Raw genomic sequence first — 144,179 nt, forward strand, 5'->3', positions numbered from 1 at the left:
TCCATGCCATCTTGACTATCAACCATTTGGCACTCACAACACTTTATTCAACACCCAATGAGCTGAATATCCAGTCTCTATCAAAACAATCGCTGGAATCACCCAGGTCTATTTCATCCATTTCTTAACTTTTTCAAGGACTTAGCTACAGATTTTCATCTCTGAACCCTTTTCTGTTTCTTTTCCACCATTAGCAGAGGACAAAAGCAAATCTACAGCACAGTGACATTTCACTTCCTTTGGCTCCAGGCAGACTTAGTGAAACTGATTTAGGGAGAGTGGCTTTTTTTTCTTCTTTTTTTTTCTTTTTTAAAATCTTTCTTTTTTATTCTAAAATGCTGAGTAGAATGAACTTAGGGGGTGAAGTATAGAAAAATATTCCATTAGCATTGAGCTAACCTTGGTTTGGATTGGGTTCCTTTGCCACGGGATCTCAGAGCAAACAAACAATTTTCTGGAGCTAAGTTTACTGGTAGCTTTTTCCCATTTGAACTTGGGTGTCTTGCTTCTAATCATTTCTCATCCTGAAGATAGAAAGCAATCTCAGTAAGTGCTTAGCTTAATAGCTTTTCATCCACACCCTCTGCAGTACTCTGGAAGACTGAACATACTTCACAGAGGCAGAAACCATTTCCTAAGACCGTTTCACAGTAGGATCAAGTCCATCTGTGCAAATAATAATTTTGTTTGCTTTGCTAAGACATTCCTTGCTTCTGACCTGATCTCACTTTCTCCTTGTGAACTATCTAGAGTTGGGTACCAGCCTCTGACTCTCACATAGAAAACCTCTGGAAGAAGAATACACCTGTGAGGGAGAAAGTTTGTGGTGCAGCTTATCTAGCAATTAAAACAAGATTATGTCCAGAAGAGAAAAGGGTAAAAGCTATACTATATTACCCTGAGCTTTTAGGATATGCATTTATATTTTAGAGAGAGAAAGAAAAAGCTCAAATTCAAAAGAAGTTTAATATGACATAGTGGATAGACAAATGACCTATAAATCAGGAAGAACTCATCTTAAGTCTTTCCTGTGACACATACTGGTTTTGTGACCCAAACAAGTCATTATTTTGAGTCCAATATATCAGAGTGAGTGGGGGGGGGGGGGCATGGAGCAGAGAGAAACAGAGGAGCAGGGTGGCAAGGAGAGAAAGTAAACATCAATAATGGCTAGGATGCTGAGTTTGAAGTCAAAAAGACCTAGATTCAAAATCCTGATGGTGGCACATACTGGCTCTGTAAGCCTCATCAATTCATTTAACAACTAACTCGCAGTCTCAGGAAACGTCTTAGAATTCAAACACTGAGTCATGTGAATTGAGATCTGTTTCAGTGAAGGGAGTTCCCACAACAGTTCTCCATGGTGACAAAAGCATAGGTTCCTTAGTATTTGCCTATATGTCTCTAACCCTCCACCATCTCTAGTAGACAAATGAGCAAGCTGAGACCTAAACAAATTTGAATAGTTAGTTTCCACAGAAATGGGATCAGACCTCCTTTACTTTCTACCTCATGGACTGGTGGTGCCTCTTGAACTCTCTTGTTCCAAATATTTTTGAGAGAGTTTGAATTGGTTCAAACCCTAGGACCTGGAGTCACAACCCAAACTGGAAAACTCCAGAACAACTCTGTAATTAGGGTATTGTGACACATAATCCATCTAATGTCCTCTGTCCTGCCTATGTGTTCTAAGTCAGCCTTCAACATTTCCTTCAGGGTCGGATTAGGGTCATACCATCACAACTAATATAGGACAGTGCCCAAAAGGGAAAAAGATGCTCTGTTCTCCCAGCATGACTCTGAGTAGGGAAAGGATATAAATATCATCAGAAGATCTGAATTCTAGTCTCAATTCTATGGACATATCCAGGTTGTGTGAACGTAATTGAATCATAGTCCTTTCATTAATACAATGAGTATAATAATACTTAAATGACTACTTTATGGAATTGTGGTAAGAAAATCACTTTTTAAATTGTAGAGTGCTATGGAAGTGTAAGTTGTTATTATTATTATTATTATTATTATTATTATTATTAAGGAAATTTTTTAAACTGAAGAAAGCCTCTCTTTCTGAGTTACAACTCTCTTTATATATTTGAGTTGGTCATAGTTCATTAGGAGGTAATCATTTATCCATTGAACATTAAATAATAGTCCATGATACTGTGCATGTCATTTCCATCCAGATAAACCAATACCCATCAATTTGACAAAGATGATAAAAAATAGAAATAGTCAGTGTTGGAAGATCTGAAGGAAAAGAGGTTGCTATTGTTATTGATACTAATACATTGTTATTGATGGAACTATAAACATTTGGAATTATGTAAGAAAAAAAGCTAAGCTGATAATAACCTTTGATTCAACAATACCATTCACTCAAGGAGATCAAAGACAAGGAGAGGGATTCACATATGCTAAAAGTATCACTGAAGTACTTTTTGATATCATTTGTTTCAAAGTGATAGTTTGGTTTGTGTGTGAATTGGAATTGTGTAAGGCAAAGTTGCACAAAATTATCAGTCTTATTCTCTCTTCCAAAGTGGCAAGTCAAAAGTCAAGATGACTAATGATGGCCCAGGATGAAGTGAATAACTTTGGCTATTTCTATGTCTGACCAGGTTCTAATACTCTATAGAGTATTCTTGGCTGATGGAACACATTGTTCTTATCTGTTCATTCCACCAAGGAAAATCTTCACATGTTTGGAGTAGACATCCCCATAACTGAGATCTACTGGTTCCCCTCAATCTGGTTAAGTCCTTTTGACAAGACAATGCTACCAGGATGTGACCACAGTTTTTGGAACCACACATGAAAGCTGAGAGATACCAAAGATGGAGAAACCACTCTGAAAAAGATTCTGCAAGCTCTCTCAAAGACATGTTAGGCTTTCTTGAACATCGAGTGTATCCTCATACTGTACTTTTTAAAGTAGAACATAACTGGAAACAAAGTAAGTACCCATCAATTCTAAACAAATTATCAATATATGAATAGTATTATACTATAAAGGAAGAAAATAAGCAATTTTAAACTACCTTTTATGGGCCTTCCATTCTGCTAAGCATTTTAGAATTATTGTTCCATTTGATCATCATATAACAATCCTGGAAGGTAGGTGAATTCTATTGTCCCTATTTCATGATTGAGGAGACTGAGGCAAAAAGAAATTAAGTGATTTCTCTAGAGCCAAGCAAGTAGTATTTTTGAGGATGGATATGAATTCATGTCTTCCTGACTCCAGACCCAGGACTTTATCCATATGTAAGAAATGTTGTAGAGATAGAAATGATAAGATTTGGCAATAGATGGGAATGAGTAAGAGTGAGAAGTCAAGAATGACACCAAGATCACATCTGTGTGATTGGGAAGATGGTATTTCTCTCAGCAATAATAGGGAAGTTCATAAGAGGAATGAGTTTGAGAAGAAAAATAAAGAATTCTGTTTTGAACATGTTGAATTTGAAATGCCTGTAGGACATCTCATTTGAAATGTGCAATAGAAAATTAATAATATAAGACTAGAGCTGAGGAGAGAGACTGGAGCTGGAAAAATAGATCTGCACAGAAGTGACTGAAAACATAGGAGCTAAAGACGTTACCAAGTGAGTTAGAAGGAATCATGTTCTCTGTAGAAAGTTTAAAAAAGGATCTAAGAGATTCACAGTTAGGGGATGATTTGAAAAATCCAGAAAAGAAGACAAGGAAGCAGAGTCAGATATGTATGAAGAGAACCAAGAGAAAGCAAAGACACAAAACCTAGAGAAAAAAGAACATCTAGAAGGAAAGAATGGCCAATCAAGAAAGATGACAATTAAGGAAAGCCCATTGAATCTTGAAAATTAAGAGCTCACTGGTGACTTTGGATAGAGCACTTTTAATTAAGGGATCGGGGGCGGCTAGGTGGCACAGTGGACAGAGCACCGGCCCTGAAGTCAGGAGTACCTGAGTTCAAATCCAGCCTCAGACACGTAATAATTACCTAGCTGTGTGGCCATGGGCAAGCCACTTAACCCCATTTGCCTTGCAAAAACTTAAAAAAAAAAGTAAAAAAGTAAAAGTAATTAAGGGATCAGGACAGTAGTTAAGTTGCACTGGGTTTAGAAGGGAATGAAAAGAGAAGAGGTAGAGCCAGGAAGAGCAGACAATTTTCCTAAGGAGTTTAAGAAAGAGAAGAGAGATATAGTAACACTTTACTGTCTTGATTTAATTCAATTTTAAGTTTTCCAAGGGATAGATCTACCTTTTAATCATATCATCAATTCTATTCATAATATCATTTTCTTAAAGCTTTCAGAATCCCAGGGAAAGTATCACCTTTACCCCTATGGCTATGGGTAATGAGAGGTTACTAACCCTTCCTTCTGTTTTGGGAATGGATTACTATTATAGTATTGTATTTCTACTTCCATTGCTCTGTGCTAACATTAGCATAGAACTGAGGAAGTAATGCATTCTCCCTTCTCAACCTCAAAAAAAAAAAAGCTTCAGGTTCAGATTTCAAAGAGAGTTTTTAAGTTAATTCTTGCCTGGATCACAGAAGAAACTCAGGAATATTGCTGCAGGATCTGGGGAGGAGCCCTGGAGAAGGGCCGTGATAATATTGTCTCCCAAGTTCTCTCACTCATGTTTCAAACATCAGATTCTTCCCAGGCTTAATCTTAGGTGTCATTCAGAATAGAAGTTCCCACAACCCTCCAATTATTGAGTGGACACCCAGAGACAAAATGACCTGGGAATCATGTTCTACTCTGACATCCCATAAATCCAAAGCAAAAGCTGCAAGTAGAAAATGAAGACTCTGCATAAACCCAGGCAACCACATCAAAGTAAGATCTTTTGTTTCATAGAAAAATAATAATGCTTATACATACATACATATTTCACCTGAATAGGTGTATACACACCTATTTAAGTTGGAGAGAAGAAGATATAAGCAACTTTGCAGATTTAATTGTTCAATCTGCTGTAGCTGAAAATCTTCAGAACTTTAGATACCTTTGTAAAAGGGAAAGAAATTGTCAAAATTCAAAAAGGGTTTTAAGATAATTTGTAAGTCCCAAAATGGCCCCAGGAAATATTAGGCCCTATTATCAAAAAAATAAGATAAAAGGGAATGGGGAGAGAGAGGGAAGGAGGGTGCTGTTGGATTTCTGAAGCAGAGATTCCACTATGTTTATGCCTCTTATTTCCTATTCTCTTTCATCCTAATTGCTGTTTTCAGTCTTTGAGAAAGAAGATGCAGGGGCTCTGCAAGGAACTCCAAAGGAGCCTAAAGTCTTTCCTGTAGAATGTGCATTTCTAAGGACTGATATTTCCCTAATCAAAAGCAGGAGGAGGCACAATTCAGGACACAAGGAGATGGAGATACTGAAAATTTTTGAGCAGAAAATTGACATAACCCAATTGTTTTGTTGGGTTGTTGTTTAGATTTATTGTTTTGCTTTTCTTGAAATACTAGAATTCATTCCACACAGAGAAGCCTGGATCCTTACTCCTGGGTGTTGTTTCCTACTTTTATCATGTGATTACTTCTCAATTTTAATTGCCTAGTCTAGGTGATCACCAGTTGTCTTAACTTATATCTTGCCACTGGATTCTGACGATTCTGAAGAAGAAAGTGAGGCTGAGGAATTTGGATAACACTCGCTTACCTAAAATCAATTCATTTATAAGTCAAGACATCACCCTCCTGTCATTGGTTATTTAAGAACAAAAGATGAAGACCAGCAATAAGTCTGTTGAACAAAGAAAAATAGTCTGGATCTGGAATTAGAAAGCTTAGATCTGAATTCCACCACTGTGACTTTCTACTATTTCCTCCACTGCAAAATGCATGGGTTAACCTAGTTGACCTTTAAGGGTTCTACCAATTCTAATAATCTATAATTCTAGGAGAAAGGTGGCACTAGCCCATTCCACCCCCCCAATTATTTTGGAAATTAGTTAAAGATGAAGGATGCATATGGTACTACGAATACAATGCTGTCAATAGCATGACTTTTGAACTTATACAAAGATATGTAAGATAAGACATGTGTTAAGATAGGTATGCTATTTTATTTTGTTTTATTATTTTTTGTTTTGTTCTACTTCTTACCTAATAATTCATTTGGTAATATGAAAGAATTATATTTTGTGGATTCTTAGGGGAAAATCAAGTGTTCATTTTTTTCAAATTTTTGGTATTGTTTTGTTTTAGTTTTTTTTTGCAAGGCAAATGGGGTTAAGTGGCTTGCCCAAGGCCACACAGCTAGGTAATTATTAAGTGTCTGAGGCTAGATTTGAACTCAGGTATTCCTGATTCCAGGGCCAGTGCTCTATCCACTGTGCCACCTAGCTACCCCTAGTTTTGTTCTGTTTTTAAGACCAATCAACCAATCACTGTTGAAAGAGTTTCTAATATATCCTAATATTGGACATTACATCATGGGGGGGGGAGATTTACAAAAAGTATAATTCCTGACCTTCATCAATTTGTAATCTAATTGCGAAGAAATTATAAATAAAAATGAAACAAATTATAATTTAGAGCTAAATTGTATACTAATTTAAAATAAAATGGAAACTCAGAAATAGAGAAGCTGAGGGATGGTCATAGGAGGTTTCATGGAGAAGTTGGGCTTTAACTGAGATTTACAGAATTGGTAATTTTAGGTGATTTTAAAGGGAAGATAGAGAGTACTTCAGACTGAGTAAAGATAGGAAGGCAGGAGCTAGCCTGGTATATATTCATATCAGGGAAACTGCCAACTAGAATTCACATTGGAGAATAATGGGAAATGATTGGTAATGGGACTAGGTTATGGAGGGAGGGTCTTTAAAATAAGACAGGTGAATGTGAGTTTGATGTAATAGTTGATCGAGATTTATTGTACATTCTTGAGCAGGAATGGACTTGATAAGATGTAGGGGAGAGAAAAGAATAATCTGGCATTTTTACAAAAAGCTTATCTGAGAAGCAGGGTAACTATCTATGAGGTTTGCACTATGGATAGAATAATAGCCTAGAAGTGAGGAAAACTTTCATTTAAATTCATCCTCAAATACTTAGTAGCTGTGTTCACCTGTAAAGTGGAGATAATAATAGCACTACCTTACAGGGTTGTTGTGAGGATCAAATGAGATAATATTTGGATAAAACTCTCAGGACAAGGCCCATCATGCAACAGGGGTTTATCCCCTTTCCTTCCTCCACTTCATGTATACTACATGCAGCAGCATTTTTAAGTCTGACCATTGTCCAGTACTTTGAGAATGACATCTTAAGGAAGAATTTGGAGTCAGAATGTGGCATGCTCATGGTAAATATAATTGTTGTTTCTATACTTTCCATATGCAAAGAATGCATTGTTGGTATAGTGTCTGTTGCAATAAATCTATAATTGTAAAGGCATGGTTAATTTGTCAAAATAAATACAATTTCAACATGGCAAATCCTCTACTTAGCCATTTTTCTCTCTATGGTATTCAAGAAGTCACATTTAAAATTACTTCAATATTTACTTTATCCTGCTCTTGAAATCCTAGTGAACCTATTTTTTTCCTAGAAGATTAATTACTGTGGTGTCAGTCTAATTCTCATCAAATATATAGGAAGATTCAATTAGGTAACAAGTATTGATTAAATACCTACCATATGACCAAGACTGAGATAATTACTAAAAGAAAATAGAGAAAGAGAAGGTATGATCCTTGCCCTTCAGAAACTTATGGTCTGGTTGGAGAGATACAACATAAATATATAACATAATTAGAAAATAACTGTAGCTATATACTAGTATAACCCCTGGGGCAACCCCTCAACTCAAATAGTCTATCCTCCAGAAAAAGCTACCCAAGGTTCAAAGTACTTCTTGAATCCATATCCACCCCAAAATGCAAATCACAAACCCCCATTGATGTATTTATCTTTCCTAGTCAATAAGAAGATACTTACTTAGCTGTGTGACCTTGGGCAAGTAATTTAACCCCATTGCCTTGCAAAAAAACAAACCCCCCAAAAAAGCTTAAACTTTATTGGGGGAACATATAAGCAGAAAAAAATAGCAAAAATAATTTGTAAACTCCTTTCTAAGAAGGATTGTTTCATTCTTTGCTCTTATATCCGTAACACCTACCACATAGTGGTGCTTCATCATTTTTGATGATTGATTGAAAAGTAGACTGAAGTCATGTTGTACAGGGCTTTAAATGCCAAACAGAGAATTTGTATTTTTCCAAAAAGCAACTAGGAACCATTACTACTGCATGAGCAGGGGACTGATCATGCCTTGGTAATATCAGAAGTCTTCTGATGATGCCATGTAATGCTCCTGCTTGGTCTACTTAATGCTGCAGGGTATCTAGTCTATGCCATACTTGTGGTTTCTAGTGTGCATTGCTCCATACTGGTATCATGTCCTTGTTGCTCCATCAGGCCCATGCCATCTCTTCTATATAAGAGGATTTTGCACCCAAAACCAATTTCATTTTTTTTGCCATGGAAATTCCCACAGAGCTATGCAGTCTGATTTCTTTTAAATATTTTGGGGAAACCAACATGCTTTGAACTTGCAATGCAAGTGAATCTAAACAAGTATAAAAACTAAGGCCAAAAGACAAGATTACTGTCTCTCTCATGCCTAGGCACATTCCCAGTCATTCCTAAGTATAGGTATCCAACAAGGAACTTTCCTTACATCTTTCAACAAGTACTTAAATTATATGGTACGGGCAGTTAAGAGCTATTGGAGGGCAGAAAAGAGAGAAATCCTCATGGGCTAGGATAGTCAAGGAGATGAGAGCTGATGTAAACTTTAAGAAGGGATTGGTAGAACTTGAATAGATGAACAGAAACAAAGTCAACAAGCATTATTAAGCTTCTATTATGTATTATGTGCCAGTGCTAAGCACTAGACCAATATAGAGAAAAAAGCAAAAGACTGTCCTGCCATTAAAAAATTCACAATTGGGGTGGCTAGGTGGCGTACTGGATAAAGCACTGGCCTTGGAGTCAGGAGTACCTGGGTTCAAATCCAGTCTCAGATATTTAATACCTAGCTGTGTGGCCTTGAGCAAGCCACTTAACCCCATTGCCTTGCAAAAAAAAAAAAACCTAAAAAACAAAAGAAATTCACAATTGTCAAGAGAACATTGTACAAAGAAATAGCAATACTGTAATGATCAACTATGATAGACTTAACTTGTCTCAGCACTACAGTGATCCAAGGAAATTCTAAAAGACTCATGATGGAAAATGCCATCCACAGTAGATTAGGATATGTTCAAAAGAAATAGTAGTAAATGACTACAGTAATCCACTGGTGACAAACTCAAAGACATCAGCTTCTGGGATAAGAACTCACTATTTCACAAAAATTGTTGGGAAAACTGAAAAATAGTATAGCAAAAACTAGGTATACCCATATCTTACACCTTATACAAAAATCAGGGCAAACAAAATGTGTACAGGATTTAGACATAAAGTGCAATACCATAGACCAATTAACAAATCAAGAAATACTCTTTCAGAGTTATAGAAAGGGGAAAATTTTATGGCCAAGCAAGAAATAGAATACATTATAAATTGCAAATAAATGATTTTGATTATATTAAATTAGTTTTTAACCCTAATAACCAATGCTGCCAAAATTAGAAGGAAAACAGAAAACTGGGAAACAATTTTCATAGTTAGGAGTTCTGATAAAGGTCTCATTTCTAAAATATATGGAGAATTGCATCAAATTTATTAAATTACACATCATTCCCCACTTGATAGTCAAAGGATATGAACAGAAATTTCAAATGAAGAAATTAAAGCCATATATAATCATGTGGGAAATGCTCCAAATCATAACTGAATAAAGAAATGCAAATTAACCTCACACCTATCAAATTGACTAAGATAGCAAAAAGAGAAAACCATCAGTATTGGAGAGACTGTGTGAGGATTGGGTTATTAATGCATTGTTGGTAGAGTTGCGAACTGATCCAACAATTCTGGAGCACAATATGGAACTATGCCCAACCCTTCTACCCAGCAATACTTTTTTTTTGGTTTTTGTAAGGCAATGGGGTTAAGTGACTTGCCCAAGGTCACATAGCTAAGTTAATTATTAAGTGTCTGAGGCCCTATTTGAACTCAGGTCCTCCTGATTCCAGAGCTATGTCACCTAGCTGCCCCTGACCCAGCAATACCAACACTAGACCTATATCCAGAAGAAATCATAAAAAATGGGAAAAGTCCCATATGTTCCAAAATATTCATAGTTCTTTATGTAGCAACAAAGAATTGGAAATTGAGAGGATGCTCATCACTTGAAGAATGGTTGAACAAGTTATGGTATATGAATGTTATGGAGTACTATTGTTCCATAAGAAACCATGACTCTAGAGAAGCTTGGAACAAATTACAGGAACTGATGCTGACTATAGGGAGCAGAACCAAGTGAACATTGAATGCATTAACAACATGAGTTGATCAACCTTGATGGATGCTCTGCAGTTCAGAGAGCTTAGACAGCCCTAGGAAACCTACAACAGACAATGCTATCCACATTCAGAGGGGGAAAAAAAAACAAAACAAAAGACCTACAGAATTTAAATGAATGTATACTCATTTTATAAAAATTTCTCATGTTTTTCTTTCTTTTCTCTTAATCCTAATTCCTTATACAAAAATAATGACTAATCTAAACATGTCAAACACAAATTGTATGTACAATGTTCACCAGACTGCTCACCCCTGAGGGGAGGAAGGCGGAAGGAAATTGTGTAACTTAAAAATATGCATATGCATGTGGATCAATGTTGAAAAAATTTCATAACATGTAATTTGAAAAATAAAATATCAACTGAAAAAAAAAAGAAAATGTCATCCACATTCAGAGAAAGAGCTATGGAGTCTGAATGCAAATCAAAGCATACTATTTTTACTTTTTTTTTGTTTTTTGTTTTTTTCTTTCTCATGATTTTTCCCTTTGGTTCTAATTCCTCTTTCAGACAATGTAACTAATATGGAAATGTGTGTAACATGATTGTACTTGTATAATCTATATCAGATTGCTTGCTATCTTGGAGAGAGAGAGAGGAGGGAAGGGAGGGAGAGAAAGAAATTTGAAACTAGAAATTTTACAAAAATAAATGTTGGGGGGCGGCTAGGTGGTGTAGTGGATAAAGCACCGGCCCTGGAATCAGGTGTACCTGGGTTCAAGTCCGGTCTCAGATACTTTATTACCTAGCAGTGTGGCCTTGGGCAAGCCACTTAACCCCATTTGCCTTGCAAAAACCTAAATAAATAAATAAATAAGTAAGTAAATAAATAAATATTGAAGGGGCAGTTAGGTGGTGCAGTGGATAGAGCACCCACCCTAGAATCAGGAGGATGTGAGTTCAAATCCAGCCTCAGATACTTAATAATTGTCTACCTATGTGACCTTGGACAAGTCACTTAACCCCATTACCTTAAATAAATAAAATAAATAAATGTTGAAACTATCTTTACATTTGAGTGGGGAAAATAATATTAAGATAAAAACCCTCAAAATCCAAAAGAAAATCATTGTGTAGTAAGGGATGAGAAGCACTATGGTATAGCAGAGAGAGAGAGAGAGAGAGAGAGAGAGAGAGAGAGAGAGAGAGAGAGACAGAGAGACAGAGAGACAGAGAGCTATGTCTGAGGACCTAGGTACAAATTCTATTTCTGTCTAGCTGTATGACTTTGGACAAGCCATTTCTCTTCTCTCTAAGCCCCAGTTTCCTCTATAAATGAGAGGTTTGGACCAGATTGCTTATGAGGTCCCTTTCAGCTCTAAATCTGTAATGTAATGGTTCTTGGAGCCAACTCAAACTGATGACTAAGCAAAAAGCAAGGAAAAGAAAAGTCTTTACTATAAGGATAATGGAGAGTGAGGCTCCAAATAAACTCAACAGAAAAGGTCAGGCAGGGTTGGTTTCAGGGTTTGATCAGGATGCTGAAGTTCAAGTGACTGAGGGGGGTTGGGAGGTGGGGCAAAGTATAACCTCAGTTCCAAAGCTCATTGGTAGGAGATCAATACCCTGAAGCTGAGTAAAGAAAGGAGCAAAGTTGTAAGAGTAAGAGAGACAGCCTTCTTCAAATCACTGAGTCTCTTTGGGTCTATAATTCTTTGGGGTCCTTCTAGATTCAATTTTGAAAGAAGATAGATGACGCTAATCCCATTTCAGGTTAATAAAGGAAAATTCTCTGGAAAAAAGCTGACATGGGAGGAGATGACAGTCTCTATCACATCCCCATGCACAACTTGCTATGCTGGAGATTTTAAGAGACTTCCCCTTGGTATACATCTGGGACTCTCTAGTTGAAGTGTTCTTCACTCTGAACTGTCTGATATACATTCTCATATTTTCTCTGATTTCTATTTTGCTACCAATTTGGATAAATGGGCTTCTTGGCTAAGTGTATGTGTGTTCACTGTAGTATTGATATGTGGTGGAAAGGGGGTCAAACCTTGATGTAGAGCTTAGGGGACTCCTTTTCAATAATGAACATTGATCAGATTTTCCATCTATCAGACTAACAATATTTAAGAGAGAAAATAAATGTAAGGCTAGATTGTGCCTCCACTCTCTGAGGAGAGCAGAGTGGCATCCTCTTTGTCCACTCTCTTGCTTCCCCCTCATGGCAAGAATGAAAATCTCCTTTAGAGAAGGATGGGGGAGAAGAAACTAAAGTTATAGAGATGCCTATCCTACCTCCCTTCAAGTCTTACAACACCCTTATACTACATGTCCTCAAATATGGGCTCCTGACACACAAAGAAAATCAATGTCTACAGAAGAACATACAGACCCCAAAGGCAGCATTAGATCAAGAGTTAAAATGTAAAGGGTATTAGAGACTCAAATTCTGCATAATTCAATTCAAAGTTTCAGTCTTTTAATCATCTGCTTTTGCTCCCCCTTTTCTCCTTTCACTAACATCCCAGTGATACTAAAATGTCCTCTCTTGACTCAGGTCATGCCAATATGTCATGGACTAAAGTGAGAGGTGGGGAAGAACAGCTCAAAAGACAAGAATATGCCTGGCCAGGATGGCAGACCTGACTAGGGTAAAAGATAGAACTGAGTCCATTTATAGAGATCCTTGAATGCTGCCCTGAGCCTGGTGCTTAAAGCATGTCTCCAGGTCACCATAATCATTCTCAGCAAGAAGCAGTCACCAAACAATTCTTTTTTTATAGTACTATGAACACTACAAAAAAAATTAGATAGTTGGAGTTTCTGTCATCTAGGACTTTATAAATCTTATAAATCACTACAAATAAGTCTGTTTCTAATTAAACCAGTTCAACTCTCTCTAATTCTAATAAAGTTTCAAGTGCCTTTATTTAACCCCATGTACTTACAAATCTAAAGGGCATGGTACTTCTCTAATCATGCAGAACATTAAAAATTATAGCTGCAGATAGAATATAATTTTTTTAAGTAGTAGCACTGTACAGAATTTGTTTTAGAAGTCACTTGATAGTGTTAAACCCTCTCCCCAAAAGTACTGATTCCATGCAGCCATTCAAATAGAACCTTCTTCATTAAACAGACAACTCTGTTGAGGAATGGCTCAATGTTATATACTTTATCAGATTCAAAACTGTATCAGCTGGTTTTCCTTAATTGTTTTTCTTTGTTATAAGACAGAGTTCAATTCTGGTCCAGTGTCTGCAGGGAGAAGTACAAATCCAGGAATTACAATGATATAAAAACAAATGGCATCAATATTTTTTTTATAAAAGGATGTTCTCTATCTCCTTTTGCACAGTCATTTTCATTAAACAAAGAAGAGCAACATTCAGCATCTTTATAACCAGGAAAAAGGTTATATGTCTTACATGTCTCCCCACTCACCAATAGCTCAGACCCAGCTCATAAGGTTTTGGTTTTGTTTTGTTTTGCCTCTAAATTTCCAAAAATCATTCAGAGTTTATACATGTTTTAGATCTCTGCAACACTGGGTGATTTTTTTTTTTAGACATCAAGGAAAAGGATGAAAATTGAATAGTAATGGAAGTTGTCATGAAACTTCTAATTACAGAAGTTGCCATAGTAAGCACTATAATGAAAGAGTTATTCAAATCAAAGATTTGTGGACTTTCCTTTAAGATAAAAATGCATTCCTCACTTCCCCACAAATGGATTAAGAAGGAATCTGTGCAATAGTGAATCTTCTATGTTTTTTTGGCAGAGGTGCCAACCTGATTTGGACAAGGGACTTCCATTTAATTTAGGAACCTTCATTAAAAGCACAATCTGGCCCTGTCCCACTAAGGACAACCACTATTCATTAATTTATACTCAATAACTTACAGGGAATGTACAGTTCAATCAATCAATCTATAAGCACTAATTGAGTTTTTATTATGCACCTATCAGTAGGCTATGTACTAGAGATTCAAAGAAAGAAAAATAGCAGTCCCATCTTCAAAGAGTTCATGGTCTAATAAAAGAGACAATATACAAACAACCATGGACAAACAAGACAGAGGTAGGATAAATTAAAGAAAACCAACAGCAGAGGCAGAGCCAAGACTGTGACAAGAAGGGATCGAGTCTTGGGCGCTCTCTGATAAAACTTCGAAACTAAGGACTCTGACTAAACTTTTGAGAGATAGAACCCACAGAGGGACCCAGTGAGGCAGTTCTCCTACTCAAGGTAACCTGGAAAAGAGCAGAAAGGCTCTGCTCCCTGGGGTCGGAGGAGTGCCCGCCAGAGCAAGAGAACTTCAGCCTCCTGGAGGCAGCCCCAGGGCACTGGGAGTCTCAGCTCATAACAGCAGGGGAGTCTCCTGAGCTGCACCCCAGAGAGCCCTAGGCACAAAGTGGGGGAACAGCAGGGGGGCCTCTGCCAGAGCAAGCACGTGAAGCCCAGCCCTCAGGGCACCCAGCGAGCAACTTGGTCTTTCAGCAGCCCAGATCTGGAAACAGAAGCAGGCGGGACCTGTAAGCAGGAGCCCCAGGGCATGAGCCCATTGAGCTGAGGGAGGGGAGGGGAGTGAAGAGACACTGCAGAGCTCTGTCCTCTGCCCCTGGAACAGGACTCTGGGGCTCTGACCACATTCAGATCCTGATCGCAGTCTAGGCCCCCCCATAGAACAGCAGCCCCCCCCCCCACATCAGCCCCTTGGCAGAGGGGGGCGCTTATGGTCATTCACAGACCAGGAGGGAGGACAGAACCTCACACACTGAGACCCTTGTGGGAGTGTCCCAAAAGCTCAAGAAGCACCCCAAAACCAGGCCCAGGCTGGGAAAATGAGCAAGCAAAGAAATAAGAGGAAGACCATTGAGAAATATTTTGCAAATGAGCCCAAGAAGGATCAAAATACTCAGTCTGAAGATGAGGAAGCACAAGCTCCTGCATCTAAAGACTCCAAGAAAAACAGAAATTGGGCTCAGGCTATGACAGAGCTCAAAAAAGACTTTGAAAATCAAATGAGGGAGTCAGAAGAAAAACTGGGAAAAGAAAGGAAAGAGATGCAGGAAAAACATGAAAATGAAGTCAGCAGCTTAGTCAAGGAAATCCAAAAAATGCTGAAGAAAATAGCATGCTAAAAACCAGCTTAAGGACAGACTAACGGCCAAGATGGCAGAGAGAAGACAGGCACAGTTCTAAAGTCTCCTGATCTCTTCCCCATCTATCTCATGAAACAAACCTCTTAAAATAAATCCGAACCAGGAAACCCAGAAAGAAAAGCCAGGAGAGGAAAATCTACCTCAGGATTTGTCTCCCGCAGCAGCCTTGGGTGAGTACCGGCAGGTGAGTCTGGGCTCGGAGGGAAGATCAACCCAGGATCAGCCAGATTAACAGCTGAATTGGAACCAGGAGTCTGAGGGCCCAAGAGCCAGAGCTGCTGGATCAGCCGTGGGGCTGGACAAAAGGGGCTTGGGTCCGCGGGGAGGCAGAGGCACTGGTGTTGGTGCTGTCCCCCTGGAGCTTGGGGAAGGGGCTGCGGGGAGAGGTCTGGTGCAGGAGAGCTGCAGACACCATCCCTGGGCTCCTCAGGTCTGAGAAACTCTGAGTCCACACCTCCATTGCACAGAGGCCTCTTCCCAAACAAATGCAAACTACTTCTGCCTCAGGCCCAGGTGTGTGAGCAGAAGAACCAGCCCAGCTGAGGAATGACCATTGATTGAAGGCAAAAGAATTCAATAGCTCCAACTCCTCCCTTCGGGCAAAGGGAGAAGGCCTCAACCAAGGTCACAGACACTCCAGAGAGGGCAACCAGCACCTCCTACTGGCCAGCCAGAGAAACTGCACTCATTAAAGCCTTTAGCGATCCCAAGCCCAGGTGAACCAGCCCCACCCAACTCAAGGTCTTAGCATAAATGAAGAAGGGTCAGTGGAAAGGTGGATCCATAGAATCCTGGAAGGGAAAGACCCCAACTCAGAGCGACCTGGAACCTCTGAGGAGAATACAATCTGATCTCCAGCACAGAAAGACTTCCTTGAAGAAATAAGGAAGGAGCTTAAAAATTTGGGAGAGACAATTAATACCTTGCAACAAGAAAAAAAAAACCTTAGAAAGTACAATTGGACAATCACAAAAGGAGAATAAATCTCTCAGATCCTCAAATGAGCAAATGCAAAAAGAAATTAATTCTCTCAAAACCTCAATTGGTCAAATGGAAAGCTCTTTCAAAAGTAGAATTGACCAGTTGGAAAAGGAGTTGCAAAAGGTTAATGAAGAAAACTCATCCCCCAAAAAAAGAACGGAGTCTACAGAAACTAATGACACCATGAGACAGCAAGAGTCAGTTAAACAAAATCAAAAAATAGAAAAAATAGAAGCAAATGTAAAATACCTCATCAACAAAACCACTGACCTCAAGAATAGATCGAGGAGGGGCAACCTGAAAATTATAGGACTTCCTGAAAACATTGAAGAGGAAAAAAAGCCTGGACTTAATATTACAGGATCTAGTGATGGAAAACTGCCCTAACATCATGGAATAGGAGGGCAAAGTAGTTATTGAAAGAGTACATCGATCCCCACCAGAAAAAGATCCTAAAATGAAAACACCAAGGAATGTTGTGGCCAAACTCCAGAACTATCAGATAAAAGAGAAAATCCTGCAAGCAGCCAGAAAGAAGCAGTTTAAATATCAAGGAGCCACAGTAAGGATCATGCAGGACCGGGCTGCATCAACTTTAAGGGATCGAAGGGCCTGGAACGAGATATTTCGAAGAGCACGGGAGCTTGGAATGAAGCCAAGAATCTACTTTCCTGCAAAGCTGAGCCTTCTCTTCCAGGGAAAAAGATGGACATTTAACGAAATGGAAGAATTCCAAAAATTTCTGATGAAAAGACCAGAGCTAAACAGAAAATTTGGATATCAAACAGGAGGTTCAGAAGACACATGAAAAGGTAAAAAATTGGGGGGGGGGGCGGGAAAAGGAAAAAAATGCAATCCAGAAACTGGCTATATTCCAGCATGGGGTGGGGGGGTAGAGGGGAAGAGACTCTCATAAATCCTGAGAAATGTAACTCTAACAGAGAGAATACACCTAGCCAGAAAGGATGGACATCAATGACTTAGGGAGGTAAATAGATTGTTAGAAAAATTAGATATGGTAGAATTATGGAGGAAACTGAATGGGGATAGAAAGGAATATACCTTTTTCTCTGCAGTACATGGAACTTATACAAAAATTGACCATGTACTAGGACATAAAAACCTAATGATCAACTGCAGAAAGGCAGAAATAGTGAATACATCTTTTCTCAGATCACAATGCAATAAAAGTCATATGCAATAATGGGCCAAGGAGATATAGACCCAAAGCAAACTGGAAACCGAATAACCTCATTTTAAAAAATGAGTGGGCCAAAACACAAATTATACAAAGAATTAACCATTTTATCCTAGATAATGATAATAATGAAACAACATACCAAAACCTACGGGATTCATTCAAAGTGACTCTCAGGGGATATATTATAGCTCTAAATGTTTATATGAATAAATTGGAGAAAGAGGAAATCAATGAACTAAACATGCAACTAAAAAAATTAGAGAAAAAACAAATCAAAAATCCCCAATTAAGTACCAAATTAGAAATTTTAAAAATTAAAGGAGAAATTAATAAAATTGAAAGCAAAAAAACTATTGAATTAATAAATAAAACCAAAAGTTGGTGTTATGGAAAAAAACCAATCAAATTGATAAAGCTCTGGTAAATTTGATTAAAAGAAAGAAGAAAACCAAATAGCTAGTATCATAAATGAAAAAGGTGAACTTGCCACCAATGAGGAGGAAATTAAAGTAATAATTCAAAATTATTTTGCTCAACTCTATGCCAATAAATATGATAATCTAAGTGAAATGGATGGATACGTACAAAAATATAAGTTGCCCAGGTTAAATGAAGAAGAGATTAAATACCTAAACAACCCTATCTCAGAAAAAGAAATTCAACAAGCCATTACTGAACTCCCTAAAAAAAAATCTCCACGGCCTGATGGATTCACAAGTGAATTCTACCAAACATTTAAGGAACAATTGGTTCCAATCCTATATAAACTCTTTGGAAAAATAGGGAAAGATGGAACTCTGCCTAACTCTTTCTATGAAACCAATATGGCACTGTTACCTAAACCACAAAGAGTTAAAACAGAGAAAGAAAATTATAGACCTATTTCCCTGATGAATATAGATGCAAAAATCCTAATGGTTACAGGACATAGACATAAAAAAACAATACTATAAGCAAATTAGAAGATCAAGGACTAGTCTATCTGTCAGATCTATGGAAAGGGGAACAGTTTATGACTAAGGAAGAGTTGGAGAATATCACTAAAAACCAATTAAATGATTTCGATTACATTAAATTAAAAAGCTTTTGCACAGATAAAACCAATGTAATCAAGATCAAAAGAAAAGTAGTAAATTGGGAAACAATCTTTATAATTAATGATTCTGACAAAGAACTCATTTCTAAAATATACAGAGAACTGAGTCATATTTTTAAAACAAAAGCCATTCCCCAATTGACAAATGGTCAAAGGATATGCAAAGGCAATTTACAGATGAGGAGATCAAAGCAATCCATAGCCATATGAAAAAATGCTCTAAATCATTATTAGAGAAATGCAAATTAAACCTTCTCTGAGGTACCACCTCACACCTCTCAGATTGGCAAGTATGACCAGGAAGGATAATGATCATTGTTGGAAGGGATGTGGGAAATCTGGGACACTATTACACTGTTGGTGGAGCTGTGAACTCATCCAACCCTTCTGGAGAGCTATTTGGAACTATGGCCAAAGGGCAACAAAAATGTGCATACCCTTTGACCCAGCAATACTACTACTGAGTCTATACCCAGAAGAGATGAGGAAAAAGGGTAAAAACATTACTTGTACAAAAATATTTATAACAGCCCTGTTTGTGGTGGCAAAGAACTGGAAATCCAGTAAATGTCCTTCAATTGGGGAATGGCTTAGCAAACTGTGGTATATGTATGTCATGGAACACTATTGTTCTATTAGAAACCAGGAGGGATGGGATTTCAGGGAAACCTGGAGGGATTTGCATGAACTGATGCTGAGTGAGATGAGCAGAACCAGAAAAACACTGTACACCCTAACAACAACATGGGAGTGATGTTCAACCTTGAAGGACTTGCTCAGTCCATCAGTGCAACAATTGGGAACAATTTGGGGCTGTCTGCAAATGAGAGTACCATCTGTATCCAGATAAGGAGCTGTGGAGTTTGAACAAAGTACAAGGACTATTCCCTTTAATTTGGAAAAAAAAAACCAGATATCTTATTGTCTGATCTGGTTACCTCTGAGAATTCTGTTCTTTTTAAGGATTTGATTTCTCTCTCATCACACCCAATTTGGATCAAGGTACAACATGGAAACAAAGTAAAGACTGATGGAGTGCTATCTGTGGGGTGGGGGTGGGGGAGGGAAGCAAGATTGGGAGAAAATTGTAAAACTCAAATAATATCTTCAATAAAAAAAAAAACCAGCTTAGGTCAAATGGATGAAACAGTTCAAAAAATTGTGGAGGAGAAGAATTCTTTAAAAAGCAAAATTGGCCAGATGGAAAAAGAGATAAGAATACTCTCTGAGGAGAACAAATCCTTCAGACAAAGAATAGAATTCAGGGAGATTGATGAATTTACCAGAAATCAGGAATCAATACTTCAAAACCAAAAAAAATGAAAAACAGAAGAAAATGTGAAATATCTCATTGAAAAAACAACTGATATGGAAAACAGACTTAGGAAAGATAATTTAAAAATTATTGGAATACCTGAAAGTCATGATCAGGAAAAGAGCCTTGACATCATTTTCAAAGAATTACTACAGGAAAATTGCCCTGATATTCTAGAAGCAGAGGGCAAAATAGAAATGGAGAGAATGCACTGATCCCCCCGAGAAAAAGATCCCAAAAAACCAACCCCTGGGAATATTATAGCCAAGTTCCAGAACTCCCAAGTCAAAGAGAAAATATTACAAGCAGCCAGAAGGACACAGTTCAAATATCATGGAGCTGCAGTCAGTATTACACAGGACTTAGCAGCAACTACATTGGAAGCTCGTAGGGCTTGCAATATAATATACTGGAAGGCAAAAGAGCTTGGAATGCAACCGAGAATCAACTACCCAGCAAGGCTGAATGTCCTCTTCCAGGGAAAAAGATGGACTTTCAATGAACCAAGGGAATTTCAAATGTTCCTTTTGGAATGGCCAGAGCTGAACAGATTTGATCTTCAGATACAGGACTCAGGTGAAGCATGGAGATTGGAGAAGGGGAAAATATGAGGGACTTAATGATGACGAACTACATGTATTCCTGCATAGAAAAATGACATTGATGATATTCATATGAACCTTCTCAGTTAATAGAGCAGGTAGAGGGAGCTTTTATAGTTGAAGCACAGGAGAAAGCTGAATTCTAAGATAAAATATGGTGTAAAAATGGAGTCAATAGAAAAAAAGGGAAATGTAATGGGAGAAAGAAAGGCCAAGATATTTCATATAATAAGATTTTTTTATTACAATGAGCTATTGCAATGATATGGAAGGGGGAGGCAAGGGGGAATGAGGGAATCTTTGCTCTCATCAGAGGTGGCTAGGAGAGGAAACAGCATATATACTCAATGAGGTATAGGCATCTGGAGTAAGAAGGAGAGGGGGAACAGGGGTGATGTGAATAAAGGAGGAGAGGATGGACCATGGGGGGAGAGTAGTCAGATATAACACATTTTCTTTTTTACTTCTTGCAAGGGGCTGGGATTGGATGGCCTGTCCAGGACCATAGGGCCAGGTGGATTCTGGGCCTAAGGGGTGGTATGGGGGCTCAGGGCTTCTTGGCCCCAGGACCAGGGATCTGTCTGCAGCTACCCTACAGCAGAGTCAGAGTGAAAGGAGAGAGAAAATATAGTACATGGTAATAGAGAAATAAGAAAGGAGGGAGTTACGATCAGCAATGGCAATGTTGGAAAAATATGGAAGTAACTTTTGTGATGGACTTATCATAAAGAATGTGATCCACCCATGATAGAGTTACTGGTGTTGGAACAAAGACTGAAGCACATTTTTTGTTATTATTATTTGGGGGAGGGTGCAGGGCAAATGGGGCTGGGTGGCCTGCCTGGAGTCACATAGCAGGGTGATCTTTGGGTGTCTGAGGCCAGATTTGGACCCAGGTGCTCCTGGCTCAAGGGCCAATGCTCTGTCCACCACCCAGCCACCCCTACTATTATTACTATTTTATTTTATTTTGGGTCTTTTTTTTTCTTCTTTTTGGTTTTTGCAGGGCAGTGGGGATCAGGTGGCTTGCATGTCATATGGCTGGGTGATTGTTGGGTCTACAGGGCTGGATGTGGGCTCGGGTGCTTGTGGCTCCAGGCCTGGTGCTTTATCCATTGTGCCACCTGGCCATACCTACAATTTTTACTATTTTTTTTTAATTTTAATTTTTTTCTCTCCCCTTTACTTTATCACCCAAGCAAGTCTATATTCATGGGGGAGGGGTATTTTGTTTACTCTTAAACAAGAATATTTTATTAATGTAAAAAAAATTTGTACAAAATGAGAATAAAAAAAATAAAATTAAATAAAATTTAAAAAAAGAAAACCAACAGCAAAGAAGCACTAACCTTAAAGGAGTTGGAGAAAGGCTTCTTTTATAAGATGAAATATTAGCTAGGACTTTAGGGAAGTGAGGAGACAGAGATGAACATGGAGAGAATTCTAAGAATGGGAGATAAAGAAAATGTCCAGAGTTGGAATATGGAATCTTGATCAAGGAACAGCAAGGAGGATAATTATCTCAACACTGAGAGGGGAGTACTGTGCAACAAAGCTAGAGGGGATGAGGTTATGAAGAGCTTTGAATGGCAGGGCATTTTGCATTTGTGTTTGATTCTGGAACTGATATAGGAAGCCGCTGGAGTTTACTGAATAAGGAGATGACATGGTCACACCTGTGCTTGAAGAAGCTCATTTTGGTAGATGAGTGGGAAGAGACTTGAGGCATGGAGACCCACAAAAAAATTATTGCAGTAGAGGTCAGCTCACATACTGAGCAAGCAAACATCTTGTCCTTGCTCAAAACAAGTCTATTCCCAATTTTGCAAAATTGAATCAGTCCCTTTCCATCTCTGAGTCTGAATTCCAGGGTTATCTCCAAGCTTCACAACAAGATGATTCTCTTACTCCGAGTCAGGAAGAAAACCAGGATTAAACCTAAGCCTCTGCTCACTTTATTAAACAAGACTGGCTCCACTCAGATTATCCTCTAAGGAACCTAAACTAAAATCATAGGTGGCAAGTTTCCTCCAATGAGCCAGAGGGACTTTCCCTCCCCTCCCTGCTTTGACATTCCTTCATATTTCCTACCTTTGCACACAAACCTAATGACAGGAATGTGCTTTGAAGATGATGAGATTTATAAAAAGACTAAGCATTATTATTATTCTCCTTCCCATTGTTAGCAGACTAATTACAGCACCTACCACACAGGGGGGTTGAGAGGATTAATTCCTTAATCTTTGCTAAGTACTTTGAAGAGGACAGCCCCATACAAAGTGCTGAGTATTATTAGTATTGAACAATTAGAAGCATGAGCCAACACACACACACACACACTTACATGAATAAGAACCTATTTAAAGATGTAAAGTGATTAGAAATAAAATGAAGAGCGAGCTTTTGTTTTGTGTTGGCTAGCAGTGTGGCGAGAAAGAAAGAGTGCTAAATTTGAAGTCCTGAATTCAGAATAATGTTCCAGTTACAGCTGCATTTACTACCTGCCTGATATTTTACAAGTATCACCTTTATATTTCAGAGACTCAGTTTCCTCTTCTGTAAAATGAAGGATTGGAGATGATTACTAAAATGCCTTCTGGGTGGCATAGTGGATAGAGCAATGGGCTTGAAGCCAAGAAGACTCATCTTCCTAAGTTCACATCTAGCCTCAGACATTTACTAGTTGTTGTGACCCCAGGAAAGTCACTTAACCCTGTTTGTCTTAGTTTCCTCAGATGTAAAATGAGCTGGAGAAGGAAATAGCAAAACACTCCAGGATCTTTACCAAGAAAAACCTCAAATTGAGTCAAGATCAGACACAGTTGAAAAACAACTGAACCAGCTCTCTTCTAGCTCTTAGAACTATGAACCTAAGTAAGCATCAGATTAGAAAACCAACCAAGAAAGGAAAGGCCACTAATCTAGAGGAAGGGTCATAGAAAACATTTCAAAATGTACCTCATGGGGCAATTAGGTGGTACAGTGGCTAGAGCACTGGCCCTGGAATCAGGAGAGCCTGAGTTCAAATGCAGCCTCAGACACTTAATAATTACCTAGCTGTGTGACCTTGGTCAAGACACTTACCCCCATTGTCTTGCAAAAAGCAAAAAAAAAAAAAAAAAAAAACTGACATTTGAATAGAAGGGTGTTGAAATGAAAGGACAAGGCAACACCTAAAGTCAAAAAGCCAACCTTTGAGACACATCACATTTTATTATCCAGTCTGCTCTAAACTTTGCTCCAACTAGCTCATCAAATCCACTTGCCAGTTATAGTGTGTAGCAAAGAAAGACCCTGCCATACTATCTACTTACTGTCCAAGGTCACCAGAGTAAAAAAGACAAACAAGAAGATTCAAAATTAGGTTGCTCTTTGATAAATCTTTCTTAGGCAAGATAAGTTCATGTTTAGGCTACAATGAGGAAAAGACTGAGATAGTCCCTCATTCTTGGGGAGTGACAATGGAAGTTGTGTTTGAATAGTCCAGATCATTGACTTAATTTTTTATTATGTGCTGTATGTTTTGCTAGACAGAAGCAGCTATGGTGTAGCTAGATTTTAAGGTCAGGAGATGATATTTAAATCCTAGTCTGGATAACTACTAACTCTGTGACTCTGGGTAAGTTGCTTTCCCTTTCTGAGTCTCAATTTTCTCATCTAAAAAACAGAAATAATAATAATACTTCCACTATCTATCTCATGGTATTGTTGTCAGGAAAATGTTATAGAAATATGATCTACTATCATTAGTAAGAACCAGCTCTGGTCTTTCACTCCATCTCTGGAAAGTCTTAGTAGATTCCAAGTTTATCCTCCCTCTTTAAATCTGATCTAAATTTTCAAATGAATATAATTCCCTGTTATATTATACTTTACAGACAAAAGAAAAGATTGGCCCATCATCATTGAAGTAGTTAGGTGGCCAGTGGATAGAGGTCCTGGAGGCAGCTTAAATCCTGCCTCAGATACTGACTAGATGTGTGACCCTGAATAAATTAGTAACTCTAAGACTCAGTTTCCTCCTAAATAAAATGAGGATAAAAATAGCACCTTCCACACAGGGTTGTTATGAAAGACAATGCAAACCTTAAAGCATTTTATAAATATGAGCTTTTATTATCATTATCAGCATTCCTATTATCTCATTCCCATGGCACTTAATATTAGAAGAATATCAATCATTTTTAACGGCAGGACTTAAAGTCAGAATATTTCAAATCAAATATCTGTCTTTGTTGGATAAAGACAAAAAGTCCTCTCTCAGCCTCTCCTTTACTAGGTCCGGCACCAATTGCTTTTCAATTAGGGCATTTGGATTTTTCCAAATGCATCTAAGCAAGACTGGTTGTGACTAAAGTCATTAATTAATGAAGATCACTACATATAAACTACCATTTTCAATTTAGACTTGATAAGTATCTTCATTTATCTTTAGCCAAAAAAAAAAAAAATCTCTTTGGGTAAAACCAGCCTTGAGAATGGACATAATAGAAAGAGCCCTGAACTCAGAGGGAAGATCAGTAGTGTCATAATACTCAATCATTTTCAATTATAATTCTTTTTGCAAATCATATAATCTTTCTGGGTCTCATTCTCCTCATCTATAAAGTAGGCATGATACCACTTGTACAAACTACCTCAAAGAGCTATTTTAAAAAAAAAAGATAAAACTCTTTGATATTGTAGGGTATTATTTAATGTAAACTATTATTAGTACTATGAAGCACTTGTCTTTAAATGTTGCTATTAATATCTAACCATATTTCTGGTAACAAACTAGGCAAAAATAACCTTTTGCCCTTTATAGAGAAGACCTTGTTGTGCAAATAAGAATTTGAGATTTATTCTGATATGTTTATGTGTAGTTATGGAAATTAGACTATATCAAGGGTCATAGTTTCTCCTCTGGAGGAAAGATGGACAAAATCATAGCACAAAGGGAAATGTTTTTTTTATTTCAATTTTAATTTTTTCAAATAGTGAGGTTCTATTTCTCTTCTCATCTGTCCTCGTTAGGAAAAAAAAAGAAAAGAAAGAAAGCCAAATGCTTATAACAAATGCATGCCTATCAAGCAAAATAAATTCCTTCAAAATGTCCATATCCAAAAAAAAAAGTCTCTTCTTGAATCTATTGACTCCTATGATCTCTCAGGGAGAAGGAGAGTAGAATGCTATGTCATTAGTCCTCTGGAATCTTGCTTGGTCATTTCAAAACTGTCTTTAAAATGTTGTGATTCAGGGGTGGCTAGTTGGCACAGTTGATAGAGCACTGGCCCTGGAGTCAGGAGTACCTGAGTTCAAATCTGACCTCAGACACTTAATAATTACCTAGCTGTGTGGCCTTGGGCAAGCCACTTAACCCCACAAACCCTAAAAATGTTGTGGCTCTTGATCTTGTATATTTTTCTGATTCCACTCATTTTACTCTGAATTATCTTACACTGTCATTCCAGTTTTTTCTGAAACTATTCCTTTTAATATTTCTTATGGCACAATAAACAATAGATTTATTCAGTCACTCCACATTTGATGGGTACCCTCAGTTTCTAGTTCTTTGTTCCTACAAAAAGAAATAAATATTTTTATACATCTGGGTTCTTTTCCTTTCTTTAATCCCATTGAGATGTAGGATAGCAAGAACATCAGGTCAAAGTTTAGTGATTTTGGAACACAGTTACAATTTCCTTTCCAAAATGTCTGGACTACTTCATACCTCTATCAACAGTACATTAATGTTCCTATTTTCTCACAGTTCCTCCAATATTTGCCAGAATTTGGGCAGAGACATGACTCAGGGGACAGAGTGGTGAACCTAAAGTCAGGAAAATCTGAATTCAAATATGGTCTCAGACACTTCCTAGCTTCCTCAGACACAAAACAAACCTACATATTGGTTATGTCTGACAGGATATGGCTCATCCCATACCTATAATCATTCTAAATACCTCAACTATAAAAAGGAAGGAATGTCTATTAGTCCTTAGAAATCAAGATTACTCATCTCAATGAGCAGAGTTCTGATGTCATTCAATGCTTAGAAAAAAGTTTTAGGTGCAGCTAGGTGATGAAGTAGATAGAACATGGACTCTGGATTCAGGGGGACCTGAGTTCAAATCTAATCTCAGATACTTAATAATTGACTAGCCGTAAGAACTTGGGCAAGTCACTCAACCCCATTACCTTAAATAAGTTTTTTTTTTTTAAAGAAAAGAGTTTTTTCTATCCCTTCATCAGGATGGAAAAGCAGCAGCTCTATGACCTAGAAAAACCTAAAATGTACCTATTGTGGAAACTCAGAGGAAAGATGAGTTACCTACTTCTGTTGCTCCTTTCTGCTAATCTACCACCACAAATACAAACCTAGAAATGTACTGGTCCTCTTCTCCATTTCTTGCTTCTATCTGGGTAATCACCATAAAAAGCCAAAAAATCTAGAAACTGGTATGGGAGATGGGGATATTTAAATTAAGAAAAATGCCATTTTTTTATATGAGCACCCTGAACACATGAAAATATGGGACAATCAAATTTCACATTGACAAAGGATACAGTTTCATTATTGTTCCAAGAGAAATAATTGAAATAATAGACTGATGCATGCAAAGGGTCAAGTTTTGTCTTCTGTTAATATAATTATATTCTTAAAATGGGGAAGACTGTGGGAATGAGCTTCTGAGAGTAACTCACCATGGAATGTAACAACACAACTGTGTTTGTGACAAGCACAAATAAATAGCCAGGAATGAAATTGTTTGTCTATTGCCTTTCTTTGGAATTTCAGAAAATAGCTACTGAAAACCTCAGGGAGAATCTTTTTTCCAAGCAATTTAATTTTCTGAATCTACGAAGTTGAACAACCTGTCATCAGATACCCTGTGTAAAGGTTGATTTAGTCTTTCTCTGCCTCCCACCCTTCTCTCTTTAACCCCAAAGCTGTACGAGACTCTAGGAGATGCTCAGTAAATACCTGCTGAACTGAATTAATTGCAATGACTCAGAATCTGCTTCAGCAAGCCTCCACTGGACTTTCTCCTGGTTATGAGAAGAATATTTCAACCATACTATAAATCAGCATCATGTTATAAATTTATTGTCCAATTTCTTTTTACAACTGTTTAAATAGTTGAAAGAGTGGGAAGAAAAAAGAAAGGGGAAAGAAACAGGAAGAGAACAAGGCCACCAACAATCACCACCAACTATTAAACTTAATGGCATTAGAGCAAAGAGCCATAACTAGTCATTTTTATACTTAGAGTAAATATCACAAACTGGAGCCAAGACAAGTGTCCTGAAGCACACTATTAATTGTTGAGGAACTAGGAAGAGAAACAGAAAACCAAGGACAATAATTTAAGGCCATTTATGTGAAGGTCATCATGGGCATGGAAGAGGCATGCTCACCCTGATCATATAGCAGCTTCCTCTCTTTGACTCATTTTTCTTGCTAAGTAAATGCTAATCTCTGCTGTTTAAGAATTCGTTGAAAGTGACAGTTCCCCCTCATTTCAGTACACTGGGATAAAGCTTCAGGATTGCCAAGTTATAACTCTATTTAAGCAGTTTACAAAGAACTTTCTTAAACAAGCTAAAAGTTTTCCATTTTTCATTTTTTATCCACCCACCAATAAAAGTTTCTTTCCTACATTCCTTCCTAAATCTGTGATCTTCTATGTATTCCTTCCTTCTTATATCTATAATCTTCCATCTTACCATTAATATTGGTATTACCAAAGTTCCAGTCTTGATAATCATCATCATCATCTCTACCTGGATAACTCTCAGATTTATATCTTTATCTATCCTTCACTTTCTCCCTTCATTTCCCTTATGAGCAGATCTATCATATCCCTCATCTGCTAACAACCTTCAAAGGTTCCCAGTTGCCTAAACCCAAACTTTACCTGGTATTCAAGGTCTTCAACAATTTGATGCCTCCTTACATATCTAAAATTATCCTATACTACCTCTCTTATTATAACCTATACTCAAACCAAACTAAACATGTCTCTATTTTGCCATAGATATCCCTCAATTTCCAAATTTCATGCCTTAATTTATTTCTTATACCTAGAATTTCCTATCTTTTATCTTAACCTATTGAAATTCTGTCCTTCAAGCTCCATCTCAAGCACCTCCTTCTCTATGAAATTTTTTGTGACTCCCCATCCTAGTCAGTAAGAACCTCTACCTCCTCAAACTTCACATAGGTTCTTGATGGGGATTTTTGTTTTTCTGGTTATTTCTTTGTTTGGTCTACTCTCTTAAGCATTTGCAAAATAAGAACTACAGTGCAAGCACTGACAGCAACCAGATTTCCTTCTCTCTCTTCTCTCCTCACTTCCCCTATCCCTTTTGGAAAGAAAATTTTTGAAAAGGATCCATGGGAGTAATTTGAATAGCTGGGTCCAGCTCCCCTAGAGCAAACTTTTTTTTTAGGTTTTTGCAAGGCAAATGGGGTTAAAGTGGCTTGCCCAAGGCCACACAGCTAGGTAATTATTAAGTGACTGAGGCCAGATTTGAACCCAGGTACTCCTGACTCCAAGGCCAGTGCTCTATCCACTGTGCCACCTAGCCGCCCCAAGAGCAAACTGAGAAATAAAAATTCAGAGACAGAAAAAACAGGAAGAGGGAAAGACCGAAAGACAAGAAGACAAATAAAAATGCTTTAATCATTTTTGATTAGAGAAATATACATTAAAATGATTTTGAGATATCATCTAACACCAATAAGACTGGCTAAAATGATAAAGGGGAAAATGACAGTACACTGCCATGGGATGTGGAAAAATTGGGACACTAATACAATCAAGCAATTTGGAATCATGCCCAAAGAGTTATAAAACTGTTTATAACCTTTGACCTAGCAAATACCATTATTAGGTCTGTTTTCCAAGATGATCAGGAAAAAGAACTTAATTATATTTATAGAAATTCTATTTGTAGTGGCAAAGAACTGGAAATTGAAGGGATGCTCAGTTGGGGAACAATTGAACTAGTTATGATTATTATTGTGATGGAGTAATACTGTGCTTTAAGAAATTATGAGCAGGTTGGTTTTAGAAAAACATGGAAAGACTTGCAGAACCAAGAGAACCACACAGATCTATTAACAATAATATTGCTCAAAGAACAGCTGTGAATAACTAAGCTATTCTGAGTATTATAAAAATTCAAATCAATGACCAAGGACCTATGAAGGAAGATAATAGTCACCTTCAGAGAAAGAATTGAGAAATGGAACTATGCATAAATAGTTATAGACACACTCTTACACTTTCTGCCTTCTTTGCTTGAAAATGATAGTTTAAAGGATAAATAAATGAAACCACTAAGCAGCAGACTTGGAAGTCAAAACCAGATACTTGAAAGATGTACAAACTGAAGGTGCTGGCTTTCGGTAAGCATGAGACAACTTTGTGGATGCTTAGAACAGATCTGATAGATGTAACTATTCTCCTTGCTTTGAAAAGTTTTCATTTTTCAATGTCCAGCCTCCAAAATGTTCAATCTGAAAAGGACCTCAAAGGTTGTCAAGTCTATTTCCTCATTTTACTGAGGAGGAAACAGGTCTAGTGAATGTAAATGAGTTGTGCAAGATCCTACAGTTAATACATGACCAATTCTAAATATAAACTCAGTTCTTCTGACTCTAAATCCAGACTTATTTCTATTTCATCAATGCCATTCATTAACAATGACAATCCAAATTTTCATTTGGGACCTCCCCTCACTTAGATAATATTCTTTCTTCCATTTTTCTCTTTTACCCACTTATTCTTCTATCTCCATCTCTGAAATTATCATGCTGAATTTGTGGTGTTAAAAATCTTATGTCTGACAAAAGAATGCAATTTCACAAGATACTGTATTCATACTACAAGTAAAAAAATGGTAAAACAGAGCTTGGAGGATGAAGATTAATTAAAAACATTTTTCCTTTATGAGCAAAGTTAAAAGAAGGCAATAGCAAACCAAGTAATTTCTAAGAAAGAAAAATTTTACCAATGATTATAATTTTCCCCCTCAAAAATCCCTCTCTTCAGCTAATTGTGATTGGCTTCTAACCTAAAGTAAACTTGTAATAATAGTGGAATATCAGAAAAAACATCAAAGACCCAAAGCACTCCATATCTTCTTTTAAAAAAATTAAGTTTCTTTAGGTCTATATTTGTGGCAAATCTATATCTTACAAAAAACAATAACAAAAAGTTAATTAAATTAATCAGGTTAGAAATTTGATGTCACACAAATCCTACTTAACTATAGAAGCTCTGGCTTACCCAAATCCCATATGTGATAGTTTGTGCCATCATAGCTATGTAAATATGACTCAAGTCCTCATGCCATGCATTCTCCACTAATGAATTAGGCACAAATTATAAATCAAATATCAAAGTATTTAATTAAGACACAACAGCAAAGAAAATAAGGATGATAATATCATTCTTCTCTTCACTTCTTCCACTCACTATACCATATAAAAGTATACAATCTTCCACCAGCTCTCTTATTTGGTTGGAAGAGAACAGTCCCTGGACAATTCCCATTTTTAAATGATGATAGGTTGTCTTGCAACTGAAAAATCTCTCAAGGTTATTTCCCCAGTCCCCTAGCAGTTGGTTATACCTCGTTACTTCTCAGTTCCACTTCTCAGTTCCACCTCTCATAGCTCTGTTGGCAGAGTCTGAGAGTACTACCTTGCCAATGTTACTCCATTTCACCTTCATAACTGCTATTTTATGCATCTCCATGGCATCATCAGTTACCTCTCTGCTCTCTATTCTATCTACAATGATGTTACTCCATTCTGCTTCAGGAACTACCATTCTACTCTGCATCTTGGGCTGCCATTCACTGACTTGATTGAGTTGCTGCTGCCATCTACTGGCACCATCATCTGCTACTATTCTGACTGCTCTGTTTAGCTGGGACCACCAGCTAGAGTTGTCATCACTGGCTACAATTTCATCCTCCTCTTTTCTGAGAGTGCACTAGCTTAAAGAGCTGATCACCACAATGTTTCAATTCTTCTTTGGAAAATGTCTACACCATAACAAACTAACACAGAAAAGGGTTATTACCCCAGTAGCTCTCAAGATTTTTGCTATTCTTCCCCCTATATAAACAAATCTCTAATCCTCATTCCTTGCTGAATATGGCAAATAAATTCCTTTCACCCTTTCCCTGACCTCTGCAAACTTCATACTAAAATGACCTAGTGCACAGTTTAGAACATTTACCATGATTGGGATACCATAAACACTACTTTTGATTTATCCTTTAAACTTCTAGCATATTACACACAAAACTGTAAAATTACTTTTACATTTCTAATGTTTCATGGAAGCACTTAGTAATAACAATGATAGTGATGTTGATGATATTGATGATGGGGAGGATGATGATGATAACTAGTTCTTAGATAGTACCCATTACTTGCCAGGCACTATGCTACTCACTTTACAAATATTAACTTAGAAGGGTGAGGGGCTCAGTTGGCCCTTTGCTCTACATTCATGCCAACCCAGAGGAACATGCTACCCAAACAGTGTAAAAAAAACTGATTCACTCAGATGATATAGATATAGATACAGGTACAGATCACAGAGAGAGAGTCAGAGAGGAGGAAAAGGAGAGAGAGAGAGTCAGAGAGGAGGAAAAGGAGAGAGAGAGAGTTAGAGAAGGAGAAGGGGAGGGAGAGAGAGTTAGAGAAGGAGAAGGGGAGGGAGAGAGAGTTAGAGAAGGAGAAGGGGAGGGGAGGGAGAGAGAGTTAGAGAAGGAGAAGGGGAGGGAGAGAGAGTTAGAGAAGGAGAAGGGGAGGGAGAGAGAGTTAGAGAAGGAGAAGGGGAGGGAGAGAGAGTTAGAGAAGGAGAAGGGGAGGGAGAGAGAGTTAGAGAAGGAGAAGGGGAGGGAGAGAGAGTTAGAGAAGGAGAAGGGGAGGGAGAGAGAGTTAGAGAAGGAGTTAGAGAAGGGAGGGGAGGGAGAGAGAGTTAGAGAAGGAGAAGGGGAGGGAGAGAGAGTTAGAGAAGGAGAAGGGGAGGGAGAGAGAGTTAGAGAAGGAGAAGGGGAGGGAGAGAGAGTTAGAGAAGGAGAAGGGGAGGGAGAGAGAGTTAGAGAAGGAGAAGGGGAGGGAGAGAGAGTTAGAGAAGGAGAAGGGGAGGGAGAGAGAGTTAGAGAAGGAGAAGGGGAGGGAGAGAGAGTTAGAGAAGGAGAAGGGGAGGGAGAGAGAGTTAGAGAAGGAGAAGGGGAGGGAGAGAGAGTTAGAGAAGGAGAAGGGGAGGGAGAGAGAGTTAGAGAAGGAGAAGGGGAGGGAGAGAGAGTTAGAGAAGGAGAAGGGGAGGGAGAGAGAGTTAGAGAAGGGGAGAGAGCATATTAGAGAAGGGGAGAGAGGAAAGCACATTAGAGGAGACAGAGAGAGAGTTAGAGAAGGGGAGCGAGAAAGAAAGTTAGAGAAAGAGAAGGGGAGAGAGAAAGTTAGAGAAGGAGAAGGAGAAAGAGAGAGTGAGAGAAGGAGAAGGGGAGAGAGTGAGAGAGTTAGAGAGAGAGAAAGAGAGAGAGAGAAAAGGAGAAGGGGGAGAGAGAGTGTGTGTGTGTGTGTGTGTGTGTGTGTTAGGGAGAAAACAGATTATGGAGTTATAAGAATTATTTTCTACCAAATATTCTATGACATGCTACAAAATAACAAAAGGGGAATCTGGCAAAAATCTGACTTAAAAAAGTCTAATCCAAAATATAGCCTTTACTTCATCTACATCATAGAATATTAGCTTAAGAAAGAACATCAAAGATCATATAATTTGATTCTATCATAAACTGGGACTGTAAGAATGAAAGTTCCTGGCCAAAGGCTTCATCATTAGCAAGCAGCTACTAAGAGTTTCACTGGGGATCCAATCACTGTTTTTAATAAGGCTAATGAGAGGGGAGGGGTGGAAAGGAATCTGGTGAAGATGATTCAGAAAACTGACATTTATTCACTTCACTTCCCCTCACCTTGGATACAGGAGACTTCTATACAACCCTTCCTCCCCCTATGAATAAACAACTCCTACCCAACATTCAAGGCTTAAGTCAAGGTCCATTTCATCAACCCATACTGATTCCTTCCTTCACTTAACTCACAGAATCACAGAATCTTATAATAGGAAGAGGCCTTGGAGATCATCTGACCTAACCTGTACTTAAACAAGAATTTCTACCACTTAAATAAAAATTGATCATTCAACTTTTGCTCAAATATCTCCAGGGAGAGGCAACTTCCTCCTGGAACTGCCCATTTCATGTTTGGACAGGTCAAATTGTTAGAGTATTTTTCCTTATAACAAGTTGAAATCTGTCTCTCCACAACTTCTCTTTCTAAATCTTCCTCTCACTAATCTTTCCATTCTCTGAATCTAATAGCCTCTATAGCCTATAATTTAACACACTTGGTCATACACCATGTTATAATTTTTTGATAATTGTTTTATATGTTCAGCTTTTCCAACTAGTTTGAATGCAACTTCCTTGAGCTGGTACTAGGCTTTACCATTTTTCTTGTATATTCTCCAGAATCTCCAATAAATCTCCAATAAACTATTTGGGACATAATGGATGCTCCGTTTCTGCATGTATACACCAAAGACCATCTGGTATAATCCAAGGGTATTTTTTTTTTTGCCAACCATAGGATTAGTCTACAGTTTTCACAACAAACAACTCATCCCTCTCACAGTGGCTAATTTCTGGAATCATTCAACTCCCCTGACCCCCAAGAGCAATAGATTCTCTTAATACCAGATTAAGTAGAATGAATAAGGAAGATCTTCCTGACATCAAAAAGAATTCAATAACAGCATTGAATTATCTATCCAAAAAGAGGTGCTGAACTTCTATCCTTAGAAACTGCAGACAATCTACCATTATCTTTAGTCAGCATAAGTGTGATCCTTTTTGGAGACTAAATTTCTCTTTAAAGTTCTCGGGTTCTAGCATTTAATATCCTCAGTGCAGCTCACCCAGCTGCTGGTGGAGATGCAGGGAGAATCATAGAAAGGTTACTCAAAAAAAAGGAATATCTCAAGATCAAGCTAAAGAGCTGGAAATCAAAATACTTGGAGTCCTTATCTGATTTTGTTGTTTCCTTCCCTAAACTTTTGAGTGCATCACATGGTCTGCTTATGTTCTCAATGTAGTGTTCTACATTAGCAGCACTCAACATTTCATTTGTAAAGCCATCTAAATTCAGGGGCTGATTTCTTATCAAATGTAATTATCTGCTTTATTATTTATTCATATTAATAACAATGCTACCCTTCACATACAAAGATGATAATGCTGACCCACCATTAATAGGGCATAATGTGGTTTTTCTGACAGTGGGCATGGATGGGTTCACATACACATTTTATTGCCAGGTCTCCTTCTGATCAATACCAACCTTTAGCAAAAACAGAAGAAAAGCCAACTAACTCACACTGATAATGGAATCCATGATTTTTACCTCCTTAGCATTCTGTTCTAAACATCCATTTCAGATTCTCATCCAGAGTCTAGCACAATGCCTTGGATATAGGAACAAATATTAACAGTTAATAATTATTTTTCAAACACCTACTATGTGAAAGACACCGTGTTAGGAGTTAAAGATACAAGCAAAAAGAATTAAACAACCCTTAATCACGATAAGCTTATATTCTGATCACTCTGCATTTCCAACTTCCTCACATAGTACACTTCTCCATCAAAACTGGGTCACTCTCTCCTCCCCTATTTTAATGCAATCACTTTCAATGCTCTAATGAAGAAATTTAAAGAATTTCTTCTTTGATTATTTAATTCCTGAATCCTCAGTTTATCATCCTTGTCCTTGACTCATTTTCATTGTTGTGACCTAAAGTTCACCAGTTCAACTACATCTTCCATCTCTGACTGCCTTACCCAGTTGTCCTACTGGCAGTGACAACCTGATATTTTAAACACTGAATGACCTCTATAATCCATCTTTTCATACTTCTAAGTTGCTAAACATTATTTGAGGAAGTTACATCACCACATCAACCAGGCCCACTACAAACCGTAAATATCCAGTATCACTTGGGTCCTACAGCAACATTTATTCTTCCTTAATTGACTATCACAGATCTCTCACAAATTATCTTCAAATGCCTCTTTCTTATCAAACACTAAAAACTCTGCTACCCTTCTCTTGCCTTCTACTTAATAGAAAATAGATACCATCCAGAATTTTCTCTCTTTTCCTACTCTCTATACATTCCAAAACCCTTCTAAACTTCATCCTTTATTCCTGGATCAAGAAAAGATAGCTCTTTTTATTTTGAGGTTTGTTTTTTTTTTTTGCAAGGCAATGGGGTTAAGTGGCTTGCCCAAGGCCACACAGCTAGGTAATTATTAAGTGTCTGAGGTTGGATTTGAACTCAGCTACTCCTGACTCCAAGGCCAGTACTCTATCCACTGAACCACCTAGCCACCCCAAAATGGCTCTTCTTAATAGCATCAACTAATCTACCTGTGTTCTCAATCCCATTCATTCTTATCTCCTCCATGAGTTTGGCCAATCAAATATTCCCTCCCCAAGCTTCATCTTCTGTCTCTTCATTCTGTTTCCCCACTTTACTACAAGCATGCTTAGGAAAAACCTTTGCTTGGCCCTGAAAGATTATGATCCTATTGTCATCTCTCTCTCCACTTCCCTTAAGTGCTAAAGTTCTTGAAAGACTCCTTTACATTCACTGCCTATATGTCCTCACCATCTGATCACTTCTCAATCCCTAGCAATCTGATTTTCAACCCCCACAAACTCATTTGAAATTCTCTCTAAAACCAAATTTTCAATAACAACAAGCTGGAACATATCCATAAGAGGGCAAACAGGATAGTGAAGTGCCATTTTAAGGATCAGTTGAAATCATTAGGAATACTCAGGAATTCTTCAGCCTAGGGAAGAAAAGTTTAGAGAGGATATGATAATATCTTCAAGTATTTGAAGGACTATTCATGTGAAAGAGGAATTCAGCTTGTCATTCTTTGTCCCAGAGGGCAGAACCAAGCTGGGTGAATGCTACAGAGAGTTTCCTTTAGATTTGCTGAAAAATGGTCTAACAATTAGTTATCTGCAATGTAACAAGCTGCCTGAGCAGGTAGTAGACCTTTAATCATTGGAAATGAAGATGTTGTCAAAGTGATGAACTTGGGATATTTATGTGGTAGAGTGGATAGAGCACCAGTCTTGGAGACAGGAAGACTGAGTTGAGATTTGATCTCACACACTTACTAGATGTGAGACCCTCACATGTCACTTAACACCAAATGCCTCAAAAAAAAAAAAAAGTGATGAATTTGGATGTAATTGATCAGCTGACAGAACTGAGTTACAATTTAGCCTTCAAGAAGCAATGGGAAAATCACTTGTTACTTGAATTAGGTACAGATTGCAATGATGTTCTCTAAAGTCTTTCCCATTTCTTAGCTTCTGTGACTTTCATTTTAGGAGATTAGGATCTTAGGCAGGAAAAGGGTAATAAGCATTTCAATAGCCAGGCACTATACTAAGTTTTTTACAAATATTATCTCATTTAATCCTCATAATTCTGAGAGAGGTGCTGTTACTATCCCTTTTTACAATTCAGGAAAATGAAACAAACAGTAGTTAAATGACTTGCTCAGGATCACACCACTAGTAAATATCTGAGGTAGGATTAGAACTTGAACCAGTGCTCCATCCACTATACCTTCAAGGAAAAAAAAGAAAGGTTAAGGGAACAACATGAAAACATGGAAGAGCATCTAGGCCTGATGAGAGCAGAGGTTTTGGAGGTGAAAATCGAGGAATTGGAAAAACTGTGTTAGTACCAGATAATGAAGGTTCTTAAAAAATGGAAGGGATATGTATGTGTAAAGTGGTAGTCTTGATTTAAGGAATAACATGCTGAAAGTGGGGCTGCCATAGAAAGAATATTCTGGCTATGGTTAAGGAAGTCAGGAAAGAGTAGAGTGGGGGATACCAAAGGAATTCTTTTTTTTTTGCATGATGAAACAGATACTGGGAGTGTAAAGACCTCCCAGTGAGCAACAGAACAATGATATTTCTGTCCCTGCTCTCTGAATCGGCACTAGTGCCATATGGCATTCTTTTTTCCTCCTTCCTACAATTGTGCCTCCAAATTAATGAATTTCCATTTCTCCAGAGCTTAAAGCTCATGGCCATTCAGAAATCTTATCATTATTATGCAATATTCAGTAGTCTACTTACACTCACCATGTGTGTTCCCATTGCTTTTTGATACTCATGAAATTTTTCTTCTTCTGTGATAGGAGTGCTCCATGATTCACAGTCATAAAGCTTCACTGGGAAAACATTAGCATAAAAAATATGAGTTTTTGAAGAACATATTAACACTTTAACTGATAGAATTGGGAAATGTCTTCTTGATGTTCAGTCATGCTGTGTCTGACTCTTTATGACCTCATTTGGGATATTCTTGGCAAATGGCAGTTACGTGACTTACCTAGGGTCACACAAGTAGCAAGTATCTGACAAGATTTGAACTCAGTAAAATGAGTCTTCCTGACTTCTGTGCCACCTAGCTGCCCCAGGGATATAAATTAAAAGGGATTAAGAGTTAATAAAATCCAATTTGATGATACTTTAAAAGATCAATGAAATGTCCTGTATTTAGGCCCTAAAAAGTCAAATCTACAGGTATTCATGGTTACCACAGAGCAGGTGAAAAACAGATCTGGGGTTCTAAGAGGATTCAAGTTCAATGTAAATCCATAATATACTTTATCAATCAATAAAAAAATGACAAAAAAAACTTGACTGGAATGAGATTGCCTACTAAAGATTACATCTAAAATACTATGTTCAGGTCTAGGTATCTTATGTTTTTGGAAGGACACTGACAATCTAGGGTGCACACAGAGGTAGGTGACCAGTATAGAGAGCCAAAGACCAGTTTAAAAAAAAAACTGTGAATGTTTAGCCTGGAAAAGAGACGAGGGAAGGTGAGGGAAAGGAACAAGAAAATGATTTTCAAATAATTTTTAAAGTTCTGGGAAGACATCCAGACCTATGCTATCATTTTGTATGTCAACTCTGAGAGGAAAACTTCTCTACCAATACAGATTAGCAATGGTCTTAAACTTTGAGTCAGAGAGTTGTCCAGAGTCTGAGAGGTTAGGTACTTTGACCAGGGTCACCATTTAGTATTTCTGTGAGACAAGACCTGAATTCAGGTCTTCCTGACTTTTGCTTTTTTTAATCTATAGATATAAATCTATGATAATGTTTGTCCTTCAGGAGGTGCTATACTAAGTCACCAGTCTCTTTCTCCTCCAGAGTCTTCTTGGTCCAAAGGCCAGGAATGAATCAGATGGAAATGGAGATGGCCCTGGAAGTAGGGCAATAAGGGTTAAGTGACTTGCCCAAAACCACATAGCTTGTTAAGTGTTGAATGACTAAGACTGGATTCAAACTCCTGTCCTCCTAACTCCAAGGCCAATTATATAACAATATATATTTATATGTGATGTTATATAATATAAAACATGAAATTTTAAATATATATATTGTATCACATATAAAATACCACATAAGTATACTTTATAAATATAATTTTATACAAACATATTTTACATATATAACATATTTCATGTGACATATGTTTATTGTTATACATTATACATTATATTATAGATGATAGATAGATAGATAGATGGATAGATGAGGAAATCAGTGTTAAGTGACTTGTCCAGGGCACACAGCTAGTAAATATCTGAGATTAAATTAGAACTCAGATTCTCCTGAATAGAAGACCAGGGCTCTATCTACTAACTGCCCCAATACTATATTATATTAATAGCTTATATTTACATAATCTTTCAGATTTTCAAAGTACCACACATAAATTGTCTCATTTATCTTTACAACCCTGAAAAATAAGGAATGCAGATAGTGCTCTCCTTTTTAGATATGAGAAAACAGGTTTAAAGAAGTTATTTTCAGGACTTAACCTAGAGACATGTAGCTAGTAAATGGCAGAACTGAGTCTCTGTCTCTGATTTCCTAATTCCAATCTAGTTTTTCCCTCTTCTATATCACTGCTTCATATCAAAGGATAATATTTTGCCTAAGTCTGGAGGGCAGAAATAGGAGCAATGGGAGCATGCTACAGAAAGGTAGCTTTCAATTAGATACAAGGGAAAAATCTTCCTAACAGTTAATGCTGCACAAGAGTTCCTTCCTCCTTCCTCCTACCCACCTCCCTCCCTCCCTCCCTCTGGTAGAATGAACAATTCTCCAGTAAATTGTAGAGGGAGTTCATGAGATTCAATGACCCCTCAAGTTTCTTCTAATTTGGAGGTTCTGTTATTCTAATTTTTATTATTTTTTAAAAGAAGAAAAACCACTCAATTTAGAAAATGTAGAAGGCATTAATATCAACCAAAAAAAAAGAGAGAAATAAATGTAATTCTGCTGTTCTCTGAGATTGGGAACCCCCAGGCAAGGCGTATATCTAATTCTGGGGGTTCTGACAATTGCCCTGGTGCTTTCTCTGGTACACAATCAATGTAAAAATATTAATAATGAGAATAATTACTCTTGAGCACCACCCTTGGTACAGGGTCACAACACCAGACACTGTGAAATCAGTGAGGACACAATCCTACAGAGTATTATGTGTTCTTTGGAGAAGCTGCTTTGCTGAAATAGAAGAAAATGAAATGTGGTCTCCTGTAGAGTTGCTCATGCCTGAGGTGCCCTAATGAATTTTACACAATAATTGCACTTGGATAGAACTTTGGCAAGGATAGAAGGAAGAAATGCAACCCTGCTTCTATCCTTTTGAGGAGACTCTGCTCTTTCCTTCATGGGCTGGGTTATGTTGACCTGTTGACAAAAGTAGGAATGGGTCACTGCAAAAGTATAGACAACACATATATACACAGATGCAGACATAGACACACACACATACACACACACACACACACACACACACACAGAATCTATTCTCCACCTGTCAGAATTTTTCTGAACCAGAGGGGACAATGCCCAGCTGGTACTTCTGCATGGCTGCCCAAAGAAAACCCTGCTTTCATCAGGGCAGCTAGTTTAGCACCCAGAGAAAGAATTCACCTAAAAAGCAAAAATAATGGCTTTGAAAGTTGGAGTTTGGGGAAGACAACATGGCCTGAGATTCTCAGATTCTCCAGTCTGTATGAGAAAGGGCTGAGTTATAGTGTTAACAGTAAGCTGGCAGAAGATGGAGAAGTGGAGCCAGGAGTAACATGAAACTCAGTTGACCAGACTGAAAATAGCAGCAAGGTCAGAGCAAGCACATCACACTTCCGGTTTACTGGATGTTCAAAAACACTTTTTAAACAATTCTCCTTCCTGGTAAGGCAGAACCAACATATGGGGGGGGGGGGTGCAGGGAGGGGCTGGAATGGAATAGCAGAAGAACAAGGTAATAGATAACAAGAATCTAGTCAAATTATGTAAAGTATGTTATGCAAATAACTGGAAACAAAGTAGGTGCCATCAATTGTGGGAATGACTGAGCAAACTCTGGTCAATGATTGTAATGAAATATTACTCTGCTTTAAGAAACAGAGTATTATGAACACAGAGAAGTAGAGAATGATTTAAATAAACCAATGCCAAGTAAAATAAGTAGAGCAGGAACACAAAAGACTCAGTGACAATAATATTTAAATTGAAAGGGAACAATTTAGTTCTAATGACCAAGATTAGTCCCCCCAAAAAACATAAGAAGTTGCCTCCCTACCAAATCTGAGGAGGTTTTAGGTGAAGTCAGACTTGGCAGTTATGTTGATTAATTTTGCTGAATTATTTTTTCCCCTTTTTCTTTTTTATTCTATGTTAGAAGAGATGATTGTTGGAAAGAACATGGAAGGAATTTATAATTTAGTTTAGAATTATAATCCCCTCTAGGAATAGAGGAGGTTAGCTGACTTCCTACAAAGCATTAGCCCACCAAATTCAAATCCAAAACCAACTGGATTAACTTCCCAGATCTTTACTCTTCAAAGTTTTCCTACCATGTTGACTGCAACACTGGATCTGGCATTCCTAGACACCCAGACCCTCAGGGTTTGAACTGAGGTGAGAGGCTTCCACTCCCTGCCAAAAACTGAAAAGGAGAAGTTTAAAAAAAAAAAGACTAAAACTCAAAGTCCATTTCTCAGCTCTATATTGCCTAATGGGATTAAGGAGGAACATACCCCTTAGATCTTTTTCCTTTACCACATGGAACTAATGCTATCTCAAAGTTGCCCTCTACCCTCAGATGTGAATGTAGGAAAAATTCCAGACTGCTCATTCAGGTCATTTTAGGATGAAAACAATTTCAACTAAGGAACCAATGGAAAAAACCTATTCCCAACACATAAGTAGGCTAACACCAAGTGTCCACATATGAATCAGTTCTCCTGACTCCCACGTGAATAATACCATTTTAAATGATCTAGGAATGTATCAAAAGTTCATCACATTATTATTATTTAGAGGCAACATAGCATGGCAAATAGAAAGCAGAACTTGGAATCAGAAAAACCCAGGTTCAAACTGTGAAAAATTCTAGCTATGTGATTATTGGCAAGTCATTTAACCTCCCATTTCTCCCCGGAAGAAACAGCCAGGTGGCAAAGTAGATAGAATGCCAGGTCTAGACTCAGGAACACTCATCTTCCCAAAGCACCAGAAGTTTAACTGACTCTTTTTTTCTCGGAATAGATATTTCCCTCAAGTTAATATCAGCATGTATCTTCTCAAAAAAACCTAGTGTATAAAATTCAAACTCCTTAGTTTGGCATCCTAGGCTCTCTACAATATGACCTCATTGTATCTTTCCAACCTTATCCATCAATCAACCATCATTTACTAAGCACTGATTATATGTCTGGCACTTTGCTAGGTACTAAAGCTACAAATACAAAAATGAAATACAACAGTCTATGCCCTCAATGAGCTTACATTCTATAACATATATGTACAATATTTATGCAAAGTAAATACAAGAAAATTTTTCAGGTAAGGAAAGACATTGGCAGCTGAGGAAATCAGGAAATGCTTTATGTAAGATGGGGGTTAGGAGTCTTTCTCCTGCCAAGGATCACTTGGATATTTATAACACCATTCTTAGATGATATTTGATCAAACATTTTATTACTTTATCCCTAAAAAGCTGCTACATTTATTGAATTTCAAGTTCCACCTGCAATTGCCTTGGCAGCACAACACCTATATGGTGGGTCAGAGGTTTCCCACCCCTAACCTACATAAAGTAGGAGATGGCATGTGATAGGATCTTTTACTGAAACAAACTGGTCTCTAAGAAAAAAGTGAGAACAAATATACTGGTGGGATGTTATCAGGAAGAACTAGACCAGTATGACTGAGTCATAGGATATGAAACTGAAGGGGAAATAATATAACACATTTTTTATTAATTTATATCCTGTTAAAAAGTCTTTGTTATGTGGAAGAAATAGGATATTTTTTCCAACCTTCATAAGTTGTTGAATCCTCTTATAAATGCTGTTCTCCTTTACATAAAGTTTTACCAGCTAGATTGTCACCTTCCCCTTCCTGTAACTGGTCCCCAACTCTTATCTTTATTCCCATTCTTTTATGCAACAGGAATAAGATAGGAAGAATCTCATCCAAACTACATCTTTGAATTTCAGAAATTAGACAATAAGGCACCCATTTTATTAGTGTCTGACCTTTAGAGACATGAATTTATAGAAAGATGGAATCAGAACTCTCCTTCCTTAATTCTGCTGCTCTTTGAGTTCATAGTCTTCTTTGCCTTCCCTCTAATATCTCCTTGAAGTGAGTTTCTAAATAACCATATTTAGTAGTCTCTTCTGCTTGGGCTAAATTGTTGAATTGAGTGACACCAAAAATAGTATCAAACAACTTATATTTATGTTGTGCTTTGAAGATTGTAAACACATACACACAAAATCATTTGAACCTCACTACAATTTTATGAGGTAGTTTGTAAAAGTATCATCATGATACTTATTTTACCAATGAGAAAACTAGGGACCCTGTTATAGCAAAGGCCATGGTCATGTGACCTAGTATAAAAGATGGAATTTGAAGCCAGAACTTCCTGAAATCCAGTCTAGAACTCTATCACATCTATACCAAGTGACTAACACTATGCTATCCCTGTTTTTTCCTCCCAAGCCTAACAATCATCAAGCCACCAGAAAACAAGATAAGGTGGTCTACAATCAAATGAAAATGGAGTGTTACAAACCAAAAATATTGAGTGGTACAAAGTTAAAGATATTTACAGAAGGGATTGAATGCCAGATGGAGGATCATGGATTCATCAACTGTTACTCATAGTTAGGACTTGAAAGATATTGTTTGTCCTTCATTCTCAGAGGACCATGACAACAGGGAGTTGATTCCAGGCCATGCAAGTGAATTGTATTTAAGTGAGGAAGGGCTGTGCAAAGTCACCATCCTCACTTTCTCTTTGGAGCCATTTGGGTCCAGTAACAAAATAAAGATAAGGATGACTTGAGAAGGTCCTAGATGCAATGAAAGAGCTAGATTTTTTTAAACTAAAGTCTTTATCAATTCCTAAGGCTAGGTAAGAAAAGAGGCAAAGAATGGCCTCTTTTACCAAGTCAAAAGGAAAAAAAAATTATCTGGGAGAGGACCCTCAGGTTTTCTGGTCAAAACAGAAACATTTTAATTTACATTCACCTTGAGCCAATCAGAACCCAAATAATGATCATGTGGAAATTGACCTGAGACCTATTGTTAGCTAATCAATGAGAGCCAAAGTGATTTGCATTTAAGGTGTGGTCCTTAAGAAAGCAATCTAGCTAATTAACCCCAAGATATCTTGCCAGGTTTCAGCAATCACAATTTACATTCCTTTAGGCAAAGCACCTGCAGGTAAGGATGTGATACCCTAATTATAGATGGTTTATGGATAGTCAAGAAGTGTAGAGGACATTCTAAATTCGGGGGAATGGAACTGTCACTGGTTATAACTCATTTAGGTTCAAAATGAGTTATTTATTCTTCATAAATCACATCAAAACCAAAGATATGTTACCCAGTGGTGATCTAAATTGGGCTGGAAATATTCAACAGCAGGTCAAATACTCGAATCTAGGATCCCATCAACTCAGATGTTCCCTCCAACAATCACATTGCAACCCATTCATGCCACTCATCTGTGTGACTCTTGTCCATGTTCTCCCAAGAATTTGCCACAAGGAGTCTACCCAACATACTGAAGCTGTTTTTCCTCTTTCTCCCAACATTAGATATCAGAACAGATACAAAATTGCAAAGTGAATGGAGATTGTTTTGGGTCTGTCCTCTTTCTTCTACCTCCTGATTCATCTGTTGAGTTCATAGAGATCCACTTTCCCCACTCAGACCTAACCTTTGTCTCAAGCTGTGTGACTAATGAAAAATCATTTTACCTCATTATGTATTAGTTTGCTGATTTGTAAAGCTGGGGGCAACTAGTTGAGTTGATAAAGCATTGGGCTGAAAATCAGAAATATTCATCTTCCTGAGTTCAAATTCAGCCTCAGACCCTTACTAATTATGTGATCCTGGGCAAGTCTCTTAACCCTGTTTACCTAAAATTACTCATCAATAAAATGAGCAGCAGAAGAAAGTGGCAAACCACTCCAGTATCTTTATCAAGAAAACCCCAAAATGGGTCAAAGAGTCAGACACAACTGAAATGACTGATCAACTATTATCAACAAAATAGGAACAAAAATACATCATAAGATTATTTTTTAAAAAAATACTTTGTAAGTTTTAAGGAGCTCTAGCATTAGATTCCTACCCTGGAGCCTATGCTTTAAATATTTTGATAACCTGTTTCAATATAGTTGACTTCCTTTGTAATCTTGTATTTTTTACTTTATACCTTTAAAAACATTATTCTGATAAGTAATCTAAAGCTTCACCAAAATTCTAAATGTGTTTGTATCACGAAAGAAGGTTAAGGAACTCTGGAAATTTTCAATATCGTCTCTCACTTGAGTATGGATTTTAGTATCCCTAGACAAAAATTACTTTTTCTCTAGGTCTATCAAAATTCTAACTGCCTTTCAGAGTACCATTGACCTCAGTTATATATTAATCTGGTGGGAGTAATTTATACTAAATTGTGAAGGACTGATAAATTTAATATGTCCCCACAAGCATTTTTAAAAGAGGAGCACATTAATTTAATCTGTAACTGAAATATGTAGAACAGGTCTTTCTTTAATAGTCAGCTTTTTTTTTTATCAACATACAGCCACAAATCATCAGCACACCTGACTCCCTCACATCTTCAAAGAGTCTGTTAAAACCCAGTTAGCTCGTCAAGAAAAACTAGAATTGACATCATAGCAGAGCTTATGTAGATAAGTGTTCTAAACTTGATACTGGAAACTTGCAAATTTTTTCATATTTTGATAACTGTCTTTCAATATAATTTATTTTCTTATTTTTAATCCTCTGAATTTTATCATGCATTTAAAATTTTCATTTTAAGTAAAGCTCATAGGTTTCATTCACATTGACAAAGGATTCACACACATACATAAGACATGCATGCACACAAATACACACATGTACATGTTAAGAACCCCTGTTCTAGGAAATATTGAAAACACTAGACCCAGAAACTGCAGATAGAAAGCATTCCTGAAAAGGTAAGCTCTGAGCCCTCAGTAGACTGGGGTATAGTACTGATCAGATTTGGATGGGTTCCAAATAATAAGAAAAACAGTTAATATGAGGATGGGGGGCGGTAAATATTGACTTCAACATATTAATCAATAGTATACAGCCCAGATATATGTCTGATTAGATACATAAAGGACAAACTTTCAAATGAAAGCTCAGTCAATATTCCATCTGAACTCAGAACTTCTGAAGTCAATGTGGAGTATTCTTTCACTCTTGCATAAGATCTTGAAACAGGGAAATTTAAGAGTCCAGTGCCAAATAATGTTCTGTCTATTGCTCATACATAACAAGGGCATAACAGTGCCCCATATTGCTGCTCTTTCCTTGATCATGAGTTATCAATTCTACTCCCTTTGACAGTAGGCCAAAAAGTTTTTCACAGACCCTCAGGCAGCAAGATGAGGGGGGAAAAAAATCAATTTATTCTCGCTAAGGCAAAACTAATGAACCTGCCCAATCTGACCCCAGCCCACCTTTCCAACCTCATTTCCATGCTGCATAGCTTACTGGAGTCAAATAAATCTGCTCACTGACTCTAAAAAACAACCTTTAAAAAGTCCTATACTTGTGCCTCCAGGCCTTACCAAATCCTATCCACCCTTCTATGCTGGAATTAAGTCCTCCCACCTCCTCAGTAACTTGATCTCCTACTTCTTATTCTTTGATCTTCCTTGACCCAAAGGGCCACCTCTCTCCTGCAAGTTTTTCTCTCCTCCTTACCAGACTACAAATTACTATCAGCTGATGATGTACACATAAAGCAATTTGCTCTTTTAGACATTTTTTAATGATAGGAATATTAATAATCGGCATTTACATAACATTTCAAAAGTTGACAAAGTTCAGCTCTCACAAAATTTAAGAGATGAATTAATGAGTTTAAGAGATGGTTCATCTCATTTGACCTTCACAAAAGCCCTGAGATAGGTACTAACAGTTATCATTATCCTCATTTTTCAGAGAAGGAAACTGAGGCTCAGAGAGGTTTTCTGAGTTACCAGTTATGCGTTAGTAAGCATCAGTGGTAGCCTTCAAACCCAGGTCTTCCTGACAGTTCAACATTCTACTTATTCTACCACTCTATTTTAAAATCAAAGGATTCTGTATTCTAATTAGATATGACTGCATAGCATTTGTCTCCTTTCTCTAGTGCAAGCTCCTTAACAGTTGTCCTTATTCACATACTCCATAATACTTAGCTAGCATGGGGCTTTGCTGAGAGAAATTCAATCAGTACTTATTTTGATTGATTGATAACAATGCAGCAAAGTAAATCTATTTCATTGCTATGTAGACCAAATATCAAAAGAACTAAGATTGGCCCAGAAATTCCTGGAACTCATCTTTTCCTCTCCTTCCTTCCACTCTAGTAAAATCAGGATGGCAGAAGGGACCTGGTATTAATTAGGCAGCAAGGAACCCAGCCATCTAAGTGGGGCTGAAAATGGACTTGCCTGGGGGAGAACACTCTTCAAGGAGAGCTCATTCTTGGGAAAATATTACCCTCCCAATGCTGCCAAGGCCAGCCCTCATCATCCTCTGCCAAGTTAGCACCACCCCCACAAGTTGGACCAGCCCAGGATGCCAGCATAGCTGAACTGATGAAAGAAGTTTCCCCCAGACAGATAGGCGATAATCAAGGAATTCTGAAACCACTCATTCCGGTCTTTGTCTTTCCCTCCCCACCACCCCCAGAGGCAAATACCAGTCTGCTGGGGAGAGGCAGGCTGTGGGGTGCTGCTGTCAGAGCTAAGGAGCACAAACATGGACCTGGGAGGCCCACGGCTCAAGCCTGGGGTTGCCAGGGTTCCTGAGGGCTGTCCTTGCACGCCTCTGTTCCAGACTCCCTCCCTCCCAGCTTGTTTTTGCTCATGAGGTTGAAACTTTTAAACCTCAAGGACAGGAAGCTGCCCAGTCTCCCAGGTGCAGGTGCTAATTATAAACAACTGCTGTGAGAAGTGCTGTTCTCAGGCCCACTTCCTTTCTCACAGGCTGCTGCTAACAAACCCACTCCTGAGCCGCCTCACACCTTGCTTGATTAGGGTGGGTTTTTCTCCAATTATGACTGAAATTTTACTCTTCTGCCTTTGTCTCTGTAGTGGTTTCTTGAGGGCAGCAGTTCTCGGTGTCACTGTGGACTCCAGTGGATAACTTTGATCCTTTCAGGGGGAACCTGTGATAGCAAAACTATCTTCATAATAATACTAAAATGCAATTTAACAATCAAAATATTCCTTTTCCAAACCTTATATTAGGTGAGACCAGATCTTCATTTACTTCAATTAAAACAATATAAAGCACTACACTGAATGCAAAGCAGATATGAGAAACCAGCTGTGTTCTATTACAGGGCATTAAAAAGATTTGCAAAAATGTGTAAAACATCACTCTTCTAAGTGTTAAAGATAATGAATTTTTTTGTTTTGAAAACTATATTTTTTTCATTTATTTATATTAATATGTATTGGATTTATTCACAGCTAGGTGGCCCAATGGATAGAGCAGTGGTCTTGGAGAAAGGAAGATCCAAGTTCAAATCCTAGCTTAGATACTTCTTAGCTGCATGGTCCTGGGTAAACTACTTAACTTACATTTATTGCATTTTCTTCAACTGTTGCTATGAGGATGAAAAACAACTTTTAAGTGCTTTTCAAACTTTAAGGCACTGTATAAATACTAGTACATTGTTTTTAATGATTTAATAATTTTAAATATGTCAACTTCAATTTCTAATATGGTAAATACTGATAGATATAACCCATGTTTGGATTCTTCAATAATCTTTAAGTGTGTAAAAGGATCTTGAGCCTAAAATCTTTGAGAATTGCTGCTTTAAGGGATGAGAAAGCTATGACACAGATACCACAGGGCAGCATTTGATAAAACACTGTTGGTGACCTTTTTCTAGGCACTTCTTTGCTCTTTTCCTTTTTCTTCTTTGTTTCCTGTTAAGGAAATGTTCCAGGTAAGAAGCACTCTACAATGGCAGCCATCCCTCAGTTTTCCCATGGCTCTTCCTAGGCTGAGTTTCATTTCTCAATATATCCAGTTCCACACCCCCAATGAATGGATTGTAGAGGCTTTGTTTTAAAGACCTCTAGGGAATGTGAGGCTGTGATCCCCAGGTGTAATCCAATTAACTTGTGGATAATTCTAATTTCTAGGAAGTCTAAGTTATAGCAAGTCTAACACTGCCAATTGCTCCTGCTTCTACCTGCTCTAGGGCCAAACAAAATGAATTCCTCTTCCATATGACAGTCCTTCAAAGACTCCTAGCTATTTATCATGTTCACCCCCAGTCTTATCTTCTCCATTCTAAACACTCTATTCTTCACACAGCATGATGCCAAAGTCTTTCACCATCCTGATCATCCTCCTCTGTATAATCTCCAGTTTATCAATATGGCCTTGGCTAGTGAACACTCTGAATATAGCCTGGCAAAGGCAGAGAGGAAAGTGAGATTACTCCCTTCCTAGTTTGGGATACTATGTTTTTATTCACGCAGGAAGTTTTCTTGGCTACCATATCACACTACTAATATGCACTGAGTTTCAGTTCCACTGAAATCTGAAGAAACCTAAAATCCACCCTGTACTTGTGAGGTTGAATTTTTGAATCCAAACATTAAGCACCTAACACATCCCACTGTGCTAAATGCTTTATAATTACTATCTTTTGTGATCTTCACAAAAACTCTAGGAGGTAGGTGCTATCATTATCCTCATTTAACAGATGAGGAAACTGAGGCAAATAGAAGTTAGTATATTAATATTATTATGAAAATGGTTTTGATGTCTATCCACTGCACCACCTATTAAATTTGTGATCAAATCACCTTTGCCTTTCAGTGAATTGAGACATAGTTGAATATTTTCTTTTCTTGTTTTGGCTTTTTACTGTTTGTTTGATTTTCCTTTGTTTTGCTTTGTTTGAGATTGACTCTCCCTATCTCATCCTGGCTACTCATGGGTCAGATAGCACTACTGATTGGCATGATAGTTTTGACTTATCCTTTCCATGATGAGCCAATTCACACCTCCTTCTACAGCCTTCACCCACCAGACCTCTCCCATTCCCATCCCCATCCCCATCCCCATCCCCATCCCTAACCCACCCCACTCCCCAAAAAGCACTCACTATATCGATGCCTAACTCAGTACAGATACCAATTGACTTTGATTCAGTTGTGACTCAAAACTCCTGAGTGCAAAAGATCCACCATTCTCAGCCTCCTTAATAGCAGGGATTACAGGAATGTGCCCCATGCCTACAGATTTGGGATTTTTCAAGAATTTTAATTACCAAAGACAAAAGGAAAATATCTGTATGTGTAAAAATAAGCATAGTATAACTTCCTCAACAATGCAGACTGAAACTCCATTCTCACTTAATGGATGGTCCTCGCAAGTTTCCTTGGCTGAAAATTAAATCATTATTCTGATATTGAAAGCTGATGTTGAAAGTACATGAACTTCACTAAGCTGGACTTTGGGCAATAGAAACTCTGAACACATTACAAGTGTCTTATCCTAAGATAATTCAAATGTAGCCAAAATGTGCCTGAGCCAACATAGATTGTGGAAAGGTATAATAGTTAAGATCAGTATTTACCATCATCATTGTTATCATTTTCATTTTTTTTTTTTTGCTCCAACTACCTGGGTCAGATATTTAATTGAACTATGAAAGTTTCTTGACTAGAATGTCTAACCTGATCCCAATCCTGGATGTAGTGGATTCTCTGACCATGACAGAATCTGTTTTCCAGTTTTATGTCACAATGTGGGATTTCAAGACATACCCCCCACCCCAGCTGTAGAATATTCTCTACTTTCCTATGAGAATTTTGACCTCTTGAGTCCCATCCTGATCTCTGGTCCTTGTGACAGTTTTCTATGGAGTCCCTAATGATTTCTCTTCTGTACTTCTAACCATCCTTCACTAAACTTCTAGTGGTTTCCTTGATTCTTCTTCAATGATGCTATAGCTCTGAGTCCCTGAAAGCATATGCACTAGGTGGATAATAATAATTCTCACACTATATACATAATGCTTTTAGGTTTGTGATTTATTTTTGCCACAATAATCCTGTGAAGTCAGTTGCATAAATTCCAATTTTACAGATGAGGAAACAGATTCAGAGAATTAAGGCAAATTGTTGGTGGTCACATAGCTATTAAGTTTTCTAGCCCTAACTCTAAACCCATTGTTCTTTGCCTGGCTTCTGCCCCTCTGGTGAAGCTCTGTTTCTTTTTCTATTATATAAGACTAGTTTCAGGATCTAATATCTCTAATAGCCAAGTGAGCTGAAGGCCAGAACTGCCATCTGGGGAGATAGTCTAAATTAAACTGAATCCTTCCAGTAGCCTACATAAAATTATTAGGTCTTCTTGTACCAAATCTTGGACCATTGTTTGACCTTAGATTCCCTTAGTTCCCCCATTAAGGAACTGTTTTCTGCCTGAAGGGCACCAGAAACTAACTCTCAGTTCATCTGCTAATCAGAATGATGACCAGATCCAGAGCTCAACAAGCAAGCTACCTTTACTAGTTTTATCCACTTTCCCACCTTTTCTCTCATGATTAATTCAGGTGTCCCTCCAGTCTCAAGGAATTAACTTTTCCAGAATCAAAACTGTGGCGGTTTACAAAAGAAAGACATATTACTTATATTATGTAAAAAGTGATTTCTTACCACAGTAAAGAAGGGATTTGTTTTCTTACATTCCCCTCTCATTCTTTCTCGCTTTTCACATTCCTCATTCACTGTTTTTATGACAACTTGACATGATAGCTATCTTCAAGTATTTGAAGAGGGTAATTAGACCTGTTCTGTTTAGTCCTAAAAGGTAGAATTAGGAGAAATTCACAGTATGGAAATTCACAGGTTAAAAAAAATTGGAAATGCTGAATTGACTGGATTTTAAGAGCAAATGACCTAATATACCAAAGCAATTACTATTCCAATGTAAGTGCTCATATTTGTTGAATAAATACAGAATGATTGAATTGCTTTTGATCTCCCACTTTGCCCATGAACCCTTGATTTCATTCGTTCATTCATTCATTTTTCCATTTATTTGACTTATGGATGTTTAATGATTTTCTTTGTCATGTACTACTCCTGAAATCATAGAAATCTTAGCTGGACAGAACCTGAGAAATTATGTAGTCCAAACCTAGACCCAGAGAGTTACTTGTCAGTGATTAAATAACAATATGTTGCAGAACCAAGAGTCAAACACACATCATCTGACTCCAGATGCAACTTTTCCAAAATGAATTTGTTTGCCTGGAAATGGGATCTGGACCAGCTGGGCATCCAGACAAAGAGACAAAGGCCTACATATTGGTACGCTCAAAGTCCTTCCCTACCAACCTGAAACTCATTGCTTTAGACCAATGCTATTATTTCTAGAAAATCCCTATTAAAAGATGAAATTAATGATTATTTCTTTCATGCTAATAACCAATTATTGAATTAGGACTAAGTTTTTTTTCCCCTTTTCTAATTTCCCATTCAGAATTCAACCCCTGTGGGCTGCCTAGGAAAGCCTTTGAAGCCCAGGACTGATAATGAGATGAAATCTTGAATGAAACTTATTCAACCTTACTCAACAAGGTAAACTTAGATCTGAACAAAAGGTAAAGAAATTCTAGTCTAGGGGAAGTGATAGCTTCCAGTCCATTGTGTTTTAGTCAGACAGGTCATTAAGTGAAAGTAAATTCCCCCCTTTTGTCTTGATTATCATAGAAAGGAAGTTAGTCTGATATAAACAAATCTCTCTGTCCAAAACTGAGTGATCATAATCACAGCTCTCAGATCCTCATTAGAATAAGTCCATCTATCATTATAATATTTGTTCTCTTATTGCTTGTTAATCAATTGGAGTTGCTTTCCACCTTTAGAATAACCCACTTATAAGTGTTGAATGGATTCTATGAAGAGTCTTTGGTTTACAAGAGACAAGCAAGACCCTTTTTTTATTAATTATCATTAGTCATAATTAATAAAATTAATTACTCAGAAACTATATTTCTTGAACTTTGCATTCATCACAAAATGAAAGTGTGTTGGGTGAAGTAAATACTTAACATTTTGGCAATCACTGGATAAGAAAATTTTGATGAGAGAAGGTTCAAAGCCTAGTTGGGAAAACAGAACTAGGTGTGAGAGTCACACAACCTAGTATAATAAGGCCTAAATATTTTTATCTTTGGGGAGGTAGGGAGTCCTGAAAGGAAAGCAAGTTAAGATGTTGCTTGTCCTTCATTTTAAAGACAACAAATGACTTCACAGATGATGTCTTAAGTTGCTCATGAATTGGGGTTTTAGTGAGGAAGAGTTGCACAAAGTTGTTAGCCTCATTCTCTTTTCCAAAGTCCAGTGGCAAGACAAAAGTCAAGATGATTGGCGATGACCTTGAGATTCACTTGCTCTAAGCAAACCATCATACCTGCTTCAACTGCCTTCATAGACATTGGAAAAAATTGTTCTGATCCACCCTTTTTTGCCAGAGGAAGTCTTCACATGCTTGAGATAAACATCCCCCAATTCACCAATCAGTTTGAGACCTGTCCACTACCATCAATCTGATTTAACCCTTCTGCCAAGATCATTTTACTGGGATAAGGCTGTTGTATATGCCACAGCTTCTTGGTATGTATGATATTGAGAAAGGACTAGTACCTCTGGTATGAGGGGTTGCAGAATCTTCATTCACCTTTGATGTCTACCTACCACCCAACTCTAAAGACAAGCTAGAGGCTCAGTAAGGGAGGAGCATGAAGAAGAGAATGGGAACTTGGATTGGACTCAGAGATTGAAGGTGATTCAACTTTATCTACTTCTATTTTGTTTTCCTATGGCCATATCTAATCAATCTTCTACAAATGATAGGTTATAACTTTGAGGTTAGTATTTAAAATAATGAGAAAATTGTATAACTGTACCTGTTTATATTACCTTGAATAATGATCTCTTGATTCTAGGAGGAGAGTAGTTACAAGTGCTTTACCCTAGTAGTCACTTAATAAATATTGAATTGAATAGTTGAATCAACTAGAATTGTGTAGAAATATGAACATCAAAAGCCATCCAGTCACAAAGGACCTTCCTAATTGGCCAAAGTTTGAGTTCCAAATTGTAAAATGGCAGTTTGGTCTCAAATGTAAAATGGATGCAAAGTTTCCATCTAGAACACTCAACCAGACCAGGCAATTCCAAATACTATAGTGAAGGTTGAGGGAGTTGGGAGAGAAGGAATGAGGACAGTGTTCTAAGAACTAGGAGAAATTGTTGAATGGAACCATAGCAAAAATTGGATAATTGGATGTAGCTTTAGGAAAGTGGAGAATCATAATGGGGTTAAGGAGTCTCTCCAAGAATCCTGAGTTAGGTCAAGATAGCTTAGTAAACAAAAGAGCCCTCTGGTCTACTTTGAACAAGTGTACTTCCAGTGTGATTATTTTCCCCTTATGAATAAACCCTAGAGAAAGATGCAGAGATTCAGTGACTGGTTTCCAGAAAAAAAGAAGGAAAATAAAGTTGTTGTAACTGATGTACCTAGCAGGTAGCAGAATTGCTATTGTTCAGGGGTTAACTGAAACTGGAAGTCTGTGTCCTGGGTTAGGAGCTCAGATATTTCTAGATTATAGAAAGGAAACCAGAACCTATGGAAGGTGTTTCCTACATTGTGAAAGTCCAGATCCTGTTTTGATTAAATTTGCCTGAGCCTTAGGGGAATTCCTTGCCCTAAGTACTGATAAGAGTTTAAGTAAGGTATAGTGGTCAGGAAGTTAGAACATCAGGTTTTGGTCCTGCCACTGACCTGCTGAGTGACCTTGAGTACTTCCCTTCTCTAGGGCCTCTGCTTTCTCAATCATAAAATGAGGTGGTTAAACTAGCATATTCCTAAGATTCCTTCCAGTTCCAGATTCTAAGATCCTATAATCCTTCCAGTTCACTTTGAGATTTTTAAGTGAGCCCTTGGTGATTAGTGAGGAAAAAAGGAGTTAAGGGATCTAGATCTAGGAGCCAAACAGACAAATTCTTCAAAAGAAAGTCTACTCCTACTACCTTTCTCAGCTCTATCCCTGTATCTTGGGACAGAGAGAGAAACTGGAAGTTTCAGCAATGTTCTTTAAATTTTGCCTATCACCAAGATCTGAAGGTATCAACTTGTAAGCCACTCAGTTAAGAAATTACTGCATGACATATCATGCATAAACTGAGCTGTGCCAATTGTTTTTTTCCTTACCCCTTGTCATCCTGATCAGCTCCCTACCACCCCTAAGTCTCTACCTTGTAAATACTCAGAGCTCCTGGGGAAGTATTCCAGCAAGAGACTGGTTTGCTAAGAATTAGTTGAGCATTACTTTGTACTTACTGCTAGGCACTGGTGATAAAATAAGGTCTATTTTATTAATATGATGAATATATAATTTATATATTATAATTTAATTTACTATAATGTATACATAATTTAACCAGATAATACTGTCTGAATTTATATGACCCTCTATATTAGCTATTATCTTAGATAATGTCCAGTTTTCTAGAGCCAGGGAGGTCCTCTATTTAAAATAGAATATGATGACTATAGTACTAGACTTGGAGTCAAGAAAGACCTGGATTCGAATCCTAGTTTTTCATGTTTTAATGTGCGACTCTCAAGTGAACAAATGACTTACATTGCCAATCTTGTCATTCCTACCTTCTCTATTCATAGATCCACTACCCACTCTGGCTCTCACTACCTTATCTAGATTTTTTTTTTTTACAAAAGCCTTCTTATTGCAAATTCTGCTTCAAATCTCTCCTCGCAGCTATTCATCCTCCTCTCAGCTGCCAAGATGATTTTTTCCAAAACATAGACTGCCCTCTTCCCCCACCAAAAAACTCCAGTGGCTCCCTATTACTTCTAGTATCAACTATAAACCCCTTTGTCTGGCATTCAAAATTCTTCTAAATCTGCCCCATCCTACCTTTCTAGTCTTCTTTCACTTAACTCCCTACCACACTAGATGATTTAGCTGCATCATTGTACTTGTTCCTCAAACACAACTCTCTTATCTCCATGATCTGCACCTGCTGGCCCTCTGCCTGGGGTGTTTTATCTCCTCACCTCCACCATTTAAAGATCCTGACTTTGTTTTAGCATCAGCTCAAATCCCACCTTCTGCAGGAAATCTTTCCAAGTCCTCTCAGATGCTAAAAGCCTTTCCCTCTGAGATTACTTTCCTCTCTATTCTCTACATAATTTGCATGGACGTAATTATTTGTTTATTGTTTTCCCTTCTATGCATGAATTAAGTTCCTCTAAGTCTGGGACTGTTGTTTTGGGTTTTTGTTTTTTTTTTTTTTGCCTTTCTTTGTATTCCCAGGCCTTAACTCATTAACTGGGCATATTTTTGTTGTTGTTCAGTTGTGTCCAAAATTCTGTGACCCTATTTGAGGTTTTCTTGGCAAAGAAATTGGAGAGGTTTACCATGTCCTTCTGCAGGTCATTTTACAGATGAGAAAACTGAGGTGAACAGAATGCATAGCAAGTACTTAATATAATTATGATTCTTATCTCTTTGAGTCTCACTTTCCTCAATTGTAAAGTGAAGATAAGACCTAAAGTATTAATTTCATAGGACTGTTGTGAAGATAAAAATGAGACAAATGTTTAATCACCCAAAATTATAGCTTCATCCAGGTCTCTCTCATTTTACAGATGAAAATAAATCAAAAGTCTTGGAAATTAAATGACTTCTTCAAGGAAAGAACATTAGAGTTCATCTAGCCCAACACTTGCATTTGACAGAAGAAAAGGTAAAAAAAACACTAAGGTCAAGAGAAGGCAGCTTGTCTAAGGGCATACCAGCAGGAAATTGCAGAACTGACATTAAAACCCAGGTCCGCTGACTCCAATACTAGGGATTTTCCTTCTTTACGATGAATCCTTTCAATAAGAAAATGAAGGTCCATGGTAGATAAGACAGCTTGATCCAAGTCATAAGACAAAGTTTTGGCAGAGTTTGAAGTAGAAAGTAGGGGCTGCTAGGTGGCGCCGTGGATAAAGCACCGGCCTTGGAGTCAGGAGTACCTGGATTCAAATAGGCCTCAGACACTTAATAATTACCTAATTGTGTGGCCTTGGACAAGCCACTTAACTCCATTTGCCTTGTAAAAATCTAAAAAAAAAAAAAAAAAAAAGTAGAAAGTGCTCACAGAAACCCACTCTTGTGCACACTGCCTCCAGGGAGGTCAATTCTCTATCTTCCATAAAACACCACTTCCCAAGACACTAATGCTTATTCTCAAGTTGTTCACCAAAGTTGAGGATGCTTGTGTTGAGGCTAATTCAATGATTGTTTCATTCCGGGAGTCCCATCTCATGACCCACAGCTCTCCACTCTCCACTTCTTGGCTCACCCTCCAGTCTGTTCCACTTCCACACATTCATAGTTTACACATTTTCACTCCCTGTGAATATCTCAAGGCATAGTCCCTAACTATCTATGTCCTTCCATGTGAGTTCCCTGGACAAACATGTTCCCTATGTGTGTGTGCTCTCTGGCTGCACATTTCTCTTATGAATCCTCTCCCCGAATTGTGGTATAATAAATGATGGAAGAAAATATACTTATGTATGAGGAAATCTTGCTTGTCACTTATTTTACTATGCCAGCTTGAAATAATGTGTCCTCTAATTGGTCCAGTAAAAGAATCAACTGGTTCCTTCCAGTGGAACTTATTAGCTGTAGGTCTGAGTGAATGTTCACCCTCAAAAGTGCCTCCTACAGATAGGGTTTTCTACTGGTTACTCTACATCCTTTGGAGTAGGATAGAAGAGAGATGAGTTTCTCTCTGTAACAGAAGTTGATTATGGAAGTAAAAAGAAACAGAGTGAGAAGAAATGAAGAAGACAATGAGGAAACCAGTTAGTAAGTGATCCCAATAACACAGCAAGAAATGCTTTGTGTTGTGCTGCTTCCCTTGTCCTGTCTGAATAGTAAAGGTCTTGTCCTGCTCTTACATCCTCTTTAAACCTTCCCAGCCCATTCTAGCATGCATCTCTCTTCCCCCTCTGAACTCTTAGCATTATTTTCCATTTTATTCATTTGTTAACTAATAGCATCATCTCTCCTGCTATCATGTCTGTACTCATTATTATTTAATTTTTCATATACTTTTACCCTTTGTCCTTGGTAAGATTGTAAATTCCTTGAGGGGGTTGATCATAGTCCCATGAGCAAAGCAGATTTTTTTTTTAAAGAAACACAAACAAATATTTGTTCATTTTATTTATTTTTCAAACCCCCCTTATCTGATTAGTTTTTCTGTGGCATCTTGTTAACTGTGGTTGTCTGTTTCTTCATATATCTAGCCCAGATCATTATTTGGAAGAGAAAGCTAAATTGTACTTAATATAATAGCTTGCCTTTTTATGGTACTTTACAGTTGTAAAGTACTATAAATCCATTTCCATTGTTTCATTTGATCCTTGCAGTATTATAAGTTGTGAAAAAATTGCTATCCCCATTTTATAGATGAGTAAAGAAAGACTCAGTGACTTTAGCCCTAGACTCATAGCAAGTAATGGTGTCAAAACTCCCAGGTCTTCTGACTCTTAAATCCAGTATTTTCTCTTATTGCAGTCTTTCTCTTATTGTAGTCTTAAGTGTCTGCACAGCACAGTGAAGTAGAGAACTAAGATAAATGTTTACATCAACTAGACTCAAACTTCAGCTATTTGAACATTTCAAGTGATGGAATTTCTTGCTTGACCAATCCAGATAAATATATCAATTCCTCACTTTGTTTAATGTGTAAAGACTCAATCTGAGACTCTGATCATGTCACAAACAGAAATCAAACTCAAAATCCTTTGGTAACAGACAAAATAATCACAAAGGATTACTTTGCTGTTACAAAACTAACAAATGTATATCAGAGGTACAGGGCACAGTAGGTTGATTGGGGTAGGGGACCCAGAGAGCTTTGAAATTTAAAAAGGAATTTTATATAAAGGAGACATAACAAGTCAGTTCTGCTTTGTACAGCAGGGGAGGAATCTTAAAGAAGTCATTACCCCAGGAGGTGGTACAGACTAAAAATATAAATAGCTACAGAAAAGGCTTAAGTTCTATTCATCAATGATGGCTCTATTATGGGCTTTAAGGCAATGAAGGGTGTTTGGTTTGGAGACATCCCTAACCTTTGGAACTGCCTCCAAGGAGGTCAATCCTGTCCTCCCACAATGTATCCCTCCATGCCCCCCTCAGAGAAAGAAGAATGTGCTGGACACAATACAGAACTGAAATAGATTTTTATTAGATATACCTAATGTAGGATTTCATCATATCTTAGACTCTTATTTATGGAGAAAATAGAGTGGGGAGGGGGTGATGGAGGAGACTGAGTCTAAAAAATATGCCACTCTCATGAGTCAGGTTAGGACTGGGGTCTTTAGTCAATGTCAAAGAATGTGTTTTGGCATTAAAGTGGATAGGAAATTCACTTCCAGATTCCTTAACTGTTTTCCATCCTACAAAACGTCGTACCCCTTGAAAAAGCATTATTAGCACATTGAGAGCTAATGGTGTCCATTCTATGCATAGCCTACAGTAAGTATGCTGTAAAGGAAAGCATCGGAGATGGAAATGTTTTAGACTCAAGTTCCTTTTTGGTCACTCCATTGTTGTAACCCTTTACCAGAGTCACAACTCTTATCAGAATTTTCTCACTTATAAAATGCAAATAATAACACTTTCCCTTCTTTTTCACTGGTCATCACTCTGCCTGGAATATACTCCCTCCTTCCCTCTACCTCAGAGAATCCCTCTCTTCCCTCAAGACACAATTAAGGAACCACCATCTAATAGAAACCTCCTCTCTCATTTCACTACTACATATTTAAATGTTTTCTCTTTATATTTATTTAGAATATACTTGAGATAATATGTTCTAAAAACAAAATACTTATCACAGTTCCTAATACATAGGAGACACTACATAAATGCTTATTCCTTTTCCCAAATGTGTATTTTTTTCCATTAGAATATAAAGCAGGAGTTGTTTCCCTCTTTATATTTGTATCACAGTCTCTAGTGCAATCAAAAATAAATTTTGATTGATTAACTAAGATGAGGCAAGAAAATGTATTTGAAAACTGCAAAACATTGGACACAAAAAGAAAAGTATGCCTCGTCTTCAAGTCAATCTCTTTTCCATTCCCATTGCTGGACCTAACTGGTTGTGGGTCCCTTCAGTGGAATTAAAAATGGCAACAAGCTATACAAAATGATTTGAGAAATATTGTTTTTTATTATTCCTCTTCCATTCCCACTGACCCTCTAGACTGCAATTCCATTGCATTCATTCAGTTGGCTGGAAAAACAAAAGGGGAAGGGGGCAATGTATGTAAAGATTGCTCCAATATACTGCAGTTAAATCATACACATCTTGCCACCTTCTTGATTTCCCCCAGCATCATTCTCATTAATATAGTAATTCAATTTTTCCAAATTACAGTCATACTGGAAGGCACAAGAATCTTACCCTATTGGATGAGAAATAGGACCAATCCATTTAAATAAGAAGGAACATCTAGAGAATGGCTTGGGCATTTCTAAGCTGAACTTAAAGGTTGACAAGATGTACATTTACTTGCTTTGTTGGAAGCTGCCTTCTCAAGTTCTTAAGCTCTTCCATCTGGCAGCCAGATGGAAGCAGGGAAGGTATCAGCAAAATCCAGCCACAGAGAGAAAAACTGCAAATCAGAGAGTTGGCATCCCCAGGCAAACCATCACTCCCTCCAGGTTACCATGACCACCAGCAGATTAAATAGACTTTCCTTTCTCCATTACCCCTGAGAACAGAGGAAGCTGACACTGACAGCCCTAGGCTGGCAAAATCGACAATCCCATAGAAGTGGGAGACTCTAGGGCTAGTACTAAATCCACTGCACCCCATAGCTGTGAGATCTGTTAGATCTCACCCAGGATGAATGCAAGCCAGGGACCCATTCTGCTCCAGGGCAGCCCTGCCAGGCTGATCCTGAAGCAGAAGCAGATTATCTGATTCGTTTATGAAGACTCCACATGGAGATGCCTCTTAATCATTGATAGCTATTCTGAAGTTGCATTTTTGATGTTACAGCAGCTATTTCAACCAGAAAAATAGGCAAAGAAAGTGACCAGGGAGAAGAGCAGAATAGAATATAGCATCTACTAGGCCATGATCTTTGAACACAACAGCAGGTCCCTTTCCTTCCAAAAAAGAGAAGTTTCTCTCCTATGCATGTAACATATTTTCCCATATCCTTTCTTCTCCTCTCTTAAATCTCTACAGATTGGCTTCCAACACCATTGTCCAACCGAAACTGCTCTTTCCAAATTTACTAATGATCTCTTAATTACCAGATTCAATGGCCTTTTTCCCCACTCTCCTTGTTCTTGACCTCTGCAGCCCATGGGACCGACCATTAGTTACCTGCTGAGCACTCTCTCCTCTACAGGTTTTCAAGTTGGTAGTCTCTCCTTCCAATCTAGCTGCTTCTTTTTGGTATCTACTGCTAGATTTTCATCCAGTAGCCATGAGTATCCCAAATTGGCTTTATACTGGGAAGGAAAGAAAAGGAAGAAAGAAGGGAAGAATGGAAGAGATTTATTTAGCACCTAAACATTTCACAAATATTATTATATTATAGAACTTACCTCTGAGGTAGGTGCTACTAAAATATATTCCAATTTTACAGTTGAGGAAACTAAGATAGACATAGGTTGTGATTTGTCCACAGTCACATAGGTCATGTGAACTCATGTCTTCCTGATTCCAGAACTAGCCTGCTCTCCATCCACTGTACCACGTAGCTGCTAGGTTCTCATTTTTTCTCTACAAAAGGTTTTTTTCCACTTGGTGATCTCATCAGTTCCTATTGATTCAATCATTATCTCTATGCTAATGATTCTCAAATCTATTTATCCTCTTTCTTTGACCTCTTATCTCTTATTTCCAACTGCCTATTAGATATCTTTTTTTTTCTTTTTGCAAGGCAGTAGGGTTAAGTGACTTGCCCAAGGTCACACAGCTAGGTAATTAAGTGTCTGAGGCCAAATTTGAACTCAGGTCTTCTATCCACCACACCACCTGACAGCCCCTGCCTATTAGATATCTCAAAATGGATGACCTGTATATACAACAAACTTAAAGGTATCCAAAATTGAATTCATCTTTCTCCAAAAAAAAAAACTCTTGCTAACTTCATCTAATCTTCCTATTACAGGCAAATGGGTTTTATTTGCACTTCACAGATATATTTTTTTACAAATTGAATGCAATTTGAGCAAGTCTATCAGCACCATTTTTCCAACAGCATGTGCTCACATTTTATCTCTGTCATATTATGGTAAATCTCATAATATTTCAAAGTTTTTCTTTATTATTACATCTGTTATGGTGAACTATGAGCAGTGGTCTTTGATGTTACTATTGTAATTGTTTTGGGGTGTCATAATTCATGCTCATGTAAGATGGTGAACAATCAATAAATGTGCATTCTGATTGCCCTACCAAAACCAGCTATTCTTATCTCTCTCCCTCTCCATGGGCCTCCCTATTCCCTGGCACATAGCAATATTGAAATTAGACCAATTCATAACTTCACAATGGCTTCTAAATGTTCAAGTGAAAGGCAGAGTTAATGGATGCTGCAAACTTCATTGCTGTCTTATTTTAAGAAATTGCCAGCCTTCAGCAACCATTACCATGATTAGTCAGTAGCCATCAACATCCCATGTAAGACCCTCCATGAGCAAAAAGATTACAATTTGCTGAAGGCTCAAATGATGGTTATCATTTTTTGGCAATAAATTATTTTTAATTAAGATATGTATAATTTTTTTAGCCATAATGACAGGAAGGTTAATAGAATATAATATAGTATAAACATAACTTATAAACCACTGGGCAACCAAAAATTCCATGTGCTTTGCTTTATTGAAATATTTGCTTTATTGCTGTGGTCTGGAACTTACAATAGCTCTGAGTTATATCCATACTGTCAAGGGTATAGTCATCTCCCTGGTCCCCCAGTCTCCCAACCCCAAGAGATCTTCAATCCTTCACTCTCACATCCCCAAATCCTATCTGTTGTCAAAACCAGTTGATTTTACCTTCATACTATTCCTTCATACTATTTCCTCTGACACTACCACCACCTTCCCACAGGCCCTCATTGCCTCCTGCCTAGACTATCACAATAGCTGGCTGGCAGGTCTCTCTGTCATCATTCTCTCCCCACTCCAATCTATTCTCTATTCAGCTGTCAAAATGATCTTCATAAAGTGTAGGTCTATGTCATCCACAGATATATACAGGCACTCAGTAATCTCCAGTAGTTTCCTGTCACCACCAGAATCAAATATTAAGTCTTCTGTTTGTTATTTAAAGCCCTTCATAACCTGCACCCCACACACACATCTTCCCGATCTTCTTATGCCTTATACCTCCCTCCATGTACTCTGCAATCCAGTTATATTGGTGTCCTTGCTTTTTTTTTTTTTAATAAAACTCTCCATCTCCAAGCTCCCAGATTCTTTATTGCCTGGCTCTCATGCTTGGAATGCTCTTCTTTCTCATTTCTACAACTAGCTTCCCTGACTTCCTTCAGATTCCAACTAATATCCTCCCTCTTTTAGGAGCCTTTCTTAATCCTCTTTAACTCTAATGCCTTCTCTCTGTTAATATTTCCAATTTATCCCTAATGTTTGTATCCCCAACACTTAACAGAGTGTAAGGCATATAGTAGGTATTTTCATGTTACTCATCCTTCATTTTTGAACAGGATCAGAGACATCCCAGTATGTTGTCTTGAGTTTGTTCATGAATTGAATTTAAGTGAGGCAGAGTTGTATAAAGTCATCAGCTTCACTCTTATGGAATCATCGAAGTCCGGTGGCAAGACAAAAGTCCAGTGGCAGAATGACTGGTGATAGTATAGAATGCAGCAGATGACCTTGGAGTCTTTGATATCTGATCCAACTCTAAGCACCCCAAAGCACCTGCTTTAGTCACCTTCATGGCCATTGGAACGAATTGTTCCCATCCATCCATTCCAACAGGAGTTGAGTTAGACATCACCCTGACTCACTGACAGGTTTGAAGTCTATCAGTTATCCTCAACTTGTTTCAGTCCATCTACTGTAATAGCAGTTTTACCAGGGTATAGCCACTACACCTTCTTGGAACTAGAGGTGACAACTGAGTGACAAGTGGACACCATAGGTAAATAAGCAGCTCTGAAAAGGGCTCAGCAAGTTCTCACACCAGAGAGGTTAGTCTTCCCTGAACACTCTAGCAAACATTAACGAATATTGTCTGACTCAAAATCAATGTAATAGATAACATTAAGACTAGTTAGTTATCTTGCTATATTTTATTAAAGCACAAAAATGAAGATTATTTATATATGTGTATGTAATATGAATCTAACCAAATTAGATCAATAGAAAGATGATAGAACTTTTTTAGATTGAGAGAAAGAGAGAGATGGATGTTAGATTTTACCAGCCTAAGTTTTTTCATGACCTCTTTTCACTTTGGAGAGCAAGGCAACAGTGTCTATGTTCTTCACTTCAGATGCAGAAGGAATATGTCCTAAATTCTACTTCCTACCTTCCTCTATCTACTTTCCCCAAAGGGGGTAGGCTATATCAGTGTGGAGATTTACTGTGGTTGAGTGAAAGAAGCTCTGGATTTGGATGTAATAAGTCTCCACACTGGTATCCCAGCTCTATCACTTAGGAATCTTTCTGGGTTTAACTGGCCTATTGCTGTTTCAACTTGGTCATAAAGAGAGGTATAGATTGGAAAGGTATTCTCATCCTGCTCTAAATTCTTTGTCCCAGAAGAGGAGAATGGGTAGATTATCTCTCTGAATTGCTTCCCATAGACCACAAATGACTTTCATTGGAGAAGTCTTTTTCTTTGAATAAAGAAAGTTTAAGCCAAGCAAAGGAAATGATAAATTTGGTTATCTGGGAATAAACTACTGGCGGTTGTTAGAGGGAAAGAAAAGAAGAGAAAATCATGAAGAGAATCAAAGAGCAGTAGAGATAAAAAGGGACTCTGGGTTTCTGAGGAGGGTTCCTTTGAGGGAGGGTGGGAGACATGCTTTTAACTATATCTCTAAAAACAATTAAGAGGGCTTAGCCTCTGCTGACTTTTTGTTTTTAATATCCGAAATGCAAAGAAACTAGAAGGAATAACTCTTCTTATCTTGTACTTCTAAGCCCTTAAGGAATAGGAATGAAGACAAAGTGAGAAAAGACAATGTGGCTAGTTTATCAAGGCATACCATATGTAAAAGATGGTAGCCTGTATACTTGGGTTCCAAACAACTTGTAGCACTTGGAAAAAATTCTCCATGACTTTCATATACACAGAAATTTTGATCAGCATATAAATCAAGAAACAAGTGTCTGTTCCTTCCCTTCACCCACTCCCTCTATGGTCCTGCCAAACCTGTATACTCGCTTTTCCTGACAAACAACATTCCATCTCCTATCTCAGTGTCTGTCCTCTCCCCCAGGCCTGGAATTCACTCCCTCCTCACCTCAGCCTCTCAAAAACTCCAAATGCCTTCAATGCTCAGTTCAAACTCTACTTCCTACTCAAGATCTTTCCTCTTCCCCCACTCATGATTGCCACCCTCATCACATTACTTTATATTTACTTTCTATATATTTTATATTTAAAAGTAAAAGTATATATATATATATATATATATATATATATATATATATGACCCATTTTGGACTTTAGCAAATTTATTATAGAGACACAATAAAATGCAAAGTTGAGACCAGTGCAGATATAAAGGAAACATTCCATATTCTGTAGAGAATCAGTGATATGTTTTCATTCAGTAGCATCTAGTCCTTCATGACCTCATTTGGTGTTTTCTTAGCAAAGATGCTACAATGGTTTACCATTTTCTGCTTCTGCTCATTTTACATATGAGGGATTGAGGCAAAAACAGGTTAAGTGACTTGCCCAGGATCACACAGGTAGTAAGTTGCTAACCAGATTTGAACTCATGAAGATGAGTCTTCTGATTCCAAGGCCAGTGCTGTATCCACTGGATCACCTAGCTACCCAGTTCTATTGAGCAGTTCAATTATATATGAACAGGTCAGCAGAGACAATGAACTTGATCCCTGAGCATAGCCTACCTCAGAACCTTTTTATTCAGTTCTTCATTTGCATAGACCAACACGAATTTAGAAATGTACTATTAAGCTAGGATGGGTTGCCACTATGGGAAACTCAGCTTTGAACCAAGAACCATCAAAAAGGAGAGGCAAGGTGATACAGTAGATAGGGCACTGACTTGGAATCAGGAAGCCTCATTTTCCCAATTTCAAATCTGACCTCAGATATTTAATCGTTACATTATTTTGATCAAGTCACTTTACCCTATTGGCCTCTGTAAAATGAACTAGAGAGAAATGGCAAACCAGGACAATAGCTTTGCTAAGAAAACTCCATATGGGGTCACTAAGAGGCAAACAGAAATGAACAACAACAAAATTCTACTTCTTGGAAGGAGAAAAACCTCAGAGTCAGAGGAAACAAAACCAAAGAAGCTTCTATTAATCCTAGACCAAAGATTTCTACCCTTTATGAAAGAGAATAGCAACATTGCAGCCCAAAGAGCTCAATAGCACCCAGCCCAGTAAGCCTCTGACTACAATTGGTAGAGACCACAGCTGCCCCCTTGAGTCTATCTAACATGAATTGTTCAGCAAAAGAGCAAGCTGCTTAATTCAGCCCAATAGTACATTGACATTTTCAGCAGAATTATCATATATCCTCTATTAAGCAAGTCTAACTGAGCTATCAACCTAGCTGAAATGCCATTCTCTGTTGGGAACCAATGTAGCCTCCCAGCTTAGGCAGGAGCCAGCACCAGTGAACTTCTTGAGGACTCTCAAGTGAGAAAAATTACATCAATAGTTGATTTGTAAGTTGCTTTGGCTACATGTTATCCCTATATATGTGCCTCACAACCGTTTTACTTTAAAACTTGTAGCTATCTCCTATATAAATTACATGTAAAATTGGTGAGAGAGTGTGCCACAGCTTTTTTCAAGGTAGGAGAGGGATGCTTGGCAACTACTATTTTTGCTATCCAATTTGAATAAGTGCTTTTATTTTAAGAGTCTATATGTTGATTGTTAAGGAGGAGCATTCTAGTGGAGGACTCATAAACAACAGTGTTAGGTATAGTAACCCACAGGGTTAACCCTGGAACCTAAGATAGCAACTCTCATGAGTACATGGAATATATACACAAATACATACATATGTATGAATATGTGTTCATTAGGCAAAGAAGAGAATGGGAAGGTCACCTGTCTGAATTGCTTCCTATAGGACCATGAATGTGTGCAGAGATAAGAGTTAGAGAGATAGAAAGACATAGAGAACATTTGTAGTTGAGATTCATTCTGTTATATATGTTTGTGTATATATTATATATGCACATATCTATAGAGATCTATAAATATCTAAAGATTTGGGTATATAGATATAGATATATAGATATATATATAGATATATATATATATAGAGAGAGAGAGAGAGAGAGAGAGAGAGAGATTATGCAGAGGATTCTATTTTATTTAGGAGATTTCCTTAAAAAGTGAGAGAGGCTGTCTATTTCTTCCATATATGAGAGTTCACACAAATGTTGAGAGTTTTATGTATATATAGATGAAATTCTCCATACATGTATGTGTATGTTTGTATATACATGGATAAATATAAACTATCCACACAAGTATATGTATGTAATGCATATATATTTATATATATTATGTATGATGCTCTATATAGATATAGATTTGTGTGAAGAGTTTCATAGATACTTATGTATGTACATATCTATGAAATTCCCCTCATTTGTGAATAGGATCCCACATATAAAGGAAGTAAAATTTTAAGAAAAGCTCCCCAATATTGGCAAATTCATTTAAAATAAGTTTAGACTGTTCCAACTGTAAAATACCCATTAAAATGATATTCATATATAATAATGATAGTTCTATTATGATATATGATTTCTAAGAGAAGATAGAGATGATTTAAATTCTTTTTTTCTCCCATAGGCTCTAAATCTCCCTACTTTTCCAGCAGCTTCTGAAGTGAAAAGAAAGTCTTCTCTCACTTTAAGGAGGAAAAAAACCTCCTTCTCCCTGGCCACTGTCATTAACCAGGCTACTAAAAATTGGTGATCGTTAGCTTTTTTTATGTTAATGGGGAATAAATTTATAAACAATGAAAGACAGTAAATGAGATGGAAGCTTCTCCAAAGGCAGTGGAGAACATAGTAGTTTCCTCTCCCTTAACTCCTGCCCTTTCCAAGATGGAATATAACCAGGAAGTCAATAGTTGGACAGTTCATAGAGAGTTTCTAGTCTGCCAAGGATAAAGGAGAAGAAAAGTGAGGTGTCAGGAACTGAATATGTGAGGCTCACTAACTCCACTAACTGCTGCTTCCATTAGTGTCATGCCATTCATAGCTCTGCCACTCACCCTCCCTCTTGGGTCCAAGGGGCAATGGCCTCAGGCCATGGCTTCAGTACTCTTCCTGGACAGTTTTGGAGACAATCCCAGTCCTTGGCCAAATTCCCAGCATGGCAGAACCATCTCTCCATTCTCCCTCCTCTCTACATGGCTAGCCAGAATGAATTCTCCATGTCCTTTTAGCTCTAGCATCCTCTTTGAAAAATTCAAATGTCAGGAGTTTTTTTTTGAACATTTGGTAAAAATGTCTCCTTCTAGGTTAAAAAACCCTTTTTGCATTTCCCATTGTTGCCATTCTTCTGGGAGTCAAACTGTTATAGGTTTTTTCATTCAATTAAATGTAATTTCCTTCCCTCCTAAATGAAAAGACTGATTTTTTAATATTCATGTATCCCCATCCCAAAGCACAGTATATGGTATACTTTATAGATTGTATTTGGGAGCAAGAAAAGAAGGAAGAGGTCCAAAGCATTTCTCATTTAATATTAATTCAAACAAAATATAGCAATGTGTAATATATAATACAATTTATAGTATATGCATATATACTGGTGAGGAAACTAAAGAGGAGGTTAATTAATTCAACACAGGTCACAAAACTACTAAGTTGTGGAGTAAAGTTGAACCCAATTCAACTGACTTTTGAAGATAGTGTCAGATAGTAGATGAGTTCAGGATTTTTTTTTTTAGGTTTTTGCAAGGCAAATGGGGTTAAGTGGCTTGCCCAAGGCCACACAGCTAGGTAATTATTAAGTGTCTGAGACCGGATTAGAACCCAGGTACTCCTGACTCCAGGGCTGGTGCTTTATCCACTACGCCACCTAGCTGCCCCCCATTATTGAGTTTTAAAACCTAAAATGTTTCCTCATTTCTCTATCTAAATTTACTTCTTTGTAAAATGAAGAGGGCTAAGAAAGATTGTCTCTAAAAAATCTCTTCCAAATAGTATGTTCTATTGCTGCCACTACCAATGAGATTATGTGAGCACAGAATATTCAAAACAGACCTCTGGTTTTCACATTTTCTTAATTGTCAACAAAATTTTTAAGTGGTTAATTTGGAATTGTAAGATCTAAGACATCAAGAGCCTCCAAGTCTCTAACAAGTGTTTGAGATTCTATAAGCAGATTAAGAAGTCATTCTGGAAAATATTTTGGAAATATATACAAAAAGCTGCTAAATTGCACATAGTCTTTGACCTAGAGAAAGTAAGGCATCCTAAGGAGGGAAAAGACCACAATAATGAAAAGGAAAACAACAGTAAAAGACATTAGAACTGATCGATTTAGCAACTGATAAAAGCTTCAACAGCCAGATGGTGAAGCAAGTCTCCAGTCTCTCAGGAGAAAGGTGGTAGACTAGAGATGCAGAATGAGGCATATGTTCTTAGACTCAGCCACATTATGATTTGTTTTCTTGACATCACTTATTTGCTACAGGGGATAATTCTATTAGGGAAGTCAGATATGTGACAGTAATAGAAAACAAAAGGAAAAGAGTAGACAAAACATTTTTAAGATTGTGAGAACTCCTGAGAGATTGAGAATGAAATATTTTCATTACCCAAATCCTATAACAAATAGAAATGAAAATCTCAAGAGTATACAATTTCAAAAATTCAACTTCTTTGGCATTTCATCCATCCATGCCCTTCTCTACTCTCATGTGAGCACCACCTTAGGTTCACATCATCTCTTGCCTAGAACATTGCAGTAACTTTCACATTTGTATCACTAACTCTAGCTTCTACCTTCTGAAATCCATCTTCCATAAGCTGCATCTTTACTCAGCCATTAGTTTACATAAACCAACAAAAATAGTAAGAACAGAAGCTGCTCAAGGTCCAGGACTATATATTTTTGTCTTTAAATCCCTAAAGCCTAGTATATAATAAACACAATAAATGATGTTGAATTAGTTAAATACCCCAATGAGATAAAATATGCAAACTATGTTGCTAGTCTTGAAGTACTATAAAAATAACAGTTATAATTCTAATTAATTAATGTTGTTGATTTTATCTCTTCCCTCTGGTGAAGGTATTTCTCTTTAAAGGCCTAGCCATTAAAAGATGAGTAAAAAGCTAATTATACCTCAAATCTGACAAAATTGTCAAGCTCTCAAAAGGCAACATAGGGCAAAAAAAAGGAGAAAAAGGAAACTATTGGGAGAGGCAGCAGGATGTAAAGGAAAGAACAGTCAGTTTGGAGTCTGAAGTTGTTCAGTTCTGTTCAACTCTTCATGTCCCTGAGGATCATAATATCATGCCAGACCCTTCTGTTCTGAGAGCCTCATTTTCCTGTATCATTTCTCTTTTTTTTTCCCCACACAGCTAGGTAATTATTAAGTGTCTGAGGTCGGATTTGAACTCAGGTACTCCTGACTCCAAGGCCAGTGCTCTATCCACTGCACCACTTAGCCGCCCCTTGTATCATTTCTTCTTAGCAATTTTTTAATATGCTCTGTGGGCTTTTCTTTTTTTCTTTTTTTCTTTTTTAGGTTTTTTTACAAGGCAATGGGTTTAAGTGGCTTGCCCAAGGTCACACAGCTAGGTCATTATTAAGTGTCTGAGGCCGGATTTGAACCCAGGTGCTCCTGACTCCAGGGCCAGTGCTCTATTCACTGTGCCACCTAGCCGCCCCATCTGTGGGCTTTTCTTGAAAAAGACATTTGCTATTTACTTCTCTAGTTTTGTGTAGTGACTTGTCCAAGATCACAAAACTAGCAAGTTTCCGAGGTCATATTTGAACTCATCTTCCTGACTCCAAGCCCAGTGCTCTATCAACTCTTACATGTAACAGTCCTTTAAAATCTAAAGAACTGAGTTCAAACATCAGTTTTCTCAATCTCTTTAACTTTGGATGCATAATTTAACCTTTTTGCTTCTCTACATAATAAAGTTGTTGTCAGTATCTTCCAAGGCTCTGTCCAAAGCCCTCTTCTTTTTTCCCATCTAATCAAATCCCTTGGATTCAATTATTATCTCCATATAAGTGCTACTCACATCTATTTAACCTTTCTCTTGAGCTACTGGCTCACATCTCCAGTTTCTTGGATATTTTAAACTAGATGGTTAGGGAGTTTTTGTATAGTAATTTCAGTTGCATTGGGCTCTTTGTGACCCCATTTGGAATTTTCTTGTCAAAGAGTGATTTGTTGTTTCCTTCTCCATCTCATTTCACAGATAAAGGAATTGAGGTAAACACTGTTAAATGACTTGCCCAAAGTCACACAATAAGTATCTCAGGACATATTTGATTCCAGGTCTGGCATTCTATTCACTGTAACACCTAGCTTCCCAGAAGTTCAGTACAATTTTCAAACTCAGTATTTCCAAAACAAGACTCATTTTCTGTCTCTCCAACTTATCTTCCCCCAATCCAAACCTACTTATTACCCTCAAGGATAACACCATCCTCACAGTTTCCAGGCTCACAATTTCAGTGTCATCCATTATTCTTCACTTACCCTCACACCACATGTTCCATCTGTTGCTAAATCTTTCTATCTTTACAATATTTCTCATAGAAGTCACTTTGCACCCATACATCCACCACCCTGGTATAGGCCAACATCACATCAATGTTTGCCATAGCCTTCTTCTTTCATCATCATTTTCTTCTTCTTTCTTCTTCTTTCTTCTTTTTCTTCTTTCTTCTTCTTCTTTCTTCTTTTTCTTCTTCTTTCTTCTTTTTCTTCTTTCTTCTTCTTCTTTCTTCTTTTTCTTCTTCTTTCTTCTTCTTCTTCTCCTCCTCCTCCTTCTTCTTCTTCTCCTTCTTCTTCTTCTTCTTCTTGTCAATAAGGATTAAGTGATACTCTATCTCCATATCAAATGCTTTCTTTCCTCATCTCTGCCCCCTGGATTCCCTATCTTTACCAAAATCCTAATTTCAGCCCAGGGACCACAGTTAAAATAAATTCTTTGATGAAGGGTCTATCCTTCACCATTTAATGTCAACTAACTGAGGGAAGGCAAGTCAGCCTAGGTGAAGTAACAAGATACCCCCCAAAAAGAAGAGGAGGCAACATATATCAGGCAAATCTCATCACCAACACTACTTTGACCTCCATCTCTATTCAGTCTCTGATTCAGGCAGTACAGCATCCTTAGCCTAAGAGTATTGGGAGTAGTATTGCTTCCAGTCCAGCAAACTCAGCCATCATCCTGGGAAGCAATAGCTATGGAAATATAGCCTAGCAACTGCTTCTGAAGGTGCTACAATCATGGCCACCAAAGACCTAGGAAAGAAAGTGCTTGCCATCAAAGTCTTAGGCACTATCAAATAATTCAGTACAATAAATTTATATGATTTTTTTTGGAAATGAGATTAAAGAAGCATAAACACCTGCTTTATCCAAATGAATCCTCCATACAAGTTGCTTCCTCCTTCAGGAGATGAGCACTTTGACAGCAGGGACTAACTTTTCTACATTGCTTAGTAGATAGTAAGAACTTAATAGTACTTGATAAGTGCTTTATTCTTTCATTCATTCAAGACTCAGCTAAAATCTCATCTGCAAAATGTCCCACTTATTGCTAGTACCTTCTCTCCCATTTATACTTTATGTGATATATTTTATACACACACAAATATATGTATGTGTTTATATATACACACATGTACATGTGTCTATTATCATCCCCCTTAGGGTAAAATGTGAGCCCTTGGGGATAGGGTCTTTATTTTTCCCCCTTTTTTACATCCCTAGAGCTTACACCCAGTACCTAATACACAATAAATGCCTGTTGACTTATTAGATGATCTCCAAGGTCCCTTCTGGCACTGAATTTTGAATCCATTTTCACATGAGTACAGACAGAGCTGGGAAGAAAGCCAGCCAAAGTCAGCACAGTATCAAATACCAGATAAAAAAGGTAAGCCAGTAGAGCAGAGGCCAAATGTGGCATCACAGATGCCAGAGAAGTCCCAGCTTTTGCCTTTAGCAGGTCCAAACAAGGGACACAGATTTTTGAATTGTAAATGTTTCAATTTTAAAAAGCCTGCTAGATGCAACTTAACCTAGGAACAAGATAAAAACTCATTTTTTAAATATAATATCCAAGACTGAAAATGGAATGCAAAGAAGTGAGTTCTTTCTGAGTTAAGGGAAGGAAGTAAGCAATGAGAAAGGAATGGGTGAGAGTAGGAAACATTTAATAGTAAACAAGCATAGAAGTCAAATATCTTACAAGAAATTTGTTCAAATGTTAAACAGAAGTATTTGAAGCAATTGCAAGCCTATAATTATAATCCCATGCCCACTTCCCTTCACTAGTCAGATAACAGCAAACTGCCTGCACATTAGAGTTAAGAATTATGAAATTTTCTGAAAATGATTTCTGTTCTTTTTATCCTTTCTCCAATCAGAGATCAGAGATTATGGAGGCTATGAGTGGGAAAAGCCCCTGGGTGCCAATTAGCTAATCCAATTTATACCTGAAGAAGCCTCCTTGCTCCATCACTAACAAGTGACCACCAAGCCTATTCTTACGGACTACTGGTGGAGTAGCCTAGACCACCCTCAGATGGCCCTAATTGTGAGGAACTATTTCTTTATGTAAACTAAAAATCGGACACTCTACCCCTTCTCATTGTTTCTACTTATTACTCTATTTCCACTCTCTAGGGCCTAGAAGAAACAATGGAATCTCCTTTAAAATTACAGGAAAACTTTCAAATACTTGAAGGTACTTACCCTGCCTCTTCACACCCCACTTAAATCTTCTCTTTTCAGAGACTAGATATACCCAGATCCTTCATCTATTCTTCACATGGCATGATCTCTAGGCCCTTTACCATCTGCTCCCCATCGAATGGATGATTTCCAGGTTATCAATATCCTTCTTAAAATACGATATTTCACACTGAACACTTAGCCACAGAATAAAATATAGAGAAGGGAAACAAAAACAGTCTGGTATAGTGGAAAGAATGTTGGAGTGTATGACAGGAGGTAGGGTTCAATTCTGATTCTGCCATATGTTCTATATTACTTTAAATATGGCCATTTTTCCTGTTGTGTCTCAGTCCCCTTATCTATAAAATGAAAGAATTTTTTGAGTTGAATTGATATAGGCAATAATTGCTACAGGAATTTAGAAGACAACTCACTCCTGTTAGGGAAGGTTTGTAGTAGAATTTGAGTTGAGTTTGGGGGATAGAAGGATTTGGAAGAATAAAGAAGGGGAAGCAAGAATGCAAGTAAGGAAAGTGCTATTCAGAGTCTAAGATGGGCATTGATATACAATCAAGTCCAAATCTATGTGACCCCATTTGGGTTTCTTGGCAAAGATACTGGAGTGGTTTATTATTTCCTTTGACTCATTTTACAAATGAGGAAACAGACAATTTTACAGATGAGGAAACTGAGACAAACAGGGCTAAATGATGTGGCCATGGTCATATAGCTACTAAGTATCTGAGGTCAGATTTGACTTCATGAAGATGAATCTCCTTCCAAGCCCAATGATCTTTCCTCTTTATCACTTAATGACACCATCATATAGGAATTGCCTAAAAGGAACTAGTCATCATGCCAATAAACAAATGCAAACCCATCATGAGACTGGGAAGATTTTTGTTCATTAGAGAAAACTCTAGGAGAGGAGTCTAACATTTTTATATATGATTTTGCTATTGGATTGGTGTCTCTTTTGTGGGTTAGTAACAAGGAATGCTATATTGGTGGGGGACCTGGTCATGATTCATATAATTGATTATACCTGCCTAGCCTTGCTGAAGAGATTCCAGAGACAGAGTTTGCAGAAATGTTGGGGATCCATGATAACAAGAGTATGATGAATAACCAATTTGGCAGAAACAGAGGGTTTACATAAGGAAATAGTAGAAGACAGAGTTAAGGCTATCTGACCTTAAAATGGTACCTAATTTTTTGGTATAGTCCAGGAATAAAATGTGAATGTCTACTTTACTCTCAGTGCCAAAATCTTCCATTAGAACAAAGAGAAAACAATAACTTAGACAGACACCATAGTATCAAGGACAAGGAGGCAAGAAAATTGGATTCTAGTCTTAGCTCAATGTACAATTTTAGACAAAAAGAGGTAGTAGGGTTCAATTAAAAAATGGGTTTGGAACCTTGGATCCTGGTCAACCTCCTTCCAACCTCTGTCTTCACTCTAAGGTCTTCTATAGTACTCTCCAGACCTTTTCCAGGCATTTCCATTTTGAACTGACAATTCTTACTTCCTATTCACATACCACTAAACCATTTTTTAGCTAATCCTATGAACTATGAGGCTGGTCTTTTGAACCTTTTAGAATGTATCACTACCTCTCATGAAGTTGGACCCCAAAAGATGGCCTGGAAGAATCTAATCACCCACCTTCTTATAGGGACCACTCTCAAGTCCCTGCTATTCTGCCTGGATTCATTCCTTAATGATTAGTTACTTTCACCCTATCAAATTCTCACCATCTTCAGTAATTCTGAAATCCTTGATGTCACTGTGGAAATCCCTTCCCCCACCCCTACTACCTGCTTCCTTACTCCCACTCTCACAGCCCTCCCCTACCCTCATTGTCCCAGTCCAGACTTATCCATCCTTTCCACTGTGTTCTGTGGAATGTCTGCTCCATAATGAACAAACTCATTTTTATCTTAAATCTTTTCCCTCTTAATTCCCCATATCTACTGGTTCTCAATGAGATGTCTCTCTCCCATTGACTCTGCATCCCCTGTCTCTCTTTTGCTGGCTCTACATCTCAGGCTACCATTTTCAGTTCTGGTTGCACTTTCACTCATACACTTCAACTATTTTTTTAATTGAAATATTATTTTATTTTTCCAATTATATGCTATGACAGTTTTCAAAATTCATCCATTAGCCAATTTATGTTATACATTTCACTACCATCCTCCCTTCCCTCCTCTCTCCCCATAGTGGAAAATAGTCTGGTAAAAGTTGTACATGTACATTTATATTTAACATACTTTTTTGGTGTAAGAGGAATTATAACTAAGGGGAAAGAAAGAAAACCATGAGAAAGGAAGGAAAAGCATAAGAAAAGTTTTTAAAATGTGCACATAGTATGTATTCAGATTATGTAGTTTTTTTCTCTATGGATGGCATTGTCCATGGTAGGTCTCTAGGGTTGTCTTTGATCTATGAACTACTTAGAGAAACTGCATCTATCATAACTATATCATAATATATCATCTCACAATGTTGTTCTTAATGTGTATAGTGTTCTTAGTCCTATTCCCTTCACTCAACATCAGTTCATGTAATTCTTTCCATGCTTCTCTAAAGTCCAATCACTCATGATTTCTTATAGAACAATAGTACTCCATACATTCATGAATCATAACTTGTTCAGCCATTCACCAATTGATGGGAATCCCCTCAATTCCCAATTCTGTCCACTACAAAAAGAGCTTCTATAAATATTTTTGAATATATGAGACTTCTATTTTTAGGATTTCTTTTGGATATAGGTCTTGTAGTGGTATTGTTGGGTTAAAAGGTATGATCAGTTTTATTGCTTTTGGTGCATAGTTCCAGACTGCTCTCCAGAATGGCTGGATTAGTTCACAACTCCACCAACAGTGCATTAATGTCCCAGTTTTTCCACATCCTCTCCAACACTAACTATTTCCCTTTTTTATCTTAGCTAATTTGATAGGTATAAAGATATACTTCAGCTTGTAATGATGGAGTCAGATTATTCCTCTATCCCTACCTATACTTCTAGAATCTCTTATCATCATCACTCAGGAGTCTCTCCTTTGGGTCTTATTTAATCCAAATTAATCACTCAATCCAAATCCTAATGGTTATTATCTCTTTGTTTCTCTCTTTTGGTGAGGCAGTCAGGAGTTAAGTGACTTGCTCAGGGTCACACAGCTAGTAAGTGTCAAGTGTCTGAGACTGGATTTGAACTCAGATCCTCTTGACTTCTGATATTCTATCCTGCACCACTTACTTGCCTCCTGAGGGCTATTATCTATCAATTTTTAAGATATTTTTTTTATTTCATCAAGGAGTACAGTGCTCAGCTCACAGTTCACTCCATCTCAATTCCTGCCCTAGGGACCTTCAACACACAGATTGATATTCTCTCAAGTGTTCTATCTTCCCAGTTCCTCAACATAGTTACTTCCCATGTCCTATCTGCTACTTTACCTCAGCTACACATAGAGATGGTCATACTCTTGATCTTACTATCACCCACAAGTGTTCTACTTCCCTTTTCATGGCCTCTAAATTCTCTTATTATATCCCAATCTGTAGTCATTCCATTTTTCCCTAACTCCATTCTTCATACTTTCTTACCATGAACTTTAATTCTTCTACCTCTCATTCCAAGGTCACACAGCTAATTGCAGAGCCAGGACCAGAGATAAGTGTCCTGATTCCTAGACCAACTTTTTCCATTCTGCCACACTATTCCCCTCTGTCTTTACTTACAACCATGAATGATGAATAAAAACCTATTCTTTTATCCAAATATTGGCATCAACCTAACTGGAATGTCCTCCTGTCTCCCCTCCACCTATCCAGAGTCTACCAATGAGAGAGCAGCCCAATACTTTGCAGATTCCTAAATTGGTACAAACTTGGAACCATGAACTGGACCCCATCCAAAGGAACCTTCTGCCTGCAATACAAGGCTCACTCTGTTACAAAATGCCCCCAACAAATTATCCTTAGACACATCACAATGGATGTAGTTCTCATGGAACAGTTTGCAAATTGTCCCAAAATCTATTTTGACATGCCTGAATGTCATGGATAGGAGCCAGGCTCATAATGGGGAACATCTCTGTGGAACTGGTAGATCTATTTGTTTTATTTTTAATTCTAAAGAAAAATAGGTATAAATGATATTTTTCATTAGAGACATTATTCATTATATTCCAATATTTGATTATTAAGATGAGAAAAATTAATTAGAATAGGTAACAATAAGATATACACATATACACACTTACACATAAATATTGCCATATACTTTATACATATTATCTCAGCTAATCTATTCAGAATAGGGACTATGATATAATTAATATAGAACACTCCTAGGAAAAGAAACTATCAATTCATGTCAGCATCTTCTCTGCAATTTATAGTCTTAGAGAGTTTTCCAGAGTACCAAAAAGGTAAATGAATTGTCCAGGGTCATATTAGAGGCAAGATTTCAACACACATTTTCTTGAATCAGAGGCCATTCTCTATCCACAACACCAGACTGTCTGTGGGTATATTCATTCCATTTTTTCCAGATGAGGAAGATGAAGTCACAAGATAATAACTGATTAGAACAGAATTGCACAGCTAGGAAATGACAGAGCCCAGACTAGAAACAACTTACTTCAGACCTCCTTCCCTTTCTTTACTATGTCTTATATATTTGTATATGAAGGTAAATTTCTTTAGCTCAAGAATCTCTTTACCTTTACCTAATAGTGTTGACACTAAAACCTAAATTGAATTATCATTAGGAGAATATATTTTGCATCTCTATAGTCAATTTCTTTAAAAATCTGGAATATTTGCAACCTCATAGCATTCCTTGGTACCCCCCTATTGCTGAAGAGAAGCTTAAAGAAAAGCATCCAAACAATTAGGCAATAACCACTTATTGAATGCCTGAAATATGCCAGGTATAATACCAGGCAGAGATTCAAATACAATTGGGAGAATGGTCCTGCCCTCAAAGATCTTATATTCCCATAGTATCTAAGAAGACTTTGTCATAACCTTCAATTCATAGGGACTATGCTTCATGGTTGTGGCCATGGCACCAATCTGATCTATAGCACTAAGAAGTTCCAATTTCTTTCCATTACCACATTCATCTTCCAAATTCTTGTTACTCAGAGTCTGGGTTAATATAATCCCCTCCTAACTGCTCTACACACTTTCAAATTTTCTCTAAAAAGAGACAAAGGCTTTGGGTACTTGCCCAGTGTTTTCAGCCTAGCTAGGTTTGAGAGATTGTTCATTTATTCATTCAGTTAATCAATACAGAAATATTTACAATGTCTCAGGAACTTTTCCAGGAGCTGGGATTACAAAGACAAAACAAAATAGTTCTAATTTCAAGGAGCTTCATTTAAGGGATCAGGAAAGAGTCAGAGAAAAGACAGTAAATATATGTATATATATATATATGTAATTATAAACTATGTAAAGGATCAATTTGATTGAAAAGAGACTAGTCAGGGAGACCTACTAAGAGGTTATCATAGTAGTCTAGGCAAGAGGTGATAAGGGTCTAAACTAGAGTTGTTGGTAAGTAGTTGTAGAAAAAGGGATAGATGAAAAAAACATTGTAGAGATAAATGTCAATGAAATTTGATTGAATATGGCAAAGAGGGTTTGAAGATAATTGAATGGATGATGATATCCTCAACAAATAAAAAGAAGATAGAAACATGGAAGTTTCAGTAGAAAAGATAATAAATATCTCTTGCTTACAAGAGATCTAGTTGGAAATGTCCCATAGGCAATTAGTGGTATTGGAACTCAAGGGGAAAAAAATGGTCTGAATATTCAGCTGTAGAAGTCATCAGCATGGTAATGATTTTTGAATCCATGGGAACTGATGGGATCACCAAAAAGAAGATGTGAAAAGAAAAAAGGAGAACCTAGAACAGGTCTTGGAAAACACCCAGGTTTAGGGGTTAGTTGGGGATCATTAACCAGCAAACAAGATGAAAAAGTATTGTCAAATGCTATCAAAGGCAAGAGGATGACTGAGAGATATTTATAGCATTTATTAATTAAAATGTCATTAGTAATCTTGGGGAAAGCAGTTTCATTTAAGTGAAGTCCAAAGCCAGATTTTCAGAGGTTGAAAAGTGAGAAAAAAAGAAGCAACCATCAGCTAATTCACTTTTTTGGTCCATGGCATGTCATAACATTATCTAGTGGAGCATGAAGGGAATTGAAATAAAAGTCAGGGAAGGAAATTCCCACTCTTGAAATTGAAACTATGTGATCTTGGTACTCTTTAATTTTTTTTTTTAGGTTTTGTTTTTTTTTTGCAAGGCAGATGGGGTTAAGTGGCTTGCCCAAGGCCACACAGCTAGGTAATTATTAAGTGTCTGAGACTGGATTTGAACCCAGGTACTCCTGATTCTAGGGCTGGTGTTTTATCCACTATGCCACCTAGCTGCCCCCTACTCTTTAATTCTTAAGGACATTAGTTTCATCATTTATAAAATGAGACTATTGGACTATTTGATATTTAGGATCACTTTTAGCTCTAAATCCAATGAGATAAAATGCCTACTACATGCAAGGTATAAAGTTATATTTGAGTATTTTGATGGTTTCAAAGAGACCTCAGGCATAGAGGATAGAATGTTGGATTTGGAATCAGGAAGACAAAGGTTCAAATCCTGCTTCTGATATTAATTATCTGTGACTATAGACCTCTGTTTCTTCTTTTATGAGCTGAGGACAATAGAATCTAATTTTGTCTGACTCACAGAATTATATTGAGTTTTAACTGAGATGACCTGTATGATATGCTTTTCACACTCAAGTTTTATATGTCAGTTGCTGATATTATACTGTTCTCATCTTTTTCTTTTTTACAAAAATGTTTTATATACACACTCAATAGGATATAGAAATCTATCTTATCCTAGAGGAAAAAGGAGAGGAAAAGGATGAAGGATGGGAGAAAGGGAATAGGGGGAGTGGGAGTGTAGACAATAGAAGAGAGGGAAAATTATGGAAGAGGGTAGTCAGATAACACCACACTTTTGAGGAGGGACAGGTTGAAAGGAGAGAGAGAAAATAGAATAAATGGGAGTGAGGAGAAATAGAATGGAGGGAAATACAGTTAGCAATAGCAACTGTGGGAAAAAAATATTGAAGCAACTTCTCTGATGCACTTATGATAAAGAATGCAAACCATTCCAGAGACAGAGCTTATATCTGAACACAGACTGAAATACATTTTTTCCCCTCTCACTTTATTTTTCTTGAGGTTTCTCTACTTTATGGAGGGAGGGGGAATCATATTTACTTTTGCGACAAGACTATTGTAGTAATGTGAAAATAAACTAAATGGAAAAAAAATTTTAATTTTAAAAATGTTTTATCAATCTGTTTCACTTTGACATTACAAATATTTACAAATTGCTTCAATTTTATGAAAAATTTACAACAAAATAAAACTATTAAGTAAAAACAACAATGCAGTGATTTCATCTGAAAGTATATAAAACATTTCTCTAAAAAAATTAATAAAAATCTATTTTCTCTCCCTTTCTCCTTACCTCACTGGAATCAAAAAGAAAAATAAATTTTTTGTAACAAATACACAAAGTCAATCAAAGAACTCTCAGTCACTGATACAAACAAATATATGTCTTATTGGGCACCCTAAAACCATCACTTCTGTAATGGATAGCATGTTTCATCATAGGTCCTCTGGGATCATGAATGGTCATTATACTGATTATAGTTCCTACAGTTTTCAAATTTATTTGTCAAAGCTAGTCTGTTTCCTTCCCATGTTTTCATCAAGGATACTCTCAATATATGCATAGGTTATTTTCATAAAATTTCAATAACAGTGAGGAAGTAGGCATCATAATCATTACATCTTGGTTGTCTTCTCTTTTTGAAACATCATCCATAATCTTTTCTTCTCTTTTTAGAATCTTCTCTTCTTTGATGTATCTGGAAAACTGGTTTCTAAGTTTCTTTAAAATTATCTCATTTACTTCAGATTTCCTTTGTCAGTATTTGATCAGGGCTATATATTTTTAAATTTAGTTTTCTTGTGAGCCATTGTCCTTTCTTCATACAGCATCCCTGATATCATGCATGATGAAAGTTAATCAATCTTTTCCATTTCATATCTGCTATTTTCCTCTTTCTAGCTCCATCCAAAACATTTTGCAAACTTTGAAGTACCATATATTATTCAATTGTTGTTGTTGTTCTTATTCCTCCTAAGGAATTATTCCTCCTAGCATAGAATTGAACATGGGTTCTTGTATAACAGAGGAATATAAATTCTGAGAGGTCCTACCAAACTAGGAAGGCTTCAACTATAGGCACCAGAATAGACTTTTGTCTTTATTTTAAGAAGACCAGCCTAGTTATGTTTTTAAAATAGAATGAAAGATAATGAATATTATGGTCACAATAGCTATGCAAGACTATTTCCTAAATCACAGAAGACTTTTAATTTTCATTTGTGATGTAGTGTGGATACTAACAAAATCATAAGTTTTCGAAATATTGAATTATTATTATTATTATCTTTAAATATTCTTGAGATAATTTTGTCCATCATCATTATCATTGTCAATAATACTAATAGTGAGTTAAGTGAATTGACCAGGAGTAAAGAGCTAATAAATGTCTGAGTCTGGATTGGAACTCAGATCCTCCTGACCCCAGTTCCAGCATTATATTTCATTTCAATATTCAAAACACATTTTGTCCACTGTTCTTTCTTTTACACACTGTTACTTTTATAACCTTCCATCATCATCATCATCATCATCAACATCCATAATGTTGTAGAAAATGAACCTTGAATCCTAAGACAACAGCCCTTGCCTGACAAGTCTGTCATTCTGGTTTCTACTTTAGTCTGTTTTCCAGTTTAGTCTGTTTCTAAGTTGTTTGGGCTTCTTTGTTTTGGAAACTATTTCACAACAGAGGCAGACATGGCTTAGCATGTCAGTGTTAGGAAGATCTCTATTCAAGTCTCATTGTTGATATATACTGACTGTGTGACCTTGGACAACTCATTTAATTTCTCAGTGCTCAAGGAAATACTCTAAGATTTAAGTTGTAGAGAAGTTCTGATTTGAATTGGTAAAGATGGTTTTCTTATTAACAAGTTACTGGTTTCAGTGAACTCATAGATCTAATTCCTAGTTAATTCCTAGACTTTTCTAAGAAAAATTAGTAATCGGAATTAATTTATTTTATCAACTTAGAATTTTCAGACTCAGTAGCTGAATTGAGTAAATCATATTGAAACTGTTGTAACTGAGCAAAACATCTTTCTAATCTTTAATTTTTCTCCTAATTTGATATTACTTTTGATTTTTGCTCTCACTGATCAGTAATCTGATTACACAATTTATTCTTGTCCAAAAAGACATAAGCAATTTAATTTCTTGGATGTGTGTCATGTTGTGTAATTTTTAATTCTCTTCTGAAGGGAAGTATTCATGATAAATGAGAATAAAACTTGTGAATAATCTCCAATCCTGGGGTAATTCTTTCATCTTTTAATCCCAAACCACATTTTCATCTTCCTCCTTTATGTCTACTTTTACATTGAAATCAATAGGTATCACATTACAAACTGACTCTAAGTTTTTGTCAAACTATTTGTAGAATTTCTCTGCCTCTTCGTCTTCTATCACAGATAGTGCAGCATAAGATGGAAATCTCTTCATGGTAGTACCTTTGCTTATTCTCCACATGCTCAAGACATATTGACTAAACATTCCATGAAAAGAATGTTCCTCTTGGCCTAGGATTAAAGCAATAATCCCTCTATACATCTCCCTGAAGAGAACTTGTGACTCATTCTTCCATTTAACTGTAATTCATTTGGGTCTTTTCATTTTTTTTTTTTTTTGCAAAGCAATTGGGTTAAGTGACTTGCCCAACGTCACACAGCTAGGCAATTATTAAAGTCGGATTTGAACTCAGGTCCTCCTGACTCCAGGGCCAGTGCTCCACCCACTGTACTACCTAGCTGCCCCTCTCTTTTCATTTTAAAGCAAGAAGGTTACATTTACTTTCTCCCGAAACTTATTAGTCCTGAAACAATTAAATACTCATTTAATTAATGCCTTTAGACTAGTCACTAGTCTGAAAAACTGTATAATTTTTTATCATCTTTTACCCTTCTTTCCAACACACCACCAGCAATCCACCATAAGGGGGAAGGGGCATACGAGTTACTTAGAGGATTTGAAGAACCAAGAAGAGTAGTAAAAAAAAGTTAATTGCCTCCACTGATTAAATCAGGGATTCTTAACCTGAAGCTAACAGACCAGCAGGTACATAGATTTCAGAATAACCAAAAGTTTAAGAACCCCTGAGTTAAATGGAGGATACCAGAATCCCCTCATTGTACAAAGAATTCATCACCAGTGATAACAACCACCAATGAATTTCCTTGTATTTCCTGAAGATTTTGTGTGTGTGTGTGTGTGTGTGTGTGTGTGTGTATTTGTGTGTTCACAAATGTTTCTTCCCTAGGAACAATCTTTCTAAATTCCTTTTTTTCCTGTGTACCAGTGCCCTATTCTTTCAACCCTGTTTACCTCCCTTGAAATGGGCTGATTTTAGTAAGGTATATTTACCTCAGTCCTCTAGTTCCTAGCCCCTCCTAAGCAGATTGTATCAATCTTGATCATGCCATAGCATAACATATCATTTGCCTCTCCTCCCTTTTCATATTATCAAGTTAGTTTTCTTCTTCCTTTTATCTCTTTTCCTAAGGAGCACAAAGGTTTCATAAGTTAGTAAGAAAGGAACTGTTGAGACTTGTCTACGAAGAGTAGTAAAATTAAACATAAAGGTATGGGGGGAAAGGATAGCAGAAAATGACCAAGAAGCTTCCCTGAATACACAAAATTTTTATAAGTCTCTTCCCTTTTATTTTTACCTGATTCACTCATTTAGGAAAAGGAAAGAAAATTTTCTTTACACATGTACATGTGGAGAGAGACAGTAAGATTTTAATAGTCTCAGAAGTTACATGGTGACAAAGCATGAACTCATTTTTTTATTGAAAAGGCTAACAATTGATTTAATGTTGCAAAGAAATCATACTTTGTCTTTTTTTATAAGAATAAGCAAGAAATCTAATATATGTGCCTTAAAAAAAGAGAAATGTCTATATTGAGGTTTTTTCCCTCACATCTTTTGTTAAATTCATTTCTTTTAGCACGGTAAGCAAGTCTAAATTGAGAGAGAACATCTGTTTGCTCAAACCCACCAAATATGGAGGAGAAAATTTTGGAGCAAGTATGCTGTATGTATTTTTCTATACTTCATACATTTTTCTTATGACCTCTAAAATATATACCTGGAATGATGGTATATCAGTGATCTGGACAGTGAATTTACAATGAATGGGATAATAAGCAAATTAAATTAACCAAGTTAATAAATACACTTCATTTAAATATCAAGTAATATATTCAATGATACTCATTAAAAGGATAATAGTGAAGCAAAGTGACCCACACTTTTGAGCCCTATGTGAATTCTATGATATTTCATTGTCCCCTTACAAATTTTGATACCTGAAGAATAAATTAAGTTTATTGAGAACCATAAGGTCATCTTCAGTTAGTTGTTATCAACAAACATTGATTTTAGCCTCAGAGCTCAGCACTGCCCTAGAAAATCTCAGGCATACATTGATAAAAACTATTGCCTTCAGTTTAAGAGTCATTCGTGATAGCAATATGGGAAATGTTATAAATAGTTCATTATAACTTTGAATTTTTCTTTTGTTTTTCTTATTGAAAATTTTTGTCCTAAAAGAAAATGCTCAGAATATGGAGAAGCTCATAAATCATTAATGGTATAACCATGTCTACACCTTCATCTATATTTGAATATTTGCATATTCATTAATGAATGTATATGTGTGCATATATATGTATATATATGTGTCTATATATATACATATATATATGTGTCTATATATATATATATATATATATATATATATATATATATATATATATATATATACATATAAACACCAGATGCATTCTGGTTACAATCTATACAATCACTGCAGAAAGAGAAATTTGAACAGTGGTTTAATGCCAGTGGAGCTCCGATTTTATCATTGTGGGTACTCCTTCCAATAATAGAGAATGCATCCCATTGACAAATTCTCATCTTGTGCAAATCTTGTTAATACACTCCCATAAATCCTTGACAGGAGTTCTTCCCAAAATGGTAACACCTATCCCCTAGTTTTTTGGTTTTGTTTTATTTTTTGCAATGAGCACGTATTAATATGAATTATGCTATGGGGATATAAGGAAATAGTATCACATCATAAGAAATGGCAAAAGGATAGATTCTGAGAAAAACATTCAGATATTTATGAACTTATGTAGAAGGAAGTGAGAACCAGAAATTTATTAGTAACTGCATCAATTGCCAACAAATACAACCTTGAAAAATATAAGAACTCTGATCAATGCTATGATTAGCTACAACTCCAGAGTACTGATAATGAAATAATAAACATTTAGTAGCCACATATAATCGATGCAATGAGCAGCCACAACTTCAGAAGGCTAATGATGAAGCATATTCCTCATGTCCTGTCAGTGAGTTATTTTTAGATGTAACTTACATTTTTTTGGATATGGCCAACATGTGTTTTTGTTTTACTTAACTATATTCATTTATAATGAAAGGTTTAGAGTTTTATTTTTGTGTTTTTTTTTTTAGCGAAGGGGCAGAGATAGTAATACAAAAAAAAAGAAGAAAGTTATTGAAGTATATTTTAATGCACAGACCAGAAGAGATATACAGATAAGCAGAAAAATTTTGAAATTAACATGTTGAATTATTATATACTTTTAAAAGCAAACAATATAAAATATTCATAATTTCACATATGATTCTCTTTTCTATTCTTTGTATATGTAAATTCTAGTTTTTGTCAAATTAAAAATAACAAAAACAACAAATTTAAAAAAGAAAGAATGAAAATAGCCTTGGAATTAACCTGCTCCACCTAAGAAATGGAAGATGTCTCGGTAACATAGGCACATGGTTCTCAACCAAATCCAAAGTCATACTTGTGGTAGTTTAACAAGAAAATAGTCAAAAGGAGTACCAGGGTTTATTAAATTTCCCATTAGACTCTGGGCATGTTCTCATTGGCATGACTGACCTGATTACAACTTATTTTAGGGAATCAAATATCCTCTCTTCTCTGTGTGATTTGTCTCTGAGCATGAAAATAACTTTAATCATGAAATTAGTGATACCAGATCTGACACATGACTGCTTTCTGCTTCATTCTTCTACTTACCTCTTTCTGTAGGAACATCTATGATTTTCAAAAAGATCTAGAATATAGAAGAAATTACAAACAACAGAGTAATATCCAGATAAACATGTGACTATGGAACCTCACAGGAGGATCCCACCTTGGAGAAAACTGGGCTCCTTAAGGCTGTAATGAAAAATAATTCCAAGTCAGGTATGAAGCAGTTTCAGAGAGATTCTGGCAAATGCTTAGTATTAGATTATATCAAGGAAAGAGAAAGCAAATTATTAAACTGATAAGCACTTTTATTTGATGCTAAATGACAAAATTTGTTTACCATGTCAGTTCTTCATTTCACACGGAAAGACAAAATTTGAATTCATACAGAGGAAAGACTGGAAGGGAATATATAGACAACTATATGTCGCATGGATTTCAATTTCCCAATTTAACTACATTTATCTGTGTCTTCTAGTTGAGAATCTGGCACTATTTTATTAGGAAATAAGTAGAATTATTAATTCACACAGATATATTAGTTAACATCTTCAATATGTAAGCTATTCAGTATGTAAGGGGAAGAAGTGAGGGAGAAGGAAAGGTGGAAAATTATCAGAAAGCTTTTCTGAAGGAGAAAAACAAAATATTAGAATATTAAAAGCATTTGCAAATATAAAAGAGACCAATGAAGGAACCAACTTTAAATCTCAATGATCATAAAAGAATTTTATATAGAATGAAGTTATTGGCAGATGATACATCTGCTAATTTTGCAATTATATATAATTATATTTCTATTACATAGAAATATAATTTTAGAATATAAAAATATAATGTCTATTATATTTGTGGAGGAAAACAATCTAGATCGATTGTATTTTAGCTACTATTGAATAGAACAAACTTCTGTGTAGCATTGGCAGTATCATACATTCATCCCTAGGCACTCTGTGGTAGCACATTAGATTTCCTGGCCATGGAACCTTGAAATGATATAATTTCTTTGTTGGTGTTGCTTCCATGGTTCCATCAACATTATTATCCATTCGGGAGAAAGAGTTTAGAACTGACAGGAAAAAATGCAGCTCTGCAATACATAAGCTTGGCCTCAAAAACAGTGAAAGGATAAAAAGTTGAAAATTAATTTATAATAAACTCTGACTACTGAATGTAAAGTGTTTAGATAGCACCAAGTGAAGGAAAAATAAATAATAATTTCAGTTAGCCAGTCTAGGTAATGAAGATACCAAAAGTGGCACGATATTTTATTGTCTGTCTCAAATTAACCAAATAATTTGAAGCACTCCATTTTCCTTTTGTCTAGATAAGCACATACTAAGTACTCATGATCTCTCTCACATCAGGTTAGTCCAAAATTTAGAAAGGAGACAGGTTAACAAAGGGTATATTTGCCATTCCTTTTGAGGTTGACCCAGATAACTTTGCTCTCCTAATTCAAAGTAAAACATGTAAATTCTCTACTACAAACTATTCTCTGTTCCCTCAAAGTGGGGTACTCAGGAAATTATATTGGATTAAACAGATACAAGGAGCAGAGGACTTGAGAGGAACAAGGCCTGGGGAGAAGAAGGAGGAGGAGGAGGAAAAGTTTATAGCTTTCAAGAAATAAAGAACATCAGTAGCAAAAAAAGTCGAATAATGAAAGAGAGAAGTAGAAAGGGCATGGAATTTGAAGTCAGAAGATCTAGGCTTCAGCCCAGGCTGCCATTTACTGCCTGTCTTTTGGCAGGTCATTGAAACTTTCTGGAACTCAGTTTCCTCATCTAGCACAATAAAAAGATTCAATTCAATGATCTCCAAGGTCTCTTCTAAATCTAAATCTATGATCCTTGGAAAGAACAATTTTAAATCAAAATGCCTATGAGACTCTGGACTAGTAGTTAGAGAACATAGCTAAAAAGGCTGCTTCATTCCTCCCTCCCAATGTGCTTATAAATACTAAGACAAGTAATGGTGGCGGCAGTTATGGCTATATTAAACTACCAGCTCAACTTTCTCAAGTTGACTGTCAGAATTCCTCATCAAAAGGTCCTCTAGGAGAATGAAAACTAGGTAATGCACTGTTAAGAGACTGTTGAACGTCACAGGAAGGTCACTATGTGACTGGAAATGACTTAAAGATCCTCTTGCCCACGTACACCATGGCCTATTCACCTATTCACCTGGGTCAGCTCTCCAGATCTTCTCATCTGTTCCTTATGTTTTGACACTTCTTAGAACATTGTGTGAAAACACTAAACCTGTGACAGCAACATTGTGTGAGAGTACTAGCCTGAAAAAGTGAACTTTTATTACCTGCTGTCCATGAGCATGGAGGCATTTTTTGATTGGCTACTTGAAGAATGCCAAGTGAATTGGGAGTAAACCAGGCATTAAAAAGGGTATTTAAGCTCTTGCCTTTGGTTAAATAAATGGAGAACTTGCCATCTTTGCCTCCCTGCTCTTCAACATTCACCTGAGAACTTGACTGCAGCTGGACTGAGTCAAGTAATAGGTTATGAGTAAAATATAAGTTAGCTGGCTGGCACACAACATATGATGCTCAGCATGGGGCACAAAGGCATGAAACAAGCTTATTTCGGGGACATCTGCTCTAAGTCCAGGAGAAGGACTAAGCAGAACCATGCATCAAAGGACCTAGACTTTGGGCTGTCATACAAGCCAGGAAAAAGCTTCCAGGCAACATCCCAGAGTAAAAGACTTCGGAGAGGTAACAAGTTAGTTGTTATCATGTGGCAGAAATTAGGGGTAAAAAGACAAGGATGCTTGGTAACCCTTAAAAAGATTAGAGAATTTTTGAAAGTAGCAGAAAAAGTATCCTCTTGGTTACATGAAGAAGGGAGTCTGGATCCAGACAGATGGAAAATCTTTGGGGAACAGCTTTCAGAATATCAAGGAAGCAAACCAGAAGAATTTACTCTTATAAAAATGGATTTGAGCACTCCTATTAATGTAACAGAAAATAGGCCATTTGCTGTAGAAACACAGACTACTCCCAACAGGAAAAAAAAAACTCCTGAATGGGGAAAAAAAGAGATATGGCCTCCAAACCAAGGATATATCACATACTGCTTATCACTCCCTAATCTAAGGGAGTTACAACAAAGAAGTGTGGAGGAACTTGAAAGTCTAGTGGAGAAACTTCAGCATTACAAAAGGCCATCAAAATGCAAGAGAAAGAAGACTGGGGAACAGACCCTTGGAAGTGACTCAACTGATGCTTTTATTGCTACATCTTGTGCCAGCTGTCTATGGACAAGAGATAAATGGGACAAATGGGATTTAATACAGGGCTTATTTTTGCGCACCCTTCTTGGGCTAGAATAGTTTCATTGAGGGAAGACTTTTTCCTGAGACTGGGAAAATCAGATTTCATCTTTTGAATGAAGCCTGTGCTTATGGCTAGTATCTCTGTTAATAGAGTAGCTAACTTTGAATTTTGTAAAGTTGCTCAAGAATGCATTCAATTTTTTTTGATTGACTATTTGAAGATTTTCATGAATATATATGAGGTTCCTCAAGAAATCCTGATTTTTTTTGACCAGTCTTAATTGGTGCATTCAAAAATATATAATATAAATATATGTGTGTATATGTGTATTTAAACAGCAATAGAACATTTTACATCACTCCACTGGACTGGAGAAGTGGAAAAATGTTTCTATATTTTGAGATTTTGGTGCTGGCCAGGGTGTCCAACAATCTCACTCTGATAAGTTTGAAATCTTTGTACAAAAGAATTGTTTCTGTGTTTGTGTTTTTTGTCTAAACTTCTATGTGGGTGTGTGTAATTCAGATCTGAAATAGGTACAGTTACCTGAGTTAAATGTTCCTTCTTTTAGTTTGGGTTAGCCCCTTACTAGGGCTAAGCTTTTGTTAACCTAATATTGATTGATAGCTGAATTCAACTTATGTTAATTGAGACTTTAAGGTTTAGTAAATGTAGACTTCCTGCCCTCAAGAGGCTTTGAAAAGAAGGAGGGAAAAAGGCCTCTACCTTGTGTTTTAAAAAAAAGGAAAAACTATAGAGAGCTAAATCAGAGAGTAATTTAGGTACCTTTGACATTTCAAAGTATTTGACAGTTTTGTAACAAGTCTTGTGAATTTATATGTTATTAGGAAGGAAACTATAATTGGGAGAAATTCAATGTCAAGGAATTTGGGAATATTGAGTCATATAATTATTATATTTGCTGATTTCTGAATTTTGTTATCTGATTTGTTTCAATGTTAAAATCGATATTGATAAGACATTATCAACAATCTCACGAGGCCTTTTGTTGGTAAAGGAAGAAAGTTTGTAATAATCTTTGTCTCATACTTGTTTATGGAAAGAAATATATATGTATATGTATATTATATACATATATGACTAAAAGTAAAATCTACTTAACATGTTAGTTGAAAGTAAGAAAATGATTTAAGGTTATTTTGGATATGACTTTTAGAATTCAAGAGAAGCATAAAGAAGATCTTGTAGTTATAAAAAGGGCTTTTTAGCAAACTGAAAATACATGTAATTGAATTAAGGAAAACATAGGAATATTAAAACACTCCTTCAAAAACAAAAAGGGGGAGTATATGATATGTCAGCCATTAGATTGGATTATGCAATTTAAGATTGAATTATGCAATTTATACTATAAATTTTTTGAAATTTGACTCTAATTGGCTTACTCCAGCTATGAAATCTTGGGGAATTAAATGGTGCGAACAGACTAAGCGGGTGTTTTAAGAAAGTCAGTATGAATACCCTATGCAAGAAAGGGTAATGTGGAAAGATAGGGAAGGAAAGTGGATGGGACCCAACTAGGTAATAATCCGAGGGCCAGAATATATTTCAACAGGTAATGGAAAAATCTGGGTTCCTGAAAGGAATGTCCACATTATCACTGAAAGAGAGAACCAACATGAGGAGGAAGAAGCACAGGACGGGTTTGGCACTCAATCTGCCAATTTGTTTTGGCAGAACAGTGGAAGACACATGATTAGATAGAAGAGATGAATTTTCATCATGTCAATGTCAGGGATATTGGGGTCTGTATGTAGTGTAACAACAAGAAGTAGTCAGAGACCCAAAAACCTTGCCAATATCCTGTTACATGGGGCATTGGAAAAGAACATGTTTATCCACCTTTTTTAGATTGTTATCTAAAAATTGTTATAAGATCACTGATGATTTGTGATTTAGTCATAGCATATTATATCTTTATATGGTGGGATGGAAAGTTATTGCTGCAATGAATAATGTCACTGTTAGTGCTGAAGATGCTATACTAAGAGGTAATTGGACTACGGCAATTGGACTATGATGAGAAATTTAACATAAACTTGTAATTGCACAGTGTTTGGGAAAATAGCAAATGACATTGATGATGCTTCAAAACAAGATCTCAAAGAAGCTATTGTAACTATTGGAGATGAAGTTGATATGTTAGAATTTCAATACAAACTGAGAGATGTGGTTATAGATTTATGTTTTTTTTGTATGACCAAAATAAAGTCAAGATATTATTGACTGGTTTGATAAACTTCCAAGTCCTACAATGATTTGGAACCTCCACATGCATGGTATATCAGTGATGGTAATGTTTATGATCATTATCTGTATCATAGTGCCTCTCATATGATATTGTCTGAAAATAATCCACCCTCTTGCAGATGGCTTACAGGAAATTTGCCTCAAAAACAAAAAGGGGGATTAGTAAGAGACTGTTGAGGGTCACAGGAAGGTCACTGTGTGACTGGGAATGACTTAAAGGGGTTCTTACCCACGTACACTGTGGCCTACTCACCTGGGTCTGCTCTCCAGATCTTCTCATCTGTTCCTTATGTTTTGGCTCTTCCTAGAATATTGTGTGAAAACACTAAGCCTCTGATAGTAGCATTGTGTAAGAGTACTAGCCTGAGGAAGTAAATTTTTATCTCCTGCTGTCCATGAGCATAGAGGCATTGTTTGATTGGCTACTTGGAGAATGCCACATGAATTGGGAGTAAACCAGGGTGTAAAAAGGGTATTTAAGCTCTTGCCTTTGGTTAAATAAACAGAGAACTTGCCATCTTTGTCTCCTGCCTCTTCTATGTTCACCTGAGAACTTGACTACAGCTGGACTGAATCAAGTAATAGGTTATGAGTAAAGTTTAAGTTAGCCGGCTGGCACACAATGTACCAGGTAGAGTGCCAGACCAGGTGGAAGAAACACTTATATTCCTGAGTTCAAATCTGAACTCAGACACTTACTAGTGACCCTGGGCAAGTCACTTAACACTGTTTGCCTCAGTCTCTTCATCTGTAAAATGAACTGGAGAAAGAAATGGCAAACCACTCTAATAGCTTTGCCAAGAAAACTCCAAATGGGGTCCCATTTTCATGACTGATAATGACTGAACAGTAGCAACTAGAAGAATAGCAAGAGTACTAGATACAAAGCCTAGATTTCAATACAACCTTGGACAATCTTATCCTCTCTGAGTCTTAATTTCCTTAAGTGAAGGATGAGAGGGTCAGACTAACTCTTAATGTATTCCAAGCATGAAATAATTTAGTCAGTTATGATTTTTCTATAAAATACAACTTGATTAAAATAAAGTATCAATATGAATTACTGACAGGGGCATCTGCATTACAAATTTCTACTGAGGAGAAAATTTTCAAGAAAACCAATTGTAAATTAAGGAACTTCTCTCACTTAACTATCAGATAGTCCTGGGTTTCCTTGTTTTCTTTGAGGGAAAATTTAACTTTTTCCTCATGTAAAGGCCTTGGGCCTTTGGCAGGTCCATAGTTCCTGCTAAGTTATTCATAGCTCTTTTCCAATCACTGCTGATTCCTTGATGGAAGTCACTTCTTATGTTTCTAGCCAAGATTTAGCAGTCTCTAATGAGTTTCCTTTCTAATCTCAAAGAAGTCTTTAAAGTGTCTTTAATTCCACCTATCATTAAAAAAAATTCATTGATGAAAGTCTATTACAATACAATAGACCCTACCCAACGAACACTGAAATACCTCTACTCCATCCTGGACTAAGTGCACTCCATGAAGCTATGTAAACCCAATCTAAAGAAGTAATTGTGACTAAGATAAATATATATATATATATATATATATATATATATATATATATATATATATATATATGTATAAATAGAGATAGAGATAGAGATAGAGATTATATCTACCATCCCTACAAATTTGCTTGGTTCATTCAGAATTTTTTTCAAGTGCATATTTTATGATTTTGCTCTTAGTCTGCATAAAACCTAGTGGTGGATTTTTTTCTTCAGTTGGGAAATAGTTTCTATGGCAACCAAGTTACTGCTTTCTTCCAAATGATCACGTAAATTTCAATATAAAAGTTATTTTACACAGAATAGCTAAAGACTATGTTTTCACTATCCTAGGGGTTCCCTACTGGTCCCTTTTCCCTTAACACTTTCCTAAAGCTCCAGGCCTGAGATTATTTTTAATTGTAATTTATAGAAATCTATTTTCTTTCTCCTTCTTCCTCTACATTGGAAAAAAGAAAAGTATGATGCTTCTAACAATGAACTTGAGATTTCTTTAAAATGCCAAACTTTTGTTTCTTTCTTCAAACATTTTAAGGAAATTAGAAGATACAGAATAAATTTTTAAAATGTTTATTTATTGGTATCTTGGTGTTAGGTGCTTCACCTCTATCTAGCACCTCTAAGAAGCAACTAGGGATTGATAAGATAGATAGCCAGGGGAAAGTCTGTCTCAGAATATACTATGACAAAATAATTAAGAATGCTTAGGAGACATTCATAATTTAACAATGTAACACAATAAACATTTATAATCACTTAGCATGTGCAGGGCACTGTATCTCAGACTTGCTTAGTATAGCAGAATCATAGAGTGAAAGTTGGAAGGGACTTAGAGACCATCTAGCCAAACTCACCCCTACCCCAGCTCCACTTTTACAGATGAGGAATGAAAACAGAAATGACTTGCCCACAACAACACAGAGAATAAAAGCAGAGCTCTGAATGGAATAAAGGGATTAAAATCAAAAGCCAGATAGGGTCATATATTTTCCCTGAAATGACTCTAATGCTTCTTTCTTTTTCTATTCTTTCTCCCATCTTTTCCTATTAATTTAAGTATCATTACTATGGAGACAGGTGGAGCAGAGGATAGTTCTGGGCATCGGGAAGACTCATCCTCTTCAGTTCAAATCTGACCTCAGATATTTACACAGTCATGGGACCCTTGTACAAACCACTTAATTTAATTTCCTTATCTGGAAAAGGAAATGGCAAATCACTCCAGCATCTTCATCAATAAAGCCCCAAAGGAATCAAAAAGAAGTGGATATGACTGAACAAAAGCAAAAAATCATTTCTTAGCTTCTTTTTTTGTTTGTTTAATTTTTTGTTTTTATTTACAAGGAAGGCATAGCATTAAGTGACTTGCCAAGGTCACACAGCTAGGTAATTATTAAGTGTCTGAGGCCCTATTTGAACTCAAGTCCACCTGACTCCAGGGCCAGTACTCTATCCACTGCGCCACCTAGCCACCCCTTAGCTTCTTTTAATTAGTTAAACTAACCTATTTCTGAAGCAGCAAAAATTATTTCTAGGTTCTTTCCCAATGTTGTTGTTGGCTTTTCCCAAATGACTGCATTGGGTATTTCTGTATATTCCTATTGACTACAAAAGTCTTAAAATAATGCAAGAAGAATGAATTGATGTCACAGAAAACATTGAGAAGTGGAATAATGAGGCAAAAGACCTTATGATAGGGATTTGAATGATTGATAGTTATCAAATCCTATAGAGGGGAAAATCATTGCTATCACTGCTACCATTCCTATTCTCTATCAATGACTAGTGAAAAAGGGAAGACACAGATTGTGTGATGTATCATGAAATTATGCACTTTTAGTTAGCGGCGTCAACTTAAGTGAGTGCCAGATTTGAAAGAGTGTGGAGGGAGAAGAGAGGTGATAGGAAAAGGAAAAGGAAGGAGACAAAGGAAGGACAAATGAAAAGGGAAAGGTTGTAGAACTGTTTTAGAAAAGAATAAAGAAGATGATATTTATATGGAGCTAGGCCCAAAGGGCTATAAAACTGTACATACCCTTTGACTCACAATACCACTATTAGGTCTGTATGTCAAAGATCATAAAAAAGGGAAAAGAACCCACATATGCAAAAATATTTATAGCAGCTCTTTTTTGTAGTGGCAAAGAATTGGAAATTGAGGAGATGTCCATCAATTGGAGGATGGCTAAAGTTGTGGCAAATGAGTATAATGGAATACTATTGTACAATAAGAAATGATGAGCAGGCAGATTTCAGAAAAATCTGGAAATACATACATGAACTGATACTGAATGAAATGAGTAGAACCAGGAGAACTTTGTACACAGTAATAGCAACACTGTGTGATGATTTTTTAAAATTTGTTTTTTGTTTTTTCTTTCTTGTGGTCTTCTCTTTTGTTCTGATTTTTCTTTCACAGCATGACTAATATGAAAATATGTTTAAAATGCATATACATGTAACTAGATTGCTTGCTTTCTTGGAGAGGGAGAAAGTAAAGGAGGAAAGGAGAAAAAATATAGAATTCAAAATCTTAAAAATTGAATGTTGAAAACTATCTTTATGTGTTATTGGAAATAATAAAATACTATTATTTTTTTTAAAAAAGACTATAATGGGGGCAGCTCAGTGGCACAGTGGATAGAGCACTGGCCCTGGAGTCAGGAGTACCTGAGTTCAAATCCGGCCTTAGACATTTAATAATTACCTAGCTGTGTGGCCTTGGGCAAGCCACTTAATTAACCCAATTTGCCTAGCAAAAACCTAAAAAAAAAACCTATAATGCTTGAAGGAAAGGGCAGGCACAGTCAAGCAATGACTAGATAGCCTGAGATCCAAACATGATCTTAGGGAGTTTTGTCTTTCGTGCCAATACCATTTAATTCCAAATGTTATTATAATCTTATTTCTGTCAATAATGGTGAGGGTGTTGGATACATGCAACACTTATAATGTTAAAGGACTTAAATTCTGTCCTTCCCTCTTCTCCAAAACTTAGAGGATCAGGAGAGTGTGGATTAGATGATATCAGAATTTTGGAGGCTGCAAAAGAATAAAAATAACAAGAATAAAGGTTAATGTGTATATAGCTGACTATGGGTCAGATACTGTGCAAAGTGCTTTGTTTCTTCCTTTTTCTCCTTCCTTTTTTTTTCCCATCACTTCTCTTCTCAAATTATTATCTCATTTGATCCTTACTGAAAGATGTGATTCATTAAGATCTCCAGTCTATTCCAATTAGTATTAATCAGTCTTATCTTTTACATATAAATTATATAGGAATAATTAGAAAAGAAAGGTTCTTATAGTAGTCCTCTTATAGTAGGCCTAATGTTTACTATTTATTTACCAGTTCATTACTTATTTACACACTTGCACAATCACGAGAATGCTAATAAAGATATCTACCTTTATCCTGTCTTATTCAAATTCCACTTCCATACACAGCATAGAAGGAATGCCTTGATGCTTTCAAAAATTCCTCAATTTATTTGTGTATCACCTGACCAACCCCTCTTGACCAAGATGAGCAGATCACCATCTTATAATCACTTGATCACCAGAGATGACTCTAACCTTGCCCATCTTAATTTTGACCACAAGAGCAAGGTCTAACAACCAATTAGTCGGTATTTACCATAACTCTTTTGCATATTTGAGCATTAAACCCTATAAGAGTAAAGTCTTGAGGACTAGGGGCATCTCTGATCACTGAGAAAGATATGAGATCTACTTCATTCGAGAGGACAATGGACTCTATAATAAAGTGCCATTGGCTCAGAACTCTGCCTCAGCTGAACAACTTTAACTCCACATCACAAAAATTCTGGGAGGAAAGTGCTAATGTTGAGGAGCTTTGGATGAGTAGAGAGGAATTTGAAATCAGAACTTTGAAAAGGGGATATGATGGTTCAAAGGAGAAGAGGAGAGAATCTTTTATGAGAACTGTGCTGCTTGATCCCTTGATAATATGGTGCTTTTGGATGTAATAAGGGTGAGATAGGGAGAGTATAAGTTAATCGGTATTTACACCTTTCTGAGGTAGACTTGTGATCATTGTCACACCTCAGGTACTACAACTTCTCCTAGTAAGTAATACCTCAGAGAAGAGAGTGATGGAGCAGGTAAAAAGGAGACAAAGTAAGAAGTGATCATATTTTAAGAGGGAAAGATAGAGTGAGGTTACTTTTTTTTTAAGGTAATCAAGGTTAAGTGACTTACCAGGTCATACAATAGTATCTGAGGTTAGATTTGAACTCAGATGCTCCTGACTCCTGATGAGCCTATCACCCTCCTAGGTCATTGTCTGAGTCAATCAGTGACAATTCTCTTTGGATCCTACTAAGTAGGGTTGGCCCTAAGCTGGCAGATGGGTGGTGACAAGGCATCTCATTTGTTTGGGAAGATCTCCTGTTCTTGGCAATAAGCCAATCAGTTCTCTGTGAAGAGATTCCAGAGGTAGAGAAAGGATAAAAGTTTTGCCCAGTCCTCTGATAACTGCATAAATAAGACTGAAAAGAGTTTATTCCTTGTATGACAGATGCTCCAGCTTCTACTTATGGACATTTGTTCAACATTCATGCTTCTTAGCCTATCTTTAGCATGGGTCATTCTTCTACTACCACTATGACATCATTCTGGAGCCACCTCCTTCGGGGACTAATCTTAGCCTTTTGCAAATTCTACTAAAGCATTCTTCTATCTGTGGGGCAGAAGCTCCTGATACACTTTCCCCTGTGGGAACACAGGCTATTCTAATGGACCACCACCTGGCAGGAGCTAGCATGCCACCCTGAGAGATAAGGTGCGCCAGAGTCCTTGGGAGCTGGTCTTTCCACCCCACAGCCCAAGGGCACAGGACACAGCTGTATTTTACCACCTCCCCCCCAATGTACCCCCTTATCCTGTAATGCAAGTGCAGCAGACCCTTCTTACCACATCCCCCCATTACCTCATTTTCTTTGTTCTACCCCGGAAGACCTAACAGTATATATGTAGAAGCTAAGCAGTAATAAAATTGAGCTGGAGGCATAAGGCAGTGTGGCTTGACTCCTTATTCTCAGCTCCCCTCCGGGAGGGAGGTTGTCACTGTTAGGGCCCCAAGGTGAAGCAAGCCGCAAACATTCCCCCTGAAAAAAAAGAGATCAAAGGGCTGCCCACAGAAGCTGCCCATTGAAGGTCTGATCAAAACTGGATATTCTCTGACCAGAATTTTGGGTGAATTATTCTTCCCATCAGTTTCAAATAGAATAGCATTAAAGACTGGAAAGACCTTGAGCTGAAAATGGCAACATCATACCATGTTCACCTGTTTCTTCATCAGTGACCTGACAGATATAGTCAAAAATGTCTAGCCAGGAAGTAGATGAAGCTGGAATAAGCTGCTCTGATATTGTCTTTCCATTAGTTGACACTGATCCTTATCTCGAATACTCAAGGCAGGGATTACATAAAAGTCTGAACTCATGCCTTGTTGGTCCTCACAACACTGATTGCTTTGGTATTATTAACTAGATTTAGTTCTTTGACCAGCCTGTATTTTGGATTTTATAGACATGGATGAATTTCCTATTTGGTTCAAGGTTTATCCACATGGATAGCACAATTGATGCTCTAATTACTCATATCTCTAGCAATCAGATAAACATTCAGCTCTCATATTCCCCATGACCTTCTTCTATTGGTATCTATTATTAATGGCTCTAATGATAGCTGACATCTATGTTGCATGTGGTACCATCAATACTCATCCTGGGCAGGGACAGTGAATCCTGGATACTATTTGTGCCCCACAGATGAACTTCTTGAGAAGATAAAGAACTAAAGTTCAAGTAACAACAGTGAGATGGTAGCATCTTGGCTGAGAGATGTCTTTTATATATTATTATGAGATGACTCTTCATGGAATTCACTCAATGGAGCACACAGGATCTACAGAAATTCTTTCTCTTTTGAAAAACTATGGATTTTTTTCTCCCTTTAAATAAAAGGAAAGACTTAATAAAAAAAAAAACTTTGGGTTTAATATCATGTTTTATGAAGTTCCCCAAACATATTCTAGAGATTTCTGAGAATGAGATGTCAGAAAGAGAATAGGACTATTCCTTTGATAGCTTTAGGGAATGTGGCAAAAGGGAATGATAAAAAGACAGGAAAAAGGAGAGATGGAAAGGAAGGAGGGGAAAAGAAAGAGGGAGAAAGAGTCAGAGAGAGAGACAGAAAGTTAGGGACAGAAAGAGAGGGGATGAGAGATAGAGAGGAAATGGAGACAGGAAGAGGGAAGGGAGCAAAAAAGGGAGAAACAGAAAGAAAGAAGAAATAAAGATAGAGATAGAATCAGAGAAGAAAAAGAGATGAGTAAAGGGCAGGAGATAGTATGTTGGATTCAGAGTGAGAAGAGAACTAGGTTCATTCATCCCTGATATTTTTACTAGTTTATGAGATCTTGATTGAGTCTCTCATCTCTCTCAGCCTCAATTTTCTTAGTTGTGAAATAAGGATAGTATCTCCCTATATCAAGTTATTATGAAGTTGAAATGAGGCAGTGTATGAAGAGCACTTTGTAAAGTTTGAAGTTCTATATTTGTTAACTATCTTTATTCTGGATTACTTGGGAGAGGGAAGGATTCACCTTCCATCTGGTGTAGACCCATGTCTTGTTTGATCTCCAACCTACCAAGGGAAGAGGAGAGTAAAGTGGGGGATGTGTGTGTGTGTGTGAATGTGAGTGTGTGTGAATGTCTGTGTTTTTTAATGTGAGTGTGTGAGTGTATGTGTGTAAATGTGTCTGTGTGTTTTATGCAATGGTGGCCTTCCACTGCAGAGTGTAGAGGGAGGGAGTAAGAGGGGAGGGAAGGAAACAGTTCAGAATTTAAGATGTAACAAAAATTTTAATTGCATATATGTATGTATATATGGATGTGTGTATTATCCTGCAGTATCTAGTGTCAGGGAGAACACCTTTCTTCCTGATAGCTTTGATACAATTAATTAATAGCCCAGGTTCTATATTTAGAGTCAGGAATGCCAACAGAGAAATGATCTCTCTAATCACTTAATTCACCAAGCACAAACAGATACAAGACACAGATGCTGGAGATACAAATTAGAGACATTCCCTTAAAGAGATTTTTGAGTCATCAATCTCTCCTCTTTATAAGCCTCTCCTCTCTACTGAGTTCCATAATGGATACTCTGGAGTTTTTTTCTCCAAAAAGACCCTGGTTTTCCCATGTCTTATCTAAAGCCTGTGTTGCTCTCACAGGTAGCTTCAATAGGTTCCAGGAGAGAGAGAAAGAAGATAGAATAATTACAAGAAAAGAAGATGAAAAGAGAGAAAGGAGACAAGAGGCAGCAAAGGAGAAAGCAAGCAGTCACAAAAGTGAATCAGAAAGGGGAAAAGGAGCAAACATTAAGGCTCAGATATAGAGCCCTCTATGAAGGTCAATATAGAAGTTACTTAGAAAGGAAATTTTTTTTATTTTGTAGTTTTCATGGTTTTTCTTTTGAGGGTCAGTATATGCTACTTAGAGAGTAAACTCTTATTTTATGCTAATAATATCTATTTACTGGTTTTGTGACCCTGAATAAGTCATTTAAGCTGTCTGCCTCAGTTACCTTATCTGTAAAATGGACATAATAATAGTACTTCTATCCCAGGGTTGTTGTGAGGATCAAATAAAATAATATACATTTAAAAAATATATAAATGTTATGCCAATAATAACAAGTTATGATAACAAGCAGTGGAATAGAGTTGAAAGAGCACTAGACCTACATTCAAAGGACTTGAGATTGAATAATTTTGTTTTTCAATTAACAAAAAGTTTTCTTTTTCTCCCAACTATCTTCCCAATTGAAAAAGAGAAAACAAAACCCTTGCAACAAATAAGCAGAATTATGCAAAACATATTACCCCCATAGACTATGTCCAGAAATTTTTCTCTCATTCTGCATTAAAAGGACTATGTTTCCTTTGTCAGGAGATAGCATTCTTCGTCAGTCCTGCAAAATCATTAGTTATTAGTTATCAATATTTTTAAATCCTTTAAAAATTGTCTTCATATTGTTATTTTGTTACTCTATTATATGTCTCCTGGTTCTGCTTATTTCACTGTTCATCAGTTCCTATAAGCCTTTACCAAGAATTGAATTGAATTCTGGCTCTTAAGACTTCTTTTATGCATAATCTTGAGCAACCATTTCTTCTTAGTCTCTTTATCAGTAAAATGAGAATGTGTGGTGGAGATGGAGTTCAATTAGATGAACTTTCTAGTTTCTAAATAAAAGATTTTAAATCCCACGAATTGTTTGGTTCATAAAACATTTCTCTATGATTTTGGCTTGGGAATCTTCAATTGGCCCAATCCCAGTCTTACCCTGCTTTCTTCTCCCTATCTTTCTTCTCTAACTTCATTTAATCCCAGACACCAGAGTTCCTAGTGGCAGATCTGCTGGGCTTGTATCCTTAGAAGACTTATGTTTGTGTCTGAGTTCCAACCATTGCTAGTTTTAAAATATTTGGAAAGCATAGATTTTGATGCTTTCAGTACCAATTTACGAGGTTAATGTGAGGAAAGCAAAGCATTCATTGTGAGTCGCCACAAAAATGAAAGTTTAAAACATGCCAACCTAGCTGAAGCACTAGCACTTCAAAGTAAAGACAAAAGGGAAAATGTACCAGAAAAGGGAAACCACCACCTTGAAGATCACTTTCCCTCAAACTTTGATAGAACCAGCTCAGGACCATGGCCCCAAGAACCTTAAGTACCATCCAGACCCCTGGTTCAGCTTCTAGTCCGTTGCCCTCGGCCACCATTGAAGGGAGATACCCCTGTAGAGAGGTAGTAGCATGGCTATTGTTCCTGAAGGCCCCATCAAATAGTTCACTTGAAGAAACTGCTATGAAAAAGATGCTCTACCATCTGTTTTGCTGCTTCTAGGAACCATGAAACTATTCCATCTGAATTTCAGTGAAAACCTTCCATATGTGCTGTCTCTTAGACTGGAATAGGAGCTCACTGAGATCAGGGAATACCTTTTCTATTGGTATTCCCATATTTGACTTACTCTGCTTAATGAATATTCATTCATTATTCATTCATTCATTCATTCATTCATTATCACTGTAATTATGTTCTAGTCCAGCATGTCTTCACTCATACAAGAAATTATCCCTGTCTTAAGATTAGGCAACTAGAAACCTAGGAGGTAAGGAAACTCGGCCAAAGTCACACAGCTAGCAATGACAACTTTAGATAATCACTTCAGTTTTTTAAAAAATCCAAAATGTATTACCCTGCTGTGACAGAACTAAAATAGAAGAGAAAATGTCAAGGTATGGTTCATATTTGTCATCTCATTTTTTCCCCAGAATTATCTTTAACAATCTCTGAGTTGAAAGGACTCATGATGAAAAAAATATTATCCACCTCCAGAGAGAGAATTGATGAACTCTGAGTACAGATTGAAACTTTTTTTCATTTTATTTATGTCTTACTTTTTTTTTTGCACATGGCCAATATAGAAGTACATTTTTCATGGCTTCACATGTGTCATGTCACATTGGGTATTATATTGCTTGTCTTCTCAATGAATGGGAGGGGCACAGGGAAGGAGAGAATTTAGAACTAAAAATGTAACAATGAATGTTCAAAAAATAGAGAACAAATTAATTTTTTTAAAAAATGTCTAAAGTTGGTTGCCACTCTGCAGTATTAATGTATTTACAGATAGAAATACAAAGACAGAAAGAACTTAATAAACTTGCCACACACACTGAGGCCACCCAGTCAGCTAGTTGCAATAGGAGGAATTGAATTCCAAAGTTCCTAGCTCCCTGGACAGCGCTTTTCATTTGAAAACCATGGTGAAATTCTTAAGATGACTCACAGAAAGAAACATGACTTCCAATGTGGGGAAAAGCTGACAACTGAAAAAAGAGAAGAGCCCAGTGCCCCCACTCTGAAGAATATTGTGACATCAGAAAACCAAACAAAATAATCACAGACCATATGTATGGATTGCAACTTTGACCTTTAGCACAATCCAATTTTTAAGAAATATAGAAAAGAAATGATATCACCAACCTTCTGCAGGAATCCGTGCAGAGAGCCCACCTAAGGCAGGAGATGCTAAATGATGTGCTTCAAAGGCCTATGGTCACTTGGTGCACAGCTAAAATAACCAGGCATATACATGGAAAGAGGCCACATAGACAACAGGTCCTGAGATTTAGTGGCAACCCCACTAGACTTGGTGTCAGAAAACCTAGGCTAGATTTGGTCTGGTCTTCAACACTTACTGGACTCTAGGATTGAGCATATTAGTTATGATGACATGACCAGCAACTCAGGGAACTGCTCTGAGGTCAGATCCTTCCTCCATCTGTAAAATGGAGGTAATGACACTTAAAATACCTATGTATGAGAGACAGTATGATGAGTGGATAAAAGACATTATTTGTGCCAAGAAGGCCTGGATTTTAATTCCATCTCTGACCTACACTGGGTGTGTGTTCCTGACAGGTCATTTAATTTGATAGTATCAAGCTCAAAAAGAAACAGAAGTCATCAAACTATATTCAGAAGGTGCAGTATGGTCAGGATGTATTTTGACACAGTTTTAAAAAGTAACACTATGTTTAATTATAATTTTTAAATTTTATCAAAAATTTCTCAATTGTATTTTAATCTGATTCTGGCCACACTTGGGAGGTTTGCAAGCTATATGAGACCTGTGGGGCAAGGCTGTGACAATTCTGTTTTAAGCAATTCTCTCAAAGTTACAACCAGCATTAATAGGAGTTTAATCACCTAAACCATGAAACCATAGGTTGTTCAGTCATGTTCAAATTTTTATGATCCCATAGACCAATTGTCCATGGAGTTCTCCTGAAGAGACCCTGGAGTGGTTTATCATTTCCTTCTCCAGATTTAGTCAGGATTAAATAACTTGCTTAGGGTCACACACAGCTAGTAAGTGTCTAAGGTCACATTTGAACTTTGTTTTTTCTGGTCTTTCTGACTCCTCTATCTACCACATCACCTTGATGCCTTGTATTCCTTATATAAGATCATAAATTTAAAGTGAGAAAAGACATCAGCTATCTAATATGATCCTTTTGCATTGCAGATGAGAAAACAAAGAAGGTAGGGCAGCTAGATGGGGCAGTGGATAGAGTGAAGTGAGGAGGACCTGAGTTCAAATTCAGCCACAGACACTTAATAAATTGCCTAGCTGTATGACTTTGGGCAAGTCACTTTATCCCATTGCCTTAAATAAATAAAATTTTTTTAAAAGAGAAAGAAAATCAAGAAGGTAAATGACTATTTAAGTTTCTCAAGACTTCACAGGTAGTAAATGAGAGACCAAGATTAGAATCCACAGTCTTTCTCCAAACCCACACTAAAGTCCGAAAAAGCCTTAAGGCACTGGAGCAAGTACTTAGTGAGGTCTATGTATAAGATAACATGGCATGGTGGAAAGATTAGTAACTTTAGAATCAGGAGAGAAATAGATTTGAGTCCTGGTTCTATAAAGTTCTGTAGAAATATGAGTCAGATATTGGGAAGGAGAGTATATAAGTATGTATATGATCCCTTCCTTATAAGGAAATCACATTCTTATTAAGACAATGAAAATGGCATATTAAATGCTTTGTTGTTACTTAATCACTTTTCAGTTGTCTGACATTTTGCGACCCCATTTGGAGTTTTTCTGGCAAAGATTTTAGAGTAGTTTGCCATTTCCTTCTCCAGCTCATTTGATAGATGAGGAAACTGAGGCAGAGTTAAAGACTTGCCCAGGGTCATACAGAGAGTAAGTGTCTGAGGCCAGATTTAAACTCAGGAAGATGAGTTTTCCTGCCTCCAGGCCCAGAACTCTATCTCCTACCTCACCTAGCTGCCCCATACCATATAAGATACTTTATAATTAAGTACTACATTATTTGGTCCAGATTGTAAGTAATTCTGTTCAGAGAAGAGGGACAGTAATGAGTACTAGAGAATTTCAAGAAGACTTAATAAAGCATTCCAGCTGAACCTTGAAGAGTGAGCCTGAGTAGGCCCTGCAGAATCTTTCCTAATTATCTCTACTGTATTGGCACCACAAATTTTGACCCACCAAAAAAAACTACTACTACCAAAATACCCCTTAGTAAGCAGAAATCTGATTCTCTTCTATTTCTGTCCCTGTGCCTTGTTCTTACCAGCTCCAGTTGACTTTTTTCCTCTAGTCAGGATCAGGCAATACTGTTGAAAGGAAAGAGCCTTGATCAAGGGAATATATAAAATTAAGGGACTAAACTAGTACATTAAAATTTTCATAGCTTTAGTATCTGTGAATGAGTAAACTAGATAGGGTATAGGGGAAGACAGTCCAAGCAGGTCACAGAAGCTAAGTCTCTGAAGTGAGAAAGCATAAAAGCAAACACATGCAATATGTAGATCTAATCAATCCTGCTAATCTTTTCACTGTCCCAAGATTCCAGAGAACAACACTTCATGTCTTCCCCCAACAAACTGCCCTACTGTCAAAAAAGTATTTACCAGTTAAAAAGTTCATCCTGGACTCTACCTTTGATTTTTTTATGTAAAAATTGAAATCTCTATTCTCAGGATAAATGGAGAGTGGATTGATTGTTACATAATAGATACTTATTTAATATTTAGAAATAGGTAGGATGCAGGGGAAATGAAGAGAATTTGAATGTAACAGAAAGAATTATTTGGGTGGAGATGTAAATTGACTCTTGAGATGTAAATTGACTTGAAGTAGAGAATTATGATTGTAACAGAAATAATTGTAATCTTGGGTGGGAACCCTCCCCATTCTTAAAGTGTCATTGTTTAATGTAAAATTTGTACCCTGATCACCTTGGGTTTTACCCTCTACCTAATTCCTGGTCAAGTATAGGGAAAGGGGGTTCACCTTTTACCCTCTGGATGAGAGGCAAGACCTAAATGCCTGAGCTGGATTTCAGTTCAGGGCCTGCTCAGTCTTCTCTGTCAATGGCCCAGCCAACACTGCTTGGCTACTCTTTTATCTCTCTCTCTCCCTAGCCCTTCCTATGTCTTATAACCTTTTTAATAAATGTTTGTTTTATTTCCACCCATGCTTCCCCAAGTCTGAATAATGATTCCTCATAGGCAGAACCAAACCCAGCAGCTCCAGGTAGATAGAGTGTTAAACTTGGAATTAAAGATTTGAACTGATTTCTGTCTCCCACATGTACTAGATATATGACTTTGGACAATTCACTTCATCCCTCAGTTTCCTCATCTGTAAAATGGGGGTAATAATTACCCCTACCTCCCAAGGTTGCTGTGAGAATTACTATATAAATGCTAGTTGCTATTAGTGTTATAAATGTTTGTTAATAGAATTGAAAGAATTCCAAATGTCCCTTTAACCAAAAAGGATTGTGATATAGTAAATAGAAAGATAGATGTGCACAGGTTCAAGTCTTATCTTTGATACTTGCTATGTGAATCTGAGGAAGTTGCTTATCCTCTCAGAGTTTCAGGCAACACTTCAAGGCTCTAAGCTCAGAGAAGGGAGTTGACCAGAACTGGTAGAGGGTGTATCCTATAGTAATGAAATCACAGATTTAGAATTTAATTAATTCCCTTTTCTGTGCTTCAGAGAGACACTCTGACTTTACAGAGATTCAAAAAGGTAGAATAAACTTTCTTTGGAAATTTTTCTTAATCTCCATGGCTGAGACCATGCTGTCTCAAGAGATGAATTGCTGACCAATTAAGATAATGGCTTTCAGAAACTGCAATATCCCAGGACCCACAGTTTACCATAAGCATTAGGTTGCTCTGAGACTGAATTTCTGGTTCAACAGGAAAACAGATCGAACTTCAGAATTACCAAGGCTTTCTGGGTTTGAATCAATGGCATTTAATGGTCTAAGGATTACTGCCCCTCCCCTACACATGCATACAAACACACAAACACACACACACACACACACACACACACACACACACACACACACACTCACACACCATAGGCTGCCTCTGCTCCAACAAAGAAACTTTGCTAGACTCATTAGACAATTAAGAGTTACTAGTTTCACTATGAGCACCTGGAGGAGTACCTCTCCAATTTACAAATAAAATCTGCCAGTGGATGACTACCTCAGGTTCTGTACTGTGGAACACACACCTCTAAACTACAGCTCAGAATGCCCTATCAATGTGTTTGTCTTAAACTTTCAGTAGGGAAACACAGATCAAATCAAAGGCATTTAAGGATATGGCATAGTTAGAAAAGTTTACAGAAGACATTTCTCCTATAAATCTGGGGTATATTCTCCCACAATATATACAATATCAATGAAAAAACTCACCTTCTACAATAAGACTTTCCTAATCCCTCTTAATTCTAGGGTTTAGCTCTCTGTTAATTTTTATTTATTCCATATATTCCATATATCCCACATATAGCTATAAATAGTTCCTATTTATCCCGTATATGGCATATTTGTACATGCTTACTTATTGTCTCCTCCATTAGATTGTGAGCTCCTTGTCTTTTTCTTTTCTTTGTAACCTCAGTGGTAACACAGTGTCTGACACATAACAGATACTTAATAGATGCTTGTTAGCTAAGAAAAATGAATACATGGAGAATACAAGCAAAAAAGCAGACACATAGTCAATACTCATATGTCAAAGGCTCTCACCTAAAGGAACAAATGACCAGGGTATATGTATGTTTGGTACATGTATAGGGAATATGATCAAGGCACACCTCTAGCACTGAATGGCTACTTATGTCTTCTAGTGATATTATTGGTCTCATGGTCTTGGATGGTCCTTGATCCATCCTGGTGGATCCCTTGGATAGTCCCTGATACCACCCTGATGGTGGTATACTCTCCATCAACTGTTTCCCTCCAGGACTCCATAGGATGTTTCCAGCTACTCTCTGCAGCAAGTCACTATTCTGTGGGTTTCCCTTTGTTCTGTTGGACATGTAGTCTCCATGGACACTGCTACTGAGTCCTCTTTCTACCAAATATCTTGTCTCTAAAGGAACTCTTTGGCTATTTTCTCTACAACTTCCATCTTCTGACAGCTCTAATGCTGGACTAGGATACATACTTAGAGAATTCCAGCTCTTTTGGGAAAAACATAAATCCTAACCCTAAGACCAGAAGAAACTCCTTAGACTGTTATTTATTCCCTCAAAAAGCTATGGCTAGTGGCTACTACCAATCTTTTTCTATATGATTTTCATATCCAGGTGCCAAGTTCTCTAGAACAAAGACAAAGAGAAGGGTTAGCAATTTCAGTAACCAGTGACTAATTTAGTCTTTTCTTTAAGAAAGACTTACTGATACAGTACTGGGTCCTTTTCATTTGAAAACTTCATCCAGTCTTATAATTAGTGTTCAATATACTTCCCAAATAATCTTCAAGTAAAGGTAAACTATTAAAAAGGTAATAATAATTTGCCTAATAATTACCAACCTGTTCTGGGCATTCCAGGTTCTCCAGTCTGGGATCTACAGTAGCCTAGGAAAGCAGTTTTTAAACCTGGTCTCTCCTATTTAAACATGTAGATCAGGAATGAGAAACCTTTTTTCTTCCAAAGGCCATTTGATATTTATAACATCATTCTCTGGTCATCCAAAATTATCAACTTAAAAATTAGCTTGCTATAGTTGGTCTTTCTACTTATACCATCATACTTGGTGATATCAAGTCCCCTGGGTTCTGTATCTTAACTGTCCCATCTCAAACACAACATGTCCAAAATAGAACTCTTTTCTACAAAAGTCTTTCTAGATTTCTGTTGAGCGCAACATTATCTTCTCAATCATTCTGGCTCATAATCTTCTTGTCATCCTCTAGTCTTCACTCTCATTCACCTTACATATACAATTTATTAGCAATTTGATGAGAAAATGAGGTAGTTTTGTACTCTAAAAAAATGACATTGGAGATTATGTGGAGAACAGAATGGATTGGGGAGATGCTTTGGCAGGTAAACAAATTAGGAGGTTATTGTGAAAGGTTAGTCATAGGTAGTTGAAAGGAGAGAAAATAAATCTTTATTAATTGAAAAGTTAAATCAAATTAAATAAAGATTAAATAAAAATCCAAGAGCTGGTGATGTTCTGAACAAGGGGGGGTGGCCGTGTGAATGGAGAGAAGGGGACCTAAGGAAGAGATGTTGTGATAATTGAATGGTAGTAGAAAGTGAAAGCTGTGTTCCAAGTATTATTACAATCATTAGGTACTATGAGTTTAGAGGACATAGAAATCTCAATGGAAATCTCAGGAAAGACTCAAATTGCAAAGGCAGAAATATGAAAAGTTAGTTTTGAGCTAATGAATAGACCCAGCCTGACTGGAGCAAAGAATTCATACTGAAGAGCAAGAGAGATAAAATTGAAAAGACAAGTTGGGACCAGATAGTTGGTCTCAAATGTCAACCTAAAGAGTTTATCCCCCAGAAAGACTGGATGGCCAAGCAGAGTCTGGGTAACCTTGATAGGATTGTTGAAGGGGATTTGTACTTCAGGGAGAAGGTTTAATTGGATGGCTCAGAGGTTCTTTCTGACTCAATTCTATCCTGATGTAAGGACAATAAGCTTGTAAGTGGAGTCAAAGGGATCAGAATTTAAGTCCAGACTGAATACTTACTAATTCTGTAACTGTTGGCAAATCACTTAATCTCATTCAATCTCAGTTTCATCATTTATAAAACAAGAATAATCTTTGTACCACTTAACTCCTAGGATCTTTGTAAGGAAACCTCTTTCAAATTGTAAAGTATTATACAAACTGAACTAGTACAATTTATCTTATTGGTAATATGGAACTTTTGTAGTTTTTGCTTGTTTACTTTTTGTTTATTGGGGTTTTTTTTTTACTAGAAGAGTGGGAAAAATAAACTTTAGGAATATCCTTTATAGCAGGATTTATTGACCTTTTTTTTGATTTATGAACTCCTTGGATAGTCATGAGAAGCCTAAGGATCCCTTCACAGGATGTCCTTAAATACATAAAATGCATAGGATTACAAAGGAGACTAATTATAATGAAAATATATCAAAATATTTTTAATAAGTTCATAGACCCCAAAATAAGTACCTGTGACCTCCAGAAAGATTGAGACCAGTGGACAAAATATAATTGAATCCATTCTAAAACAGAAAATTTGCATCTGAAGGAGACAGAGAAAATATCCAGAGAAGGACACTCTCTCTCTCTCTCTCTCTCTCTCTCTCTCTCTCTCTCTCTCTCTCTCTCTCTGTCTCTGTCTCTGTCTCTCTCTCTGTCTCTCTCTCTGTCTCTCTCTCTGTCTCTCTCTCTCTCTCTGTCTCTGTCTCTCTCTGTCTCTGTCTCTCTCTGTCTCTCTCTCTCTCTCTCTCTCTCTCTCTCTCTCTCTCTCTCTCTCATCTGGCTGTCCCTAATCCCCATTTGCAGAAGCCAAATTGGAACAGACAAAATTCAACATTTGTTTGTACCTATAAAAACTCTTTTAGCAGCCACCAAGTTTTAATCACATGCAGTGACTGAGCAAAGAAAAGAGAAAAACTTAATTGGAAGAGACTATCAATTCAGTTAATTTCATGCCAAACCCTTTTTGTTCCTCAATGGCAGGAGCTTTTCTCAAATTATCCAGATAATTACTTGATTATCATTCTTCCAATTAACAATTTAAAAATTAAAAAAATTCTGTTTTTGCTTTCAATTTTAAAATTCATAGACCACAGCTTTGAAGGCAGTTGAGATGGTGGACAGGGAGTCAGAAGATGTGGGTTTAAGTCTTTTCTCCACTGATTCCTAACTTTGGGATACAATTTGCTTCTTGAAAAGGGAAAGGTTGCAAAGGAAAGAAAAAGACAGAGGAGTATAGAATGTAGAGACAGAGATGAGTTAGATTAGGATGAGAGATAGAAGAAAGAAGCAAAGGTATCAGATTTGAAGAAAGCAGGCAACCCCAGGAGAATGTCATATTTTTGATGCAGTTAGTAAGTGAGAGATCTGGCCTTTCTCTATTTTCTCTTTTTTTCTCCACTGAGAACAATTCCAATCTATAATGCCTACTTGGGATTTGTCTTCCCCTATCAAGGAAGCTGGTACAAGACTTCTGAAGGAGGCCTCAATTCATCCCTTCCCCCTATTCACTTGACCTGTCACCAATTTCCTCATCTTCTCCCTGACTTATCTTCCCCCATGCCCAACATTCTTGGAGACATGAGCCAAAATAATACCATAATGCATAAAGTATGGGAACAGCAGACTCCCCAATATGGAGGATGAAAGGCACTCAGGGGAAGAAGCAAAGCCCAATGTCAACATCTGGACAAAGGTCCAACTGCCCTACCCTAGTTGCAGCTCAGAGTCATCATTCTGCCTGTCAATAATCATTTTGCAAAGTTGGAGGTGGAAATACAAAAAGGGGTAAGAAATTGATCTATGTCTATCCTGGGACCAGGATATCCCCTTGAAGCTTTTTTTTTTTAACTCAATACAGTGGACCCAAGTGGTGCAGTGACTAGAAGAGCAATGATTAGAGTACTGTTAAGACACAGATTTGAATGCTTAATTTAAAATAGTCTTTAAAAAGCATAAAAAATGGATTCAATTAAATCCTTGCAATCATTTTATTTTCTTAAGATTTGAGGCTTCTCCTTCAAGTAATGAGAAGGAAAAAATGATCTGGCAAGTTGACCCAAAAAATTTTAGCTCTTTCTGGTTTACAAATATGACCAAGTCTTATACAAGATCAATTTACCTGAAAGTATAATAGGATTTCACCTCTATCAATGATCTGAGGTGCAATTCACCTACCTTGGATTAGTGAGAGGGAGAGAAATAGAGGAGACCAGGGGAAAAAAATACACACACACATATGTTTGTATATAAACATATATATACACACGTGCATGCCCACAGAAATATAATATACACTAGGCATACAAATACATGTACATGCATATACAATCCATGTTTACATGCTTGCAGATTATTGGCTACATGCATACATACATGCATCTGAGAATTAGTATGGTGTGAAGTTAGAAAACCCAAGTTCTAGTCCCAGCTCAACTTCGCTTTGTCATTTTGGACCTCAGTTTTCTCACCAGAAAATGAGAATGGAGGAGGTCTCTCTAAGGGCCTCCAACAGCTTATTATTTTTATTTTATGCCCCCCTAAAGAGTAAGTCATTGAAAACACTGAAAGTAAACTATGCCTATTAAATTGTGCCTTCTGCTCACCAAGGTCCTATTCCATGTACTACTTAGTGCTGAGTGCATTGCTACTGCTTGATGAGCCAAGCTATCCCCAGGCCAAGTTACTCCCTCCTTGTAAATAAGATGCCTTTGGAAGCTGCTTTAACTCTTTCAGTTCTCAGGGGCGCTATTTCTTAAGCAGCTTTGGCTTTGGCTCCAGAGGGTCATTTAGTATGTGAATGCTTCAATGAACTCAACAACACTGTACTCTAGAGGCCTAGAAGAGAGCTGTTTCCAAAGACATCTAAAACAATGCAACTCAAGGAGTGATTTAGATGGGGGAGAATGACTCAGTGACAATTAGGTCATCATTTAAACATATACTAGACAAAGGGGATGGGTCAGAAGATGATGTAACTTTTCCAGAGATACAATTTTTAAAAAGAGTGGAAGGAATTGTTCAGAGGAAAACATGTTTTCTAGATTTGTAAATAGGGGAGACTAAGAAATATGGCAAAAAAAAAAAAAACTCCCTGCTGTAAAATGTGTTCTGGCTTCATTAAAGGCTTGTGAATTCTCCAGGAATTGAAGAGGATATGTTTGTATTATTCCGAGAAAGAAGAGACATAAGGCCTTCTTCCCAGGGCATCAGGTTTAGTTTCTACTTAACTTTCTCATCAACAGCTCAGATGAAGTGGAAATCAAAATCCTGCTCTTAGAAGTCTATAACTAGCAAAGGGGTTAATGGGATCTGAGTGAATTTTTTTTTAATTTTCCAAGGGAACAGGGCAGTCTACAATCCTCTCTTCAAGGTAAAATCATACAATCATAGTGATGGATCTGGAAAAAGCCTTAAAGCCAATCTAATCCAATTCCTTCTTCTTCATTTGTGTACAAATTGAGAACCAAGATTTAGTGACTGCCCAAGGTCTCAAAGTAGTAATCATCACACTTAGGATTTAAACCCAGGACTTTTGGTTTCAGAATCAGTTATCTTTCCACTGCTGTATTACTCTACATAAAGTCACAGGCCAAAAATATATCCTAGAAAGACACTCATGGGACATAGAATTAGAAGGGACTTCAGAGGTCATCTAGTCTAGTTCCCTCATTCTACATATAAGAAATGGACTGGAGAAGTGAAATAAATTTCCCAGAGTCACTGGTAGCAATGAAGAGAATGACTACTGAAGGTGAGTTCCTGGAAGAGGCAGAAGGACATGCCTTATGGGCTAATGGGGAGGATGCTTTTGCGACCACAAGCACAAAAGGAATAGATGAGGGTGCCGGGAAGACTTTGGAGTGAAGGAAAGAGGCGATCTGGGCAAGCTAGTGGTATGGTGATGGAGCTAGGAGAGAGAAGAAAAGAAGAGGAACTATCACTGAAAAGGATGAGTTGGATTGGGAGGGGGGGTGTCAGTAAGAGATTGTAGAGTTGATGTTCCAGAATATAATTGAAACAAATTCAGTTCAATTTTATTTCATGCTTTCTCCAGCAATGCTCAATAATCCAGGAGACTGAATCTTAGAAGAGAAGTTAAAAGAAACAACTATTGATATGATGGCAAATGTTAAACAGTTGGCTCTCTTGGGGTGAAGGGGGAGGTGTAGGACATACTTTTCATTTATTATTTATTTTTTTAGAACAAAAAAAATTTTGAGTTCCAGATTTTCTCCCTCCCTCAGTTCCTTCTCCACCCATTGAGAAGGTTAGCAATATGGTATCAATTATAGATGTGAAATCATGTAAAAACTTATATATTAGCCATGTTGGGGGGAAAGGCAAGAAAAATAAAGAAATGAAAACATCATACTTCTATTTGTACTCAGTTCATCAGTTTTCTCTCTGGTTATAGACAGCTTTTTTCACCAAGAGTAAGACATACTTTTAAGCTTGATCTTCATTACTAACATTTTCTCCATCATTTTCTTCAATCTAAACAGTGGCAGGTGTATTAGAATGCCAGGGTTGATATCAGGAAGACCTGATTTCAAATCCAGCCCTAGATACTGACTCGTTAAGTGACTAACGGCAAGTCACTTTAGCTCTGTATGCCTCAGTTTCCTCATCTGAACATAGAGATAATAGCTCATAATTCTCAAGAGTTATGAGGATCAGTTGAGGTAATATTCACAAAACACTTACCATGATGATTGGTATATTAAACACTATAAAAAGTTTAGTAGTGGTATTTGCTCACACATTTAAAAGCTCACACTGAAACTTTAACAATCTCTTCTCACAAGCCTATTGGTTCCAAATAACTCCAGAACATCTTTCATTGAAACTTTAATTGACCATGGTGAGGATTCAACGTGAGAAGAGGGAAGATGTTGCTGCTATACATGCAGCCTGACTGGGGCAAGGGAGGAGAAGAAATGGGAGAGGTTAATGCCAGTGGCCCTTGGAACCTGCCCTCATCTCTACACCATTAACATACCAGGCTGAACAAGTCAAGGAAACTGAAGGGTCACACAAGCCACAGCCACACTGTTTTGTACTGGAAACACACTAAATATTGTAACAAAGCAGGTGGAGTATATGAGTATTGTACCTACCTCAAATAAATTTGAACCAGATGACTTTGGAATAGTGACTGGGAGACCTTGCCCCCTGGAGAAGAAACAGAGCTGTTGTTTATCTATCAACCTCAACAATTTTGGGGCTTTATCTCAGGGTCCATTCTGCTACCTGGTTGGTACTAGGAGAGAAAAACCAAACAGACTATGAAACATTCTCTCCAGACTTCCGGAGAATCTGATAGTAAAAAATTTTAATGTTGGTCAGTATGCCAATAAGGAATAAGACAATTTCAAATTACTATATACTTGATAATTAAAATTCTTCTTCAATTGCTGGTTTCCAATGAGATTAATCAGAACATTTTTGATTCATATTCTGGACCACTTAAATGTATGAGAAGGAAGAACTTGTAATACTGCCTATAGTAATCAGCATTAGAGTGAATAGAACAATTGTTCTGGTGAACATGAAGACAGCTGAAGCAAGAATTATGGAGAACTTAGAGTTTGGTCAGACATCATAGACACTAAGGTCAGTCACTGCATCCCAAGTCATCAACAGTTGTCTTGACTTTCATCCTGCCATTGAACTTTGATGATTTTGGAGGAGAATGAGACTGACAACTTTGTGCAACTCTGCCTTGCTTAAATACAATTCACAGATGAGTTAAGACATCACTTCATGATGTCATCAGTACTTTTCAAAACAAAGGATAATACAAGGGAAATTATAGTTTTGAGATTACAAAGGCCTAAGTTCTTATCCCAGTCTTGTCACTTATTAATAGATATATGTCTATAGACAGTCAGTTGACTAGAATTTATTAAGAATCAGGTAATTTCCTCATTTATAAAATGCAGAGTCAGAAAAGAGAGAGTTGGATCAGATGATCTTTAAGGATCCTTCCAACTCTACCATTTTGTAATTTTTGTATATGTAAATAAAAGATAAGGAATTCAAATCAGGTTATCAAAATGAAAGATTTAAGATAATTTAAACTGAAAAAGAGTGGGGAGGATGTGAGTTGGGAGGATGACTTGATATTGGTATGATATGTATAATAATTGGAGTGGATCCTTGTGGAAAAGAATATTTGAGTTTCATGATAGAAAAGAGCTTGAAGTAACTGAACAATGGAGGGGAGGAGTTCAAAGATGATCTGCAAAACAGGTGATTTACTTGTGGATAATCAAATGTTGAAATGTTGCAAAAGTCACTAGAGTTATGGGTCCATGACTCAGTATTAAAATATTGAAGTGACTGCATGAGCTAAGAGGCTGTTGAGACTTTTAATTCCACATATCATGGAAACTTTCTTCAACTTCATTTTCTCCCTCCTTAAAATAGGAATGATTTGGCAGCTAAGTTTTGATGAATTCCTAATAAATAAGACCATTTTATAAACATTAAAAGTCACAGGATGATGATCTTATAATTTTGCATTTCTATATAGCAGCTAGGAATGGTATCACATTCATACTTAAAATCTTCCAGGGGTATAGAAAGATGGTAAATACAAATAATAATATCATCCCTGTCTAAAGACTGGAAATAGAGAGACACAAAAAGATAGGATAATTTGCCTAAGAGCACTCATCAAGTCAATGATGGGAGTGGAAACAGAACCTAGGAGCCTTCTGTCTACTGGTTCAATGTTTTTTTCTCCTCTCTAGACTATAAATAATGAGTGTCTAGGTCTCTAGATTCTCCAGATGTTCCCATCTCCTCAATGTCCTTGTGCCTCCGCCCAGTTCCTTCACATTTTTTATGTGACTTAGATGAAAGTCTCCCACCTCCTGACAGCTTTATTATCCCAAGAAACCATTATCTTCCTCTAACTCAGAAAGTTATACTCAATTGTTGGTGCAGTAACCAAACAAGAGTCAAAGACATTTCCATGATTGATGTAGCCTTCAGAGGAAACCACCTGAAAATATTGCTGCTTTGATATTCATTTTTCTTTCAGGCCTAAAGGTTAATCAGTTGACATTGATACAGAAAAGCCTAAAGAAAATATTAACAGCAAGGCTAAAGAGGTTTCAGAATTATTATTAAGGGTGAACATAATTATTAATCAACATTTCAAATATAGCAAATGTGAATCTGAGTGGGAACACATGGGTGCTTGTTGCCATTTTGCGTACAGTATTAATGAATCATTCAGTCATTTCCTATCTCTAAGCCTTAGTGTTCTCCCCTGTAGAATGAGGGTTGTAGACAAGGGGACCCATAAGATCCCTTATAGCTCTAACATTTTACTACTTTGTGATCCTCCTACCTCTCCTTCAAGATGCCATTATTGAATTACCAACCATCAACTTATGTAAATCTTTCTTGAACTGTAACAATCAAGAAATATTATTTAATTTTGAAAATTAATCAGAATTCCCCTTTGATTTTAATTCATTGAAAGATTTTACAATAAATGTGTCAGTCTACTACTTATGTCTCAGTAAATAATTAGTGAGTAAAATCTACAATAAAAATAATACAGAATAATCATTCTAAAGAGCAACAATCTAAGATTTTAGATTTGGGAGAATCCTCAGAAGTCATCCCTTCAAATCTCCTTTGCTAGACAAATATAATGGGTATAATCAGGAGAACTTCACAAACACACACACACACACACACACACACACACACACACACACACACAAAATACATGATTTATTGAGTCATATTAAAGTGCCAAGTCTTTGAGCACTTAGTCAACACATATGGTATTCTAGAAAGGACCAAAACAAATATGTCACTGGAAAGTGAGCAGCTGTAAGCATGCTCCCTGGGGTGTGCACCAACCAGAGGTGATGCAGGATTCTTTTGCTTACCCTTATATATAAGAATCCCCTTTATAGCATCCCTAGCAAGTATTCACCTAGCCTTCATTCTCTCAAAGTATTGTTCTTCTCCCATACCTTTGTAATCTATTTCATCTTATCATGATCTATATATATATATAGGTCTTATCATTCCTTCAGTATTATTGTTGTTCAGTCATTTTCAGTTGTGTCCAATTTTTCATGACCCTATTTGGGGTTTTCTCAGCAAAGATAGTAGAATGGTTTGGTGTTTCCTTCTCTAGCACATTTCACAGATGAGGAATTGAGGCAAACAGGGTCTGAATTCTTAACTTTACAAAGGGCAAAGGTGATTTCAAAAGATTAAATAAATTCAATTACTTAAAATTGAAAAGTGTTCCACAGGCAACATTAATACAATTAGGTTTAAAAAGTGACAGGTTCCACACTCTATCTACTATGCCACCTAGCTGCCCTCATGATTCCTACTGGATTTTAAAACTCTTTGAAAGCAGGAACCAGATTTTATTTACTGTCATATTTCCCTCATATGGCACTTCAAGGGTTACAAAGTACTTTACAAATATTATCTCATTTTATCTTCACAGCATCCCCTAGAGGATATTTTTATTACAATATTACAAATGGGGACCCGAGGCAACCCAAGATTAAATGGATTCCTCAGTAACACAAGTCTAGTGTCTGCAGCAAGATTTGAACTCAGATCTTTCTAACTCCAAATCTACCAAGCTACCAGGCAGAGAGTTTTGCCTATAGGAACATCTTTTTAAAGTCTTAATTGCACTAAAAAGCATTTAGTTTGGGGTTTCTAACAACAAGTGGACAGAGAAAATTTAAAAGGCCTAAAACTTTATTGATTAACTTGTGTTACTTATATGTAGTTCTAAATGAAAGATTTACTTGGGGAAGCAATGGAAACTATTAGCCTTAGATAACAGTTAAATTGCTAACAAACTCAACAATCTTGTATACATCCAAAAACCAAAAGTAAATGAACAAAAGACCTTGGAGTCACATAAATAGTGGTTTCAAAGCCCATGCATTTTACTCAATAGGCAACTTAAAACCACATTCAGGTCATCCTTTATCAAGAACTTAAAAGTATATGGTAAATTAAGCTTGCTGATTTAACATGTTCTTAGTCAAGTTTATGGCAAAGGAAAAGAGACAAGGAACAGAAGCATTATATTGCATAGATTAGGCATTAACTCACTGAAAAGTGACAGCTAAAATGAAGGGGAAAGAAAGCAAAGGCAGTAGAAGCATGAATTGTGGATAAGTCTATTCAGATCTCTGATGAATTCAATGACCAGTCATGATGTCAGAGAGCCTGATGGTGAAGTGTGCCTTTTAGTAGAAGTGGTGGGCATGAAGGAGGAATGAGACAAATATTTTGAGATATGGCCAATATATTCATTTATTTTAACTACACTTCTTTACTACAAAGAAAAATTCAATTTTCGGAATGGGTGTCACTAGGAAGTAATGGTGATACTAAGAAATAAAGAGCAAAAATAATTGAACTCTATGATCCAGAGAATAATAAATCTGAGGGGAAAATACTTAGGAAAGAACTTCTTATTTGATTAGAAATATTGGGAAAGGGGCAGCTAGGTGGTGCAGTGGATAGAGCACTGGCCCTGGAGTCAGAAGTACCTAAGTTCAAATCCAGCCTCAGACACTTAATAATTACCTAGCTATGTGACCTTGGGCAAGCCACTTAACCCCACTGCCTTGCAAAAACCTAAAAAAAAAGAAATATTGGGAAAATTAGAATACAACTTTATATAAATTAGGTTTAGCTCTACATGTTCTATCATATTCCATAAAAACTCAAAAATGAATGTATAAATATTCAAGTACATTACACAAAAAAAATTAGATTACCAGATTTAGCAGTTTTCACAGCTATAGGGGCTGAATTCTTAACTATAAAAAGGGCAAAGGTGATTACAAAAAATTAAATAAATTCAATTGCTTAAAAGATTAAATAAATTCAATTGCTTAAAACTGAAAAGTTACATATAAGTAACACAATTAGGTTTAAAAAGTGACAGTCTATAGGGAAAACCTTTGTATCAAATATTTCTTGTAAGATTCTAATATCTAAGACATGGGCAATTAACTAAAAAATAATAACAATAATAATACATATGAACAAAAGTTATTCCTCAATAGAGAAATGATCAAAGGTCATGGCCATACATATCACAAAAGAATAATTGCACATTGCCAAGCATTTGAAAGAATGCTTCAGTTCCTCAAGTCACTAATAATAATAGAAACACATATCAAAAGAACCCTGAGGTTATACCTCAATCCAACTAATTGGCAAAAATAATAAAAGATAAGAAGTCATTGTTTGAGGGTTTTTGAAAAACAAAAAGGACATTGGTGAAACTGAACTGGTCCACCCATTTTGAAAATTAAATTGGAATTATGGGGGGGGGGGGTTGTTTCCAAAATGTCAGTTCCCATTATCCTAGAAAATCAATAGACATAAAGCCAAAGGAAGTCAGTGATAGGAAGACAGATCCTATAGTTACTAAAATATTTATATCAGATCTTTTACTTGTGGTAACAAAGAATTGGAAACAATATATATTCATCAATTGCAGAACAGCAAAATAAGTTGTGGTACTGAATATATAGGATGTACGTGTAGCCATGTAGCTTACATGTTTGCTCACATAGGATCATCCAAATGGCATGCTTTAAGAAAAGGTGATTGTGATGAATACAGAAAAGCAGAAGCCATAGTAACTGTCAACAGGAAAATAGTACACACAATAACTGATGATGTAACTAGAAAGAACAAAAAAATAATGAAAACTGAAAACTGAAATGATACCTAGCCTGTCCTCAATGGAAAGACATGAGAAGGTACCTCCATCCCTTCCCTGCAGAGGTAATAAATTATGAGTGTTTTGATTAGCTTTGCTGAATATTTTTCAATCTTTTTTTATTATTTGTTTTAATAAATGGGAACCTGAAAGAGCAATGATACTTTAGGAAATGTAGTTGATTTAAAAACAAAAATATCAATAAACATGTATTCTTAAAAAAAAACCCTATAACACAGTTGAATGCTAGTTAGTCTAAGATTAAACAACACTACACATCTCAGTAACTAGCACCTGAAACATCATACAGTATGATAAATGCTCATCATAAGGATTAAATGAATCATAAGAAAAGGTTGCCTTATATTCAAACTAAGATAATGATTAGGTTTTTGATTTCCCTGATAGAGAGAATTCCCCCTACAATATAGATAAATATGTTCTCTGCAACTTATAGTCTTAGAGTATCATATATTAGCACTGAGAGGTAAATTCACTTGTCCAGATGCAAAACAGAATAAGGCTAAATTTGAGGCTAAATTTGAATTCCAAGTCTTGCTGGCTCACTCTCTATCCTCTATGCCAAACTACCTCTATTCAACAATTTTTTCTATTAGACAGATATGTACATAATTGATTTTTTGGAAAACTTTATCAAAAAGAGTTATAATGATTGAATAATGTAATAGTATACTATTTTGCAATTAGAAATGATAAGCAGGTATATGAATGTGATGGAGTACTATTTTGTAGGAAAATTTTTGTTTTGTAGGAAATCATGAGTTGACTGGACCTCAGAAAAACCTGGAAAGACTTACATAAATTAATGCTGAGTGGAGTGAACAGAACTAGGAGAATATTATACACATTAACAGCAATATTATGAAATGATCAACTATAATGGACTTGCTCATTTCATCACCCAACTATAATCAAGGACAATCCCGAGAAACCTATTGTGGAATAAGCCATCCAAACCCAGAGAGAGAAAAAAACTATGGAGTCTGAATGTAGAGTAAAGCATACAATGTTCATTTTATAAAACTTCTTTTGTATTTTTTCTTTCTTTCTTATTGTTTTTCCTCCTTAGTTTTAATTCTTCTTTTACAAAATGCCTAATATGAAAATATGTTAAACATGTACATGTATATCAGACTGATCACTACCATGGGGAAGGGAGAAAGAAGGGAAGATGATAGAAAATGTAGAATTAAAAGTTTGCAAAAAGATGAATGTTAAAAACTATTTTTGTATGTAGTTAGGGAAAAAAAGGAAAGAAATGATGAATAGATTTCAGAAAAACCTAAAAAAGACATGTTTGAACTGATGCAAAGTGAATTGAACCAACCCAAGAAGACATTGTACATAGCATTCGCAACATTATGTGATAATCAATTATGAATGACTCTACTCTTCTCAGCAACATAGTGATGGAAGAGGAGCACAAAGAACTCAGAAAGAAAATTACTATCCATATCCAGATAATGAACTAATGGATTCTGAATGCAGATCAAAGCATAATTTTTTCACTTACTTTATTCTTTTTTATGTTATTTCTTTTGATCTGTTTCTTCTTTCATAACTAGTTACATCTGTGACTAATATGGAATTATGCTCTATATGGTAGCCCATGTGTTACCTATATCAAATTGTCTACAGTTTTAGGAAGAGGAAGAGGAAGGAGGGAGGGAAAATGTAGAACTCAAGATCTTGTATAAATGAATGCTAAAAATTGTCTGGATATGTAATTAGAAAATAATAAAATACTATTTTTTTAAAAAGTTATAATGATTAAAGTTGTGATATTTAAAGTCATCCTTCAGTGATCAAAAAAATTATTGAAACAATTTATTGCCAGAAGATACCAAACAAATGGACTACTACAATATATAGGTTGCTGAAGAATTTCAACTGTTTATTCTCTCTTCATGTTCCAATTATTTTAAAAAAAAAATTTTAAGTAGACCAGATTCTAAGTTAAGCACCCTCATTCTAGAATTAAGTGAGATCTTAAAATTATCTCTCCTTCACATTCTACCAACTGGAGATTTGCCTGAGTCAACAGCCTCATCTTTTAAAATATAAAGAAACTTTAAATGGTTTAAAAACTATCAATCTTCTACACTTTAGCATAAACTGATTTCTACTAACAATCCAATTTAACAAACATTCAGTAAAAAATTACTATGAGTAAAATACTGTCCTCGTCATATGTAATACAAAGATAAAAATGAAAAACATTTACTGGCAAAAAAGAAGCTTGCATTCTACTGCAGGAAATAACATGTACACAGATAATTTAATATTCTCATCAGAGAGTTATCCTTCAAGTTCCTAGATAATATCTGCTTTTCAGAGGAGAAAAAGCATTTGATTGGGAAGGAAAAAGAGGTTTTTTTTCTATTCACCTTCAAATAACAATATAACCCTCTCCTTCTTCCTCCCAGAAAACCTTAAACAAAGAATAAAAGACAAAGAGGAAGAAATGTTTATCTTTACTACATAACACATCAACCAAATATCATTTTATGTTCATAATTCCCCTCTCAAAGTCCCCCACCAAGATAATTTTCAAGGACAAAACTTTTTTGTTTTATTATTTTTTTAAATTTTATTTCATTTTTCCAATTACATACAAGGAAGTTTTCAACATTCATTTGCATTCATTCCACATTTTTCTACCACTTTCCCTTCCCCTCCCCACAAGATGGTAAATAATCTGGAAAAAGTTGTGCACGTGCAATTGTGTTTAACATATTTCCATATTAATCATGTTTTAAAAGAGGAATTGGAACTAAAGGGAAAAAATCATACAGAAAAAAGATAAAAGAAGTTTTAAAAAGTGAACATAATATGCTGTGCTCTGCATTCAGACTCCATAGTTTTTTCTCTGGATGTGGATGACATTTTTCCATAACAGGTCTCTCAGAACTGTCCTGGATCACTGAACTAAGAACAGAATTTTTGAGGGATGAGAAAGGCAGCAGTGATAATAGAGTGATAGGAATTCTAGGGATAGTTCAAAGATGGGATTGCAAATTGTGAGTCCTTGGGGAGCAACTTCCCAGAACATCTTTTGTGCATCAGCTGACTTTAGCCCTAAGCAAAACATTCTGATAGGCCTTTACCTTATGCTTTTATTCCACAAAAAAAAAAAAATGGTCTAACAGAACATCCCTTCCTTCCTGCAATTCATCCCCAGTGTGCCCTGGAGCCCAACTTACTCTTTTTCTGGAGCCAACTTTGACCTAGAGGAGCAGCATTTCTATAGTAGATACCATACCTGCTTTCAGTTTCTTCCAGTACTGACCCACCAAGGATTAGCGTGTTCTACTCCTAAATAAAGAAATGCACACCCCTCATTCAACCATTAACATCAGTAAGCACTTTGGAGTGAAGCCCAAATTGACTGTTCCTAATTGCCATTCAGAATAAAGAAGGCATGGATAGAATATTGCCTGGGAGGGAAAGATAAGAAAGGGTCCTCCCTGGGTGTGAAAATACTAGGAATTTGGAAGTAGAAAAGGAAGTAATAGTGATTAATCAACTGATCAATAAACATTTATTAAATACTTACTATATAACAGTCACTATGCTAAGCTCTGAGGATACAAAAGGAAGCAAAAATAGTCACTGCCCTCAAGAATGCGCTAATGAATGAGACAACATGCCCACAAATATATACAAAGCAAGCTCTATAGAGGATAAATAGGAAATAACAGAGGGAAGACACCAGAATTAAAAGGGGCTGGAGGGGTAGCTAGGTGGTGCAGTGAATAGAGCACCAACCCTGTAGTCAGGAGGACCTGAGTTCAAATTTGACCTCAGACACTTAATAATTGCCTAGCTGTATGACTTTGGGTAAGTCATTTAATCCCATTGTCTGGCCAAAAAAAAGGGGGCTAGAAAAGGATTCTTGTAAAAGAAGAGGTTTTTAGTTCGGTCTTAAAGGAAATCAGAGAAGTCAGCAGATGAAGCTGAGAAAGGAGAAAATTCCAGGCTTGGGGGAAACAGAGAATTCAGTAGATGAAGCTGAGAAAGGAGAAAATTCCAGGCTTGGGGAAACAGTTCAAAAAAATGCCCCAAACCAAGAATCAGAGAGTTTTAGTTCATGGTCTAGCTAGAAAGCTAGCCCCTAGATTAAAGAGTAAAAAGTGGGGAGTAAAGTGGAAGAAGAATGGAAAGCTAGGAGGGGGGGTTGAATTTTGGATAGTTATATTCCTATTAAGTATATTTGCCAAACAGAGAATTTTTCACTTGATCTTGCAGGTGATAGGGAGTCACCAAAGTTTATTTGGGGGTGGGGGAGTGACATGGCTAAACCAGCTAATAGAATGCAGGGAAGGAAATGGGAGGCCCCCAAGAACAAATTCCAATGACAACAAAATTTAACAGCCCTGACCCCTGAGAGTTATCTCAAACAGTGCCTGGGTCATAGGTTGTCTGCTCTAGAGATGATATCTTCCAATGGACATGGTTCAGACAGATGTTAGATAATTTCTTGATGTAAGGAAGGGAAAGAGAGTGGAGTCTGATGAAAATTTTTTCTCTGTATTTGCATACATTTTTGAAGTACTTTGGCTGCTATTATAAGAGGAACTCTTAACATTCCCTGCATGAAGCTTGAATGAATTAGCTCTTTGGGAAAGAGTAATGATTCTACTTAGAAGAAACTTGGTCATTATTTGAGAGCCTCTTGTTTCTGACAAACAGGCTTGTAAACTCCTTCTGGAACTCTGGTAAGGACGTGGAGATCTGAAAGTGTAAACACGAAACATGAGGAGCCGTGACCAGACTTGGCAGTGAAATACTCACAGTAAGAGAACTTCAATAATGAAAGAGGAAGAAATCTATTGTGCATTTATTTCCAAAAGACCACAAGCATGTGGGCATGGAGTCTGAATTGTTTCAGGTTCTGGCTTCTTTTCTATGAAAACTCTCAGAAAAATCAGTGTCTCAAAGTCAGAAGGGACCTCAGAGGCCGTCCATGTCAAGGCAACAAGCATATATTAGATGTATTGTGAGAATGCAAAAAAAAAAAAGGTAAAAACCATCCGTGCTCTCATAGAGCTCACAGTTTAACAGGGAGTCAACATATCACCAATCATTACATACAAGACAGAGGCAGAATCATTGGGAGGTCATGTGAGATGGAAGGCCTATCTAAAAAAAGGATCAGGAAAAGTTTCTTGCCGAAGTTAGCATTTTAGCTGGGCCTTGAAGGAAAGCAAGAAAGCCACAGAGCAGAGATGAAGACAGAAAGCACTGCAGGCATGAGGGTTGGATAGTGAAAATCGAGTTGTTGTATTCTAGAAATAGTCAGACATCAGTGTCACTGGATTATAGAATGTATTAAGGGGATTCAAATGATGTAAGAAGACTGAAAAGATGAGAAGGAGCCAGATTATTATAAAAAATATAAAATATAATATAATAAATATATAATATAATATAATATAATATAATATAAAATATATATAAAATATATAATAAAATATAAAAAATAAGCACAAGGAAGTAATAGAAAGGCCTTGGAGTTTATTAAATAGGGAGGAGACACTTAGGAAAATCTTTTGGATTACTGATTAGACATTGAATCAGTGAGGCAGGAAGGTCAACCAGAAAGTTATTGCATTAGTCCAGCTGTGAGATGATGAGGGCCTGCACCAAAGTTGTGGCAATGTCCGAGGAGAGAATGAATATAACATTTATTACATGCAAAGCACTGAGTTAAGCACTGGAGATTCAAATAGAAAAATAAGATAATCCCTGCTGATATGAAACCCCTAAAAGGGGAAAGAAAAAATACAGACTTTCAGTTGCAGATCAGAGGGAAAAGTCCCAAGGTCCTTAGAGTGCAGCAAGAGAACAGATAGCAATGTCCCCTCTTTCAAGTCATTTTACTGATAAAACAATATCCATTTCAGATGGAGAATCACAGAAAGAATCACAGACTTTGGGAACAAGAACTTTTTGGGGGGCGGGGGTGTCTTGTAGAAATGCCTCTACCAGAGTATTTGCCAAGCTGTAGCTCCATACTGGTGCTTCCCAGTCTGATGGCTGAGGACATTGTTCTGAAAGCATTGCTGTTCCCAAGGCTCTTGGATTTAGTTTTCTGGGCTGCCTCAATCCAAGTTGGAAGGGAGGTGATGGTCCAGGTGGGGATGGTGATTTGACCTCCCATCAAATCCCCTGTCGCTCTTCCAAGGGACCCTCCTGCTTCCATTAGGCTAACTTGTCTGTCCTGTGTATTACTGGCAGTTAGTGGGAATGACTGAAACCTTCTCCAGAAAACTTGCTTCCTCAGACCATGATTGTAAGACTAGACTAGAGGCAGGGCAAGTATTCTGAGCATGTGCTGCTACTCTGAAAGTTTCTGTGCCTCTATCTGTCAGTGGTGGGGAGTCAGCTGTTTTCAATGGTGATGAGAAAGGGGAATCTCCTCCCCACAATGATTCCTCCTCTCGGTGGAGGCAGTGGAGGGGGGGGGGCTGAGCTGGAAGTAGGACCAGCAATCTGAGAACCACTGCCAATCCCATGTCTCTTAAAACTATCAGAAGGAAAATAGATAGCCTAGACAGGATTTAGCAACAGAAGAGGTCTGAGGGATGGGGGAAGGAGAGGCCCAGCCATACCTGAAACAGAATCCCCTCTGCAATACACCTGACCCCAAGACCATTACAGAAGCTGTGGAAGCCTGGAAGGAATCCCAAAATGCTGGTACATTGGATCAATGGATCAAGCTCAAACTCAGTCAGTGTGATGAGTCTTCTACTGAGAGACACAGAGATCCTCAGAGCAGCACAGGCAAGTCCTACACAAAATCACTATAATGATCTGTTTGACCTAGAGAACAGCAGAGCAGGGGGGGTTCTCCTCCAAGCTTTGGTGCTATAAGGAGTTAAGAGAAACTGGAATAAATCAGAAACATCAATATGCCACTTGTTGGAAATGGTTAAGTGCTGATAGTTCTGACCTCTAGAAAAGTAAATTATGAGTGTACAAGAGTGAGCTGAATACATGAGTATATACATCTCATACCAGTCCTATTAGCAAATTTGGAAACATCTTGCCATTTATAAGAAATGCTTTCACAATATTTCTCTATTCTAGGTCATATACCAAGATATTGTAAACCAAGGCAGAATTATTATTATTATTATTATTATTATTATTATTATTATACATCTACCCTAATTAGATGAAGTCAGAGCTAAAATCCAAAAGTTACTCACATCTGAAGAGGAAACCAAAAAATGACATTATTGTACTTAAGTCAAATTCTAGAACTTCTATCTAAAATAAAAGAGATGACAAAAAATAGTACTGGAATGTATCTTGGAGCCATGTCTTCCCCAAATCACCAAAGTACATTTACATTTGACATAGTAATAATCTTACTAAGTATTTACCTCAGAGATGTCAAAGACAAAAGAAAGAGATCCATATACACACAAATATTTATGGCAGCAATTTTTGTTTCAGGGAAGAACTGAATCATGGAGGAGCACATTCTTCTAAAATATTTGACAGAAATTGTAAAAACATTTCAGGACCTGCACACAATAGCATATGCAAAGGCCACTGCTACATTTAGAATTATATAATATGAAAGATGGAGGTATCAAGAACAATCTAAGGGTAAGTGTTATAAAATGGCTTCTTGAACAGAGGCAAACTGTCCAATTCCCATAGATCTACTTAATTAAAAATATCACATTCCTATCAGACAAAATAATGATCAGAAATTCAATTAGAAACCACAATAAATTAATTCTTTCTGCCTAGAACTGCACAAAAATAAATTTAAAAAGCCAAACTCCCCTGGGCAATAAGAAAAGTAGCCAACAAAAAGTTAACCCAGGCATAGACAAATAAGACTGTCACCTCCTGATACAATCAGAGAGAGGCTAAAGACCCACATAGCCTATGTAATTTTGTGTTTGAGGACTACAAGACTGAGAACTCCCCACACAAAGCACAATTGTCAAAAAATTCCTGGGTGGAGGCCAGCCTCAAGCCAGGAGTTCATATTTAGGACTTCTGAGGTCCCTAATACTGTCTGGAGATTCCAGAGAGGGCACTGGAAGCTACAGCAATCTAAACTTCAAAAATCCAGGAGGGCTTAATCCCAGAAGATAGAAATCAGCATAGGAACCCAGGTTATCCAAGGTAAGACCAAATAAAGCCTACTACCCCAGCCAAAAGTGTAGCATCGAGTGTGACCCTGTCAGAAAGATACAAGACAGGAACTAAGACAGGAGGAGATACTAGTAAAACAAAAAAGATACTGACCAGAATTAAAAATTATTGTAGAAACCCCTCCCCAAAAGAAATAAAGAGGAATGTCATATGAATTACAAGCAGAGGATTTTCTGTAAGGACCACATAAAAATACTTAGTAGAAACAAAGGATGAGATTTTTTAAAAGTAAATAAAAGCTCTGTATGAAAGAATTTAAAAAGATAATAATGAGTTAAAAGAGAAAATCCCTAACCAAGTAAGATTCTTTGAAAACTAGAAGAGACCAAACAGAAATCCATGGCTATGTGAGATAGCAAAAAAATTTACAATAAAATTAAAAGATCAAAAAAATTAAAAGAAAATTTAAGATATTGAATATATATTTTTTAAATTGATCTGTAATACAGGTCAAGGAGAAACAATTCAAGAATCATTGCATTCTTTTAAAAAGTCTAGAGAATGTATTTGATGAAATCAGATCTATTAGGACAAGTGGGAAAAATGAATACTGAAAGAATGCACTGATCAAGAGGCGGCTAGGTGGCACAGTGGATAAAGCACCGGCCCTGGAGTCATGAGTACCTGGGTTCAAATCCGGTCTCAGACACTTAATAATTACCTAGCTGTGTGACCTTGGGCAAGCCACTACCCCATTTGCCTTGCAAAAAAAAAAATCCTAAAAAAAAAAAAAGAAAAGAATGCACTGATCATCTCTTCAAAGAAATCCCTAAAGAAAAAGATTCAGGAACATCATAGTCAAAATCCAGGACTCCTACATGAAAGAAGAAATATCCAAGTTTCTAAAAAGAAGTAGTTCAAATACCAAGGAACTATAGTCAAACTCATACAACACCAAGGAAATAAAACAATAAGTAAAATAAAATTCTTTTCTAGAAATATATCATTAAGTAAAATATTCTCAACAGTATAACATAGGCCTTACAACCAAGAATAAATTATTCTGCAGAACTTAGTATAATACTGGAGAGAGAAAAAAATATGCTTTTAATTCAATAGAAGACTCTCCAGTATTTCAGATTAAAAGAACAGAACTAAGTAGGACCTTTAAAATACAAACCTAAGTAAAAAAAACCTAGAAGGACAAGTTTATTTAAGGGACTATACAATGATGAAGAGAAGAAATAAATATCTTTCCCGAACCTTAATGTCATCCAAGGGTATTGAAGAAATGAAGTAAGAAAAGCAGAGAACTTGATAATTAGATTGGTTTCATCTCAGGGATTTGAGAGAAGAAAAAGAAGAAAGGGTAAAAGAAGGGATTTACTATTATAGAAAGAAGGAAGAAGATGGTAGAACTTGATATTTTTCATAAATGAGATAGTTAAAAACAAACACTGAAGGAAGGGTAAGAGGAATGGGCATCAAACGAACCTCACTTTTGTCTGAAACAAAGAAGGAGTGAACATACTTATATATGCACACTTGCACATGAGCCCACATATATTATTTGCTTTAGAAATAAAGTTTCTAAAAACATATAGAAATATATACAGTTTTCAAAAGAAAAATTGAAAATTATTAACAACCATGGGAACGAATACTCCAAATTACTATTAACAAGAGAATTGTGGAGCAAAATAACCCTGAGGTTTCACTTCACACCTGCAAACTGACAAAGATGAAAAAAACATAGGAATAGTCAATGTTGGAGGGGTTTGGGAAAAAACAGGTACATTGGTGAATGGTCCCTCTGCAGTGGATGAATGAGACCTTCACTCCTATATTCTGCTAGAAAATGAGAACAATTGGGTCTTAGGTAGATTTATATACATGTGCACACATATGTATATATATACACATATACATATATTTAATTTATATGAAATATAAGGGAGATTCAGTTTCATACACAATCTTTTTTGTGTTATGTATTTGAAACTGCTCTCTCTCACTCTGTTCAAATTAGAATACAAAAAAAAAAACCTTTGGCAGAAATTATTCAAGAAAGCTATAGAAGAGTCATATAAAGTCACTGGAAGAATGAATCAATAGTCTTCTAGCCCAGTTAAAGTCAACAAAAAGAAACATGTAGAACAGAATCTAGAAAACATAAGTACATTAGAAATTCAAGATTCCCTTAATCTATAATTGAAAAAAGTCAAAAGGGAAAGAAGATAGAAAAATTAAAAGAGCACGTAAATAAATAGACAAATTTTTATTTGGCAAAGATACTGAAATGGTTTATGAACCAAAAATTTGACTACTTGAAAAGACTTGAAAAGCAAAGAAAATTAGAAGCAAAAGAGAAACACCAAGAAACAAATATGGAAAATCAATAGCCAACTATATTATGTAAAAAACCCAACACAACAAAAACTCATGTTAATCAAACTATTAAAAAATGATATAATATACAACTGAGAAGTTATGTCAAGGAAGATAACTGGAATAGAAGTTTTCTATAAAATTGTACAGGTACAGGTACAAACCATTAATAAATATTTATTGAGTACCTGCACAGTGCTAGGTGCTGGGAATATGAAGACAAAAATTAAATAGGCATGTAATATGTATTCTGATGAGTAAAATTTAATGAGTACCTTATTCCTCCTTTCTGAGCAAAAGGAATAAAATATACATTGCCAAAAGATGAAAATAGTAGTGAACTATATAAATAGTGGTCAATTATATATATGCATAGATTTTATGTAAATAATGTTTCAGTTACCAATAATTCCTGTTATTATGGTTGATGGATGTCTCAAAAAGAAAAAAATGTACAGTTTGTGTTACAGAAAAATCTTTAAAAGTACTTAGAAGAAAATAATATCTTAGATATGGAACAAAAGGAGCTTGCCAAAAAATCTTAAAGAGTAAAGAGAGCATCATAGTACAGTGTCTGATGGATAGTAAGAACTATATATATTTTATATATATATATAATATATATTAGTTATTATTATTATTTCAGCAATTATTTAACAACTGCTCAACAATACCTGATTATTATACTGCTTTAATTGAATATTTCAAATCCTCTGTTAATTGAAGCTTATTCCTGTACGAAAGAGAGAGAGAGAGAGAGGCAAATGAGATCGAGGCATAGTTTAAATGTAAGATTTAGTAGAAGATAAGATTCTGAGTATTTGAAATTCAGTAAATAAATATTTATTAAGCATTTACAACTAGGTGACGCCATGGGGACTGGAATCTGGGAGACTCATCTCCCTGAGTTCAAATCTGGACTCAGATGCTTACTAGCTCTATGACCCTGGGCAAGTTACTTAACCCTGTTTACCTCAGTTTCCTCATCTATAAACTGGAGAAGGAAATGACGAATCACTCCATTATCTTTGCTAAGAAAACCCCAACTAGGAAGAATCAAAGATGATTGAAAAACAATTTCACTACTATGATCTGGACATGTTCAAGCTCTGGAGACACAAAGAAAAGCAAAAAGCACTCTATCATCAAGGAATTTACATTTTCATAGGGGAGATTATTTAATAAATAACTATACATGCAACATATATATATATATATATATATATATATATATATATATATATATATATATATATATATACAAAATAAATAAATACAAGATGGTTTCAGAAAGAAGGCATTAGAAGCAAGGCGGGGCAGGGGGCAGGACAGATGCTTCCTGGAGAAAGTAAGGTCTGATCTGTGTTGAAAGAAGTCAAGAGGCAGAAGTGAGGAAGGAGATATTCCTTCCAAGCATGGGGGACAGATAATGAAAACCCATGGAGTCAGGAAATGGAGTATCACATGCAAGTCGAGTGTTCACAAGAAAAATTGCTCTCGAGATGAGCAGAACCAGAAGAACATTGTACACCCTAAGAGCAACATGGAGGTGATGATCAACCCTAATGGACTTGCTCATTCCAACAGTGCAATAATCAGGGACAATTTGGGAGTATCTGTGATGGAGAATACCATTTGTTTCCAGAGAAAGAATTGTGGAGTTTAAACAAAAACCAAAGACTATTGCCTTTAATTTTTAAAAAACTATTATCTTATTATGTAATTTTGCTCTCTCTCTCTCTCTCTCTCTCTCTCTCTCTCTCTCTCTCTCTCTCTGTGTGTGTGTGTGTGTGTGTGTGTATTTATTTTTTTCCTTAAGGATATGATTTCTCTCTCATCACATTCAACTGAGATCATGGAAACAACATAAAGACTGCCTTCTGAGGGGGGTGGAGGGAAGAAAACAAGATTGGGGGGGGGAATTGTAATAGTCAAAATAAATAATTTTTTTAAAAAAGAAAAAATGTTCTCTAAGAGTCAGCCAAATCTGAAACTCATTATTTTGCTTTTTAATAGAACTGAGTTTGGCTTTCAGATTTAAGAGGAAGTTGTGTCAAAACATCTTGTTAATCATGTATATGGATGGCACTGACCTTCATGATTTCATGGGAAAATAAGTTGAATATTTCCTTTATATCAAGGAATCTTTGTTATCAAACTGTTGTTTGTACTTATAAAGTGAACATTTTCTTTCTCATACTCCAAAAAAGGATAGATTGATGTAGGCTTCAAGTTTGAATTTAGAGTTCTGAAAGACCCAGTGGACAAAGGCAATACTTGCTCTTTTCCAGAAAAACACACATAATAAGACTAATGGAAGAAAGCTGTAGCTGAGTATGTCAAGACACTGATAAACTAAAATAAAAATTTAATGGGAAGAACACATTTCAAGCAATTAATACCTATGCAATACCAGACTCAGCATGTGCCCTTTGAACTGCAAAGTAAATTATAATTGATTTGAAAAGTATCTTAATAAAAACTATTATACATATACATATATAAAATAAAATGTTTAAAAATATGGAGTCTATCACCCAAAAACAGGCACAAAAAGAATAACATTTCTCCATCATAAAGGGTGACTAGGATTGCTAGATATCTTCAGAGCACATGAAAAACAGATAAAAAAAAACTTAACTGAAATAGTTTTGGAACAAGCAAACATCATTTTGTTGAATAGTAAAGACTGACAATAGACACATACCCCTAGAGTCAGTCAAATATACCCATGGCTTTATTCTAGAGAGAGCCAATGAAATGACTAATAATTCCAAGATTGAAATGAAAAAAGCCTCTCTGGAAAACATCTATACAACCTCAAGTAACACTACATCAACAGAGAAGTGTTAGAGGCAGTTAAATGGTGAGGAGCATAGACTACCATGCCTAGAGTCCAAAGACTTGAGTTCAAATGTGACCTCATATACTTATTAGCTTTGACCCTGGACAAATCACTTAACTCTGTTTGCCTCAGTTTCCCCAACTATAAAATGAGGATAACAATAACACCTTCTTTGCAGGGTTTAATCATGTGGATTGGTTTAGAGATATGAATGAGATTATGATGGTAATCTAGGACCAAGTCAGTACCACCAAATATTAATGATGGGGGATCCTTAAGGAGCATGGACTTATTAACCAATTCAGAGTATGTGAGAAAATAATATAAGTTACACAACACATCACTGCAGCCTGCAAAAATTTAGTAACTAAGTAAATACTTAGACAGTCATAACTTAATTACTACAATTAAACATTTTAAGCCTGCTATCTTTTTAAAATCAACTACAAAGCCCCATCCTGGAAATGTTACTGCTGCTTTTGTTGCAATTTTTCAGTCATTTCTTGACTCCATTTGGAGTTTTCTTGGCAGAGATCCTAGAATTATTTGCCATTTTCTTCTCCAGTTCATTTTATAGATGAGGAAACTGAGACAAAGATTTGTCCAGGGTCACCCAGCTAGACACCCTTTGTCTGAGGCTGAATTTTTACTAAGAGGAATCTTTTTAACTGCAGTCAAACATCTTTTTTGATGGAGTTTGGACAGAGACAAGTTACTATCCTGCTACTTATTCTTTTATATTAAGTTTTCTGCAGATTATTGCAAAAATGAATTTTTTTGGTGACTGAATAAAAGTATTAGGATTACAAAATCAGATTCTATAAATTTATTGAAAGCAGCTTTGGAATAATTCCCAGAGCAGACATAGAATGAAAGGATATATGTACCTTGTTAATTTCCCATTTGATTTTATTTCTTCTGCTAGTTCTCTGTTTTACAACCTTTTCATTCTCTGTAGCTTGGAGATTATAAGTATTTGATTCAGTGAAATATTTTAAAGCATTCTCTTTAAATTTTAATGGATCAACTATATTCAGATAATTATGGAAAAGAGTTTTTTTTCTGTGATAATGGTTCAGTTCCAGTATAGCTTTTTCATTTAACTCTCAAGGATATTTTGAGTTTTATGTTTATAGTATAAGCAGCTAGGTGGCACAATGGATAGAGTACTGGGTCTAGAGTCAGAAGATCTGGGTTCAAATTCCATCTCAGACACAAATTACCCTCAATAGCTTTGTCAAGAAAACTCCAAATGGGGTCACAAAGAGTCATTCAAAACTGAACAATAATAAAAACTTCAATTTCTTCTGAGGTTCCTTCAAGTCCTAGACCTAGGAACCTGTGTGTCTAAAAGAACTGTCTGAAAAAGAATTGGACTTGGAGTCAGGTGGGAATTGGATTTAAGGAACAGCTAGGTGGCACAGTAGATAGAGCTCCGGCCTTGGAATTAGAAGGACCTGAGTTGAAATCTGAATTCAGACACTTAATACTTACGGCTGTGGGACCTTGGGCAAGTGACTTAACCCCATCACCTTACCAAAAAATAAGCAGGGGGAGAAATCAGATTTGAATCTTACTACTGACTTGAGTTATATGGCCAGGCATCAGTCAGTTAATTTTCCCAAGCCTCAATTTTGTCATTCATAAAATAGAGATAATATTCAAAGTACCCCCACAAAGTTTTAAGATGGGTTCAGTGAAACAGGTGAGGAGGAAGGGGGAGAAGAAAGTTTTTTTCCCCCCAAGAATAAACCTACAAATATTTAGATATTATTGTTATTAATAATATTTGCATTATCTACTTCATAGTGCTAGTATAAATATTATAGGATAAATGGTTGGTGTAATTGTAATAATGGCAAATTAAGAATAAATTTATGTTGGGAAAAAAGTCACAATTGATCTCTAGATAGTGCTTTTAGGGATGGACTATTGAGGCCTTAGGGAGAAGGGGAGGAAAGAGTAGATGACAAAAGTCCAGTCATGAGTTTATGCAATCATCAATGCAGATGAGAAAGGAACCCAGAGGTCTTCTAGTCAAAACCTTCATTTTATAAATGAGGAACTTGAAGTTTAGGGAGATTAAGTGGGTTGTCCAATACTAGTAATAAATATATTAAAGACAGGACTTGAACCCAGGATCTCTGAATCAAGAACCAGGGCTCTTTTCAATTTGCAAGCAACTTCAGTGTCCTGGAAGCCCATTCTTGAAAAACAAAAACAAACAAACAAACAAACAAACAAAAAAACCCTCTTTCCTCTCTCCCTCCTTCTTTACCTCCTTACCTTGATTCTGAGTTGGTTTGTAACAGTTATTTTAGAGGTGAGCACTATATGATCACTATACATAAGTAAAATTTCTAGGCCTGTAATTGATACCGGTGATATAAAAAAGGGTGGTGATGAATTCTTTTTCCTTCCTTTTTTTCTTCCACTAATGTCTTGACCCAACAAAAGCATGTTATGATTTGTCAGTATTGCCTAATGGAAAAAGTAAAGAGTTCTTAAATATAATACAAGGGAATGTAACAGGAGATTTCTTAAATTGATTAATTGACTAAACATCCTTCCTAATAAAGTTAAATGAAGAAACAGGGCCAAGTCATTTAAACCTTAAGAAAGTAAAGTCAACTACTAACCAATCAATGGGACTGCAGAATTTATTTTTAATCATGAAGAGGGTTCAAACAAATATATTCACCAGGCTGTATTCTGACTTTCTCAATGCATTCACTTATTCATTTACTCCTTCATTTTTTAAGAGTCTTCCAATAATCCTGGCATCTCTAAATCTCCTGCAAATAGGATACACAGAGTGATCCTGTATTCAGGATCACTCACAGACAGCAGAAAATAGAACACAGCTCTGTATCCTAATTGAGACAGAATTGGGAGAAGGGCAATACTTGCCTGGAGCCCAAGAAGTAGTGAGCCAACCTAGAAGCCAGGGTAGTTAGCTTTTACTGAGTGAGATTCAAGGGACTAATCTGAGCTGGAAGATCAACGATTGGAGCAAAAGGAGCCCATAAAAGATTAGAAAGCTAACATAAGGGATGACCAAGTATTAATCATTCTTTTGTTCATCAAAACTTCATTATTTACAGCAGCTACTTCTGAACCCTCGCTTATCATTGTTATGTGGGCATGCTTCATTTTACCATCCTTACCCACAAACAGCCATAAAGTATAGAAAGCATGATTCCATCTCAGATCTTCTTCTTAAATGCAAGTACAATATTCTGTCCACTAGACCACATCACCCCTAATGCCCATATGAGAAAGCCAACTCTTGAGGGCAAGATTTGTGTTTCTATATATATTTTCCAGTGTCCATCAAATTGCTCCACATAAAGATGAATGTTTGCTGAATGAATGAATAAATAAATATCGAATGAATAGCAATTTTCAGCTGATAGAATGCCAACTGGCAAAATGAACCAGCTTATGATCTTAAGAAATAAGACATCAAAATATTAGACAACAGAGAAGACAAGCCCACAAAGAAAAGTGACTCTATTTTCTGCAGACATAACCTTAATATCAACTGCAACTCAGACCTTGATAAGAAGTTGAAGGCAAAACCAGAGAGCTTTTCTAACAGAGAGAACAACTTTACAGAAGTAGAATCATATTTAAGATAGAAAAGGAATCTACTCCTTACTTTCCTCTTTTGACAAGGAGGTTAACTTTCATTGTTTGAGAGAGAATGAAATCTTTTTCACATCCTTTAGGGGAGAAAAAAAGTAATTACCCAAAGGAGATTTATGCTTGGTACTTAGAAATGCAGAAGCCATTGCAAAGATACATTTATAGATCACAATGCAACTAGAGTAATCACACAGAGAAGTTAATGGCACCCAACTGAGTTCTGGAAATATGTTTCAGAAAGATGTCCAAAAACCAGAGTGAGGAATTAATCTTCCCACAGAATTATTTAAGGCTTCTAATTTGTTGAGAAAGGAATTACTGACTCAAGACTATGCAAAGCTACAGTAATTAAACTAACAAATTATAAGTATATTTATCTGGGTAGAAGAAATTCATCACTCAGAGGGTGTGACTGCCAGGGCCATATGCTCCCCATTGGTAGAGCAATTATTATTTTCATCAGGGCATCCATTCACCTTCCTTACATTAGAACACACAGGGCTTCTAAAGAGAAGAACCCCACGTGTAAACTCTCTCTTCCCAGGTAATTCTGACAGTCTGAATGGGGAGTACAGGATAGAGGTGAATTGTTGCCAGCTCATTTGATGCCTCCAGCAGGCATTAAACCTCACTTATGTGCAATGGGCAACATTAAGGCTATTCAGTCAAAAGATATGAAGGAATGTCTGCATGTGGTTATAAATGAAAAAAGGTCAAAATCTTATTTCTTTACCTGTATGCAATCTATTGAGAAACTGACATGTCATTATTCAAAACGATAGAAATGGGATTGTTATAGTCACTTTGATTTGCTTTCCCAGTCAAATTTTGCAGTTCCTCATGGAAGAAATGAAAATAAAAATGAATGACACCAGCAACCCTGACTACATTATTAGTTAATGATAATGCATGATGTCACTTGTAAATTTCATGCCACCTGTGACCAAGTACCAAAATTCTGGGTTTATATATACTGGATTCTTAGAGTTTCTCACTATCTCTTTAACTATTCCCCCCCACCCAAATCATACCCTCAATTTCCTTTGGAAACAACAAAAATTGACTTATTATCAGTTTCTATTTATAAAAAAAATATTTAAAGGCTTCCAAGTAAGCATTCGATCTAATGAAACAGAGAATATAGAGCAAGCTTTACTTTACCCAATAAAAAATATAAAGCTTTTGAATATGAGGTTCTTGAAAAATCAAAAATCTTCTCTGGTGATTTTCAACTCCCCCAAGGCCCAATTCTGTCTTCCAGGTTTACAATTCTAACACGGGGTTAGTTCACTGCCCACAAAATGATAGCACTCAGGTTCATTAGAGAGATCCCTTTCCCTGAACCTAATCAAGAACTATAATCGACAGTACTAGCAAAGGGAAAGGTCCATATTTGCCTCTTCACATCATAGCTGTCTCTTGCTGATCCTCAGCACCAGCTCTCACTTTAATCATGGGTTCAGGAATACCATTCTTGTGTCCTAACTTAGTCATTCCAGCACTGCCAGTTAGCATTCCTACAGGCTCAGTGATTCCTTGAAGATGTGCTACTATTTCCGTCCACATCACCTCTAGAGCCACATACTTGGGTGCCCTTGTCTCCTGGGCTGGGAGAGCTGGGTAGAAGAGAGGAACGGGGGCAACATTGTTCCTTTAAAGAATGGTTGCCAGGAGTATTATAATTCCCTGATGGGACAGTATGAATGTTCTAAAGGACTTTCCCTCCCTCAGGGAACCAAGTCTGGGCTCCATATCGCCCCCCTGCTCCTTTTTGATCCTCTCAGTGCTCGCTCTCTCTCTCTCTCTCTCTCTCTCTCTCTCTCTCTCTCTCTCTCTCTCTCTCTGATTGTCTGGATGTCCTGCTCTCTCTTGTAGAAATCAAGTGTAAATCAATATGACCCAAGTGTCATCCTACCTCACAGGAGCATTGTGAGGAACAAGTGAAGTAATACATATGAAGCATTTTTCAGCAGTGTACACAGCTGGGTTTCTGTGTACCTGAAAATGACCTGTGAAGTACATGTCAGTTAGAAACTCAAACCAAGCATTTCAAATATGTTGGCACTCTGCTCTAATCTGGGTTGTTTAATCTAGATTCTTTATAATTCTGCACTTCTTTCCATTATTTGGATCTCCTAGTACATCAGTCTAACTCAGTGCTATACTTGGTGCATTGCACATGAGCCTGCAGTCAAGACAACTCATCTTCTTTGGTTCAAATCTGGCCCCAGGCACTTACTAGATGTGTGACATTGGATAATTCCCTTAGCCCTATTTGTCTCAATTACTCATCTGTAAAATGAGCTGGAGAAGGGAATGACAAACCTCTCCTGTATCTTTACCATGAAAATCCCAAATGGGGTCATGATGAGTTAGAAAGACTGAAAGATGACTAAAGAATGACAATAACACATCAACCTTAACATAGGATTCCTTGTCTGACTTTAGATGCATAGCATGGTGAGTTAAAATTTCTGCTGTTAATTAAAGGAAGATCTGAGATGTCAGGATACTATGGGAACCTTGGACTGGTCACAAAGATCAGGTCAGGAGGCATGAAGAAGATGCCAGGAAAAAGAGAAGGCTAGATCCATGGAAAGTGGAGTCCTGGGTTTATTCTGCTGAGCTGCCATAAATAGAAGTCAGACTATATGGACATTGTCTCCTCAGCAGGAATTGTTGTTTCTGCAACTTCAATTCATCCAGGTCCACTCAAATTGCAGAGACTGAAGAAGATGGGGACTGAGATTGGCTCCAAATGGGACTGGTGGACCAGAGTCAGAGAGAATCCAAATTCAGCATTGAGGAGAAGCAGTTGTTTTGACACTAAAAAAAAAAAAATGTTAAGAAAAACAAATTTAACTTCCTCACTTGTTGGGAAGCATGGGAAATTGTAGCCATGTGAGTTTAGAAGTCAGAAAATGATTCTATTAATTGATTCTCCCTTAGTTATTCAAACTTTAGGTCTTAATCAAATGCTTTTATAGTACATCTATAGCTCTTATATGCTCTAAAAGGGGCTTTACTGGGAGAGGCTTGGGCCATAACTAGAATAAGTGATTACCTAGAACACTGAATTTGCAATTTAAAATCCAATCAATTGACTCAATATTTTCATAATCTCACACTCAAGCCTGGAAGAACCAAGTGTCAGACATTTGTATATGGAAGCTATATACATAGCTAGGTATCATGGTTGATAAGAGTACTCATCCTGGAGTCAGGAAGAATTGAGTTTAATTGTGATCCTGGGCAAGTCATTTCATAATGTCTCAGTTTGCCTGTTTCCTCAGTTGTGAAATAGTTAAGATTGGGAGGATTAGATGAAATAATGTTCATAAAGCACTTTTACAATGTCTGACAGAATAGGTACTTAATAAATGTTGGCTCTCTTTCCTTTCCTTTCCTTTCCTTTCCTCCCTTCAGGAAGTGAAGACATACTTATGTTGCATGCAAACTCTGTTCAAATACAATATATTATTTTAAGCTCCTCATTTTAGAGGGACATAAAGTGTTCTGTTGCCATGGGCAAATTAGGGTGTGTCCAGAGGAAGGTGAAAGGGGAACTAACAATTATGAAAAGTCTCATTTTAGAGAAAAGCTGAACATGTTTAGTCTGGACAAAAGAAGAATTGGGAATGGTTGGGGGATCATTATGCCTGCCTTTGGATGTTTCAAAGACTATAATGTAGAAAACATTTATTCTATGTAGCCCAAGAAGGTAGAATTATAATATGGATAGAAGTTTCAAAGAGATTTTGTACCAATAAAATTAGGCAATTAGGTGTTACACATGGGTAAGAGAAGTATTTCCTTCTCCAGCTCCTTTTGCAGAGGAGGAAACTGAGGCAAAAAAGGGTTAGGGTGACTTTCCCAAGGCCACAAATCTAGTAAGTGCCTGGGACCAGATGTGAACTTGGACCTTCCTGTCTTCAAGCCCAGTGTTCTACATAACTGCCCCAGTCATCTGGTGTAAGTTGTAAAAAAGGTGAAAGATGGCTTGCACTCTTGAGAGAAATTACCTCATACTAGCCTTCTTTCAATAAAATCACAGATCTAATCCCTTTTCCTATTTAGCCCAGAAACCAGAAAAGAAAAAACTAAAGGGGCCAGCTAGGTGGCATAGTGGATAAAGCACCGGCCCTGGAGTCAGGAGTACCTGGGTTCAAATCCGGTCTCAGACACTTAATAATTATCTAGCTGTGTGGCCTTGGGCAAGCCACTTAACCCCATTTGCCTTGGAAAAAAAAAAAAAGAAAAACTAAAAAAAAAAAAAAGAAAAAAGAAAAAACTAAAGGAATCCATCAACATTCCCTTCTCTTCCTCTCTCTTCTTAAAATCAATGGATTTATCACCAATTTGGATGTTTATTTTTTAAAAGATAAATCAACACATACTCACTCACCACTACCATCTCAGAGCATGGATCCAGGTACTACAAGGAATGCAAAATTATATAAGATGCAATCTCTGACCTCAATAAATGTACAGAGTAGTTGGACCAATTAGACACACACACACACACACACACACACACACACACAC

The 144,179-nt window shown here is 36.7% G+C and overlaps 1 long non-coding RNA gene across 6 annotated transcripts; it reads left to right on the top strand.

The window, feature by feature from the left end:
* The first annotated feature begins 1,725 nt into the window (after nt 1–1,725).
* On the top strand, nt 1,726–101,116 carry LOC141501606 (uncharacterized). 6 transcript variants are annotated; one of them, XR_012472277.1, is made up of 6 exons: nt 1,726–1,870; nt 2,625–2,959; nt 53,071–53,168; nt 53,930–54,375; nt 57,268–57,365; nt 101,011–101,116. It is a non-coding gene; the product is annotated as an uncharacterized LOC141501606 (long non-coding RNA). The 6 variants fall into 6 exon arrangements; XR_012472275.1 differs by lacking the exon at nt 101,011–101,116 and adding an exon at nt 86,045–86,164; XR_012472279.1 differs by lacking the exon at nt 101,011–101,116 and adding an exon at nt 86,045–86,164 and having other exon boundaries at nt 53,935–54,375.
* Nucleotides 101,117–144,179: the final 43,063 nt, after the last annotated feature.

Source organism: Macrotis lagotis, chromosome X, assembly GCF_037893015.1.
Source record: "Macrotis lagotis isolate mMagLag1 chromosome X, bilby.v1.9.chrom.fasta, whole genome shotgun sequence".
NCBI classification, from domain to species: Eukaryota; Metazoa; Chordata; class Mammalia; order Peramelemorphia; family Peramelidae; genus Macrotis; species Macrotis lagotis.